At 36.9% G+C, this 144179-nt stretch overlaps 1 protein-coding gene and 3 long non-coding RNA genes across 4 annotated transcripts; all 4 read right to left on the reverse strand.

Moving 5' to 3' along the window:
- Positions 1-23648: 23648 nt before the first annotated feature.
- LOC139128336 (uncharacterized) lies at positions 23649-39782 on the reverse strand. The gene is made up of 5 exons (XR_011551259.1): positions 39689-39782; positions 37959-38103; positions 25685-25781; positions 25139-25201; positions 23649-24754 (listed from the first exon to the last, which is right to left on the reverse strand). It is a non-coding gene; the product is annotated as an uncharacterized lncRNA (long non-coding RNA).
- Positions 39783-51233: 11451 nt separating this feature from the next.
- On the reverse strand, positions 51234-75029 carry LOC139128358 (uncharacterized). The gene is made up of 4 exons (XM_070694146.1): positions 74880-75029; positions 64157-64397; positions 52431-52502; positions 51234-51368 (listed from the first exon to the last, which is right to left on the reverse strand). Exons 2-4 carry the CDS (start codon positions 64382-64384, stop codon positions 51258-51260), a joined length of 411 nt encoding a protein of 136 aa, XP_070550247.1. The 5' UTR covers positions 64385-64397; positions 74880-75029; the 3' UTR covers positions 51234-51257.
- A 30787-nt stretch (positions 75030-105816) lies between these two features.
- Positions 105817-107985, reverse strand: LOC139128353 (uncharacterized). Its single transcript, XR_011551266.1, has 3 exons — positions 107844-107985; positions 106684-106755; positions 105817-106078 (listed from the first exon to the last, which is right to left on the reverse strand). It is a non-coding gene; the product is annotated as an uncharacterized lncRNA (long non-coding RNA).
- An 8652-nt stretch (positions 107986-116637) lies between these two features.
- Positions 116638-120342, reverse strand: LOC139128354 (uncharacterized). The gene is made up of 3 exons (XR_011551267.1): positions 120210-120342; positions 117575-117651; positions 116638-117288 (listed from the first exon to the last, which is right to left on the reverse strand). It is a non-coding gene; the product is annotated as an uncharacterized lncRNA (long non-coding RNA).
- Between the last annotated feature and the right edge of the window lie 23837 nt (positions 120343-144179).

The raw sequence follows: 144179 nt of genomic DNA on the forward strand, positions 1-144179 counted from the left end.
AACCTTCTTCACATCAATGACCGGCCAGATTTGTAAACATTGACCGATCCCTCCTAGGTGATCGCTCTTAGGTGACCAGGTAAAAACTGTACCAATCGCATAAAGGGTACAAAGGCACATCTAATCACCCTCAAAACGGCAGGTGACCACTTAGTTTTTGCATCAGCTTTTAGTATCTCGCTTCATCAAACTCGATCTTTCCCAATGTGCGTTTGTTGTTGGTATTTTTCCCCTGAAAGATGTTAAACATACAAATACAGTTTGAAAAATGCATAATTCATTCTAAGGACGGTGCTTTTGGTGTCTTTTCCATAATTTTCTCATAAAACATCAAAATTAAAATAAGAATTCAAAGCAGTTGATTCGTTTGCCCTACAGAAGTATAGTAGAAATCTGCGACATTACATACAAAGGTGAGGGACTATATAGACAACAAAATTTGGAAATATAATACAGGTATTATTTGATGATTACGAGATGTATTTTTCCGAACAATGCATCCAGTCTCACCGTAGAAAGCATGAATTTGAACTTGAATATTTGTAACCTAAATGAGATATACAGTTGGCCGGGAATGTTCACTTACAACCTGTGATATCTAACGATTGTGCACTCCCCTTATTCCAATATGCGATACACAATATATATGAATAATATTTCTTCTTTTCTCTCTTCTAGCCCACGAATGGTTATAAGTGGATCGATGGTACTGGAATAGAGATGTTCGGTGCCTGGGATGCTTCAAAGGAACCCAATGGATATAGCCATGAGAGTCTGTGCATTGAACTTCTTCAGAAAAAAACTTTTGTGGAATGACCACTTTTGCTACGTGGAGAGATGTTACATCTGTGAAATGAACACTTTCATTCATAATAAATGAAATTGATTTTAAAATCATAGCAACTGTTGATAGGTCTTGTACCTGTAAATATTTGTTAGCGCATCACAGGTTTCTATGGATCAATATTTGTTGTCGTAGTTTTACGTGTCAAGTTGCAGTGCGTAGAGTAACAAAACAATAAGAGAAATGTAAGAAAGGGAACACTGTCAGATTTATTACAAGGTAGAGATGCTACAGTCTCTATTGTATATTAATTTATCTTAGTGTATTCATCGCCTAATATAGTGTCATTATAATGTTAAAACGAACTCCGAGAGTATGTTATTAGTTAACAAAATGCAGAATATATTATGCCATATATATATATATATATATATATATATATATATATATATATATATATATATATATATATATATATATACATGTACACACACTCTTCTCTGTTTTCCGTGTATCTGTCTCTATCTTTCGTTTTAACGTCAATCTTTCTTTTATCTTCGCCTGTGAATCAGTCATTCTGTCTGTCAGTCTGTCTGTCTGTCTGTCTGTCTGCCTGCCTTCTGTCTGCCTGCGTGTATGTCTCTGTCTGTCTCTCTCACTCACGTACACACGCACACACACACTCTTTCTCTCTCTATGTATGTATGTATGTATGTATGTATGTATGTATGTATGTATGTATGTATGTATGTATGTATGTATGTATGTATGTATGTATGTATGTATGTATGTATGTATGTATGTATGTATGTATGTATGTATGTATGTATGTCTTTCTGTCTGTAGGTATATATATGTGCCCTGTCTGTAGGTACGTATGTAGAATGACTTTGAAAACATTACTTATAGGAGAATTCATTTTTGTTGTCTTTTGCTTAAATGCCAGTTGCTTTAAAATGTACTAAGATCCCTCTTGAAGTGCAAATGAGGGCTATCTTAGCGCAAACGACTTTGCTCGACTACGACAGCAATTGTGTATTTATTTATCTTAGAATCTAGAGTAAACGCAACTCAGACCATAAATATAACAGCGACAAGAAATGCGAGTAAGGTTCGTCATATTGACTTTTCCACAGCCTTTAGATAGGTATTGATGGAATGATGGGACCAAAATAGATGGGTTTGCTGCATGGCATGCCGCCCTGAGAACCGCAATGGCATCGCCACTGACAACCATTGCATTGAAGTCACCGCACATGACCAGCGATTAAATGGCCATTCTCGTCTTGCGGAGAGGCGCTGCATATGTCAATTGGACTCATTCTCACCTGTTTGACCTTGAGCAAACATTTTCAGTTCCATTCAGTATCAATGATACCATTACACAGGGTATGTAGAATACTGAAAATCTCACAAAATATTGCAAATTTGCCCAAATTTGCAGGGAACAAACCTGTAATGTACACCGCACTCTGATATCCACTGAAAATCACTGATTAAAGTCACTGGACCGACACGCTTGTGTATGGGCAAGTCTTGCAAATCTAGAGTTTTTGCATCCGTTAAATAGTCTGTGAGATAACCTCTTTCATTAGGCTGACTAATAATACATCAATTGGTGAATTATTAATATCATGATGGCTTCATTTGATTACAGCTGGCAGAGCTTTGACGCCAATAAACTGCGTTCTTTCGGATGCCTTGCATACGCACTGTACACAGTTACAAACTAATTTAGTATCCTCGATGAAGCAGTCGATTAAAATGTAAGCTAAAGAATTCATTTAAAAACCAACGATTATATCGCGTGCTGATCGTACCACTTTTAATGGAGATATCAAGTTTTCATGAGGTAATATGTTGCACTGCGTTTAATCAGAAACATTTATTATTCATTCATTCATTCATTATTTCACTCACTCATTCATTCATTCATTCATTCATTCATTCATTCATTCATTCATTCATTCATTCATTCATTCATTCATTGAACGAAAAAAAACATTATATATCTCTCAACGTATCGACCAGGAAGGGAAGTCACTTTCAAGCAAATTTTACTCATTTGCAGGCCGGAGGGGAACTAAGGAAGACCAATATTTAGAATGAAGACGGGCAAACGATTGTATGTTTCATCAGGCCGAGTTTTGATCAAGTTGACGCCTTGGAATTTACAAACGTTCGCATTCAATGTACATTTAGAAGGATACAAGGAATCTTTGACGTATCCCTGGATGGGAACAGAATTATGAAATACGTTAACTCTAGATACCAAGATCGAAAATGTGTTTTGAACTGTTTCTTCGATTCACTATACTTGTTTGTCGTGCGCATGAAGTTCGCCCTTCGCCAATTCAGGATTAATAATGCGAATGGCATTAAATCAGATCAGTCTATCGGTGACGCCGATGCGTCTTTCTGATAGCCTAGGACAAAAGTAAACACAAGCCGTGGTAAAAATCTTTTGCCCCTTCAAGTACGGGCCAGCCAAAAGGTATAACTGCTTGATGCGGGGATATCTAGCTTTTAGAGTGCAGAAACAATCAATGATAGATGTTAAGCCAATTATTAAATATATGGCGATCATAACAAATGTAGTATAAACGTCAATGAGACTGCTTTTAGAACTGCACTATTAGTTAATTTGCCTTGCGCTTTTTCAAATCAACAGCGTTGCTTGTTGTCGTCTTCGTCGCTTTCACTGCAATATGACCAAATACGCGTGTCACATATTTATACGTATTTGCCGTCAACAATGCTCGCACCCGGGTGTTTAATTTCCGTTCGACGACGAAGGTTCTATATTTTATTGGGCATCTCCTTTTTTGGCGCTAAATCTACGGAGAAAACAAGTTTAAGAGCTAAAAACAAAAATGTTGATAATGCCAAAGCAATACTCCCCGTCGCACGAGTGTATACACTAGATTGGAATTTCCTATATACAATTGTGTGCACTTGTATCCGAATCGCGTGTTCACCTGTCTTGGGCGCTATTACTTAAATAGTACGAATTCCCTGAGTGAATATCTATATTGTGTTTTTATGATCACATTCAATTACCTACTTTCTCCCAAGCATGTATCCAGTCAAATCTACGCCTTAGCTATCTTTAAAGATTAATGATGGTCGAAAGGCGAGGGACTTTAAACACTCTACCATGGATTCTGTCGTTTTCTGATTATTAAACCTGGACCCTTCTCAAGGGTTTATGTTCAGAGAAGCTTATAAGTTACCAAAGCTGAATCTTCCAAGAATACATTATGAAGCCATTATTAAGATTCCGAGAAGCAGCTGTGTACAACATTTACTGAGTGATGCATAGTTAATGCTCTGAAGTTGTCTCTTTAACCTGATAACTTTAACAGTGGATTTCCACGTACGGGCATAGGAATAATGTATTTACATCTATCAAAGGACGTTACCATTGAACCGGACGATCAATGCAACTGCAAGTACAGTTACATGGAACATGTCAACCACAGTCACTGAATAAAAGCATCACATGGAAGCTTCTAATCGTCCGCGTTCAATAATTTCGTTCGACAAAATAGAGAGACGATCAGTGCCTAACAGTCGGCGAGAAACGATGCAATACATTTCGCTGGTTGCCGCAGCCACAGTGTCATTGGCCTATCAAGTTATTTCGGCGATGAATTGTCCTGTACATCCAATGGCTGAAGAACAGACGGTAGGTGCTCTCTGTTGTCCTTTTCCAATTCCAGCGGTTTCTTAACGTCAGAAGCTGCAGCAGGAGTTAATTATCATCCACAAGACCGAACAATATCAAAAAAGTTTATCTGTGGGCAATTGAAGTATCGTCGACAGTTCCTCAATACGAAAACAACATTCACCTGATCTACAGATATCATGTCGTATGTTGTATTTCTTACAAGTAAAATAAAAGGATATACTGCACACTTTGAAAAAATATGGCAATTTTAGTTTGGTGCAAGTGAAAGCAAATAGTCTATGCGTGACGTAGGTAAATCATCAGAGTATAACACAGCACAGCTGTACTTGTCTCTATGTTTCGAATATTCAAAATTGCATCTCGGTTGAATGAGGGCGTATACTCTTTATGTCTAACAAGAAATACACACCTATGCAGCTGCAGATTGCTCCAAAACTTCAACACAGGTCGTGATTCTCTTTACAAAAAGAAAAAACATAGTTACGGACAATTTCATACGAATTCTTCTATTGTACTTTATTTATGACTCTGCCTGATGAGAGAAAAAGGACTACAATAACAACTCGATGAAACAACTCGGCATATGACGACCTCCTCAACCACTCAGTGAATGTTCTTTTCATAGCATTCTCCGTATGGTTTTCATTTTTCAATAGACACGATTTTTCTATGTTTCTGAATGCCGACAGAGACTCCGTAGTCAATTAGCGACAAACTGTGTCAAACCCTCATGCAGTAGCGAATTGGAAAGCCATAAGCCAAAAATCCCCTTGGCTCTGCGCGTTTAAAGATTACAAGTGTAGAGAAGCGCACGCCCTCTATCCTCCGATAAGAAAAGTGCAGAATGAAATGCAACATGACCCACTTTTCAATTATTTCATAGTCGAAGTTGCCAAACGTACGCTTCAAAAGTCTACATATATTATGGTTTTCGGGTGATGAATTACGTCCGGAAAATGTCATATTAAACAAGCATGCAGATAATTTCTCAATAACAATAACTATATTGTTTTCGTGATCATTTTTCACATTAAAAAAAATATAATATCCCAATTTGTTTTCCGGTAATTAGAAACATCAAGGCACATAGAAAAGAAATCAGTCCCCAGGGGTGGGGAGGGAGGTTTTTTGCAATGGTTTATCTTATTTGATTTTATCAATTTTGGCTGTGATATATCAAATAAAGAGTTCAACTCCAAACCGTCTGCTTTATATATTACCGACATTACCGGCATTAAATTATTTTACTATGTGTGTGACGGCTGTGATGTTGACTTAATCAATTAATCCGCTGTTACGGACATCGGATTAGCAAGTAGGCAATAATGTTTTCGGAGCAATTTTAGTGGTGTATACACAAGTTGGAGAGGAGATAAGGACTTGTCGGTAATATATAAAGCAGTCATACGATGTGGAGTCGAAATCTTTATTTGAAATACCAAAGTCAAAATTAATAAAATTCATCGTAGTAATAAAAAAAGCAGTCAGACGGTTTGGAGTTGAACTCTTTATTTGAAATATCACAGTCAAAATTAATAAAATTAAATAAAGTAAACCATTGCACAAAAAACCCCTCCCTCCCCACCCCAGGGGACTGATTTCTTTGCCCTGTGATCTATGCTGAAATACTCTGAATATTTCTACAAGAAAAATTGTTCCCATTTCCAACTTCAATTTATCATGGATTGAAATCACTGCCGGATTCGTTAATGAAAACATGCATTGAAAGTTATCTTAAAACATGACATCTGACTTCACCTGCATTTTATAATATAAATAATTGGGGTATAATATACAAAGTTATGTGAGTATTTTTTATCAGCTCCGCCGTAATTTACAAAAACGTGAAAAAATGTCGATTATCATATACCTACATTCACATGGCTTTTTTTTTTTTGAAAAAGATAAATTTATTTCAACATAGTCACAAATAAAACAAATCTACATAACTTTGAATGCGTTAAAATTACAATGCGTCTTGTGTGAAAAAACAAATAATTAGCTGTTTGATTACAAAGATCATCATATGAATGCATTCAGGATGCATTCTTCTCCTTCCAGTCTTACAAGGCTTGAAAACTTTGTGATAAAATCCTCAGTTTTGTTCATCATCTTATAAATGAAATACAATGTATTCATCCATGAGGAGAGATGACATTTCAATTGCATGACATAGGATTGAAGGGAAACTTTAATCCCATCAAGAGTAACCGAATTTCGAATATTCCAAACTGTATATTTTACAAAGGAAGTAATACAGTAAATAATGTCAGATGTTGCATTATTATCATTTTCGATATTTTTATCAAAGTTGTGGTTTCTGACAAAGAAAGAAATACATTTCTGCAAGATTTCTTTAACATATTTACACTCAAATAAGATGTGTTCCAGTGTTTCTTCTTGGCCACAAATATGGCATTTCCCATCACTTAAATTGAAAGTTTTGGCCAAGCTTCCTGTGACTAGGCCTCGATGGAAAATCTTCCAATTTAAATCATTTACTGAATTGCTGACAATTTCTGTTGAATTAAGACGGCTGAATAGAGTAGCTTTGTAACTGTCAGTAAGACTTAGATTCTCAGCCCATTTTTGACCAATCTGACCTCTGACTGCATGCCATTTCTTATCAACTAATTTCCAATAAAGTGACTTGGTTTTGACCTCACTTTTTGTCAGACCATAATTCTCTAAGTCTAAAATATCATAGTTTTCTTCATTTTGGATGTTTGAAGAGATGATTTGTTTCCAGGAATCTGGAATAGCATTGAGGAGTGTTTCATACTCTGTTTTGATTTCCTCTTGCACATGTCTATTTGTACCTCCTATAAGTTTTGCAATTATTTCCCATTGTTGAAGCCAGTCATTTCTGTCGTCATTCCAGATGTCCCTAAGCCTTAAAATTCCACTCTTCGACCATTTGTCATAAAAGAGGACACTTCCTTCATTCTTAATATTGTCGTTATAACACAGAACTTCTCTAAGAAGATCCTGTTTTGATGTTGGCAGATTCACTCTTGTAAGTCTAAGTGACTTCCAGGTATTTAACATATCCCCATACACCATTGGGGTTCGTTTGTTGTTGACTTTGAAATTGAGATGGAGGTAGTGATAATCACTATTAAGTTTATTGTCATAACTCGCTATGAAATATTTTGATAAGCTGGCCCATTTAGGGGTCCCCTTATCTGGATTTTTCTCAAATAGTTTCATAAGCCACTTTAATTGGAGTGCATTAATTTTTTTCTTCAATGTCGACAACTTTTTTGCCACAGTCATCATATCTTTGAATGAAAATACCCCTTTTTATAACTTCTCGTTTACCTCTCCAAATAAATTTCCATAATTTACTATTTGCTTCATTAATAATTTCCTTAGGTACATGATCAAATGATGCCAGGTACCATAATTTTGATGCAGCCAGCATATTAGCTACTATTGCTCTGCCTTTAAACGACAGATTTCCAGTATTCCAGATCTTAAGGCAATTCGTAAATTTTTCCCATCATTGTTTTCCAGTTTTCTCTAGATGTGTTACTGTTTCCAAACCCAACTCCCAAGATCTGTAAAACCTTGTTTGAAAAATAGATCCCTTCCACTGAATCAGTGCGGTTTTTAAAACTCCCAGCCCATAAACCTTTGGATTTCTTTTTGTTCAGCTTTGCACCTGTTGCTTTTTCATATTTGTTGAACATATTCAATGACTGAGTAATGCTTTTCAAATTTCTCAAGTAAAGAGTCGTATCATCTGCAAAACTCTTAATTTTTTCCTCTTGTTTGTCTGGTAGTATGAATCCTGATATGCTGTCATCTTTACGAATATTTTCGGCTAGCACTTCTGCTGCCATGATATACAGTAACGGTGATAAGGGGCACCCTTGTCTCACACCCTTCTGAAGTTTAATACTGCCAGAAAGAAAGCCATTACACTTAATTTTGCATGCAGTATTATTATAAAGAATTTTTTATCCACTTGATAAAGTCAGTGCCAAAGTTGAATTTGTCAAGGACTTAAAAAAGGAAGTCTCTCTTTAACCTGTCAAAAGCTTTTGTTTGGTCAAGACTTATGACAATAAGAGGTTTATCAGTAAAATTAGCGTATTCAATAATATCTCTAGTAAAGACAATATTATCACCTATCTCCCGCCCGGGATGTATCCACATTGATCTGGGCTACATATATTGCCAATTACCTTCCGCACCCTATTAGCAATTACTTTTGCAAGAATCTTATAGTCTACATTGAGGAGACTTATCGGTCTCCAATTGTTTAAGTCTGCCTTATCTCCCTTTTTATAGAGCAAAGAAACTAAACAAAGTTTCTGTCTGTTCGTCAATTCCCCTGAATTAAAGCAAGCGTTAAATGTTTCAATCAGGTCAGACCCTAAAATATGCCAGAAGCATTTATAGAATTCCAATGAAAGGCCATCAGAACCTGGTGACTTATTGTTGGCCATTGACTTTAAAGCGTTAAGAGCTTCTTCCTGTGTAATTTGCCCTTCACAACTCTGTTTACCTTGATTACTTAAAGCAATGTTGGTTTTATCTATTAATTCCCTCTGTAGTAGGGTGTCAACATTTTCTTGTTTGTAAAGATCTTCATAAAATTCTTCTTGTATGTCTAATATAGAATCAAAATCAGTGACTATTTTGCCACTCTTGTCTCTAACCTCCTTGAATAGTTTTTCTTTACCTCTCTGTTTTTCTAGATTGAGGAAATATTTTGAAGACTTCTCTCCTTGTTCAACCCATTGGGCCTTGATCGAATTTGCTGTCCTTGTATTTGATTTCATTCATATGATTTTAACTGGTTTTAACCTCTTCAATATCACTTGCGGATTGATCTGATGTCATCATATTGTGCAGTCTTTTTTCCAACAGATTACGGTGTTTCTTATTACTTCTGTTTTTCTGTAAACTATACTTAATGGCCAATTCTCGAAGTTTATCCTTGCCTTTGTCCCACCAAACTGAAATGTCATCAAAAGAGGCTTTTGACTTTGCAAAATTTCCAGGGGTTTTCTACTTGGTTTCTGAAATGAGTTCATGACAGGTGACTGTTATTGAATTTCCATGTCCCTTTCCCACGTTTTTCACCTTCTAAAGATTCCATATCAACTACAACTGGTTGATGATCTGAAATAACACAAGATAAAATTTCACACTTTTTAACCTCAGTAAACAAGTCACTCGTGAAGAGCCACCGGTCCAGTCTGACTTTTGTCTGTTAGTTTTTTTGTCTTTGCAAAGTCTGTGTGTATTGGAGAAGATGTGGGTGTAATCTTCTCCAAACATCAGTCAGATTGAACTGATTCATCATAGCTTTAATCTCCTGTACACTACTATCATTACACAACCTAGCTGAGGATATCTTATCTTTGGATGTATCTACAACGCAGTTGAAATCAACGCCACATATTATGGAATCTGATTCATGATCTCGTGAGGCTTTTTCAATTTCCTCACTGAGTAAATTGAAATAGTTTTTTTCGTTCTTTAACAGAGTTTGGAGCATAGATGTTCAGAAGTAAAATATTAACATTGTCATATTTTAACATAGCAATAATAGTTCGTCCTTCGTGAGCCATTTTAATTACCTTAATGTCAAGTTCGCAATCTTTCTTCCAGAGTATGGCTGTTCCTCTGCTATTGTTTTTATAGTTGTTCCATATTCCCTCACCACCCCATTCTTTTGTCCATGCGTCAGCTTCAATCTGTGATGCACAGTGTGTTTCCTGTAGAAATATGATGTCTGCTCTCTGTCTTTTAATGAATTCAAAGCATTGCTTCCTTTTTGTTGGGTTTCTTAAGTGTTATCAGCCTGTTCTTCATTTATCTTAGTAGTAGTTGTTATGTTGTTTTGCTTTATTCCACCATTTTCGTTTTCCGTATCCACACTATTCACACTTTCCACACAATCCATGGTGTCCTCTTCTCCTTGCAAGTCACCATCTTCCTGTTCATCATCACCATCACCTTCATCTTTACCGTCATCATCGTCATCTTCATCTCCTGATGACAGCAGGTCATATTTGTTAGATGTATGTACCTTAAATTCTTCTCCATTTTGTTTTCTATTTCTATGCCTGACTCTTTTCTTTGACCTGGTGGTTTGAACGGTGTCATTTCTGTTTGTTCATGAGGTCTTTTTATCTTGGTTGTACTATCTTCCCGCATGGTTGCCTGCATGTTATCGGTTCTTTCCATCTTGAGTGTATCTGGAGCAGCATGAGTCAACAGTACCACTTGTGTTTGTTGACTTTGCCGCATTCTTTTCCTTCTTTTCGTTTCTGCTTCCAGATTCGTTGACTTTGTTTCCAGATCTGGCACGTACTTCTTCCATCTTTTTGTTTCCATTTGTCGGATTGGTTTTGCTTGCAGAATTTCCGTCTACTTTGGGCACTTCTTGTTTGTTGAGACTGTAATGCCCACCATTTTTCTGTTGCTGTTTTGTAGAATCGACCAATGTGGTTATTTGCTGTTGACGTAATCGTGACTGATTGAACCATTGTCTACAGTCTTTACGAAGATGCCCTTTTTTCCCGCATGCTAAGCATGTCTTCGCTTTTGGACAGGTTTGTCCAATATGACCGAACGTGTGACATATGTAGCAAATTACCGGTGAGCTTACTTTAGCTGGTTGATCTTGATAACTTATGTCGATGGCTGCACCTCCATGCTTTTCAAAACATACATACTTGGGGATATCTTTGTTAATCTTCATTCTTATCACCATTCTTCCATCTTTTGATATTTTATAAGGATTGGTTTTCTCATCTTCCACTTCGCCATACATGTTTAAGAATGCGATGATACGGCGTACATCCACTTCGGCGTTTAGGTTATCCAGAGTGACTTTTTTGATATCAGTGTTAAGATCATCTGGATAAATCCTATCACCGTTGTCAGCCATTATTCCATTCTCCAACACTGATTCCTTTAGTTGAACATTTCTCAGCGTCAGGAACCATATCCATGGTTTACCCAATACTCCTTTAATAAGGCCATCTATGTCGTCTTCCTTTATCTCTTTCGTGATCATTTCCCAAATCGCATCTCTTGTTGTCCAAGGTTTAAACTTGAAGTTGAACTTCACGGTTCTCGTTGGACAAAAGTTGACTATTTCCAAAGCTTGAAACTTAGCCATAAGATCCTCCCCATCAGCCTGATTTGCCATTGATTCATCTTTGCTGTTTCCCACACACGTAGCTACATCCATATCCATTGTATCGATTAGCTTATTGTTGTGGAGCGTCTCCTCATTGTCTCTGCCTGGACAAGGCACGTCAACACGACCTGCCATTGCACATGCCTGTGTAAAGCTATGGGAGAAAGCGCCCTCAGATCCGTGCATTTTTTTTTTACGTATCACGCCCCGGCCCGGTGCCCAAATATGGGCAATCGCGTGCATTTCTGAACTATCTCGATTCTGGTTACTACGCGCGTTGCTATTGGCAAACGTTCCATTCGTACACAAAGCCAGCGCGAGATTAGGAAAACGTCTGCTCGCTCAGATCGCAGTTGCGCGTGGCGACAGTGGAGCCGCGCAGGTGATATCGGCATTTATTTCTAAATTCTAGTGAAATCCTGTGTATCCTAAGTGCGTGCCTGTTCAGTATAAATTACCAGAAACTGACATCACGCTTTTGTCCTTCTTACACCTCGATTTCAGCCTTGATCTCTGTTGGTCAAGTACAGTACGGATGTTGCTTTGCGCGTTCTAGAATTCTGCAGGTAAACAAATGACGTCATTATGTATGTCAATCCGCGACGGGAAGCGGTCATCGTATTTATGAAAAACTGACACAAATGGCGTTGAATTTTTGATATCGCACGCATTTTTATCTCCTAAACATTGTTGAATATTATGTAAAATACATATTTATCATTCCATAAGGTATATGATAAAACCTTTACGGCCCTGATACGGCTTTTGCGGCCCTTGGTCGTACGGCGTACGGGCCCTCGCACGCTCGGGCCCTTCCGCCATACGACCTCGGGCCGCAAAAGCCGTATCAGGGCCGTAAAGAGTATTTGTAGCTCTTTATCCTGACTCAAAAATGACACGTGCGCATATGCATTGTATAAAATCTCCCCTGGATAGAGTACGTATATATGTATTCCGATTTTTCTCTGGCCTCTGTTCCTTAGCACGGTGGTAGCAAAAATGCATCTGAATGACCTTAAAACTTCATTTTTTAGAAAAATATATAAATAAACATATTTTTGCACTAAGTAATAGCTTGAACGCAACGTATTCGTATTGTTTCTCTTTTTTCTTGTAAAATACCTGTATTTCTTGTTGGAACTGTTGAAGGCTGTGCCATTCATTATTCCCGAATACAAAAATCACATTAATATAAAATATGTTTTACCGGTGTTAGAATGTTTTAGACCTAATGCATCATTTTTTATGAAAAATGATGAAACAGTGATTCTCAAAACGCTTAACCCAAAGATTAATACACCTGCAGCGTTGTCGCGTGGAAAAACAGTTGTAAATTGCTGTACCAAAGGATCTTAGAGTTTCTAGCACGGTGACCAGGTTCTTCTACGGACCTTCTGTCTTGCATCATGAAACCTTATAGCCAAATTATTGCATGGTTTTGCGTTTTACTTTGCACAAAATTACCATCCACAATGCCACAGTGTCTTTTAAAGTGTGAATATATCATCAATCCTTGGTGACTGATTTGGTCGATTAATTCAGGCGCTTATATGTATATTTCCGGCGGCCATATCAGAGTTGCAACTTGAAAATAATTGATTCGTTCAAATCTAAGTTGTACGTTTGTCGTCGATGTTTGAAAAGCGTTCTGTGGTTCGTCAAACTTTTTCAGCTTGTTTACAGATTTTTCATTAAATTTCAAACCATTTTATCCACAAAAAATGCAAAAACAAGACATCTAATGGGATTTAAAACTTCAAACCATAGGTGAAACGAAGGGCAAACGAAAAGAATTCAAGGTTTTAACCAAGTGACAGAAAAAAAATTTGAAAACATTGAACCAATTTCATCATATGAGATGGTTGGCCTTATTTATTGTAACGTATCATCGAGACTCCGATAGTATAGTGATGGCGTTAATAGGCGCACTTTATTTATCTATTGATCGATTTAAAGCGTTTGATTCTTACATGAAAAATAATGAAGTGTTTGAATATGGTCAGCCTTAGACACGTGACATCATTTTTCTCGATGATAATGCCTGACCGGTTCCTCTTGTCTTCGCTTCTGCATCACATTTATCATTATACTCCCAGGGAGCGTGCTTTCCGAATCCTTGCCTCAATGGTGGCATTTGTGAAGAAGACTGCAGCGTTGATGGTTACATTTGCAAGTGTTTACCCTATACAACAGGCTCAACCTGTGACCGAGGTAACATTACCATGTTGTAAAACATTTGTGACTTTCTCACAATCATCAAACTTCTCGCACTTCGTTTTCCAACGTGTGGCTTTTTATTAAACAATATTAGTTATGCAGACATCATATTTGCCACTTAAAACTTGTAGAACACGTACTATGACTGATACATAGGTACACATCGTTTGCTAGTATGTCTTAATGGTGTCTGCCTGTTTCTCTCTCTGTCTTTCTGTCCCTTCCAATCCCTCCCCTGTCCCTCTCTTTCTTCCTCCCCTTCCTCCTATTAGTGCAAGATGCGAGGTATAATGATATTCAAATATGCAGATTACACTAATGAGCATTGTTTCGGTATTAAAATTCTATGCTAATGACCCTTAATCAATGAGGAATATTCATGTACCTCGGATCTTGCATTGTATACCTTCCTCTAAAGGCGTGTCACTCTGTCCCGAAGGGTGGATCTACTTTTCGGATTCTTGTTACTTCCTTGGGACTGACGGGAGGTCATGGTATGACGCCAGGACTCAATGTAAAAGTATGAACGCCGATTTAACCATTGTTCACGACATGAGCGAACATCAGTTCCAAGTAAGCGCTATCACGACAATACCAAGCCAATGTCATGACTGGTCGAATTGTAGTTTTTGGATAGGACTCACGCACACAGTGAGTAGATTACTTGTATGTTTGATTTCACACGAATCATGACATTTTGGAGACTACAGGTGCAACTTCAGTACTTTACTTATTTGTTAAAATTGAACATTTTCCAAACACATGTGTGCAAGGAAATGAAACTTTAGACTCTGAACGACAAAGTCTATGTGATTTCTTTAAACCGAAGGTTAGAAATATGAACGTTACTTCACGAATTGTCGGCCCACACTGTAAGCATTGACATATCCCACTTACTGTAGGTGATTGACCATGTATAACAGATTTACTAGTTACGGATATTCTTATTTCAAAGTACAACCAATCACTATGAAGATGGCAGACGCCCACTTTATTTTTCACATCAGCCTTTAGTATCTTGCTGAAATCAATTTTTCGCAGTTCTGATACGTGTGTTGCCAGTATTTTAACCCTGAAAGGTGTTAAGCATACAATGACATTTGTATAGTTAGTGTATTCTTAAAGTCAATAATTTACTCTATGGTTAGTGTCCTGTCCTTTCCGTAATTTTCTCACAAAAACATCAAAATTAACAGGAATTTAAAGCGTTCGATTCGTTCAATTCCTTGAGACGTACATCTGCGACATTACATGCAAAGTTACGGACGATATACTCAATAAATTTGCAAATAATACACAGGTATTGTTCGATGCTTAAGACATGTATTTTTCTGAACAATCGCGACTAGTCTCACCCTAGAATGCATGAACTTGATCTTGAACATTTGTGAGATAATCAGCTGACCTGGAATGTTTGAAGATAATCCGTGATATCTAGCGTCTTAGTGCACTCCTTATTTCCAATACGCAATAGGAAATAAATGTGAATACTGTTTCTTCTTTTCTCTCTTGTAGCCCACGAATGGTTACAAGTGGGTCGATGGGACTGGAATAGAGATGTTCGATGCCTGGGATGCTCCAACGGAACCAAGTGGATATAACCATGAGAGTCTATGCATTGAAATTCTTCGGAAGAAATTCTTGTGGAATGACCACTTTTGCACCTCTGAGAGACGTTACATCTGTGAAATGAACTCTTTTATTCATTCATAAAAGATGAAACTAATTCCTAGATCATTGATTTCTTGCTAGCAACTGTTGATAGGGGCTCGTCCCTGCAAAGATATGTTGGCGCATCACAGGTTTCCAGGAATAACTATTTGTTGTGCTATTTTGACGTGCTAAGTTGTAGTGCGCAGAATAATAAAACACTAAGAGCAATGTAAGAGAATTAACGCTACCAGATTTATTACAAAGGCAGAGACTCTGTATTCTATATTGTATATCTATATTGTATTTATCGACTCATATCGAGTCATTATGATATTAAAACAGGCTCTGTAAAGTATGTTATTACGTCACGCATTGCAGAATATATTATACCATTGCCGCTCATGGCAATGTCCAATTATTAAAACGAAAATAGTGTTTATCCATCTGCACTGTGATGTGTTGTATAAAGTTTAGATTTAAACTCTGGCATCGAGGTGCTTGGAACATTGCCAGCATGCTATGAAATGTTATTGACAAAGAATGACTTCTATCTATTCTCTCTGTGTGTTTGCGCCAGAAATAGGTGCCTCTATTTGTAAGCAGTATATTGGACGCTTGACATACATTTCATACTCTTTTGTGTTTGTCCACTGGTGATTTTAACTATGTATGTTTAAATGAATGCATGTCAATAATGGAATAAGTAATGATTCTTGGTGTTCTATGCATACACATTTAAGGTTTAAACAAATGAGGACAGAACAGCAGCCCCTTGAAACATAGCTTGTGATAGTATGTAGGAAATTATAATAATGAGGCAAATGATTTATCCAATGTTGTATGAGTGCAAAAAAGATGTCTATATATTATTATATTATATTATGTCATGCTACCATGCACCATTCTGATTGGACGAGAGCTCATTCCACCGATGCTAAAATACTGTTTTAGCAGTGGTAAAACGGGCCCCTAAACCATAGGCGCACGAAGTATTTTCGAAAATTGTCCAGTCGGTGCATTTGAACGTACCGCTTTGTTTCAAAGACCGAAGTCCGAATTTCGACACACAGATAGAAGTATAGGTCTGTAACTGACCTCTTGTTGAAAATAAGTTGGAGGTAAATGATAAAAGACACCTCTGAAGCAGCACATTTGGGTTTGATGTACACAAATCGTTGCATATTAGGGCAACGGCGCACCATGCACTTTTGCTTGATTCAGCGGGAGTCGAGACGCGACACACAGCTCTTTAAAATGAAGCTAGTATTCGTTCATACACAAATAAATTGACACTCCCTCACGGTAACGGTATGTCAGATATTCTTTGCCAATATTTTGGGCTGTAACCATAGGGAATGCTACAAAAGTCCGTCCCCAGGGGTAGAGGTGTCTTGGCCTCAGGACAAGGTTCTTCTTGCTATGGTTTATTTTATTTTAATACGTTTGACTATAATATATATTGCCAATTAAGATTTATACCACCAACCTTTCTTTACAGCTTTGGTGTCTTTGTCTTATGTTTGCACTGGTTTTGTGACGCATTCTTTTATCGTATTTTTCCTTTGACAATCTTAAGCGAAGTTTTGTCACTGTTGCGTCTATTATCTGAAGAGTTTGATTGCCTAATTCGCCAAAGTAAGCAAAGGTAAATTACTAATCCGTGGACGCTTTCACCAGATTATCATCGGATTAAATTTGACAAAGTCAACAACAAACGCACCAGCCAAGGTATAACAAAAGGCTTTTGGTTTTGCAAGGTAGTCAAGGGCAGTGCAAGGCCGAAACACCAAAGGTTGGTAGAATAAACCTTTATTAGCAATACAACAAAACACCTACCCACCCCTGTGGACGGACACGTAGGCACCACCTATGCTGTAACAGACGAGGATGTTCTAACGATGCAGCCCAAGAAGTTCAAAATAACAATGCGATGACTCCTGATGACTGCGACGAAAGTTGACATCAAATGCGACAAGCCGTGTCAGCGTCCAGCTCTCGCTGAATCGGACAGTACACTCTGCAAAACTGTTGATCACAGTTTCTGTCATCCCAAGTCTGGTCTATTTCAAAACTCTCTGTTTACTGGTACAATAACGTCTAAATTATCCATTATTCAAAAATAGCGCCGGTAACGTCACTGTACCAAGACTGAATGTAACGATGACGCATCGGTACAAAATGAGATAAATCTACTTTTAGTATGCAAAAACATTCAGAACAGAAATATTGTAACTTTTTCTTGTGATTTGAACTCTTGACCCATTTTCTGTGTCTGCAGCAGGTCGCAAGGAGTGTTCACGTTGCATATGAATAAAATGCAATGTTGATGAACGTAATGCGTATGTTATCGTAGGATACTGTGTGCATCTGTTGTCAACGTAATCCAAGCTTATGAAAATGGTCGGTCCCGGGCGCTGAATTTCCGACGTTCGATCTCTCATACATCCGTTTTCTGCATTTGGGGCTTAAAGTCATGAAAATACCCAAGCAAGACAGCAAAGACACACAAGGTGATATACTATAATAGCAATAACCCCATCGCAGTCGGGTATACACTCGATTTTGGTACGATTCGCTCCACATAGCACGAGCCTATCGGCTCGTGCTATGTGTCGCGCACTGTACCACAATCTCGTGTATACCCTCGTGCGGAGAGCGTTGTTACTTAAATAATGATGCCATATTTTGTAAAGAATAGTACTCTAATATGATGATGTATGCTCTAGCTACCTGTCGGTGCGATTAAACAGTCACTATTGATAACGTTCTCTCATCAACTATCAGTTAAATATCGTTTCACGGGGGCTATTCTTGACCCCTTATACGCTCTCTTTACGCTCTCTTTACAACAGTCTTTTACTGTTTGTGTGGGATTGTTTACGAAGCAGGATCTTTTGAGTTCAAGTGATGGAGACAGAGGCGTCGGCCGTATTTCTTCAAACTTTATTACTACAGCTACGATGAACTACTGCTACAATAATATAATGTATCAGTGGGTGGATAAGTGACGACCAGATCCAGTGGTGAGCGATGTGCTCTGAGTATACGCATACACATACACTATACTGTACATAAACATATACTAAAGTAAAGTGGCTAATTCAGGCTGTGATATAGCCGGTTTTGGCGGGAAAGTAAGTGTCTTTGACTTTGATTGGTTAGAGATGAGTCACACGTCAGAAAGAATTAAAACTATGTGTAAACACAGGATATTGGAGGGAACTGAAAAGATGCATGACAATCTGTCTTCATTGTCAAGGAATTAAGAAGTAGCTATCTTTGTTTAACGTTTCTCAACAGTTTGTGTGAAAGTTACGAAAAACCCATGATCGTTTTCCACTGTAAATTTTCATTAACAAAATTATTTCAAAACCATATCGAAAAAGTAGTCTCTGCTACCTCCATGGTTGAAGTGAGTAGCAAAAGTAACTCTACAAGAACCTCATGAGGAGGCGATTTCAGTAATTCCTCGATCATATTTGAATTCACAACGTACGGCATACATTAACATTGCAAAGACATCAGCAGTCAAGGGCGCTCGGATAAATCTTCGCCTCTGAAAGGAGTGATTCAATAACCTAGATAAGTTGTTGCAATTTTTGGACAACGACGCCTCTAGAAGCCAAAGAGTTCACAATACTCTCGCAGAAAAACATTTTCTACAGTATATCGCACACAAGCTTATAATCAAGTCAATGAATACATCACTAAACCGGGATCAGATAGCCTCGGGAAAAATTCCGTCCTCTAACAGTACTACCCACCAAGGGTAGAAAATTCAGTAAAATATCGAACATTTTTAATGATATCGTTTTTCAACATTTCAAGTAATGTTAAGTGGAATGCGAGATATATTGATAACATTCTTTAACCCTTTCAGTAAAATGACATAAAAGTTAATAATAATTGGAGTCTGCATAGTTCGAATGGTGTAGTAACATGACTATTTACGCATTTTAAATATCTAAACGAATTTTTACTTGCTGAATGTCTTTGAGAAACAACAATTGTAGTAAACATTTGATGAATTTAAAATCGACTTTCCATAATTGTTCTTAAAGTTTAATTGAATAATGATTTAGCTCCTAGCCAACGAGATTTGACTTTGCAGGAGCTGAAGATAGCCTTGATAACAAAATAATTCTTAATAATTATAGTGATAAACAGTTAACTTTCATCTTCTGAAACCATTTCTCATATCATCTGACACAGCTCTGTTACGGAAAGACAGTAATTATTGTTTGGACGAATTGGCATCCTTTTCCTTAGGCTTATAAAATTGCTCAAGTTGATTTTATACGCTGTGAATATATTTGCAAGTAAACATAATCGGTAATATCACCAGGGTACATTTAAATACAAATATAGGAACGTTTTCATTAACGTAGTCTGATCTCATAGACTGCTATTGCACATATAATCTGATTACTCATTTATGATTACGGAAAATAAAAGACGGTTCACATACACTCTTGTCTTGTGCCAATAATGAATTTAAAGTAGTCATGATTTAGCTCTCAGGCCACAGGTAGAAGGCATGATATATATACTTTACATTTATGTACTCATATTTATCGAGACGTTAAGAAGAGTACTCTTTTTTATCAAATCGCAGACTTTGAATTACTTAGAACTTGTTAATATAGCGCTAGCAACGGTTTTTAGTAAAAACAAGCCTCAGTGAAATATGATGAAATGTCAATTCAGAATTCACAAAATACAGTAGGATTCTTGCACTGCTTCGGTGTGCCGGTTCTGGATGTCATTCCTTGTGAGCATGTTATGAAATCTTTTTAGAAAATAATGCAACTTCAAGCAGACTTACACCTCAGGCTGAAGCTAGATAAAGTAGGCTTGCAGACATATATTGTTTGCAACACGGATACAGAGATGGATAAGCAGGGCTGATTAGTTTATTTAATATAGCCATGAATTATTTGGGGTTTTTTATTGAACAGCTGTGTGAGTGTATCTTTCGCAAACATACCATTAGCATCCTCGATGGCGAGGCAACAGTTATACCTGGTATTCCAGCGGACCACGATAAAACAAAATCGCGTGCACGCCAATAGAAATGAATGTATCCATGCGGGCATGTACACACGGGTTTGTTTGCACCGCCATCATGTGATATACGGCTACATACTTTAAATTACCTTGTTGGTAATTGGTTTTGTTGTGGGCAATTGATCTACTGGGACCAAGTATTCTGAAAATAATGTTTTAATTGTTATAATATGTAACAGTTTTTGCTTCTCAGGTAATATTTCTACAGTTTAAAATGCAAGATAATTTAGAGTCTAGCGAATTTCGAGAAGAATAGATTGAGTGTACACTAAATATTCATTACAAGGAAGGTTATACTAGATGCAATAATGACATAATAAGAAATATAATGAAATATTGTATGTCTTTTTATCCATTTCATGAACGATAATATTGCCAAACACGTGAAATTAATATTACAATAAATACCGTACAATCGAGAACTCACACCCTCAAGCACCTGGGATCAGAGATTTTTCACACGAGTTGGGGATGCGGCTCGTGTTAGACAGAATATTGTCAACGAGTGTGAAAAATCTGATCCCAGGTCCTTGCTGTGCGAGATTCTTTTTCTCACATGACCACAATACGAGTTAAATTCACACTGGATATATTGCATGATTATTTAAGTGCGTGACCTACTTCATTGCCTTGTATTATTCCGCGTCATTGACACGAACTCCTTGGCAACTTTCACTGCCGATAATTCAACGTCTTCTCCGAACGAGATACCCATCAGAAAAAAAGTGGCGATATGATATGTTCCAAGCCAGCCAAGCGGCCCATGTTTACTTCTTATTTGGCGAATTCGAACGCCTTTTGTAAATTTGTCACCAACGACGTACAACATTATCCAAAATCGTGACAACAATACTGTCGTCCGCCACTATATGGCGATCTGGCATTACTTTATGGTCCCGGTACGTTTGCTACTCATCACGCCATTGGATAATATTTTGCACTCGGAACGAAAGGTCGTTTATTACCCGATCAGAGCTCGTGTAATAATATACCGCTTTCGTACATACGCATTTATACACACAGTGTTCAACGATTTCTTAGTGTGTTGGATCGATGTTTCCCACACCATTGATCCCATACTCCCAGTGGCCAGAATATGACAGACTCCTCGTCCACACGCGTTTTTGCTCAACTGATATCAATTTGACACAATAAGGTTTACAACCGAAGAAGATTCATGGAATATAAAACATTAGGCCTTTCCATTAATTTCAAGTGCCCAATATATACTGCTTTGGACAAGTGGGATGAAAGTTCGAGAGTTCGACTCCTACCCGTCTTTGGATTAAGAACATTTTGGGTTACTGCTACCTTTGAAAACAATGTCATTGGCGTGTCCAGATTTTGTGGTGACTTGTCCTATTTCTCCTGACGATAGCGAGGAAAACCGGTAAGGAATATATATTTCGTTTCTTGTCAAATTATGTCAAGTGAAAATGTGCAGAAATATGAGCCATTCATACGACATGTATGTTGGTACAATCCTTAATATTTTGTCGATACTATATCCAACTGTAAAATCGTGTTGTTACCCTATGTAGTAGATAGCTGTACCAACATGCAATGCCAATGCAATTCACTGTTAGCATTTTTCATTGGTGCATTCATACAACAAGCTTACTAGAATTACAATATGAAATCGATTAAATAATGTATAATTTCTAGGCAAGATGTCGGGAAACGTTCTAACATCAACATGTCGTGCTACCGTTGATGGCGCTTTTCCATGACTCGTCGAATATACAATAAACTTATCCACTACAAATATAACTTTTTTGCGAGGGTGTAAGAAACTGGTAGAAAGACCATTATTTCAACCAAGGATTTTATCCTGGAGATTGAAAACGATCCCCTGGTACAAAATGTTTGATAATGTTTTCGTCCCAGAAGAGAAGCTTGGAACTTTGTGAAAATGATAAAACGTTCCATTGCTATTCATTGGATGTTTGATTATACTTCGCATTCGGTTACTGAATTAAAGGAACACTTGGAAATTTGCTGATACATTTAATTGATATTTAAACAAGCACAGAATATGATACAATGTAATTTCAATTGAAAGATCAATGGACTGGGCCTTCACTTTATTAATGCCAGAAGAATAATTACAAGACAGTCTATAAAAAAATCAAAAATGCCACATAAATTAATTATTTCCACAAATAAAATAAATTTAAACACATGGCATCACATATAATTTTTACATTAGAACACTAGTATTGTAACTTAATAACTAATACATGTTAGATCGTAGTTTGTTAAAATGACAAAAATAACATGGCAGGGACATCTACATACGGTGTGTTTGTATTAGTGAAGTTTAGATGAATTTACCTATACTAAAGATATGACACATTGTAATTGAAAAAAATCCATATTCCCTCTAATATACGCAAGCCAATCAAGAAACGCATGTCATCCCCTTTTTCTAGAAACACAAACAATGATTATAAAGGTAAAACAACGATTGAACATTGATATAGTCACTAGAAAGTAATAATGACGGCCACTCTCTTGGGAAAATGAGATGCTTGAACATAGGTAAGCTTAGATTACAAATATCTAATTATAGAACTTCTTATATGCGTTTAGGAAGAACAATTACTCGCAGGGCGTTTATAAATTCATAAAATTCTTATATCCGGAATTTGTCGTTGGACTGCAGACAGCAGAAAGGAGTACACCTGCGCAGCAGGACCATCGCAACGGGCTATCCAGAGTATCAGCATTATCACATGAGTAACAAAAATCGCTTCTCGGCACATATGCTAAAGATCATTCAACCGACATTTTTCAACGCACGCACGGGTGAGTTCAAACATCGAGGTAAGATGCAACGAGCGAGCCCAGGTATTAATGCGAAAACAAATTATGACGCTCCGGCATAGATTTTCTTGCAGCCTTACTCGTAATTTGGTTGACTAGTGAGATGCATATCTTAGAGGAAACAGTAATAGGCTAAAATAGTTGATGCTGTAATTACATGATATTCTAAAACTAGTGTGATTAGGATTGCTTAGAATATCCCTATGTCACAACAATGTTTAATTAAATCATTGATAATAGTCTGCTTTCCATGTTATTTGCTTTTATTAGACTGATCCTCAGTTACTTATTTCGACAGATGGTGTTGAGAAGCTCAGACGTAACAGTTGGAAATTAGATATTGATATATCGATAATGAAATTGATCATTTCTCAGGGGTTGCATTATCTAATTATGTCACTTAGCCAATAGTAAGGCAGCCGCCGCAGTTGTTTTTTAAAATCATTTTACAATCAATGTGCCACATTGTAATGTTGAAGTACAGAAAAGTTCTCTTTTTTCACTCTGAATAAGAAAACAGACATGTTTCGAACAAATCACTTGTCCTTCATCAGTGTCCACACTTGATTTGATAGAAAGATACAAATTCAGGCATTTAAATTGCTGGAGGTGTGAACAAGTGATTTTTTCAAAACATGTCTGTTTTGCCAATTCACAATGAAAGAAGAGAACTTCTCGGTACTTCAATGTCATTGCTTCCATGATGAACATACACATGATAACAGACTAATGTGGTTCACCATCAAGAGTACTTAAGAAGGGCAGTCTCATTTTGGCAAAGAAACTAGGTACCCATCGTTATCGCACATCACTTCAGAATTTTACACATCAATATAAACATCGTCAACCTATACGATGATAAACTAGGTGATCTCAATACTTATTAGTAAAATTGTACTTAAAGTTGTGGATACTTAAATGTTTTGGTAAACGTAAACTGATCTTGAAATGCAACGGATAATTAAAAGTGAAAATACATATGGAGTAAAATACCTCAAAAATGTATGTTGTATAACTGTGGCTGAAGCATGTACATCAACACCGGGCATCAACTTTAAAATTTGATGGATTACTAGTAGCAAGTAGGTAAAAAGAGCGCAGTAAGTAAAAAGGAGTAATATACCATTTGTTATACGAACTCGAAGTGTCAGAAAAAAATTTTGACTACCATGGCTGATAATTGTACTGATCGGAAAGTATTCTATTGAGAATAGCCGCGACAATATAATAGAGACAGCAACTCAGTTCATCATGTCGTCGACGATGAGTCGTTTCCAAGGGAACTGTTCTCTCTACTTCTTTGCACACTTGACAGCTTGAATTCGTCAGAGTCGCCGTTCGACTGAATTGGCTGTGTAAGAAAAAACAAAACTGCTGAAAGCAATCCTTACTGTCTGAAAATAGAATTAAGCTTTAGTAATGTGCCATTATCTTCAAGGAATCGATTACTAACAACAAAAGAACAAATTTTTCAACAATAATAATGTCGTTAAATATGTGATCACTTTACCGTTTGCTAAAACGTGAATTTATCTACTAAATACCTCGTGTGACATGTATCTATATGGCCTTAGTAATAATAAGATTGACTGTGTTTTGTCAAGTAGTTATTATACAGTTATTAAAATTCTCATTTCATGTGACTCGAACGATCAAAGATGTCTAGAACTCTTGAAGACACACAGGATCATTATCAAAATGGTAAAGTGAACAACATAAGTGAATTACGTCTTACATGATATGGTCTGTTATGTTCCACTTCCCTTCTTCCCACAGCATCTGAGTCTTGTCCACGAGCCTGCAATTGTAGATGGACATTACTTACGGTAAAGGGGAAAATAGAGCAATTATGCACAGGAGGTGCAATCTTGAAAGCGTAAAAGTATATGATTGAGAACAAAAGGAGTGAAGTAACGGAAGAAAGATAAAAGAAACTTAAACCTATGAACGCTACCGTATATCAGGAAAGGGCGACCACTTATTAAATCATTGATGAAAACACTGAAACAGTTTTTTAGTAAGTTTGTCGATGGCGCAGCTGAGTGAGAACCCACTAGTTGCCATATACGTTTGTCACATTTGTGAAATACTTCATTTATACATGTGTGTATAATTAGCAACTGTAAACAATGCTGTCTTGAAATCAAAGTACTTTCACATTCTCAGTTGTAATTAACGCTCTGTGCTTTTATTTGAATTTAAAAATTTTTATAGACTGCAAACATAGACTTGAATGGATGTTACTATATGGCTCGTTCGACCTTGCAAGGGCCTTCCTTACCTGGACTGGTGTGCCCCTGCTAACACGTTGTGGCGAAGTTATTGGATGTACGACCCCTTTATGTACCGAGGCTGCACAACCCATAATGAAACCTTATCTGCAATCAAAGATAAGAATATAAATTAGTAAGGGTTTATCACCAAAGAACGCCTTACGTGCCTTACTATTGCATAAGACAAGGTCAAGTGTCTGTAACACAAGTAACACGAATGCTTACACGACACATGCAGCAGGAGATATTTGTGTATGGCCGCTTTCTTTGACACTCAGGCCAAACAGTTTACAAATAATAGGAAACATCTTACATTTTTGGGACTTCATTTTTATTCTGCTCCTGGCATAAGTATTGAAAGTGGCTTTATCTATAAGCTATGCCACGTTCCTTTACATAAAATTCCTTTACATCTCACTCAACATTATAAGGGATGGAAAATTTGATATCGTGCAGGGGAGCTTGCAAGATGACGGAATAAAATAAAATTGCACCCCAAAACGATTGCTAGCATATATGAAGACAAAAATAATACAATTACAGTTACTTTAAGTCTTTATTTAAACTTTCCATAGCGCTGCCATCTGAAAGGAGGGTTAGATCATACATAGTACTCCCCCTCTACTGCCTATGGTAAAAAATGGCGTAAAAATCGAAACCGACGACACGCACGTGGCCTTAGTGAGTGGTGACTCACTTCCTGCTTCATAACATTCATAACGTTATTTTGGAAGAAAACTTGAGCTGAAGTTATTTTAAGGAAGATAGAGTAATGCCATCGTATTTGTTGTTTTCAGATCGCCTATAATATCAAAAAATGCAAATACACGAAGATCTATGCATCATTCATGAGAGCATATGTGCTATGATAATGTAACAAAGTAGGGGTTATGTGTTCAAAGTTTAGGTTGATGTTGAGACAGGATAGAGTGATTATTTCATATGAATTATTAATTTGGAGTGTTGCATTATTTTGCTGAAGCTCTCATGTTGCCAGTCAGCGCAGTAATATCAGTGGACAACACTTCTGCCAACTAAATGCTCTCATGTAAAATATTATCCATAAGTATTGCTTTTCAGGACATAGCTTTTTAGATTTCCAATATGTAGAAGACACATTGCATTCTCAGTGTAGATTATTAAGTAACTTCTGTCTCTGTTTCGCTTACATGGTAGTTTATCACGTCTTTCTTTAGTTTAGTTACGCTTCAATGTGTTTCCATTAAAATACTTCAATAAAATAAGGCATCTTTTAGGTCGGCAACAGAATCAGCAAATGCACATATATCAAGATCTGTATATATTGACAACTTGACATCCAGACAAAAATTAAGTAGTTTGACAGGTTGAAGTTTCGCAGTGCCACTGGTAAAATGTATACATTAATTGAAAATAGCCGGTTTCTTTGTCAACACCCCGATTTGGTCTACAATAAATGTTGCAAGTCAAGTGATCTTACTTCAGGTACCCTCAAATTTACAGTGCCGTCATGTCGCAAATGAACCCCCAAGGCAGATTGTGATGAACATTTCAAAGTATATTTTGTCAATCTAATTTGTTCATTAACTTTCTTACCGAATTAAAATTAGAGTAATTTCACGCAAATTCAGCTTTTTGCCTCGCCTACAAGGTAGGTGACCTATAAAATTCCCCTTTTAAGCTAGAATTGCAGGAATGTTTGTGCTTTGGTTCGATCCATAATAAATTTGGTCAAGAAAAAACATCTTGTCGATAAACAGTATTTGCTTTGAAAGCTAAGCGTGTTATGATACGGATTCAGCAGCTCTCAAAGTGTGATTTAGAGAAAATTTGACCTATTAGGCACGTGATCAAATACAGTAAACTTAACTATGCGTGTTCAGCAAGCATATTTAATGATTAACGTATGATAAATACTTTTGCAAAGGTATTTTGATGTCACGCCTGGCAGTTATAATGTACAGCTTTTACAGTCTACTAATGAAATTGACGATGTTGTAACTTCACATGCCTGTCATAAGGCTGATACAGAGAATGATACTTGTGACAGAAAGATTTCATGAACAATGGGTCATTATAATACTCCCGTGAAGTATTTCCCCCGACAAAACGGCTACCAATGCGTTTGCAATAAACTTTTTTCTTTCTGCAAATGTCATGGATTAATCAGGCAGCTATAACCATAGATTTGAAGGTAACACGTCTAACTCGAATTGGAATTTATCAATATGTAACACCTTTACAGTTCCTTATGATTTGCAGGTGGTCGGTAAGTTTTCGCGCGCTTACTTGGTGTATTTGTTGAATTAAAACAAGCAAGTTGTTAAGTGTTCATATAGTTTTCATGTCAATAACCGATGACCCTTCTACCTAATGTTGCCCAATGTTGTATGACCCTGCGTAGGCTCAAGTACCTAGAACGCACATTTGCTATGCTCATTTGACTTGCACGCAATGCTGTCGATTGGGTTCATGTACTGACTCTCTTCTTCTCTTTTAATTGCTTTTCCCTAGCTTTATCAGTGTTTGTAATTCTTGTTCCGTTATTACTATTGGTCTTTTTGTCATTGTTATCACTAAGCGTTTTCACAAGTCTTGTAATTTGACTTTGAACTCCTGGACAATGGCGCTTGCACATAGCTCGATATATCACCGTCAACCTCGATTTTCAGAATAAACACCATAGTCACGTAAATAACTCTCTAATTCACTATGTTTTATTCCGGGTCACATTTGTATAAAAACGTTTCTCATCATTATTTGTACAAGCTCAAGGGAGCAATAAAGGGTCGCCCTGCACGGTCTACCTCAAAAAAGGTGGTATAGGTGTAGCCTAGCTTACACTATGATGTTGCGCGCCCGACACCTGCTGACAGAGCGACACTCCTCATGAAGATCCAATGCGCTCGAAATCGGGAGACGTTTGGATGGATAGAGATTATAATAATATATTGGACCATGAAAAGTTCTTCACGTGCGACCTTTTGAATCATGTTTCTTGTGCCGATCGGCATTAATGTCATTAGGGCTGCCGTACTTATCACATTGCTTCTTCACTTGCAATCATACTTTAGACCTCTGAATTCCTGCATATGCAAAGGGCTCACTTTATCATCGCTAACATATTCCCGCACAAAGAGCATGGTCGTCACTTTGATACTATGTGATAAGCATTATTTTTCTATCTTATCTCATTACTATTGCATGGTACTTTTTCCAAAATATCTTGAAGTTTGAAATAATGTTCAATCTTGCAACATTTTCATAGATATGATAAATTAGATCATCGGCCATCATATGGATCCTTGAGACTCACAACCTTGTCGTTAATTTAAAATCTATAACTATTATAATTTCTAAACAGAGATTTAGATTACATTGGTTTCATGTTCAATCCCAAATCAATATTGGCTGCCAACTGAAAAGGCTGGTAAGATGGTGTATGGATCAAAACCGACTTCATCCATGTGACCTTAGCTACTAATGAGTTACATCCAGCTTTGTAACACCCATTACAATATTTTGAGAGAAAAATAGTGCGGAAACTAATGGTAAAGAATTTGTTGTTTTTCCTGTCTGCCAGAAGATCTGTGTACCATGACAGCATGACATCTTTGATAATTAGTAAGGTCGCAGTATGCTGAGAGTTAATTTTGAACGGTAAAACGATTGCTTTATATTAATGATTAATTCGAAATAGCCACGGAGGTCCTGTGTTGACATTCAACACAGTTATATTAGTGGACAAAAGCGTTCTTAAAAATCAAGTGCCCTTGGTTCAAGTGCCTTCAAAAGTCCTTCATTCAAATTTATAATGCGTTGATGTCGCAAATATACTCTCAAGGAAGGTTTGATGGGTATGATTTTCAGTATTTCGTCTCTGTTTGATTTCTGCATTAACTCTCTTACTGAATTACAAGAAGAGTAGTTTTAAGAGTAATTTCATGGAAATTCAGCTCTATGCCTCATCTACTAGGTATGTTAGCAATTCCAAGCTAAAATTGCAGAACTTTCTGTGCTTAGTAACGATCAATAGTACGGTTAGAAAAAAATATCTTGTAGATACACAGGACTTGCTTGCGAAGCTAAGCGTTATATTACTAAATATGGTAGGATAAAGAGGCTCTCAAAAAGGTGATTTGGAGAGCATTTACCTTATTGGAGAAGTGATCCCATTCAATCAACCCAACTATGTTTGTTCAGGGAGCAGGTGTAAAAATCAAAGTATGCTAACACTCAGTGTCAAGCTACATGTACTTTGTTATCACGCCTAGCAGTGTGAAAATGTATAGCTTTTGTAGTTAAGTGAATTTGATGATGTTGTAAATTAACATGCTTGTCATAAAGGTGATACCGTGAACGATATTAATGACAAAACGATTTCATGAACTTTGAGTCATTATAGTACTCCCATGAAACTTATTTACCTCAACAAAACGGACACTAATGCAGATGCAATGCAGATTTTTAATTGCGTAAACAGGCAGATATCCGTTAGCATGGATTTGAACCTGGTCCTTCTGACTCTAAATGTGCGATACGTTTGCAATTTGGCCCACAATTTGACTTTGAAGCGCTAAACATTGACGCTTGTGCAAATGTTTGTATATTATTTTCAACCTTGGTTTCGAACGTAAACACCTTATATCAAATATATCTCTCTCATTCACAATGTTGATCATGGGTCTCATATGGATAAGTACAATTGGCAAACTTTAGCCTGGCTGTATATAATTAAGTCTTTCTACTTTTCGATGGATCATAGACTGTCACAAGGATTCTTGAGACTCTTAATCTTCTTTTTAGTTTCAAAACAATCATAGTCTATAGTTCAGAATTGAAATTTCGATGATGTTGTTTTTTACCTTAAATCCGTGTTCAATATGGCTCTTTACTGAAAGGCAGGCTTGTGCCCCTTGTGTTATCGGTGTTTATGAACTATTTTTATATTCGTACTTGTCATTCATATCACAATAGAAACTATTTCATTTGCAATCGGAGTTAGAATCCGTCAATAACTACACGTGCAAACTGCTCACTGTTTATCATTCCTGACCTTGTTTGATAGACATGTATCTGATAGACATGGCTTTCTCAATTATCTCACATCATTCATAGAAGATAAGCCAGAACACGTACGAATATGAAATCATCACGATAATGGTCCCTAACATATATCAAAGGTCTTAAATAGTGTTAAATATCAGTAAGGTTCCATGCATTTTGTCAGTCATCTATTCTCACGAGGAATCTGCAGGGTCTTATAATTATTATTAGCTCCCAAACTATCAAGATACTTACTACTAATTAGAAATATCGTTCGTCGCGTCTTTACCTGCAATGTTGATCCAATATGGCGCCTATATAACTAGAATGGTTTATATTTTAATGACGTATCGAAACTGACTACGCGCATGCGACAATAGCTACTAATGAGTCATTGCCTGTTTTGTAATAGTCATTACAATATTTTGACGACAAAGCAGCGCTGAAACTGTTTTTAGGCTGATAGAATCATTTTATCGAATTTTTTGTTTTTCCGGTCAGCCAGAAGATCGCAAAGAACAAATATATCAAGATATATGTACTATGACAGCCCTGGGGGTCACTTTCATTACATGCCAATATGTATACGTGCCGCCCAATGGGATGGGTATTTCAGCAACTTGGTATAAAATAGAGGTATCAATTCACAGTAAACCAGGGTCTAAAATGGGGTCGATTTTTGAGTGCCGCACAAGAACAAATTCCAACTGTCAGTTCCCGTCTTCCTATCAGGGTTTTGAGCTGCACTCAATATGCATCGATATCTTTTTGTGTGGCAGGGGAACCATTAAAGAGACCCCCTGGCTCTAGCCAAAGTAAATATTGATTTTATTTAAAACACTGTCAGTAAGTGGTCAGAACTCCATATATGGAAGAATTTTGCCCAATAGAAAATATCAAAACAAAGTGGCTCTACTACTACTATCATAACAGGTCGACCATGGGAAAACTAGCAGTGCCTTTTTTTATGGATGAACGCCGAGGCTTCTTGTAGTTTGGAATTTTAAAAATCACCAGTCAGACTGTAACAGCAGATAACTGATAATTTAAGAAGCTGGACAAAACTTTGGTGATAGTTTCTTTCACCCAAATGTTTTAGTATTTCGAAAAACGTTTTTCGGAAATCATGGCAACAACATAGCCGTAAATGCAGTAAAGTGGTAGGCTTTGCCAGTAACTCGGTCATGCAAATGCTTGCTTTTTACCGATTACGTTTTTGCAAATTTTGACACTATGACTTTTGACCTGGGTCAAAGGTCATAAGGTCCCAAAAGGGGTCCTAAAATAACGAGATTTTAGGTATAAAATGGGCCCGAGTTTTTTACGTGCGGCCGCACACCCCTACCACTTCTCAGATCAAGTACCCCCCTCCCGGGAAGACAGCATGACTTCAACTGTGATTAGTCAGGTCGGGGCTATACGCTTAGAGTTAATATTGATTAACTGCTAATATTAATGATTAACTTGAAATGGTCGATCATATTGCTGGAGTTCCTGTGTTGTCATTCAGCACAATTACGTCTGTGGACAACATCATTCTTTAAAATTTAAGTGCACGTAGTTCAAGTGTCATCAAAAGGCCTTCATTCAAATGAACAATGCTTTGATGGCGCAAATATACTCTCATGGCAGGTTGTGATGAGTATTTTCAAATATATCTTGTCTATGTTAAGTGTTCATTAACTCTCTTAATGAATTACACAAGAGTAATTTCATGCAAATTCAGCTCTCTGATTAACCTACCAAATAGATTACCAATTAAACTCTCCATTAACACTAGAATTGCAGTACGTTTTGTGTTTAGGACCGATCCATAGTACGGTCTAGGAAAAAACCGATCTTGTCGATAAACAATATTTGCTTTGGAAGCTAAGAGTGATATCACAAACCCTTGTGACAGTAAGAGATTCTCATCAATGTGATTCCAATCAACCCAAAAATGTTCGTCCAGGGAGCATACGTAATAATCAAAGTATGCTAACTCCCAATGTCAAGCTACGTTACACTTGTAATTTGATATCAAGCCCAGTGGTGTGAAAATGTACAGCTTTTGCAATTTAGTGAATTTGATGATGTTGTAAATTCACATGTTTGTCATAAAGGTGATACCATAAATGATACTTGTGACCAAAATATTTCATTAATTCTGAGTCATTATAGTTCTTCCATGAAGTATTTCCCTCAATAAAACTGACACCAGTTAAGTGTAGATGCAATGCAGTTTTTTCGTTGCGTTAACAGGCACATATAAGTGACCATGGATTTGAACGTGGACTTCCTGACTCTAAATGATATTTATCCAAATGTATGACACGTTTGCAGTTCCTTATGACAAGCAGATGGTCGGGAATTTTATGCCCTTATTTGGCGCATTTGTGCAATTAAAACGAACAAGGTAAATATATGTCGATATGGTTTTCATGTCGACAACCTATGACCCCCTGTACCTATTGTTGCCCATGTCTTATGATACTGCGTAGGCTTAAGTAGCTGGCAGAGTTGCAGAACAGACATTGGATTTGCACATAATGCTGTTGATCGAATTTACGTTCATACTTGAGTTTGCTCTTCTCTTTTGATTGTTCTTTTTTCCTTGCTTTATCAGCGTTTGTGAATTTTTGTTCCGCTTGACTAATGGTCTTATTTGTCATTGTAATCACTATGCGATTTCACACGCGATTTGACTTTGAAGCGCTAAACACTGGCTGTTGTGCAGAGTTTGGTACATCATCGCAAACCTTGGTTTTGGAAATAAAAAACATTGAGACGTAAATAACTCTCTCATTCACAATGTTGATCATGGCTCTCATATGGATAGAAACAATAAGCAAGCTTTAGCCTGACTGTCAGACGGCCATTTTCTAAGGCATCTTAGAGTGTTCAATATAATTAAGTCTTTCTACTTTTCGATGGATCATAGACTGTCACAAGGATTCTTGAGACTCTTAATCTTCTTTTTAGTTTCAAAACAATCATAGTCTATAGTTCAGAATTGAAATTTCGATGATGTTGTTTTTTACCTTAAATCCGTGTTCAATATGGCTCTTTACTGAAAGGCAGGCTTGTGCCCCTTGTGTTATCGGTGTTTATGAACTATTTTTATATTCGTACTTGTCATTCATATCACAAAAGAAACTATTTAATTTGCAATCGGAGTTAGAATCCGTCAATAAATACACGAGCAAACTGCTCACTGTTTATCATTCCTGACCTTGTTTGATAGACATGTATCTGATAGACATGGCTTTCTCAATTATCTCACATCATTCATAGAAGATAAGCCAGAACACGTACGAATATGAAATCATCACGATAATGGTCCCTAACATATATCAAAGGTCTTAAATAGTGTTAAATATCAGTAAGGTTCCATGCATTTTGTCAGTCATCTATTCTCACGAGGAATCTGCAGGGTCTTATAATTATTATTAGCTCCCAAACTATCAAGATACTTACTACTAATTAGAAATATCGTTCGTCGCGTCTTTACCTGCAATGTTGATCCAATATGGCGCCTATATAACTAGAATGGTTTATATTTTAATGACGTATCGAAACTGACTACGCGCATGCGACAATAGCTACTAATGAGTCATTGCCTGTTTTGTAATAGTCATTATAATATTTTGACGACAAAGCAGCGCAGCGGTGAAACTGTTTTTAGGATGATAGAATCATTTTATCGAATTTTTATTTTTCTGGTCAGCCAGAAGATCGCAAAGAACAAATATATCAACATATATGTACTATGACAACATGACTTCACTTGTGATTAGTCAGGTCGGGGCTCTACGCTTAGAGTTAATATTGAAAGGTAAATTAACTGCTTATATCAATGATTAACTTGAAATGGTCGATCATATTGCTGGAGTTCCTGTGTTGTCATTCAGCACAGTTACATCTGTGGACAACATCATTCTTTAAAATTTAAGTGCACGTAGTTCAAGTGTCATCAAAAGGCCTTCATTCAAATGAACAATGCTTTGATGGCGCAAATATACTCTCATGGCAGGTTGTGATGAGTATTTTCAAATATATCTTGTCTATGTTAAGTGTTCATTAACTCTCTTAATGAATTACACAAGAGTAATTTCATGCAAATTCAGCTCTCTGATTAACCTACCAAATAGATTACCAATTAAACTCTCCATTAACACTAGAATTGCAGTACGTTTTGTGTTTAGGACCGATCCATAGTACGGTCTAGGAAAAAACCGATCTTGTCGATAAACAATATTTGCTTTGGAAGCTAAGAGTGATATCACAAACCCTTGTGACAGTAAGAGATTCTCATCAATGTGATTCCAATCAACCCAAAAATGTTCGTCCAGGGAGCATACGTAATAATCAAAGTATGCTAACTCCCAATGTCAAGCTACGTTACACTTGTAATTTGATATCAAGCGCTAGCCACAGCGGTGTGAAAATGTACAGCTTTTGCAATTTAGTGAATTTGATGATGTTGTAAATTCACATGCTTGTCATGAAGGTGATACAGTAACTATAAACGATACTTGTGACCAAAATATTTCATTAATTCTGAGTCATTATAGTACTTCCATGAAGTATTTCCCTCAATAATACTGACACTAGTTAAGTGTAGATGCAATGCAGTTTTTACGTTGCGTTAACAGGCACATATACGTGACTATGGATTTGAACGTGGATCTCCTGACTCTAAATGATATTTATCAAAATGTGCGACTCGGATACGTTTGCAATTCCTTATGACATGCCGATGGTCGGTACGTTTGCATGTCGTTATTTGGTGCATTTCTGCAATTCAAACCATACTTATGCAATTAAAACGAACAAGCTATGGAGTCGATACGGTTTTTTATGTGGACAACCTATGACCCCCTGTACCTATTGTTGCCCAATGTCGTATGATTCTGCGTAGGCTTAAGTACCTAGCAGAGTTGCACAACACATTTGATTTACATTAAATTTGCACGTAGAGGTGTTGATCGAGTTTACGTACATAGTTGACTTTGTTCTTCTCTTTTAATTCTTGTTTTTTCCTTGTTCAGAGTCAAATTGCACCAGCAATTTGACTTTGAACCCCTGAACATTGGCGTTTATGCAGAGTTGGGTTTATCATCGTCAAACTATCTTTCCAACATAAACACATTGGCGACGTTGATAATTTTCTAATTCACTATGTTGATCATCTGTCTCATATGGATAAAAACAATTAGCAAACCTGTCTGTCAGACGGTCATTTTCCACGGCATCTTAAAGTGTCCAATATGATTAAGTCTTTCTACTTTTCGATGGATCATAGACTGTCACAAGAATTTGTCAGACTTTTAATCCTATTGTCAATTCCAAAACTATCAAGATTTATACTTATCAATGGAAATTTCGATGGTGTTGTTATTCACCTTGAGCCCGTGTCCAACATGGCTCTTTACTGAAAGGCAGGCTTGTGCCCCTTGTATTATCGGTGTTTGTGAACTATTCGTACTTGTCATGTTTATCACAAAAGAAACTATTTCATTTGCAATCGGAGTTAGAATCCGTCAATAAACACAAGTGCAAACTGATCACTGTTTACCATCCCCAACCTTGTCTGATAGACATGTATCTGATAGATATGGCTTTCTCAATTACCTCACATCATTTAGAGAAAAATTAGCAAGAACAAGTATGAATCTTACATCATCATGGCTATGTTCCCTAACATATATCAAAGGTCTTAAATAGTAAGGTTCTATGCATTTTGTCAGTCATCGACTCTCGCAAGGATTCTGCAGGGTCTTATAATTATCATGAACTTCAAAACTATCAAGATACTTACTACTAATTTTAAATCTTGATTGCCGCGTCTTAACCGGTAATGTTGCTCAAATATGGCTCCTAGCTTAAACGAATTGTATGATGCACATATCGAAACCGACAGCACTATGCCCATTCTGCCCTCACAATACACTTCCGGTTCGCGATATTGATACCATTTATAACACTGTTTTGGTAGAGGGCTTGCGCATAGTTTTTTAAACACATATAGACAATTTATGAATGTGTGTCTATTTAGGTTGACCACAACGTCGACAAGTGCAAATATACCGAGAACAGTGCACATGACAGCTCGATTTCTACGATAATTAGTCAGGCTGGAATTTTGCGCTTGATGTTTTGTTAACCTGACAAATTATTTTGCAACCGCCGTAATTTTGCCGAAACACCCTTTTTGTTCACTGTAATTGTTGTATCTTAGGACAACATAAATATTAAAAATAATCTTCTTAGTTCAAATGTTACCATTAATTACCTCTACGGTACATAACCTTCTCTCAGATGTCCGATTTGTCGGTGCCGTAAATACATTCTCAGGGTAGATTATCTTATTTATGTTTCTTGGTTTGATATAAGACTAGCATAATACTGTCAAATAGTACACGAAAATATATGTGACGTCTCAGTAACGTCAAAAATATTTTCAATTTCATGAGGCGTCCATAATTGTTATTGTTCTTATCAAGTTTCACGTCGATTCTCAAAGAATCAATGAACTGCTTTTAGCTGAAAAACTAATTTATTCTTACTCCTAAAAGAAAACTTCAATTTTTTTCTTTACCTCAAATATATAGTTCTTATCGTAATGCAAGACAGGGGTTAAAGTATATTTCCTTTCCATTTTTAGGAGTCTTCCAGATTTTCTACTCGTCAAGTCTTGTAATCTGCAACTTTTCAATGTTCTCCATGTGGTTTATACAATTCTTGCCCCGCCCTTACGTTTAGTGCGCCCCAATATATATATAATATATATATATATATATATATATATATATATATATATTATATATATATATATAATATATATATATATATATATATAATATATGTATATGTATATATATATATATATATATATATATATATATATATATATATATATCCCCCTATATAATTTTACTTTGTGCTGTACACATTTGATTTTTCATTTCAGTCTACGCCCATACCCCGGTACTTGGCATTTCGTCCTAAATCTTCCAAAATTTTTCTGTCTCTAGGTTCTGCATATTTCTGTAATTGTTCTACACTTCCAACACCAAACTTAACATTCACCTGTCTCCAGTGCATACAGCTTTCGTAAAAGCGTACGATTAAAGCAGATTTTACCATGAAATGGACATGTAATCTTGACGGACAGACACGGGTAACCGTTTGTGCAGCACTATTTTTTACGTTTGCAAACCTGACTACTTACAGGTTAACTAGCACTTCGGCAGAATTCAAAATAATTTTCCTCACCTGGTAATTCGAGATGTTCAAGTGACGAAATGAGCACATCTCTCTTTATTAGCCAAACCAAAGGTCACCAGTTGTTGTGTACGTCATTATAGAGGGCGCACTGATCCTATGTCCAGACCAAATAATCGCAAGGTATGGAAAAATGCTGAAATTGAAAATAGAGAATGACAACATATTTCAAGATTGGTATTATTTAATTGACCCTCATTGAAAGCAGCGAAACATTTTCCGAAATTACACAAGATAAATTTCGTTTATGTATTCAATAACAATGTGTACTGGTCAGCTAAGAATACAAACACAAACATGCATTGGGTACTTTCTCACACCCGTGGGCATCAACCGAGATCTTATGGTACTTCTCCGGCCTCTTTGTTCTATGTGTCAACAGAAACATTATCTAAAATGTAATGTAAGTCCGGAGTATAATTCATTTGTCATCATATTAACAATGATTACGGTCTTTACACATTTACATATAGTATTTTGCCAAACTCGATATTTGTTATTGTAGTATGCTGTGCAGAGTAGAACAAGAAGCTGCAGTTGATACAAATAAAAAAACGTAATGAAAAAACATCGAAAATGGCAGAGCTAATGTCTCTTTTATACAATTATGTTAATTGTGTTTATTTTTTTGCATGTATGTGAGGGAAATCACCCTGTTTCCAGATCTTTTTAAGTGATCGCTGTTTTTCCGTTTCAAAAGAGGTTTTTCTGCAGAGAATATGTATAAACAGCGCCCACTTTTCATACAAAAAAAAAACACAGACACAGACACGCGCACAAAGAGACATACATACACGGAAAAATCGTTCCATACCAAAATCTAGGTCAGTCATATTTTTAGGGGGTTCAAAATTATAGCTTGTCCAAAAGGGGGGAATTTGAACGCGTTTTAAGTTTATAAACGGAGGCATTTGAAAAAATCTGATATTTTTTTTTATTTTACCACCCCCTCCAGAGGTGTTTGTGAATGCAGCTCAGAGGTTGCTGAATTGTTGGATATTCTTGGCTTAAAAGTGTGTAAACATCATCGCATGAATGACGCCCATTCTTAGCAACCAAAACATTCAATTAATGGCCTTTGAAAAATGTGGTCATAAAGCCATAAGGTCATAAGGTCATAAAGTTCAGAGGGCAATCTTTGTTATTTATGGTTTCCAACGACAACAAGCAACATGGCGGACATTTACAGACTCATCCACCTGGTTCTGCGTAATTGAGTAACCGACATTGATTATCACACTAGTATCTCACTATATCCACTTGTATAGTGCTGATCACTAAAGACAGTTGTTTGGTTCTCTATGCCGAGATTTTTATCTATATTTAATTCGCCTGCAATCGATAATTTAACAGTTCCAAATGTAGCTTCGGTAAATAAAGACTTAAATATTCAGTCGTGTATGGTTCTCCACCAAATCAAACCCATACGACTTAATCTTTCAATCTACCGCAGACACTGTGTTCAGTGGACTTTGGAGCAATTTAAGTATAGACTATATTCATTCTTTTCAACAAGCTGAGTTAAAAGAGGGCGAACTAAGAGAGTACTGCTTGTCAGTTATGTGACAGTACCCGAAATATCTTTAAGGTGGAATTCTACAAAATCCATGGTTACTCACAAAAGCTCTTCTGAAGCACGGTGAGTTGATGCCCGAAAGGCATGAATGCAAATGCCGCCTATAGCACGTTGTCAATTACAAGGGGATTCTGAACAAACTTACCTGCCATTATGTTCAACCGAAGATTGTAAGGTTTTGGTGATGCTGTTGTTGTAACGCATGTTTCAAATCCAAAAAGTAGCAGGCTCCTCTACGATTCCGACTCAAGGAATTGTTTTGATGTTGCCACGGTAACGCCGCGCTACATGCTTGCAATCAGTCCGCCAGCCCATGTGTGGCTATCGTGAAGCGGTTCTCTGCCTCTTGACAGAACCTGTATCTTGGACCGAACTATTTTCTGAATATATGTAAACACTCGAGGGTTAATTTTTGACAAAGAAAACCAGGTGCAGCCAACGGAGCTATTCATCGAAAAGCTATTCCGGAAGCATTTTTTAGGGCAGGGGAAATTTTAATTTTACCAGGGCAGGGGACATATTTTTAGGTGGCAGGGGAGCAAATTTTAGTTTTTTTGTCGGGCAGGGCAGATATTGGTTGATTGTCCTGGGGACAGGGCTTTGTGAAAAACGAGGAGAGGGGAAGCTACACTTTTAAAACGGGACAGGGGAATTTCAGCCATGGTGTTCCGGGGATGGGGACACAGGGCAAGTACTTATACCTTTTAAAGGTTACCCAGACTACTTGGCCTATCGATTGACCAAACATCTCACTCTATATGTACTGCGAGATGGAAACCAAATAGAAGGCCACTACAGTATGTTTCTGCAAGGAAATGTTAATTTTCAGGGGAATTTATTCTCAGGGCAGGGGAAATCGACAGGTTTTTTTTCATCACAGGGTAGGGTAGCTTCATGTCTGCAGGGGAAATGGAATGACAAAATTTCGAGGGTTTTTTTTTCCAGGGCAGGGAACCGGTAAGTTTTTTTCGCCACAGGGCAGGGGAGCTTCAAACATTCACAGTGGGAAGGAAATAGGCAAAAATATGTTGGGAGCGGGTAAAAATGAAGTTTGAGTGCAGCAGGGTAAGTCGAAAAATTTTCAGTGGGAGGCAAATTATGAACAGCTAATTAATTACCCTATTGACTTAATATTAGTCAGTTCACATTACTTGTCATGTACAATATATCTTATCATAGTAAGGATCCCTTTAAAAGTGCATTGTTTATTGGCTGCACCTGGAAAACTGAGGAATAGTCATAGATGCTGTCGTTAAGTCGAGCCTCAATATTCCGTGTTTCGACTATAAGTCGCGCGTTATATTATGGCTCCGATTAGCTTCTTTTTTAATAACTTTTCATTCAGCGGTTAGTTCGTTGATCGCTTCATGAGTACAGCTTGTCAAGAGGGCTAATAGACGTAGGTTTCAATGTGTAATGGTGTGTCAAAGGGTCACATAAACCGCCAAATGTCAAACATACGAACTGTAACGATGAAGGCGATAAGATGGTGTCGCAGGTCTTTTTTTGACGAACGCAAATACAGTTTTGAGCTTCGGCTAATTACCCCATCTGACATGATGCCAATTTTCCCTTGGCTTGGCGGTGCATCCTTGATAAATAAACGCTATAAGGGAGCCTTCAGTAATTACAGGCGGTTGGCCGGATGAATTCCGCGCACACCTGTACCGTAAAATGTGACCCTCCTGCTATCCTCCTGTCTAAATGTGACCCCCCCCCCTTGCCCGATATTCTAAAACTTGATCCTCCCCAACCACTGCAGTATTCTCCCCAGGAATAACTGAAACAGTATCAGCTAATTTACCTAACATTTGGTTTAATTGTTATATACCTTAGGGACAAATTACGGAGGGCAGGGCAGGTGTTTTTGGAGGGACGGCCGAAATTTATCACGCAAATATTTTTGAAGAGATGTGGTATTACATACATTGAGAGAGGGTCACCATATTTTGTGCAACTATAAGAAGGCAAGATGTGGCTGATATAGTGCTTCATCCAAAAATATCAAATCACAATACATGGAGTCTATACCATGCAAATTATTGACAATTTTCCCCGCAAAACATGCTTTATCTGTATATTATATATGTTTTGATAATATATTTTAATGTACTTTGCTTGGAATGGGAATTAACATGTGCATTTGTGTACAAGAATTTGATTTTGGAATTTCATTTAAAATGTTGGTTCATTATATTTGGTAGACTATAACGAAACTATGGCTATTTTTTTTCAAAACAAATCTAGGTAAATTTGTACATATATGTACACTTGATATTGGTATTAATGTTCTTGATTAGACTAAAGTTGTTACAAGTCCATGGTTGTGCCAGAAATTTGATCTTGTAATTTCAACGAAATGTTGATTCACTATACATGGCAGTCAATGATGAAACTATGAATAATTTTTTTCCAACACAAAAATAAGTAAATCTGTGCATTTATGTGCACTTGGTTACTGATAATGATGTTCTTGATCAGACTGGAGTGGTTAATAGTCTATGTGTGTGCAAGAAATGTGATTTTGGAAATTCACGGAAATGTTTATTTACTATACATGGTAGTCTACGATAAAACTATGAATAATTGTTTACCAATATAAAATTAGGTAAATCTTTGCATTTATGTATGCTTGATTATTGATATTAATGTTCCTGATTAGAATAGAGTGGATATAAGCCCATGCTTGAGCAAGAAATTTTATTTTTGAAATTTCACTGAAATGTTCAACATTATTTACTGTACATGGTAGTCTGTGAGAGAACTATGCACAATTTTTTCCTATATAAAACTAACAAAAATCTTTGCATTTATGTACATTTGATAAGTAATATATACACTTTTCCACCTGTTGCATATGTTTTTGTCGCTTGTCTTTCATCAGTTATAACTCTTCAAGGTGTTTAATGTAGGATACCACTGCATCTCCATTGCTTGTGAAACTTGTTGCGTATTTCATTGATTTCCTATTCAGGAAATATCACACAGATAATCAAAGGTTTGGCCTCAAATCAGCTTCTGTCAAAAGTGACCCTTCCCCCATTCCCTGGCCCACCCCTGTGTAATTACTGAAGGCTCTCTAAAATGTCCATGCAATACAAGTGGTCAGATTTCTTGGGTCACGTTTTAAACTGACCAGTTATGTCCAAGCGTAGGTTGTTCAACATTTCCGCCCGTGATAAACTTACAGCAGGTCAACCGAATAAAGAGAGGAGAAGCATGGTTGAAGCAAAGCCGAAGGTAGCACGTGATTTAGTTGTAGGGGAGTCCACTATCCGAGGGTTGGTAATGGGTGCACATGGTTGGTGCTGATTTCGAAAAAAATCTCTTATTGACCCTGCGTCGAGAAAAAAATTGCTGTGTTGACAAATATTTGGCCAGCAAATGGTAAACTTTGGTCACAATTCTGTTTGGCTCTAAATATGTGTAATTTTTTAGAATGTATAAAATCAGATTATAACATATTTTATTGACGACTGATGAATGACGAAATTGCCCAACGTAGGGCAATAGTTAATGAATTTGGCTACAATAATGTTCCTTTGCAAAATAATGACCACTGAAAATGTCAATATCACTGTAACAGTGATTTTGCTTCCCTCATTTTACACTGATATATTATCTTAATATATGTTTCAGGTCTCTTTATAAATATATGTGGCTCGTCGTAACCTCAAATGCAAAGTAATGAAATTTGGCGATCATTCTTTGGCGGAGAAAAGGACTATTTTGGCTAAATTTGTCAAAAACCACCATTTGTCATTATCTATCATACATTCCCTGCATGTCATACTATTCAGTTTGTTTTAGACATTTTTGAGGTCTGCGCACCAAATGTGAACAATCTAGAATTTTGCAAAAATGGAAAGTTTGTCTTGAATAAGGTATCGAAGACTGCTCTTTTGGAATCAGAACCATGTTTAATATATATTATAATTCTAGGAGCCAGACATGCAAAGACATAAACTTATTCAGATATTTACCATTTTTTTCACAAAAATAGTCAGACGGGAGTTTTGTTCTTGATTTTTTGGCCTTTTTTGATCAGTACCAGTCCATCATTTACATAGAATAGGTTTCTCAGCGCTTAAATATGAATGAATCAAAATATTCAATAATTGTACAACAGCAAATTAACATTTTTGGTCGATTTGTCTTGAAATGAGGCAATGAAACAGCTTGTTATGGAATCATCACTTTTAATAGACTGGATATCTCCGACCATTCCTCAGGTAAAATTCTGTTTGAAAGCCAGCCATCGTTCAGAGCAGTGAAGGTGATAAGATAACGGTTATCTTATTATAAGGTTCCAAGACAAGAAATTGACCTTTTTAATCTAACAATTCTCTGGTGATTAATAAGCTCAGAACCCCCGTAAATGATACATTTTCTGAAAGCCTAGATATATGGGAACATTTTGGTAACCACAGTGTCACCATTGTTTACATAACTATCACGTGACAGGTAATTTGCATAACCTTTCAAAAATCGGTTTTCCCTATGTTTTGTCTCAATACTTAAAAATATCTGACTCTAACTTGCTGGAGTGCAAGCTGTCACAACGCTCTTCCAAAGTGTGTCTCAGATTTTTTATATCTTGCTCAGTTTTTTTGGAGCAAAATTTTAAAGAAATCAACTAGGATTAAATTCACCGCTCTTGAAGTTTTTCTGGCATAAAATTTGTTTAAGAAGGTTTAAACAAATTCTGAGATACCCTTTGGAAGATCCTGGGGACAGCTTGCACTCACACAAATTTCAGCCACATATCTCAAAGCATTGAAACGAAACATAGGGAAAAGCGATTTTTGAAAGGTTATGCAAATTACCTGTCACATGATAGTTATGTAAACAATGGTGACATTATGGTAACCAAAATGTTCCCCTATATCTAGAATATATATCGAGAATCTATAATTTACAGGGGTTCTGAGCTTAAAAAACCACTAGAGAATTGTTAGCTTAAAAAGGTCAATTTCTTGTCTTGGGACCTTAAACACCGCAAGAAAGAGTTTTAGAAAACAACATCAGTATTTTGTAGGCTTGAAGACTGTTTATATTTACAAGGTAAACTTCCTGCATTTACTGAAGATTCCCCCGAAATCTATAAATTCAAGGTAGATCTGTTTAAGAACAACTGGTATTTAAAGGAAAATGTAATGCACTGGTCATCTTAAGGTAAGGTAGAACGTGCATCAAGAATAAAAATTTACAATTATTTTCTGCTATAACACTTGTGGGGTTCATTTAAGGTAGCGGTAAAGGCTAGAGTGTCAGTTATAAACTTCAATAAAACTATTAAAATATATAAGTAGTCAACATTCTCTGTGGAATATAAAAACAAGACATTTGGGGTGAAAGCATTGCAGAGTTATAGCCTGTTGAAACTTCTGAAAACTGACCAAATAAGAGGAAGTTGGGGAGTCCTTAGTGTATTAACTATGGTAGAGGTCCCCTAGCTTTTAAAGAAATGTTTGAAAAGCGAACGTCATTTTTTGCTGTTTTTCAGGAAAGTTTGACAAGGCAGTGCTTGCATTCAGAATACGTGACAACTATTGTAAATGCATTTTTAGATTTTTGAGTGTCGAAGAGGTGTCAAAAGTGAGATTAACCAAAAAGACTGCTCTGTGACTTCAAAAGAGGGGTGCAAATATAGCTTGTTTTCAACATTTTTGACAGAATAACAGTTTTCCTAGTACATAATTTTATGCAAATTTAATCCAACCTTTGAAATGGGATATGGACATGGAATTTTTACAGCCTATTAACAAGGTTACAGACAAGATGACTATGGGACAATTTTCCTGTATTTGAAGTAATTTTCAAAAAATCACATTTTAAATTTTAAATTTTTCAATAATTTTTTGATATATAAACCTATGTAAAATCAAAAAACAAATTTTATTTACAAATCCTGCCGTACACATCTTACAATTAATAGTGTCAACATATTAATAACTAATTTAGTAGTATTAAGTACTATCCAATTATTATTAAATTCAAATATGAAAAACAATATGAAAAATTAAATTTTAATATTTACTGGTATCATATTCAAAACCATGGCTTCAAATGTACACTTTTTATATTCTTTGGAGAACGTATTAAGTAAGGGAGTTATCCTGAAAAATTTGAACTAAATATCTTGATTCTAACACTTGATCTTGACATTAACTCTGAGAAAAGAATTGATGCAAAAATAGCCTTTACCGCCACCTTAAAGCTCTTGATATCATAAAAATTTTCACCGGCTTAATTTTTCGAAATTCCAAAATTTTATTTTTCTCCATAGAGTTAACAAAGGGATGGCGGCCATTTTGAATTTTAAATATCAGTAAATTTTAAGTTATTTGTTTCCCTGGTACCAAAATTTTCACGGTGACCCCCGATTTTTTATTCTTGATTTTGAAAGAGAATGGTTGAAAGATTTCTCAAGGAAAGTTTGAGCAACAGTTTCAGTCTTTTATTTTGGAGGTGCGAACTACCTTAAGATGAAGCTCTTCACTTTCATTGGCAACACTCATGTTGAATAACCTATATGAACGATCACGTAACATTGGCAATACTGTTTTAACCATCGCTTGACATCAACCCATTTAGGCTGAGTCTTTCAAAATTGAGAAGACACATAATTATATGGAATACACGTGAAAAGGTAGACAAAATCATAGAAGGTGTTAGATGTTTTACTGAAGGATACGATTATAGAGAATGATATAGTCGTTGACATAATAAACCATGTAAGTGTGTAAAAAAAAAGCAAAATGGAAAAGAAATATGAGTTGTGTCGTGCTTGAAGAGAGAACAAAGTGTACATGAATGAAGTGAGGTTAGTGATGAGATAGAAGAAAATGAGGCATTGAACATATTTACCCGGCGACAAAACACGTTTTGTGTGGGGATGTGAACAATATTTTGTAGATAAGAAATAGTTAATTTAAAGAAATCTAAGAAAAGAATTCATACGTAATTAAGGAACTACGACTAGCTTGTTATCTTGTACCACATAAGCAAAATGTAATTACATTTGCAAGCAATATTATAGGCAAGTCACGGGCAATGGGTTACATGCCAGCTAGAAGAGTGCTGCATTTACAAGTGTTTTGTAAATAATGTGACAGGATTTTAAAATCATAGATCGTAAAATTGAAAGAAACTTCAGTACTATGTGACCCTGTAATTATCAACGAACTCCGGAATACGAGACGTCATAAAGTCGCCCATTTCACTAGTATTGAAGACAGAGACGTGTGAACTTATGTTATGTCAATAATTTTAACACCTGATAATTCGACTTAATACACAGAGAAATGTTTCATTACACTGTGTTTACTTTTTGCGAAACACCATGTTGACCTCATACATTTTAGCCGAACCTTTCAAGCAAGGAATCGGAAAATATTGCGGGTAATAAACGCGGAGATACAGCTGTCGCTATAATAACAATGTCTTGAAGAAGACTAAAATACAATTTGAACCTTGTCAAACCATACTTGATCAGGTAATCTGCTAGTGACAACCTCGTGTGAAAACGTGCAGTAATGGCGGCTGTTCAATTTAAGTCACATGACTATGTTCAGCGAATCGTGTCAAGTGATATTGTGCGCGTATCAACTGTCTGTATGTATGTCACCCCTCCACGTACTTAGGAAGCCGTCATTATTTACGGCCTGGGGTCGGAGGAATCTAAGGGGGATCACTCAAAACTTAAAGCTACAAGGAGGGGGCTGTGCAAAGGAGAGGAAGAAGGGTTGGGGCTACTCAATTTTTGGGAATGTAACGAAGTATTTAGTGCAGTTATGAAATGATACACAAATATCAGGGAAGAATGAAAAACACAATAGATTATAAAATATGGTACAATTTGATACATATGTAAACCAACCAAGTATATTGACTTTCATTGCTAATGAGTAATTTTTGAATATTTCATTATAATAAATGGTATGCGTGATGACCGATCAAGCATGAGAAACATCTGCTCTTCATTCTATAGGGTACTGATTATTTGGGGGAATGTGTAAAGACAGCTAATTCTACAAAAATGCAAAAGAATCATTGGAATAAGACATTATATATTTGAAGAAGAACATCTTTTCGAAATGTTGTATAAACCTGAATATCAAAAACAGAATTACAGTAAGTATATCTCAAACCTTGTGCAGGTGCACTTTGACAAATCATAATGCAATGAACTTCATCTCCAGCATCACTCTTGCATAAAGCACAAAGTCTAAGTTTTCTAAGAATATTCTTAAATATGTTATAGGTAGTTGATCTAAGTTGGCAATCACTGGGGATTAGGTAGCACACAGATCAACTGTATTGATTTAGAATGAGCTTTCGAAGACAACAGTCTCCTTCGTCAGTTGCAGAGGTGGAATGAATAAAAAGCAAAAAAGCCAAGAATACTGATGTGAAAATATGCCGAACAGAAGGTTTGAAAACGAAGCAAGGTGCAATTAAGAAGTGTCAAAATAAACAAAGGGCGATAAAGAGCCAATGTATGGCTGATGGGCCAACTGTAGCCAGGAGAAAACAGTCACTTGTAGTGTGATAGAAACCCAAGACTATTCTTAGATCGACCGACTTCAACTGGGAAAATATGATTTGAAATTCTTGTTTTTGTTAGTGCTATTCTGTTATCAAAAGAATTTTGAACAAGAGACAGATACGGCTTTCTTCCAGAGATCAACAAACTTTGCTTTCTGAGAATCTTTTACTGTCTCATAATTGTAGACAATTTAAAATGATTCACTCTCATGAAGTGTAAACAATTAAAGAATGCAAACACAGACTTAACAAAGTCTAAAATTGTAGAAAGCTCTTTCTCATGCAATTATTTGTTTTCAAGTTCAAACGCTACAGCAAGGAGACTATTATTTATAAGGATTTCTGAACGACGCAAATATTTAATTGCATTAAGGTTCCAAGACAAGAAATTGACCTCTTTAATCTAACAATTCTCTGGTGAATAACAAGCTTAGATCCCCCGTAAATTATATATTTTCGGAAAGCCTAGATAAAGGGGAAGATTTTGGTAACCACAGTGTTACCATTGTCTACATAACTATCACGTGACATGTAATTTGCATAACCTTTCAAAAATCGGTTTTCCTGATGTTTTGTCTCAATACTTCACAATATCTAACTCAAACTTTCTGGAATGCAAGCTGTTACAACGCTCTTCCTAAGAGTGTCTCAGATTTTTTATATCTTGCTTAGTTTTTATTTGAGCACAATTTTGAAGAAATCAACTAGGATTAAAATCACCGCTCTGGACGTTTTTCTGGCGTAAAATTTGTTTGAGAAGGTTTGAAAAATTCTAAGACACAGTTTGCACTCACACAAATTTCGGCCACATATCTCAAAGCATTGAAACAAAACATAGGGAAAACTGATTTTTGGAAGGTTATGCAAATTACCTGTCACATGATAGTTATGAAAATAATGGTGACACTGATTGCGATGTCCATGGCGTCAATATTGCCACCTGTTGTATGAATATTCTGGGTATTGCGAGTTACCATCACGAAGGATAGTTATGAGCGCGAAATATGATTCCGATTTTAATTGGACGAACCAGTCTGTAGGCTGCTGAAGTGTCTGGCTAGACTGAATATCTAATTCCAAACTTTCCACTAATAGCTCCGTTGCCCCGCCTGCACACCATTCATCAATGCAAAGTATCAAATTCACGTAACGCGAAGACATCAATTTCTCTCTATACAATCGAACCAAGAAAAAATATATTTTACAATCACATTTATGCATTTTTACTGTTTCACACCAACAAATTCACATTGGCGGGGACTATGCTATTGATGAATCTTTTCTTACTGTTCTGCAGCAATGCATGCGTATCAGTAAGACACTTGCGGCCGCGAAGTCTGTCCACTTTGTTTCATGAACGTATACAATTATATGATAATATGTTCTCAAGTCCAATGCCTCAATAGTGACTTCGCTCGGCCTGTGCCTTTTTGCGCACTTCAACGATTTCAGATGCAACAGCATCTATTTCAGACTGAAAGATCTGTAGCTCGACGGCGCCCTCTACGCTTCCCCTCCCAGAGAGCGCCCTCGAGCGACGGATCTTTCAGTCTACATCTGTTTTGGCTGCGTATACACTCATATTCATTCCAGTGTTGCTTAGTGTGTTTAACATTTTCTCCATTCGCAGATTTGCGCCCTGTTATATCTATAATAATACCAGCAAGATAAGTTTGTCGAGTCCGCCAATACAGTGCTAACATGTGAAGATAGACACTTTCTTCTGGGGTATCCGGTTTGAAGTACTTACTTCTGTGTTTTAAATATTCATTCTTTTCGAGAAAAGTCCGAATATAGATTACATTGCAAATTACAGTTCAGTCATACCCATCTAAATGAAAATGTCATAGTTATCCTTTTATAATAACACTGAAAGTTTTAGGGCAATATGCAGCAATGTGTGAGAGTATGTACTCGATGGTCAATGGAAAAGATATTCTTAGACTTCTCACATGAGTGTGTTTGATACACCTATTCATCTATCTGTATGAATCCGTCTATCTGTCAGACTGGCCGTTTGTCTCTCTATCCGTCAATCAATTTGCCCATAAATCCATCAATAAATTTCCTTAATTTCAGTACCAGTTAAAAGCGTCGCAGACAGAAAAATGATAAAATGAAATTGAAGTGAAAATTAATTCTCATACAGCAGTCAACTGCAACTCGTAGCCGAGCTAGGAAAGGTTTCTCAACTGTATTAAGAACTGAATGATTAGCTTAAAATTATAAATTATTAATTATGATTAGCTTAAAAGCAGACAGGGGTTGCTGTCGTAGCAGCGATAAGGCTAAACCATTAACTGGAACAGCTGATCAAGTCAGAAACTCCTCATTTTTGGCAACGGTAGATTCATACTAAATTTGAATCTAGTATGGCACCACAACAGTGATCTACCATCTTGTAATAGTCATTCGAAGAGACAGGAATGTTCTGATGCTGTAAACCGAAAGTAAATAGAAGCACAAGTAATTTGTAGAGTTTCAATACATATGGTAGTCCTGAGTTTCGAAAAAAGTAAGAAGGGCTCCCCGAACCAAATAACACACTTTTTGAGTAATATGAATATGATTAAAAGACAATAAAAACCTACTACTCAAGACTCCTAGACCATATGTAATATTAGGCAAAATAAAAGTTTAAATAACAATCTCACAATATTCTTGTCACATAACTTCTAAATCTAAAACGCATTACAACTTTTTTTCTTTATCGGTACTTCAGTAATGTGTTCTTTCCGGTAAGGTGTTTATCGATTATCACTCTAACAAAAGATACCTTCAAATAATTTAAGAACAGACTGTTTATGTTTCTGTCTTGATCAGTCGTTCAATTTAATGGTTTACCAGTGTCGCTGCCACAGCAACAACAACCGCTCTACGTTTAAGGTAATCATAAATTCAGTACTTAATACAGTTGAGAAACTTTTCCAATCGTGACAACGAGTTATAGTTGACTGCTGAAGGAGAATTAATTTTCAATTAGATTTAATTTTATCATTTTGGTGTTTGAGTCAATGGTATTGAAATGAACGAATTTGTCAATAAAACAATGGATTCTATTGTTATTTAGAATCTTTTATTGTATTTAATGAAAAGAATATCATGTATCAGCACATAATAGTTAAATTAAAAAAGCACTGAATAATTAATACTCTCACAGCGATTTACATATTCTCCGTATCATCATGTTGATTTAAAGTGATGTCAGTGTTTTCTCTGCCCCTTTCAATTCTTGATCTTCGAAAATCATCATTTATGTCCTCTGAGACCACCGGCTGTAACATACATGAAAACAAAACAAACATGTATATTCTGAAATGAAATGTTTGCATTCCAGACCAATGACCTGTTGGTGGGCCATATTATTTTTAAATTAACAACTAATGTCAAGTTTAAATTTGCTAATGTTACTGCTAATCGGGTAAGAGACAACAGTTTGAATTTTGAAGCAGAGTGAGTGACTCTTGCAAAAATAAAATACAGCCTCAGGAAGGTCACTAGGATTTCAAAAGTGTATCTTTGCAAAACGTAATCAAATGGAATTGCGACAGCTATTCGGCTTGGAGACAAATCAATTTTAAATCAAGTATTATAGATTAATATAATCTTCATTCAATACAAACCGTGCTTGCGATCAACATTTAGAACTCCATAAAGCAAGATAGGAGAATCTTTGGAATGAAAACGAAAGTTAGAATCAACATACATCTCACAGTACAATAAATTACCCACAATTCTCTTTGATTTGTATCCTTGAAGGTTACTTTTCTAATAACTTTTTCAGTTCTGTATGCAAGTAATAATGTGCAGCATCAGAATAATTGATAAATAATATCAAGTAAAAGTACGTTTAGAAATTTCAGCAAAAGTTTCCAAATAACCATTAAACAACCATGGAAGTCACGTTTTGTAGGTACTACAAATCCCTTACTTTTTAGGCAGCAAGTTATGAAGAACTGAAGGGGTCACCCTCTGAGAAAACTTAGAATGCAAATTTCTTTTGTCATTTCCATTGGAAAAAATCAATATCCTTTTGTTTCAAAAAACAGGTGCAACTGGTCTCCCTACTTTCCATCACATTATTCTGTATGGCTGAAGACACAACCAGTGGAAAATTTTACAAAAATGCTATCTCCTCTCTCAATCTTGCATAATTTTCCAAATCATTTAAAATGAGAATTGAGAAGAATGGTGTCCTTAAAAGTACGTTTTCAGATTTTTTACAACTAGTCTATGAATTTGTCTACACATGGGAGACCTGGTAGACTTCTCTGGGGAATCTCTGAGGATACAAATCGCAATGAATTATGGGAAATTTACAGTACTATACATCTTACCTGACATGGGTGTGCTCTGATTATAGGCCTACCTTGCTCAGGTAGTCTTAAATCCGAGTCAAGTACATGTACCTGTAATGATAGATGGATATCATCGTTTAGGAAAAGGTAGGTATTTATAAGTTATTACAGAATGATAGTGGAGAGGTTGTGGGAGACGAAGAAGGGAAACTGACATCGCAATGACAGATAACGGATATTGAAACATACTTAGAGCAATTGTAGCAATTGTTATATCCAAACGTCTCTTTAGTCAAAAATTAAGTTAAGCGATGCGCCACTGCTTAATCCCAATCATTACCGAATGGTAGGCTGAGAAATAGACATGTAGGGACATGAAGTCCGCCCTCACGCTAAGAGAGTATAATTATTTTGTTTACTACTATTGGCTTTGCCGCCATTTCTTTTTACTGTTGTAACACTGCACTGTACACTCCATGGACGATGTTTCAGGAAAATCAGCCAATTTCATGTCCGTTTATGGAATAACTGTCCAGAAGTTTCAGTAGAGTCTTGCCACCAAGAGTACCAAGTACAAGTCTGGTACCACCACTTATATAGTGGTTCAAGATTGTACTACCGATTTTGTCAGTGATCTTATGTTTCTTTGTGTGTTTGTTTTTACTGTTTATTGGACCTGGTAATTTATTTGCCTTGAATGATAATGATTGCTGGAATCGATTTGATGTCATATTGCAAAGAAGTAAGAACTGACAATTGCCTTTGAATGCTAAGGGAAACACTGCTATACCAGTGAATTTAGACTTTGGATTTGAAAGATGTTTACCGGACTCTACATGCGGATAAGTTTAATGATGTTTATGAGCACGTTTTTGTATGGGCACTCTATGTTGTGCTGAGTCGTCTGTTTAATTGGAAACGTACTGGTTGTATACTTTTAATGTTACTGTTTATATATCGAATTAAAACCAATTATAAAGTTTTCAAGACTCTGCTATCTGTTTTCGTGTTCATATTCCTTGAGGGTTACATCCATTCTATTTCTGTAAGCTGATAAACATGATCCTAGGGAGCATGGATACACCAGTCATGATGTCAGACACTGATACTATGAATAATGCAAAGGAAGCAAAGAAGAAGAGAAGAAATGCTTATCAATGCTCCCAAGGATCATGTTTATCAGCTTACACAAATCGAATGAATGTGACTCCTCAGGGAATATGAACACGAAAACAGGCAGCAGAGTCTTGAAAACTTTATAATTGGTTTTAATTCGATATATAAACAGTAACATTTAAAGTACACACTGCAGCCCAAAAGCCCTCATTTTGACACTGCAGCCCAAAAGCCCCTCATTATGACTATGAATAATGCAAAGGAAGCAAAGAAGAAGAGAAGAAATGCTTAAGCACCACTGAATCTTCATTGTGGAAGGGCCTTAACGTTCTGATAGATACGATAGTAACCGTCCCAGATATATATATTCAATACACTGAAAATGATGACGAATTTATAATGAAGAAGCCTGGATTAACGACTACCAAAAAACTTCATCGGTCTGAAAAGTAGAGCAATAGATTACATGAAAGCAAGGGAAGCCCCAGTGAAAACTGATAGTTCAGACAGTAATACAGCAGAGCGAGTACGCAACAGTGAGAATGGCAGTACAGATGAAACACGTGAAATTAATACTGCTGTTGTGTCAAGCCCAGTAACCAATGGTTCTGTGCGAGATGTTGTAAACCTAGTTACACAACATACTTAGCCTGTGCAAAAGAGTACTGATTTTGGCCTGTTTTGCAGCTTTAAGAAGGAAAAGCGAAAATTTTCGAAGTTTTCAGGTGATGTCAGAGGGTATTTCACATTCAAGGCAGATTTCAAACATATGGTCAACACGAGGTACAGTAAACGTGATGCTGTAGAACTCCCACGCACCTGCCTTCAAGGTAAACCACTTGATTTGATCAAAGGTTTAGGTACAGATTATGATGCTGCATCATGGGCATATCTGGACTCAATCTATTATGATCCTAGAATTGTAGCAGATATTATTATGCAAGATATTGTGAAGTTCAAACCATAAAAGGATGAGGAAGATGGCCGGTTCTGTGACCTGGTACACCTGGTAAGACGTAGTTGTAACGTTCTGAAAGAAGTTGGTCGACCACACGATATGGAAAATCATCGTGTTTTGGCCATGATAGAAATGAAAATGAGTGTGACGACCGAAAAGTTTGATTTCGTTTGATAGAAACAGAAATCCAATCTGCAACAATAGAGCATTAATGGACTGGATGACACAGGAAATCCCGTATGAGAGCAACTGCACCATTACGTAATTCAGTTCACAGCAAGTACACAAGCAGTTAACTACGTATGAGATGGCTCCAGTAGCAAAAGTTCACTGCTTTGTAATTGTCGGATATGTCAGTCTTCTAATCATTGGGTAGACTAGTGCCATAAGTTGATAGCAATGTCTCTGAATGCACGTTTGGAGAAATGATCGATGAATGAATGATGCATGCTTCAGTTGTCTAGAGATAGCAGGTTAAACCCACATTTACTAAAAAACATCACTGTCAGGAGTTGACTAATGGTGTGTGTGGTATCGGATGAGTCAAAGCAAACACGAAAGCATGTACTAAGAGAACAGCTTTAATGCGGTGCAACACTCGCCGAAATACAGAACAACATGATTGTGCTCAAAGCCTTCTGGGAGTTAAGGCCATGTAAAATATGTAACAATATGTATAACTGAGAGTTCCTGCACAACATATTCCCTCTGCAGATAACGCAAATAAACACAATAAACATCAACAACAATTTATGAACTTAATGTCCGAAGTTCAGTGTCCGAACAAGTTCAAATCGATCTGTGTCTCAGGTAATAATATAGTCTTTCAAATACGCTGGTAGACGAATAGTATTTAGGTTGTCCAGTCGATTGTTGATCCTGAGTAGTTCTTCTATCCGACGGATAAGCTGTTGGTATCATCAGATGGGAGGGCGTGATGATAGATGTGGCAGCAGATGGAGCATGTTGATAGGAACGTGATAACCGTCTAACATTCCGTGTAGTTCCACCATCTAGTCTGAACTTTGACTGCCCTAGTAATTTGGTGATACGGTGAGGTTGTGAAAGTGTAGCTGATAGTTTATGACTTCGGTAAGGTCGCCTGACTCTCATAGAGTCAGCATCTTTAAGTGCTGATTATTTAGCATGACGTCTCACATCAGTATATGCTTCAATCTTATGCTGACGTCGGTGGATCTTTGACTTCAGATCATCTATTTCTTGCTTCTTTATCGTTGATGTTGGCTTCAGGTGATCAAGTTGTAAGCACAGCTGACGATTGATCATTAGCTCTGCAGGAGATCTTTTTGTGATTCAATGTGGCGTTGCTTGATAGTTCTGAAGTATGGTGTGAATACACTTTGCGAATGGTTTCCCTTCTGCGAGATTTGCCTTAAGACCATTCTTCAAGGTTTCATTCAGGCATTCCACTCCTCCAATGCATTGTGGATTGTAGAGTTCTTTTAGGTTGTGCTTAACCCCAGGTGATGAGAGGTAGTTCTCGAATTCATATGAGATAAATTGAGGACCGTTATCAGTAGTAATGGATTCAGGTAGGCCCCATCTGGCAAACAGCTCATCAAGGATCTTGATAATCACAGTAGAGGTGACTGTTTCTGTAGTTGCTATCTCCGGCCATTTAGAGTGGAGATAGTGGACTACTACTAAGAAACGTTGGCTGCAAGGAGCTGCAACTACTTCTCCAAAAAATGTCTATCTGTATAGCTTGCCATGGTCTAGTTGGCCAAAGAGTAGGCTGTAGACGTGGATGTGATGGCTTTGACAATTTGCCACTGATTGCGCATGCCTCACAGTTACAGACGAAGTCTTCGATTTGCGAATCCATACCTGGCCACCAAGCTTTCTGTCTACGTCGTTGCTTCATTCTGACCATTCCTGGATGAGCTTCATGGGCCATGTGAAGTGCACGCTCTTGGAGAGAGCTGGGAATAACTGCTCGAGATCCCTTGCTATGCTGCAGTTGTCCCATATGGTAAGTTTATCCAAGAGTTTTGCAAACACCTTTAAATCTGGCGAGACACTTCGAGGCCAACCATTCACGATGTACTTCCTGACTGAGTGCAGGACTGGATCCATTTGTGAACTTGTGCGCAGTTCGTCTAGTGTGACTAGGTTATCCAAAATTATTTCAGGGATGTCTTAATCCGACTCTTTTTCCGCAGAGTCATCTTTGGCTAAGAGGCGACTAAGCATGTCTGCAACAAAGTTTTTGTTGCCTGGTAGGTGCTCTACCTTGACGTTCTACTGCAGCAACCCGTCTGTCCATCTGTAGATGCGTAGAGGTTTATGACCAGATCCTTTCTTTGCTAATAGTGTTTTCAGCTTTTCGTGGTCGGTACGCAGTGTATACCGACGCCCATACAACAATATATGCCAATGTTCTGATGCGTATACACAAGCTAATGCTACTGGCTTCTCTTCCCCATTAGCGCATTATAATAACACGGCACTGACTGCATAACTAGAGGAATCGGTAGTCATGAAAGTTTCAGCATCTAGATGGAAATGTGCAAGCACAAGAGGTGATGCAATCTGTCGTTTCAGGTTGTTGAATGCCTCATGCTGTGTTTCGGTCCAGAACCATGGCTCCTCCTTCCGGAGTAACTTGCGACAGTAGTTCAGCTGTATCAGCATAGTTGGGTACGAACCTCAAGTAGAAGTTTGTTGTGCCCAGGAATGACTGAAGTTCCTTGACATTTGTCTGTTCTGGTAGGTCCATGATAGCTTGTGGTTTGTCTGAAGTGACAACACCCCAGCAGCCGATACTCTATAGGTTACGAATTCTATTTCGCTCTTTGAGATTTCGCACTTCTCCTCGTCAAGGGTAAGATTATACCTTGCAAACTCATTCAGTACAGCATTTAGGTTCTCTTCAAGGTTGTCTTGATTAGCACCATGCATTGCGACATCGTCGATGCGGTGTAGATTGCCTCAACATGTACTTAGCACTGATGCGAGTATCTTTTGGAAAGCCCCTGGCGCTGAAGACAGGCCATACGGCATCCTTTTGTACTGGAAGACGCCTTCATGTGTAATGAACGCGGTGAAGTATCTGCTTTCTTCAGCCAGCGGAACTTGTAAGTAGCTGCAACGCAAGTCAAGTTTGATCCATGAAACTCTGTTGTCACATCACCGAGGTCAGGAAATAGGTACTTGTCTAGATTAATGGCTTTGTTGACCTCAGGTAAATCAATACATAGGCGAATCTCTCCCAGGTTTGAAATCCGGGGAGATGAGTCTACTTTCTCAATTATGTCAAGTTTCTCTAGCCTGTGTAGTTCTTCCGAAACTTCAGGCCAGATGCTTAATGGCAGAGGACATAGTTTCTGCGATACAGGTGTGACGCTTGTATCCAAACGTGGTCTGTGTACAAAGCTGGAGATTTTACCTATCCCCATAAACAAATGAGGAATCTTGTCTTTCACTTCAGAGCCTACTGAGTTCACTGGTATACCATGTCTGCTGATCTGGAATCCCATTGCATTGAACAAGTTAATACCCATGAGGTTACTGCCTTGTCTTGTTATGTGGAACGGGAAGTTGTCTACACACTGTTCTTCACACTGCTCAGTGAGCTTTGCGATACCGATAACCGGAATAGTATCACCTGTGTAGCTGGTCAGACTTGGTTTGTAGCTGTGAGCGGGACATGTCTAAAATGCTGCTGGTACACTTTCTCGTTCATTATAGAAACTTTAGCTCCAAGATCAATCATCAAACTGAAACTGACTCCATTTATTGTAGTAGCCCAGGACTTAAATTTACTGTAAGCAGGTGTACTGCCTGAAACTGTGTAAACATACGTCTCTTGAGTCGGTTCATCTGATGTATCGACTTGCCTGACTCTGCGAGTTGCAGAGCTTCTACACAATCGCCCAAAGTGACCAACCTTGTGACATTTACTGCATATTTTCCTACGAATGGGAGAGGTAGGATAATGTGTGATATGATTATCGGCACCACACTCAGCGCAAACAAAATTAAAGGTTCATGGTGTCGTTTGCAGTCTCTTCACTCTGGAGTACAGACAGCACTAAAACGCAGATTACAGTTGTGTCTCGCCGTGCCTAATCGGTTCTATACAAAAGACAGTGAAACAAAAAATACACACTACTATACATTGAACACAAACCAGCAATATATGAACGATGTGTGGAGTTGCTGTCCCGTTACTAAGCAGACACTGAAATAAAATACATACATGGACTATATCTGTGATTCAGTCCACAGTGTAAACCAAGGCCAGAAACTGACAAAGCAGATAGACACAGTCTTGGCTGAAGCTTGATTCAAAGTTGAAGGTTGGGTTTCAAACAAGTCATTAAATGAAGAGACATTAAATGAAGAGGCACAAGACTCAGACAGAATGGAACCAAAACTTCTTCCAAATGTAGCAGAAGAGACATTACTAGGATCAGCATGGGAGCCTGAAGAAGATGTTCTCAGTTTCAAAGTCAGTATGAACTTTAACAGATATATAGCAAACCTAGAAGAGTCTAATCATCCGAAACTGACCAAGGGAAGAGTTCTCAGTCAAGTTGCACACATTTTTGACCTCGTATGCTTTGTAACAGCATTCCTGATCCATGCAAAATAAGTATACAGCATTTATGGCTACAGGGCATAGACAGGGACCAAGAATTATCTCAGCCAATGCAACATCAGTTGATGAAGCTATTCCAAGAAATGAGTGAGCTGAACAATGTAAGCTTTAGCAGATGTCTCACACCAGCTGATGCCACCGGAGATCCGATTCTGTGTATATTTTCTGATGCATCTGAAGAAGCCTTTGTAACCTATACATATTTCAGATGGCAACCTATTGATGGTACACATCATGTCGGTGACAGGACATTTACCCCTGGGACATTTAGTCCCCGGACATTTGACACCTACCATTTACCATTTACGGACACTTACCACACGGACACTTATCACACAAGACATTTACCACCGGGACAATTACCCCCTCTCTTAAAATTTATTTTAAAGGACGTTTGATTCATTATCTTTATTCAAACAGTTTCAACTTTGTTTTCACAAAGCATAGACACTGTCTATGATTCAAACAGTCGAATGGAGTGTATTTTATATGTTGGTGATGAAACAATTTGTAAACATTTTATGAAACATCTAACACACATTCTACGTGAAAAACATGAAATTGAAGATGTGTGTAACTTTCGATGCAACCCGGTTTTGACTAAAAAAGACAAACATAGAAAAAAGAGACTAATATTATTAGTTGCCTAGTGTTAGAGTCAAGGTTAGGTTTGGGGTGAGCCAATAAACTGATGAATCTTAAAGAGACATTATTTTAGTCCGTTTACACTATATAGTTGTCATTTTAATGTCATTTATAGTATTAATTTATTATATAATACATGGTTAGACAAACTGTGTCAATTTCAAGATTAATAATCAACTTATATCCGCAGACAACTCCGGGTGGCGTAGTGGTTAGAGGGAGGGTCTTTGGTTCAGGCATCCTGGGTTCGATTCGGTTGAAGGCATAGCATAAAGATTAGAATGTATAGAAACACTTGCGAGGAATAGTAAAAGGTAAATCATGTGGCACACAGCAGGAGACAGTACTAGAAAAGATGCACAAGGAGTCTTTGCGATGAACCTTTTTTTCATCTTTCCTATTTGACATCATTTTTGACACAGCAATATTGTCGTTATAAATAGTATAAGGGCCTAAATATCCGGGTGGCTAATGGTTTTAATGGTAAATGTATCGTTGGTTAATGGTTGGTGGTAAATAACCGGGTGGGGGATGGTAGGAATGCCTGGTGGTGATTGTCCAGAAGGCGGTAACTTTCCTAGAACCCTGATGTCAGATTCATTGTAGTAAAATCACGTGTAGCACCGTTGACGAAACTGACTACTCCGAGATTTGAACTACAAGCAGAAATCATAACAAGTCGCTTTATAAGCCGATGTTTCTCACAGATAGCAGCATAGTATTGGAATCGTTTCAGGGACCTGCAAGAAGAATCAAGTCATTTGTATCTAAAAGGGCAGGAGAAATCCAGAGCACTACCAATCTGTCCCACTAGCGACACCTACCAGAAGAATTCAACGTTGCTGAAGATGTGCCACTTGTTATACCGGTGAAGCAGTTCACTGAACGATGGCAACATGGCCCAGAGTTCCTATTTTTACCAAGTCTATCATAAGATGTTTCCTGTCCTGACCAAACTGAGCTAGACAAAGAAGAACGTAAAACCAAACAGATTCTCGTTTCTGAAGAGAGGCCAGAAATTCTCGATTGTTCTAGATTTTAATCATGGATGAGACTGATCAGAGTGACAGCAAATGTCCTGAGATTCATCGACAGTCTACGCGACAAGCAACAGAACAGAGCACTGATGAAACAAGGTCCACTGTCACTGGATGAGCTTAGGGATGCCGAAACATACTGGATAACCAGAGCACAGAGAAGTATCCATGAATGCCTACAATTTGAGAAGTCAAGACACTGAGTCCATTCACAAATGAAGGAATAATCAGAGTTGTAGGTCGACTAAATGCTTCATTCATGTTATATGAGACAAGTAATCCAGCTTTATTACCAAACAGACACCACATATCACTACTGATTATGCAACACACGACCATGGGACACACCGGAATTGGAGCTACAGTAGCGAAAGCTACAAGGAAATACTGGATATTGAAAGCCCGCAGACTAGCCCAGACTGTAAAGTTCAGATGTGTATTCTGCAGAGAAGGAGACAAGAAAACTTAAACATAGTTTGTGGAAGTCTTTACCACAGAAAAGATTGGCACCATATATTCCACCATTCTATTACGCGGTTTGTGATAACTTTGGACCGTATAAAGTAAACATCAGCCACAATAAGACCACTAAGCATTATGGAGTGATCTTCACCTGTATGAACACAAGACCCGTTCGTTTAGAACTAGCTGTAGATTACTCAACTATGGTGTTTATGCAAGTACTTCAGCAGCTTTTCGCCATCCAAGGATATCTAGCAATGATGACTATCGATAATGGACATCAGTTATTAGTAGGAGCAGAACAAAAACCAAAATGTATGGTGCAAGGATAGGATAAAGTCAAGTTAAAAGAGTTTTGTGCAGTTAAAAGCAAGAAATTGAAATTTACTATGCCCGCAGTCCAACACCAGAATGGATGTGTAGAATCACTTGTAAAGACATGCTAAGCAGCATGAAAACAGTCATTTGGAGAGCAAGGTTTCACATCATTCGAGTTGTACACCTTACTATTTGAAGAAGCAAATCTCGTCGACCAGATACCAAAAGGAAGAATTCCAGATGATCATGGTGAAGAAGCTCATATTTATGCCCAAATGATATCCTGTTAGGTCGATCATCGACAGCAATACAGCAAGCACCACTTCAAGAGACGAAGAACCAAAGACTCCGTGTAGAATTTGTGCAGGAGATCATTAGATTCATTAAGGAAGCGATGAGGTAGAGATGTATTACCACATTTGGTATGGCGCAGAAAATGGAAAGTAGAAAGACGCAATGTCAGCGACATGGTAATAGTATCTGAAGCTGATGCAATCAGAGGTAAATGGCATATTGGTCGTATTCTTGAAGTTTATCCTGGATATGATGGTGAAATATGTAATGTGCAGGTCGAACACCTTAAGGAATTTACAAGAGACCAGTCATAAAAATTGCAGTGAGATCAGTCGATTTCCTGTGTGTTTATTGAATAACTGTCCAGAGGTTTTCAGTAGAGTATTGCAAAGAAGTAAGAACTCCTTTATTTATACTGTTATTGAAATGTTCATACATTTACAGTAAGTAATTTTGACTCATTGTCAAAACTATGTAACGGACAGTTCAGTGAGTTACCGCCAATATACATGTGTTACGCAAATCAGCATACAAAACGGAAAAACGGACAATCGCTTGTGAATGCTGAGCGGAACACTGCTATATCAGTAAATTAAGACTGATTTTGAAAGATATTTACCCGCCCCTACATGCGGATAAGTTTACTGATGTTCATGAGAAACGTTTTGTACGGCCATTCAAGTTTAAGCCTATGTTGTGCTGAATTGTGTTTTTGAATGGAAACTTACTGGTTGTCTACTTTCAATGCTACTGTTTACAGATCAAATAAAAACCAATTATACAGTTTTCAAGACTCTGCTGCCTGTTTTAGTGTTCACATTCCCTTAGGGTTACACCGAAGATTGTAATTTTTATTTACTATAATTTAGACTGGGTAGTGTGCCTGTGCCAAGTGGTTATAGTGAGGATACTAAGTATGTCTTTACTCGTAATTATTGGGATCATTTTATATTGGTCAAAAGTCGAAATAAGATTGCTCTTTTAGAATCTGTAACATTGAAAATGCAGAAGAGGTCTTACAAATATCTACCCCTTTAAGAATAAGCATATGAAGCCAAAATATATATTCATCATACTTAAGAATGACAATTCTCATTAATAGTAGCATGCCCTGCCCGTCGCATTTTGATTGGTCGAGCTGAACCATGTGACTGACCACAAATACACAGTAATAGTTTGTTTACATGCCCGTTAATGAATAATAAGATTAACAACTCAAAGTATCGTAACTTTACAGCTCAAACATAAATCATAATCGATCACAATATAATGGAGCACTTGCAGGTCAAGCTGAGATACTTTTTTTCTGAAAACATCTCCGCATTTGCCAATTTTTGCAGCGCGTGTGACAGTGCGTCGCGTACTGCTCAGTTTCTGGGGCCCAGTTGTCGTTCGCTCCTGAAATTTTTCGGAAATTTTGACGGTTTTCTTGGGTTCGCTGATAATATGATGGAAATAACTGGCGACGCACTGACCATTAACGTTTATTTGTGGGCGCGGGCTCGAGGAAAGCCAAATTAACGGGCTCGGCAAGCCTCGCCCTTTAATTTTTGGCTTTCCTCTCGCCCTTGCCCAAAAATAAACGTTAATGGTCAGTGCGTCGCCAGTTATTGCAATATTAATACGTAGCAAGCGCAGAATTTACCATCTTGTAACACTTAGTAGATATAGTATACGCTATACTAACACCGAACGCTAGTACATGTTACAGTTTTGTCAGGTTCGTGATTATGTGATATATTATGTTGACATATTTTTAGGTGAGCCATTATGTTAAGAATAATGTCTCCCGTTCCTTCTTGATGACGTGAAAATTCTTGGCAACGTCACAAGACAACTAAAAACTACGGCTACCATGCCTTTTCAGTCGCAGCAATGATTTTATGGAATGGTCTCCCTTTTAATGCTGGCATAAACTGTACTATTGATTCTTTTAAGCGTAGTGTTAAGACATACCTTTTTAAGGAATATTACAAAGTGTAACTTTGTTTTTTGTTGCCAGATAGACATTTATTTTTTATGCTTACCTTTTCAGAAATACATTTTTAGTCTTGTAAAGAGCACTGAGAAGCAATTTAGTGCGCTTTTAAGAAATAAAATCATAATGATAATAATAAAAATTTGAAAGAGTTGCTTTCTTTCTTGGAATGTAGTAAAACTTATGTACTCTTACGAATCTATAGTTTAATTCATGTTACAGGTAAGCTTTTCCCAACATACCACCTCGACCATGCGAGCGAAATAGGGTGTGTTTATCAATAAATAAAAGATATAGAAAAGAAAGAGAGGTTGACATCTTAAAGCAGCTCACCATAGTTTTAGTCCTGCCGGTGTCTGGTGTAAAGATTTTGTGGGGACACTGAAGCGGTGTTACTAGAGCATGGCCATTATTGATGGCTTGCACCGTTGTTTGATCTTCATTTCCCCCTGGGCTGTTGTTAGATGTTGCATATGCAGACCCGGTGTTGACCGGTGTAGGTACTGTCAGGTCATTGTTACTCCCGCCGCTGTCATTCGGCTTTGTACAAATACACCCCATTGTATCAAGCAACCTGGAACAAAAATCAAATAAAGATGCTTTTGAAACAGATTTAATCACCCTTGCGGTGAGAGAGAAAGACAGACAGACAGACAGACAGACAGACAGACAGAGACAGAAACACAGAGAGAAGGTTTATAGTCACGCCAGCGGCTTATTGACAATGCATGCATAGTTTCATATATACAATGTGAGTAACCGGCAGTTTAACCGGTTAAATTCATGAGTGCCGCCATGTTTCTTAAGTGATCGTAAATAAACAAATACGAAACGTGCAAAGTATTATTTTATAACATGCCATTACTAAAGCATATCTCTTTCATTAGCCAGTAAGTATTTTTATCCACTTTGTCACTGATACAAAATGTCACGCCTAAAAATAGAAAAAAGACAAAACTGTCATGCATATGAAGGAGGACATACGCAAATGTTGCTGGGATTGAATTTTAGAAAAGCGCCCTTAATAACTTGATGCAAAAATTGCAAGTTTTTAGACGGAACGCTTGTTTTCAGCTTGCAATTGAAATTCGGGCAGTGCAGTTACTATTGCAACGATAATGATGGCACAATACGCCCTTTGTTCAACGCAATAGACTGTTATCATGGTAAAAATTGACAAATAATGTCCAACATATTTACACATTAAACAGAAAATCTTTATCACCAGGGTCTGACATCGCGTACGTTTGTGAACTGTTTTCATCAGAGGGTAAAGTGGGCATATTGGTCATACAAACGTACATAGCAAGTAACACTTAATTTTATTTTATCCTTTACTATTACTAATCATGAATCAATACAATTAAATTTCCAATTTCAACGCTTGCTGCGACATCACGGGCTGACCCTACATGATATTAATTATAAAGTTGACTTGCAAATGCTATTTACACTGAACCATATATGACTTAGTAATACACAAGTTTCACTTTTGTTTGGCGAATATATAAAAACAAAACAGCATTAATGTGCCAGATTAATTTGATCAACACCTTAAGTCTTACAGGAACGTTGCATTAAAAAACGAAAACAGCCCTTGACAACTGAACGCAGTATGTAAGCCAGTACATCAACGCAATAAGAAGGAGAATTTGGCAATAAATTTTAACAGAATCATATTTCTAAACAGTATGCCACGATCTCTGATCTATGTGCCGCCGTTTAATCCTTTTATTTTTTGAATGACACTTTCCATTTAAATTATACCAAACTTTCTGGGATAAACAATTATATAGGAACACTAGCCAATCGCATTTTCAAACATTTCAGCCGAACACTTGGATACATATTTTTTTTGACTAAATATAAAACCCGTTATGATTTATTAACGGTTTTTGTTATTAATAATTGAAAGGTTTCTTAGAAAGATATAATCATTTAGAGATACTTCCACAAGGATTTGTGATAACAAAACAATCAAATGCACAAGAACCGGGTGCTCTCTTTTTTGTCTACACGATATTCAAGATTGCATAAGCAATAAGGACCTATAATCTTTTGAGGTGCAGCTGCTTCACTACCTACTTTATTAGCTACTGTTTGTACACATTTTGAACACCATATATATTTAAACTTACTGACACTTTTTTGAGGTCATCGAAATTTTCAAACATGGTCTAATTTTTTAATCTTGAACAATTCATTGCCTTCAATTCACCAAAGCCTTGTTGAAACCGTTTCTTAATTGAGACTGTTTCCAGAGAAATGATTTCTTACAAGAAGACAACATATGTAAAATTCTGTACTTTTTCAGTGTTGCCACTTACTTTTTATTTAATTGTATCTAATTCAAAAACGCAATGAAAAATATGTTTGATTCATATTACAATTCAAACATCAACTTCTCGCGCTCGTTTAAATAAATTCTGTACAAGCTGCAATTTCTTAATTCTTGAATGCAGGAAATAGGATAATGTTCTAAAGCCGTGAATGGCTTGTTGAGCTTTACATAGATTTTATTGTTTTCTGACATTTTAATTGTTGCCGTAATGCTTAATTTATGTACTGGGATGTCTTCCTATGTTCTATATAAGATCAACACAAAAGCAAAACAACAAGCTAGGTATTTTAAGCGATATATTCTTTGTACATCTTGCGTGCATAATGTGGCAATAATAGTACGATAAAAGCTACAATGTGAAAATCGTATACTTTTGCCACTTGAACCATAGATTGGAACCGAAATTGAAGGTTCTAAGCTACGTTAGATGTTTTAAGTTGAAACTATTGTATTCTTGACTTCTTTAATGGGCACACCTTATACCAGTTCATGTAAAAATAGCGGACGCTAGACGCGTCTTTACGCGTTCAAAATGTACATGTCGGTGTTCAAATTTGAACGGTTAGTGTTCATATTGTTAACACTAGTGTTCATATTATTAACAATGATGTTCTAAACCTGAACACCTGAACACGTAGTGTTAACAACTATCTCCTTCAAGTGTTCAAAAACTCAGCATCACAGAAATTTTACAATACTGTGAAACAATTAACAATCTTTTGTGTTTTTTACTTTACAATGGCTATATTAACTTTACTACTGCCTCGCTGTCCGGAATACGTAAACAGATTTCGGTGTAACGAATTTCACAATAAGTGGAAAATATTTCCGGTTTACAATTGCTGAAAGCATGTTTTTTCTAAAAAAGGAAGTATAAAAAATAATTTTACACGTTTATTACGGGTTGAAATTTTGAAATTTTGAAAACAAAATCAAAAAACCACCATTAACGTTTTAATTTTAACATCGGCGTGCAAGAGGCGTTCTACTTCTTAACACTTGGTGTTCAAGTTTGGTGCCTTTTCTTATCCCATGATGCATCAAAACGGAAGTTGCGACATTTTTCTTGTAAGCGCACGCTGAAGTCGTGATAGTGCGAAAGCAAGACCAGAAAGGGTAAGTTTTCTCTCCAAAATATTAAAAGGTATTGGATTTTGAAGCATCTGTATTATTATCCTTCGAAATTAATTGTATTGTACTTTGAAAAAGCTTAACTACGTGAAAAAACCTTTATTTCTTTCAGTGGCTGGTGGACCATACACTAGCTGTGAATACGCAGCAGTGTTTTGGGCCATGGGGTATCGATCGCACTCGGGTCAAGGGTCATCACTGGAGCGATGACCCTTGACCCGAGCGCGATCGATCGATATGCCACATTACCGCTGCGTAATCACAGCTAACACATGTCTTTTAGTAACCACAATCGCATGTAAATTTAAAACTTTAGTTAAACATCGAAGAATATTGTTTTAGCATATGAGAGTGGCTTTGCTGTTACTTTTCATCAGTTGATGACACGAAGAAGCCAATATTTTGTAACATTGACGAAAAGAGGCACTGTATACAAAAGTCACCCCTATTCCTTAACCTGATAAGGCCAAATTGTCTTTCATTTTAAGTCTCATGTCGCCATATTATCTATTGTTGCATTATTTTCAGGATGTAAAATGTTGGATGAACGTGAAATCGAAGAGTTATTACAGAAGCTATTGGTATAGAAATTGAAGAATATGAGTGTACAGATGTAGCTGTCTGGAAACAAGCTTAAGAACCTCAGTTCATCTCTGATGTAGATTTGAACTTTCGAGGGTTAGTAACTGAATTGATAATTTTCTGTATTTTTGTTCTGAATTTATCTGAGCTATGTCCAGAACGCTATGATTAACTAAATGTTACTGGAGAATAAGCTTTCAAATACTTGTAGTCGCTCTTATCAGATGCAATGGTGGAATGAAGAATAAAAGCAGAAAGCCACAGAAAATTCACAGTGAAAAATGTACACTCTAAATTTCGGAATTTTCTGAAATTTCCTCTCTGAATTTTCTGTCGCTTTCTGCTTCAAATCTTCATTGCACCCTTGCATCTGATGAAGGAGACGTCACGTCTTTGAAGGCTTATGCCAGTAACATTTAGTTGATCATAGCCTGCTACCAAATCTTTGATTATTTTATATTTTAGATCAAGACGTCTTTTGTTCTCGGTTTGTTACTGATTTTAGCTTTGCTGTTAAGGACGTAGACCTTATATCATAGGTGAATGTGTGGCATCATCCTCAAATGTTTACATCCCAAGCGTTTTCTTCAAAACGGCCAGTACGATTCATTTAATATTTGGAGTACAGGTTTCCGGGGATTTTCCTAATCATATATCTACAAGTTATGATGAAATACACAAAATTGTATTTTTGAGACATTAAAGACATTTCAGACATTTTTAAGACATAAGGAATTATCAAAATGTGATATATTCAAGTAAGCCAAATTTTTAGCTTTTTCAAACAGATGTTTTCGTACGTTTTTGCAAGTATGAACATATAACGTAATCCACAATAAGTAAAACCTGTTTTGTCACTACTTTGTTCATATTGTTTGAAAACGATCTACAGTGTTTATGGGGATTTTCTTTTGTTTATGTTTTGATAGGAAGGTGTTTATTAGCGTTGGTGTTTTCCTCTGACAAACTTTACAAAGTGGCCATATGACCACTTTGTAAAGTTTTTCAGAGGAAAACACCAACGGTGTTTATGTGCCCAATTGACACTAAATAATTGTATTTTACTAAAGGAATTTTTGTGTATTTTTAAATAAAATAATTTTACTGAATATAAGTGGTCTGTTTTGTTATTTCCAGGCTTGAACACCCCATGAACGCGCAAAATTAAAGGTGTTCAACAAGTGCATATCATGTGTTCTAACCTTTAACACACTTATCGTTGAACGGCGTCCATGCGTTCAAAAAGTGTTACAGCCCTTTGAACGCGTAAATGCGTTCAATTTTTTGAACGCATTTCATGTGCAACGTATGTTCAGATATGGAACACATGGTGTTCAATATAATGTCTGATGAACACGAAGTGTTCAAAATCTGCACACGTGTGTTAAAAAAATTGAACATTGGTTGAACACGTAGTGTTAAATTTCTGAACGTCTGGACGCGTTCAAAAAGTGTTACAAAAAGGCGTTTAATTGGTGTTCTATCCTTTAACACTTAACTTTACAGTGCAGTTCATGTAAGCAGAGCAAAGCTTATCAACACCCTAATATGAGATTACTTCACAAAACTGCGGTTAAGGATATCAAATCACGTGGACTGCTTGAAGACACATAGTATGAAAATATATATCATTATGTTGTAAATGCCTGCTTTGTTGGTCGATTGTAATGTTTATTGTATGGATACTTTGAACCCCTTATACAATCCTTTTAGCAGATCTTTTGTAGGGCTCTTTCTCTATACAGCAATATTACTCCGGACACATACTGCTTCTTGATCAGGTATGACCTTGAAACCCGACAATGTGATGTGCTTGTGAAATTTAGCATAATATCAATGATCATGTTCTGATATTTTACAGACGACCAGAAAGATCATCATAGGTTCTCGCCCAAGCTGCCCCTACTTTTGGGTGGATATATTATGTTTTCGATTTATACGATGATTCTAAAAATTGATCACATTTTAGGTCCCTCAAAGTTTGGATGTGATGTGTAGAAGTTTTTTCCATTTAAGCGGATTTCGCTTCTTGAATGCATAAGGAAGTCTTGCAAAGCAAACGTCAACTATTCTTGTATGAAAATACTGTATTTTAATATCATAAACGCCTCTGTTTTCTTTGTCATGGCGTCAAGAGTTGTTGCGTTGAGGACTTAATATGCTTTTTTACATCCTAATGAAATCAAATACGGATAATACAGAATGTGAACAGTGCACAACCAAAGATCTTTTTCTACCTTCAGATCTCAACAAAACGAAAGGGTCTCCCAATGAAGTTTTGCTATTTAAACTCTCATAAATGTATAATATCACTGACATATTTCAGACTCTTTCTCACAATGTCATCAACGCATGTCAATAAACCAATCATCATTATCTCCCGATATGGCAAGTGTTACATATCAGTACTATAGATTCAGTAATACTAGAATAAAGGGTAATTTTCAAAGAAAATTATGCACATTCTTATGGCCATTTGAAAGGATGCCAAACAAATGTTTGAGTACATACTTCCAGTATAAACTGAACTTACAGGTAAGTAAATACATTTGTGAATAAGTAACAGACACATAAAAGAGTAACTAACAACACTCATTTAATAACCTAGCTACAAATGAATTATTTGACTAAATATATAGAAATTGATGAATAGAAATATACAAATAAACATATTGTAAATAATTACGAAATATAAATACAATATACATATCATATGTAAAATGTAATTGGTATATCCATTATGAAATCTTTGAGGGTGTGCCTAAAGGAGTTTCAAGCGGGGTTGCGCTTATTTTGCTTTGGTTATGTATTCCAGTGGAGAGAACGTTATCAATATATTGCTAATTTATCAGTGATTGTGATGACACTACTTGCTGCAAGAAGGTTTGCTATATTCCATGGCCTGTACTATGATGATGAGAGGGAGGTTGATAGTACTTTGCGAGATATTGTGCTATAGAAAATTGTAATGAGATCACACATTAAGGAGTCAACTGAGAAGCCTTTGTATGTCATTAATATTCAAATGGTTGAATAAATTAGCCGAGTGTACGGTGAAATAATATTGAATGTTATACCCCTACCTACCTTTTTCGTAACAATATGTTAAATGAGGTCTTTTGCACAATAAATTGTGGATGTGTGTCTTATAGAATGGCCACAGCTTACACTGGTTGATAAATTTCTCTCTAATAGTGGACTTATCATTTGAATGTCTGCTCACCAAATGACTGAGTGACCATAAGTATATTTGGCAAACTTCTTATCTAAAAATAAAACTCTCTCTCTCTCTCTCTCTCTCTCTCTCTCTCTCTCTCTCTCTCTCTCTCTCTCTCTCTCTCTCTCTCTCTCTCTCTCTCTCATTTATTAACTGGACAACACATCACAAACCAAAAGAGTTAAAAGCAGAACCAAAACAGTTATTCTAGCAATATTGTGCTTTAGCGTTCGTTAAAGTTAAAAAAATCAGATATATCAAATCAGCTTGGTTTATGAGACTAATTTTGCCAGTAAAGGTCTATCAAGTAGAACAAGGTTCAGAATTTCGTACAGGTCATTTATAACCCTCTCTACAATTCTCTACTGTTCTCGGGATGGGCTCCTTGACATAAATTTGTCATTTGTAAAATGAGGACCATGTAACTGTCTTCTTTTTTTGCATTGCTTTTCGTGAAACCAAAAATAAGATTTCATCTCTTCTTCCAACACAATGAGAATGTCTTTTTGTATTTTTTCTGTATTCTGATATACTTGTTTTATGTTTATATATCAAATTAACCTTCGATATCACCTTATAATGACAATTTTTTATTTCTTACTCAAATCGACATATGTAATTTTAAATTCCTTTACAAGTGCCTCTGGTATCATTCTTTTGTAACAGTAATCTTTTTGTACGCTACCTTCTATAGCTGCTTGTTTTGGAACTATGACTTCATTATTATTTGAAAATTAAGCTGTCACTCTGTAGCAGCAGTTATATTTACCCATTTTCTTGTTTCTCGTTCCTAAACATAATTACCCCTCCAGCCATACTGTTGCTTTTATTCTTGCGTCTTCCTCATATACCTCTGTCCCTTTCTATTTTGTCCACCACCTCCAAGTGTACAAGTCATCGCTTGTGTACAAGATTTTACCTTCATTTCTCTGTTTCTCTGATGTGCTGTTTCTTTATGTAAATCATTAAGGTCTCTACGTTCACCTCTGTGATCCCCTACCTCTTTGTATCCACACTTGTATCTCTGTGAATTAAGTCACTACTTTGCTCTGACGTTATCCTATTAGATTTTTGCCTCGGTCTAAATATTAACAAATTGTTATTTTCGTCCTTTCTTCTTGTCAACCTCTCCACCATTCTCTGTTCCTGTGTGTAGCTCTGTCTATATGCCGGAATCAATGGAAATGCAAACTCTTGTGTAAAACACAGAATTAGCGACTTACAACAGGCTAAAAAATTAGCAACTAGGCTCGTTACTCTGATTATCGTAATTTTCTCGACGTCAGAATAAATGTACATGGAATTCAAGATTCGTCATCGTCATAAATTTGCTGCAAAATTATCAGAACTTGTTGTTCGAGATGAAAATTTTCTATAGCATTACCTTAGATTTACTGTCAGTTCTCCAAAGATGGCGTTTGTATTATGTATGAAACAGTCCCCGTACGGAAGGACTTCCGCCCATCCAGTGACCTTTACGTACTTTCTACTTCTTAACCTTGTATTCGATTACGTTCATGTTTAAATTCAAAATATTTAAGTGCATATTTAAATAGATTTCTTACGTGTGGCCTTTTTGGTATTTTTGTGCTACGCTTCTCTGATTATTTTTGGATCAATATGGCGCAAGGTATTGTGGGAGTACCATCAGTACCGAGGTTAAGCGATATATCGATACGGCTTTGCAGTGTACTGGTACATGGCACAAAGGCAAATTACGGATGCAATACGTTTACGAGACAGGTTATATAATTTCAAGAATTATATCATGAATTTAGAGTCAGTGCATTCAGTTTGCTAGGTAAAACGGGCTATAAATTATAGACTTTGCTCATTTTAAAGAGCTACCCATGTACAATATGTAACAAACAGCATAGATTGGAAACAAAACAGACTTCTTATTACTTTCGTGACTCTCTCCAAGAATTTCAGAAGTTTAGTGGAAATGATTACTATTCTATCAGTATTCAGAGTAAGAGGTCGTTGTAATTATGTCCTAAGTTTCGAGAAATGTGTTTAGTCTTGAAATTAAAGTATGAGTAAATTTAATACAAGTACAAACCTTTCTTGTACACCAAGAGCAATGATTAAGGACAGAGTCGAACATGAACGGACTGCTAACTAATTGTCTTTTATCTGAACAAACCCATATCACTTGAGAATAATTTAGACTAAAGACACATTGTCAGATTTATGAACCGGCTCAAAACCGGCATTTTGCCGGTAATATTGATTGCAACCTTCCCTTATATGTTACCTCACTGATTAAGTAGTCGACTCTGAATACCTTACAAACATATTTATGAATGCCTATGCAGTAAATTGTTTGCTTAGTCATTGCTTACCCGATTGTTCAAGTTTTCTGCAATTTGTATCGCTTTCCTTCAGTTCATTCTACCTTTATCCTTGCCAGGCCATCTGCACTTCTTTAGCCATAAAATGAGCTATCTCTGAGAAGGCAATACTACACTTTATCTGTCTCTCCCATTGTTTCAATCTTGCTATCCTATAGGTCTCCCTGCAAATTGTCCATAGTTTGTCACCCAATTTGTTTACCTTCACCTAATGCCCCTTTTACTACTCTGCTCTGCGTTCAGGCTGTAGGTAAACAAAGTTTACATGTAATATTTTAGTTGATCAAAATAACTAGTGATAGTTGTCGGAAAAAATAAAATGGAAAAGGTCAGAATATGTCACAATTGAAAAATGTTTGCATAGATATATCGGAGAGAAATCTTTGTCTCAATTCCGCTTTGAAGGTTTAGCCTTAGGTTGAAGATGTTTTTTCTGATAAATTCATAGAAAACGACATGCACCCTGATGGGAGAAGCTATGGATCGGACGATCTTGGTGAATTAGCATTTTAAGCAACTATATTATAAAGGGATGACCGTTTTGCCAACTCAACAACTGTTCTCTATATTTTCTATCTCACCTTCGACCCATCTGTCTCTTTACTTCACGGACTGTTTCTATCTGTGCCTATTATCCTATTTATTGACTATCACACCGATCTATCCCGTGTATTAGGTCAGTCCGCCATTAATTATTAATCAAGTATCAATACTAATAATAGCATATGCCGATACTTTTAAATGTCTTCACAATCTTCAATAATTGTCCCATCATCTGATATCTCACGAAATAACTCTTCTTTTCGGTATATTTCTAAAAACCGACTATTAATGTCCCTATAATTATTGACCCTTACTTCCTGCCTATATAAGCTTAACAGTACTTTAATAAACACATGTTCATCCATACTTATAGAATCTTCATGCATTTGGCAGTTATTTGTTCAATTTTTCGGATCTAGATTGACGACTATTTTAATATTTCTTTGTCGATAATAATAAGCTGTAACAAATAAATTGTCTCTTTTACATCTGTAAACTCAAAGATGCCTGCAGTCATTCATTGCTAGCATATAACCATATTATTTTGTATTAGGCATTCCTTTTGGCATTTTAATGTGATATACCCGTTTAAAAACATAATTCAGTCTTTCTTCTAAACATTACCGAGGCTAGATTATTGGTCACCCTCTCCGGGTCACCCTGCCTTTTACCTTCATACACAAATCACCCATAGCAATAGCATAAGCCCATGATGAAAATAGAAACAACCAACTGTAGCTCTGTGTATTGCACGGTTCCAGTCACGTAATCGATTGTAAATCAGAATTAGTTATTGAAAATAAGCTGACAGGGCTCGAGAAAACTTGCATAATACAACCCTCTTAATATCTAGGTAAACAAAGTTTAAATTATTACATTTTTTCTTACCAGGTATGTTGCCTTGCTTGAAGGATGACACAATGCTCTTCGTCATAGGTAGGTCAGAGTTCATCGTGTACTTAAATGAGGGCGCAGTAGTCTCATCTACCGAAAATATATTGTCCTCACACATTCTTCTTGGGTATTCTATCGCTTACATACATACTGAAAGAAAACAAAGGTATTTATTACTCACTATTTTGAATGAAAAGCGTTGCATTCATCGAACTCCACCTTGGATATTGTTTTCAGAGACTCGACGACCAAGGAAATACTGAGATAAAACAATAACATTTTTACTTATCGCCAATAGGGGCGCTATTCTCCTGTGCAGAACGACGACAGAAAATGTTTTACTTGTTTTTCCTGTCTTTGAACACACAGCATAACTCAAAAATACTATTTACAGTGAAATTGTTGATATTCTGACGCATATAGGCACCATAACCTGTAATATCCTTTAACACTGATGAACAGAATAAGGAAGAGGAGGAAAAGATCGCTAATTGACTGCTAAATCCTTCATATTAGCGAGAAACTTAAACAGGTATGTTAATAATTATGACTATAAGCTTGCTCTTTAGCTTCTTGTATTACTGTAATTATAAAATGGTCCTTATTTGGCGACTAGACATAAATTGACATCAGCACAATAATTGTTCCCATTATTTCTTCTTGGGTCAAGTATAAGTTTCAAATATACCAAACTTTTTGTAATGAATGTAAGCTTATGATACCAACAGGTATTGTTCAATACACACGGTAAATCTTGAACTTATTTAGGAATCTGTCTTATCATGAAAGGCGATGTTGTTAGCATATAATTGATAGCCGTTGAGTGTTCTTAAAGATCGAGCTGTGTGAAATCCTTTCAAACTTCAATTGTAAACTAAGCCTCTGCAAATGCTGCAGTTCCTGACCCTCGAGTTTGAACAGAATGTTCCTTACGGATTGTGCTTTGTGTAAACAGCTATGTCCTAGTTGACAACAATCTATTGTCTAAAGCCTATAGGCAGGTTCCTAAAGCGAGTGCAGGTACCATTTTTATGTCACTAGAGTGTTGTACTTAAAAACTTTACCGTGATCCGAACAATGAGCATGGGGACTGGACAGAAAACGTTTGGGGAGGGCCGGTGTTTGTTTCAAAATGACACTGCGTGAATAAAAGTGACCCTTCAAAATTGTTTGCGAAAAACAAGTGACGCTCCGATTTTTTCATGCGCAAAAAACAGTGACCCTCCTCCCCTTTTATAAATGTAAAAATATTGCCAGTTTTATATTTGAAAAAACTGTTTATAGTTTTCTCATGGACATGTATAGGGAATCAACATTTTTATGCAATCTAAAAATCAAATTTTCTGCACACATGCAATTTTACTTCCAACTTTTGATTGGGAAAATTGTTAATAGTTTGCCCAGTGAAGATGTATTATGGCTTGATATTCAGGACGGAATCACTATACCGTCCACATCTTATCTTCTAATAGTTGCGCAGAAAATGGTGGTGCTCACCAAAGGCATGCATAGAATTTCGTGATTCTTCAAAAATGCTTCCGCGAAAAACTGCGTCCCACCCGCAAAAACCACGGGCTTCCCTCTTTAATTTATGTCAAGTACCTTTTGATGGTTATCACAAAATGACACCCAAAGCTTGTAATGATGATTGAAGAGACAGTAAAAACAGGTGTCTGCATTTGGTTCGTTCACTCTTTGTATGTGGGTTATTATGTTAGTCAGGTTGTGCGTCCATAGCAACCTCAGTGAATGTAAATAATAGAACAACTGGTATTTGTTCCATTGATAAAAATAATGCGTAAGTTAAGCTTTATAACCTTACTTTTCGGTCAGCAAACTTAAGATAACTTTGCAGTTTTACAAATATATGTACATGTAACTCAAATTTAGTGAAAATGCGAATCTTCGTGATTTTATTTCACTTGCGTTCTTTTCTTCAAGACTCCAAGTTTCCATTCTGCAAACTTTATGTTCATTAAGTTTTCTTTTTAGTAAATACCCTAATATTGAGATCAAATGTACGCTTGAGTTACAGAAAACAAGACATTGGGGTGTCTAACACATTGCCTCTTAGACATAGCCTGTGGCAATATTGCATGAGATTGATCAAAACTGGCGTCGTCTGTCGTCTTCATTGTAACACTGCATTTTGATAAAAGACTGACACATACTTGTTTGCTGACAAAAGAAATGGGCTGCTTTTCGGGCGGTCATACCAAACAACATAACACAGATTTTTAATGCGTGAGATGCAATTTATACTTCCTATAGTTTGAAAGAGGAATAGAGAGAAAGGTTTAGAGATATAAGATATGGTAATGTAGCCTTTAAGACTTTATTTGTCTATTATGAGTGGTTAGAAACCGGTTGATTTATAATAGGACCAGTAGTTATACGAACCCGGGTAAACAGAAATGAAGGAAGATTCGAAGAGTCACACGGCTATACACGGTTTCAAAGTTGTTTCTGCCTATTAAAAGGGCCATTGTAAGGCAAACAATACATTCTCCAATCGAGGGGTTTACGGTTCAAATGGGGTTCAGTCACCCGATGACATGGCTTTTGTTTTGGGTGTATGTTGCACGTTTCCATGGGTAACACATGTTTAATGAGCATTCTATTTCGTAAGATCAACAGAATGAAATCAAAACTGGTGTATTGATATGTTAGAACAGAACTTAATACGAAAATGCCAAACTCTCTTTGTAGCGAGATCAATATGAGTAAAGCTGGTCAAAGCGTGTGTTGTGAACAAATACAAAGTCGTGAGTAAAATAAAAGTATAAGTAACGCACTTTATCGAAACTCTTCATTTACTTGTCCAACCGAACTGAGTCAAGTTCAATTTAATTTTTGTTTTAAAGTCAATGCAGTGTCGTAAATCTTTACTTTGGAGCTGTCCGTGAATGTATACAACACTTGTGAATTAAATATTTTTAGTTCAAATATTGACAAGATGTCAGAGGAAATATTGAAGCGGTTCACGATTGATACTGGAGAACTCTTATTATGGAAAATGGAACAGGGAGAATGGGAGAATCTTTGATAAGTTCAAAACAAGTCGGCCATTGTTCACACTTCGACATCTGAACCAGCACGTCTACACATACATAGACGCATAATATTGCTGGTAGTCGCTACTAAGATACACTACAAGGGTTTTACAGAACAAATATAGTGGCTTTACATTGCCAGACAAGTTATTTGCTATAATAGACCGGTTGCTAGGGAGAAGAAAATATTAACTCTAGATTGTTTGATTTAAAGCGAACCACGCGTGTACAAGCTAAAGTTATGTCGGTTACTCAACATCTGGTCAAACCCAGAAGGTGTTATGAACATGCCCATGCACGCATGGATTCAATATAAACTATCAAAAATATGCAAATCGTGTTGTTGGTAATTGTTTTAAAACTTTGACATATTTCTACCATATTCGAAAACTTCGTTCCAAGGATTCAATACTTTTATTATTCAAGGCGATTTCAAATACTCTGCACACTTTACACCGACAGAAGTAGAAGTGACTGGTTTTAAAGTTTTAAAGCTGGTGAGTGACCCCGACACATGAGTTAAAGAGGAAATTACTGACGGTGTATAAAATCCCCTCATGTATGATTATACATTTGAAAACTTGCAAGTTCGAAGTAGCAACGGTAGAAGCGGTAAATCATTGAGCATTGGCTTGAAACGAACGGTTTCAGGATACTTACCATATACGAGCATTCAAGTAATCATTTTTAAGCTGATCAAAGTTGTTAGAAACTGACTGGTAATGCCAATTTCAACCGACCACTTTCCGAAAATGTGACAACACGCTGTACTCGCCCGCCAGCAGTAATTCCAGACATGAGCTACTTAGTCTCTTCCACGGCTTTGAATCAGGAGATGTTTTAATGACATGAAGTTTTTATTTATTCCCTGTGAATAATTACCATCCTTAAAAAGGTTAGGTAAAACCAAAGGGAATGTGATTGAACGTTAAGTCAATCATGTGATCCTACGATGAGTACAGTGTTGGTTGCTATTTCAAGAGCGGTCTTTGTATATTGCACAGTCGTAAGATACTTTGTCACGTTCACCATGCGGCAATGCAACAGAAGATTTGATTGGTAAGAATTTTTAAAATCTTTTCCCATGAGTGTATCAATTTTCAAAGTTCATAGTGGGATTGCCAGAACCCATTGGTGTAGGACTCTCCAGTCAGCCTATAGTAGGGCGTGTTCGTAAGTTATATTAGCCCCCACGCATGCTCCACAAATGGACAGTTACTGTTGCTATGCAAATGCAAGTCACCGAAAGAAAAGTGCGTTGACGCTACAAAGAGCTCTGTCGTATGTCTATGATTGTTCCATTTCTACTGTTTTCTTGTTATTTCAGTCTGAGACTGGGTTAAAATGGTTTAGTATATACTCCACAGTGTGCTGCAGATCTGGCAAACACGCAGCAATAGTGCAATGAAGCGGCGTAACCATAAATTATGACAAATAACCAAGTCATAGTAAGGCACCTTGTCCATATATATCATGTCTTTTAAAATTATTAAACAACAAACAGACAGTTTGACAAAGCCTGCCGAAGAGGACAGGCGAAACGTTACTAGTTCAGGTAATGAAAATGTTTGGTCGTGCTAAAAGAACATTCAATAATACTATGTATTACCGACCTGAAGAACATGATAAGGGATATAAGTAGCTTCCTTGCACACAATGTGTTTATGCTAGACACTGTATCTGGTATGAATGGATGGATGGCTGGACTTTTGTTTGTATGTATCTAGCTATGTGCCTATATGTAGGTAGGTAGGTAGGTAGGTAGGTAGGTAGGTAGGTAGGTTGGTTGGTAGGTAGGGATAGGTAGGAAAGTGCTGTTTACATCGTGTAAGAATGAAGAAGATTTCCAAGGACACACGTCAATAGATATTACACAGCATAATAGATACAAAGACTCGACAGTAATAAGGTCGCAATGATTGTGTTACACTTACGTGTTTTTGGGTGACACATGAGCAATGTCAAGAGAATACCTCATTTTGAAAATATCCGTTTCACCATAGAGTTGCATATTCAGTTTGAAGCTATTGTTACTGCGGTCCAAGACCTTTCTATAGAGCTTATCGGCACACGAAGCCCACACTTTCTAGCAATATGAAAACAATGATTACCGAACTCTTATTACTAAGTCGCAGGGCGTTGAATTTGTTTAATATCACTTTCATTTCCTTTGAAAAGATATCTTTTTATATCCAAACCGAACCGTGAAAGTACTGCTCATAATTTTGTGTTGAACGTGTTCAGTGCAGTGCAGTGCTGTGTGGAGTGCGTGTAAATGCATACAGATATAGGTTCAGGGCCGATCATGCTGGACGATACACACTGGCTTCAAACTCAGTTTAAATTTCCTTTTATTCGTTTTCTACATCTACAAATTCACTGGCATTGCCAAAACTGTAAAATAATACCAATAATATACCCCTCCCGGCACATAATGGACTCAAGCAAACTTTGCACTCATACATCATATCCTGCAAAGTTTGCTTTCGTCCATTTTGGGCCGGGAGGGGGTATATTATATAGTAACATACTATTTAACGATCTGTTTTTTCATTCCATTAACATCTAAAAGCTTTAATTGTAACTGCGTCATGCGTACATAACTCATGATTCAATTACACTTTTCCCCCATAGTATTTTATCGATTTATCAGGAATCGGCGACGTGCTCTCATAAATTATCATTCACAGGTACGGTTACCTGGTAACTTTGTGTGTGCTTTCCTGTCACTTTAATAAAGCAATTTTATTCCTTTTACCTACTTAATGGTCCGAGTCTGACTTAAACATTTATTGTTAAGTCGTGGGTTCTCCGTGTTTATTATTTAGAGTCATGCCGGAAAATGCCAAGAGAGTTTGACCGGTTAAGAAGGGCTTGACTACGCAGTTTCTGCGTAGTGAAGCGTCATTACGTATTCATGGTGACCCCTGGCCAGCTGTCAATAACTTTGGGGGCTTTAGTCTTTGGCCTGCTTTGCATATGCGTCGTTGGACACGACCTGCCAATCACCCAGGTAGTCAATTAAACTATTAATTGACTGTTTACCGACCCAATTAACACTATCCAGCAGTATCAGTCATATTTTAATCGCGTGGCCCGGGTGGGCACAACGTAGGAACGCGTGTATTTCTATGTGTACGTTTCACTTGTGGTGTTGTTTGTATCATTGTGCGTTTGAAGTCCTTGTTTCACCTACAGTATTACCTTCAAGGTGACGGGCTTACTATTAATGTTCAGTATCATTGCACCGAGTTCTGCCCACGGTGAAAACCACCTGTTTTGCCTACTAATTACTGCCCGTCGCTGCCCGTCCTGAATGTAGCCTATCATAGCTACAGTAATCAGTCAATATATAATACCCCGCGCCTTATACTTTCTATATACACTTGTAAAATCATAGTCCGATTACAGGGGGCTGTCTACATGTCCGTCCCCAGGGGTGGGGTAGGTGTTTCGTTGTATCGCTAATAAAGATATATTCTACCAACCTTTGTGTTTCGGTCTTAACTTAGCACTGCCCTTGACAATCTTGCGTATACGTTTTATCAACATGCTGCGTCTATTATCTGATGAGTTTGAGTGCCTAATTAGCCAAAGTAATCGAGGGTAAATTACTAATCTGTGGACGATCTCACCAGATTATCACCGGATTAAATTGACAAAGTCAATAAAGAACGCACCAGCAAGGTATAACCACGGTCCCTCCATAACTGAAGAAAGGGCTGAAACTCTCAAAAGCCGTGTCCAGAGGTGGTCCGTAAAACTAGTGCACACTTTATATTCATGTATTCAGAAACAAACAGAAGGCACAACAAACTTGAATATTCATTTGTAAACGAACAGGTCGGAAAGGAGGACCTCCCAGGAATGCGTGGTATGTGTTCAACACAACTTTGTAACGTATCGGAGATGTGTTTATACTCTTCCTGCTGGCCCGGCAAAAATGACGCGTAATGGTCGACGTGCCTAACACCGCATCAAACTGAATCAGACTTCACGGGTATATTGAACAATTCCGTGTTAGTCGAGAACAAGAACGGAAAAGACTTTATTAACTCGACGTTCGAGCTCGCCTTCAACTTGTCCAGTTTATCAACCGCATTCTTGCAATACGCGTACGTACACTTTTATATTAGTCTTTTTTTTCAAATAACAAAAGACATGTTTTACATACGACCGATTGTGTGCTCTGCAGTACAAGCAGTGTGTGGGTTGGTGACTTAATATACATGCCTGCAGAATTTATACACCGCGATATTTTGCTTTGAATTTTTCAATGACCCCATGTGCTAAGTTAAAACACAAACAAGAAGGTCGAGTTTTCTCTCTGCAAATCAAGAAGCATTTCGAACACGAACGATTCGGATATCTTGACTTCAACATTACTAGCTACGCAGCTCGAAAAGTATGCTCGGAAACAGGACGGGAACATTAGTCAAAGCCGGATTTTGCATGGAAAGCATGCAATGTACTGCATACTGCTTATGCTCCTTTGGTCCGAGACTCTCGCCCTCTCGACCATAAACGTCATTGAGCTGCCAAGAATATGACAGTGCAGTCGCGTGAATCTGTGTATATTTTTGATACATTATTTTATCAATCCTTATACTCAACTACCTAACGCATCAAACAAGGGTCATGTCAGGTTCTTAGGACGTTCTCCAAAAGACATATAATCGATTAGTGTCGCGGAGTGATTTTCACTAGGTTTGAGAACTAATAAATAACTGGTCGTCAGTGTGTCTTCGCATATTAAATCGACAAGTGTATTAGTAACTTCGAGGGATCACATCCTTCACTGTAAAGTTGTTTTTATACAAAACACATTTTCGAGAAAGCTGACGTGCAAGGGAAAGACAGAACAACTAAGTCCGACGGGGGCGCAAAAGCAGTGCATTCGCATTTGTGTCCGATGTACAAATCTGTACGTTATTCCATTCTATCAGCCGACGAAGCATACGTCAAATGGTAGTGAACTCCAAGCAAAGTCCCACATAACATGCAAAGGCGAGCCAGTGGCCATATGATGATGGATTGCATAAACTTCGAAGTCTAACATCCTTAACTGTAAAGCTGCGGTTTTTATACAAAAAACCCACATTTTTGGTAAAGCGAATGTGCAAGGAAAGACGGGGAAAAACACCGTGATCGTGCGACTGAGTCCGACAGCGGCGCAAGAAGTGTTTGCCCGACAGTCAGACATATACAGTATGCTATATCATGCATTTCTACAGCGTGTCCAAACGTTGATATAAAAAGATATGTCCAAAAGGTTTTGATTATATATAGTTATTACATTGTTACGCAGGGTTTCACGCGGGTTCAAAAACTGACATAAAAAGATATGGTGTCCAAAAAAATTCGTTTTATTTAGCTGACTGATTTATCGTCTTTGCTATGGCCTAAACATCCCCGTTTTCGTTCGACAAGACCGTGACATCAATATCTCCTTAACGTATAGATCAACCTGGTTGAGTATTACTATGCTTCCAATATGTCTTCGCAGCTTTCATCTCGTCTTGAAACGATACTTTTGCCGACTAGTCAGTTTTTATGTCACAAGCGGCGAGTTTCCTCCCGCAAACGATGACCGGCTGTGGTCAAAAACACATATAGATTGTCATGTCCTGTTTAGAAACACCGATGAGCTTACCCTAGATTCCAAAGCATGTTGGCTAATTTGTTTACGTCTATCGATCATGGGGCTTAAAGTAAACATTTCTAAGGTTAAAGGTTTGTAGTTCCCGGCTTCCGGTCTGACGGACCACATCGGGACACTGACTCCACCGCTTCGATTAGCGTTCTACAGCTCAAAGAAGCAACCGACGAAGGCATAAATTGGCTTGTCCCCGTTTAAACATGTCAGAAAACTGTTGACGTTCGAAAAATTAGGAAATGTTTATTGTAAAGTAGATTTCTGTGGACACGGCTTTTGAGAGTTTCAGCCCTTTCTTCAGTTATACCTTGCTGGTGCGTTCGTTATTGACTTTGTCAAATTTAATCCGGTGATAATCTGGTGAGAGCGTCCACAGATTAGTAATTTACCCTTGATTACTTTGGCTAATTAGGCACTCAAACTCATCAGATAATAGACGCAGCATGTTGATAAAACGTAATACGCAAGCTTGTCAAGGGCAGTCCTAAGTTAAGACCGAAACACCAGAGGTTGGTAGAATATATCTCTATTAGCGATACAACGAAACACCTACCCACCCCTGGGGACGGACATGTAGACAGCCCCTGTGGTCCGAGCCGTAAAATTGTTGACTTTCGATCCGATATACAGGTTGATCGTTGAATCGCACCGGCGCATCCATATGTACTTGCCCATAAGCTTACTACTCTGCTAAGGGTGGGTAGATGGAATTCCAGGGCCAAAATGAACACCGGACCGGGGCGAAACTTTCTGTGAATCCATGTGAAAACATAAATCATTTATCTGTTTTGATATATACTCCTTAATTGTAAGTTTGATCAAAACCGAGACCACATTCAAGGGCTATGCAGACTATCCATGTACGCACACACAGGCAACCAACGGTGAATATCAGCGTCAGCGGCATAACTATCGGGTCGTAAATCGATCGGCGGTTTGGGGGCCCTGGACTATGATTTTATAAGTTTATATCACAAACAAATGTTGTGGAATATTAAGATATCGACCTATTACTGTATTGAAAAGGCCAATTTCGTGACGGGCATTGCTAGAAGAATGACGGGCAGGGACGGCAGTAATTAGTAGGACCGTTTCTTTGAATACTGTTCGATATTAAGTGACGGTCAAACTTTTGGGTGGTGCGCGTGACCGGCGGCACTGACACAAACTGGTTTGACAAGCATATAATTCAGGTTTTGTTCAGTGTTGTTACCATTTGTCCGTGGTGGAAAACATTGACGGAAAACCAGAGAAAACGGTCCCGCTCCGAGAACAGCCCCGAGACGGGGACGGCCACACTTGTGGTGTTGTTTGTACCATTGTGCGTTTGAAGCCCTCGTGTTATCTACAGTATTACCTTCAAGGTGACAGGCTTACTATAAAAGTTCAGTGATCATGGCACTGAGTGTGTTACATTTCATGATGTAAATCACGCAATGTTTTGTTTTTTACATATATCGCAAGGATTAGTTTTCGCTTTCTTTTGCCCTCGCGAAGTTTGCGAAAATTTCTCGCTCTGAAAAAATTTCCGGCCACAGTATCATTGAACCCACTCATTTTTTTCTGGGTGACCTGTGACCAAATGTACGTAATAGTGAAGTCGATCATGCGGGGAAATAAAGGAGTATTAAAAGCAAAGTTCTATTCGTCTATGTCCGTTCATTGTCAAAAGTCAACTTGAAGGCAAAATGGTGATCCTGAATGATTTCATGACCATTGGGCGATAGAACTTTAATTTACTCTGCAGTGCCATTGAGCCATTGAACTCTTCTCTTCTCTTCTACCATAGACAGTTCTCGCTATACTGTCTATGTTTATAAAAATAAAGTCATCTGGCATTTTGAAATTTCTGTAGGCTCATATCGAAGTCGGGCGATTCCATGGCTCTTTGGGGCAATTAAGTGTACGTCGAGCTTAAGGAATGTGGTTACATTCGCGATGTTTTATTCGAAATCATTTATTCTAGGGCAAATGCACACAATTTATGCCGTTGGAAATACTGGCCGCTCATAAACAAGACAATAAACTCAATATGTGTGCATCTTTACTTTTATTGTCAAAGTGCCAACGACACCTACAAAATACAGAATAGTTCAGTCCAGGTATTTGCAACTCTGCCATCAGACTGGTCAACCGAAAATCAACCATTTAGTCTGTGGGCCAAACCCTTCAAAAGGCTCTGGAAGTTGATTTTTTATGTCAGGGTATTAGGGCATATTGATATGATGGGAAATGACAGTTGACAACATGTTTGTATGGAATCACATGCTTCAATTGCAAGATCTGGAGCAATAATTTTTTGACCAAAAAAGCTCATTTTTTGATATTTTCAGTAAAAACGGAGAAATGTATGTTGTTGCTCTGTTAATGATATTTATTGCAGAGTTTACAGATGAAATCCATGAAAATGATGAAAACCACTTTTTTTTTCATTAAAAAACCACAAAAAAGCTGTTTTTTACCAAAAGTACGTAAATTTGCATTTTTTTCAAGTAAATAGTGAGGCGATGTTTAATGGTTTACTTTCAGTGAAAAAATATTGAAACATCTCCCTTTTCATGACATGACATCCAAATTTATTTATTGAAAATTTCTAAAATGTATATTTTAACCAAAACTACAGTTTTTAAGCTTTTTTCACTAAAATTGAAGACATACTTAAAGGGCATTTCAAATGATTTAAATGAAATGGTTACTGATTCGATATGAAAAGGCGTTATGTGTTTTGTTATTCCTTCTTGAAAAAAACTGATTAGTTTTAATTTTTGTGCAAAAGTATTCGTATTTACCAAATATGGAGAAATCTTAAGATCTACAATTCTAGTAATTTTTACCATTATTTGCTAAACTCTTTCAGATATGATCAAAATACAATGGAAGTATGGAAATTGGTGAAGGAGAAATAACCACATTTGTTAGACTTTTAACATGTTTTTATTCTCCCTGTTGTTTTTGAATGCAGCAATCAGCAGAAATACATTTGAAAAAGTTGCAATTTTCTACGTTTTAAAGACACAGATATTCCTCATATTTCTTTGTAATTGGCAAGTATTGTCCGATTTGTCATCACTATGACTGAGCATTCTATTTTGTCTCCCATACAGTTAATTAGTTCATTCAATGTCACTTTCAATGTCTGAGAAGCTATCATTCTCTTCATCTCCCAGTTCGCTTTCATCAATGTTTGTTGTGTTTGTACAAGAAACACACTGACACAGCTCTGTGCAAAGCAAATCCACTTCTCTACACGAACATCTTGACGAGCATCCAGACTTCTTGCATTTACATATAGGTGTCTTTTGGCACGCGTATACGCCATACACCTAGGCGACGGTGATCCGCACCACTTATCACTATCTTGAAGGTACTCCTCTCCCTATACCACTGGCGATCCCGCCCTAAAGGCAATACGTCATTCGACCAAGCATTGTTATTGTAATTTCCTGCATAAAATTAACAGCGAGGTCAACGGTCAAACTCTCTTGGCATTTTCTCTCATGGAGTCATGGTTTCCAGGTGACCTTTCAAACTTGTTATGGTTTTCCTTTCATTTCATTTTCATGAAACAATTTACTCCTTTCATATTGATACCCATTCAATCAATTCGAAGAAATTTATATAGTTTTGAATGCTTTACTAGGTTTACTCATGTGTAGTCGATAATTGCTGATCCATGACAAAAGCAGTTTTAGAACATTGTGTCATCACCCTTATAGCCATGGTAGCAGTACAACTTCGCAGTGCACTTGACCAAATAGAACTACCCTGCAGTTCGTCATTCGATGCTCTCACGATTTTTGTACACTATGCGGAATGAAGAGTGAAGTAACTGTTTAAAATAATTAAATTTTGTTGATTTTTCTTTTAACGTAATTTTTAGTATTTACATCCTCGTAACTTCTCTACCTCTGCTATATTTTACTTGTAAAATATATTCTGTCGAATTGGATTGGCAGGTAGATAATACATTTCTTGCAAAGCAAGCGTTATTATCATCTATGGTGAATTGACAATGTATGTACAAAATTTTACAAAATACAAAATGCAATACACCGGTGACAATGTCGCTTTGACCAGTAAAAATTACATGGCTAACGCATTGCATCCCTTAGCAATCACATAATGTTTACCTAATCAAAACTGTCATCTGTACCGCATTAAGTCTGTGGTAATTGTGTGCAGTCGATCCTTCCTACTGCTGATGTGCGTACTGATTTTCTCCGTGATGTTACGCCGCGTTAAGATTGTTATTTAGGGGTCTTCAATAAAACAGGGTCTTTTTTACTGCCCTGCGATATCTGATCTTCAATTCAGCAAACTGGCTCTATTATAAAAAGAACGTCATACTGTCTTCTTTGCATACCTGAGTAAATTTTATTCCGTATAGTAAAGTGGAGGGTTATTATGAGAAATTGTGTGTTTCATTTCATTGGAATCTAAAGGTTTTACTTAAACTGCGTCATACGTCTGTATCACATGATGCATTTACATATTGCCCCTTTGAAAATAGTATTATCGATTTATCAGGCATCAGCGCCATGCTCTCAGAATGAACCATTTACAGATAGTTACCTGGTAACAGTGTCGGCTTTCGTATATGTTTTGCTGTCAGAGCATATGTACTCCTTTTACCTACTTGATTGTCTGAGTTTGACTTCAACACTAATTGTTAAGTACTGGGTTCTCAATGTTTATTATTTATAGTCACGGCTCAATTGGTAACCATACGCGGCCTTTCAAACTTGTTATTGTTTTCCTTTCGTTTAACTTTCATAGAACCATTTTCTTCCTTCAAATTAGTACCTATCCAATCAAATTATAGAAATGAATATAATTTTGAATGCCTTACGGGTTGACTCACGTACGGTCGATAATTGCTAATTCAGGACAAAAGCAGTTTTAGAAAGTTGTGCAATCACCCTTGTAGCCATGGTAGCAGTACAACTTCGCAGTGCACTTGACCAAATAGAACTACCCTACAGTTCGTTATTCGATATTTTCACGATTTTTGTACAGTATTCGGAATGAAGAGTGAAGTAACTGTTTAAAATAATTAAATTTTGTTGATTTTTGTTTTAACGTAATTTTTAGTATTTACATCCTCGTAACTTCTCTACCTCTGCTATATTTTTACTTGTAAAATATATTCTGTCGAATAGGATTGGCAGGTAGATAATACATTTCTTGCAAAGGAAGTGTTATTATCATCTATGGTGAATTGTCGGACAATGTATATTACTCCACAATTTTAGATATGATATCAAACTTGATGTTAGTGTTTCTGTTTATCAATTTTACAAAATACAAAATGTAATATATCTGTGACAAGGTCGCTTTGACCAGTAAATTTACATGGCCAACTTATTGTATCCCTTAGCAATCACATAATGAGTAAACTGTACGATATATCATCTGTCCCACATTAAGTCTTTGGTGATTATGTGCAGTCGATCCCAAGCGTTGATGTGCGTACTGATTTTCTCCGTGATGTTACGCAGCGGTAAAATTGTTATCAGGGGATCTTTAATAAACCAGGGTCTTTTTTACTGCCCTGCGTTATCTGCTCTTCAAGAAACTTGCTCTAGTTTAAAAAGGACGTCACCTGTCTTCTTTACTTTAATCGTAAAAGTGGCGGGTTATTATTAGAAATTGTGTGTTTCATTTCATTGGAATCTAAAGGCTTTACTTAAACTGCGTCATGCGTCCATATCACATGATGTATTTACAGATTGCCCCTTTGAAAATAGTATTATCGCTTTATTAGGCATCAGCGCAGTGCTCTCAGAATGAACCATTTACAGATAGTTACCTGGTAACAGTGTGGGCTTTCGTATATGTTTTCCTGTCACTTTAAAAGAGCATTTTACCTACTTAATGGTCTGAGATGAATCTGAACACTAATTTTTAAGTACTGGGTTCTCAATGTTTATTATTTATAGTCACGGCTCAAAAGGTAAGCACACGTGACCTTTCAAACGTGTTAGTTTTCCTTTCATTTCATTTTCATGGAACCATTTTCTTCTTTCATATTAGTACCGATTCAATCAATTCAAAGAATTTTACTTTAGCTAATATAGTTATGAATGCCTTGCTAGCTTAACTGAGACGTGAACATAAAAAATAAAGTTATGATGAAACCATAACTCGTGTATTAAACGGTCTTGCGGACAAGTGCTAACTTTCCCCTCCATGATGCTATCTAATTAAAATAGTCACTGTGGAGATAACGTTTTCCGAATTTGAGAAAAAGAAATACTAAAAACTAAAACAACTCACGGAAGGAATTTCTAGGCTCAATTTTACAGGTCTACCTTATTATTTCGCAAACCGTCGCTACTACAGAAAGGTGTGATTTAGTGTTACATAACAAATGCTCCTATTCATTTTTATACATGTTAAAAAGTGTGTAGATAGACGACTTACGATTACAATTTCTTCTCGGATTCTTTGTTGCTGCAGGACTATTTCAGTTCTGTTCATCAGGAATCGTTTCCTTCATCATGTGTCATTGTTGCATACTATTGGCATTTCCACCACATTAAGAAGTGTACATCCGCTATTTTGACATCGTTGGCAGAATCGAAGTATTGCGCGTGTATTTCCATGCTGTTTCACTATTTAATAGTCGCACACGACTGGGAATATTGTTCTATTAAACCGCACATACAGTTGGAAGTTAGCCTATAGAAAACGTCCAATAAGCATAAGTGCCCACATCTGTTAATTAGTGGTCACGTGGTCCACATTTGTTGACAAAGAGGTCATGGGGTTCACATTGGTTTGCAAGGCGATTTATTAGAGGAACAGATCAAGAGCTAAATTTAAGACATCAATATCGATTCACCAAGCCGATCAGCGTAGGGAAATAATGGTATCGCCAATAGTGCAACTGAAAAATTGTATTTCTGTCACTATACCATAGTTGCACATACTAAACACCCGTCTGTTGCTATTGAGCAATCGACCAACGTCAATTTACTCTTGATAGACGTGTGTAAATATGAATTGAACGGAACATCTTACGCATTTCTCAGGTAGCGTTATTTCACTTTTGTATTACATGTTGTGTTTCTTAGTACATATAAATATATATATATATATATATATATATATATATATATATATATATATATATATATATATATATATATTATATATATATATATATATACAATCTGATGACTTATACAACTGGGTAGTTCAAAGTCCGTCTTGCTTCCAATCCCGAGTAGCAATAAAATAGCGACGTTTCGGTGCGACTAGCGTACCTTCATCAAGCTTTACAACAACACGAATACAAACGAAACTGGAGGTACCCCAACACACATATATATATATATATATATATATATATATATATATATATAAATATATATATATATATATATATATATATATATATATATATATATATATATATATATATATAATTTCATAAAGGAGGCATTTCAACCAGTACTCTTTGTCTTCTAATGATCTTTATTTAAAAATATATAACGACGTTTCGGCAACACACAATTTGCCTTCTCCAGGGTAAAAGCTGACAAATAAAAGTGAGCTCATACAAGAGTAAAAATCAGGCTGGTAAAAGGTAAACTGAGGGTACAATCGAAATCAAATGAAAATTACAATACTTATGAAAACCGGAACTACAGTGAGCGAAAAAAACAAAACTGTAGAAACGAAATTAAAAGCAGTAGTGATTTAAAAACATTGAAAAGCGCTATGACTAAAAATTAAAGATCAGTAAGCCGCTTGGAACAAGAAAGGTGGTTGAAACAAAGGTACAATGGAATGAAACTGACCTGGGTGCGGAGAGTAGAACTATACCAGTAAAAGTGGGGTGTTGGAATGAGCAAGTTCATGAGGGACTCCTTAGATGGAAAGAAATAGTCTAAACTAAGGGGTCCCCTAAGTGGTTGGAAAAAGGGAAGAGTTGAAAACGCGGGAAAGTAGCTTTACCCTTCTCTTTGGTTAATGCCCTTGGGTGTGAGTGTGTCAATATCTATAATGTATTTTTGTTCACATAGTCTTCTTTTACGGGTATTCGTGGTGTGTACTTTGTGTAAACCAGTAGCTTGGAAGTGAGATGGACTGTGGTCGAGTTGATTGAAATGTTCTGAGACTGGGGTGGGTTTACGACTGCGGATTGTGTATTTGTGTTCGTAAAAACGTCTTTTAAGTTCCCTTTTCCTTTCCCCAATATGTATGGATATTTTATAGTTTTTGCAATGCCAGTGAATTTGTAGATGTAGAAAACGAATATAAAAGAAAATGTAAACCGAGTTCGAAGCCAGGGAACATTGTCCGGCATGATCGGCCCTGAATCCGTAAACTATATACAAATACACACGCTCCACACTGCACTGTACATGCACGTTTATGGCAGACAACAATAGCTGTACATTCACAGTTCGATTTGGAAGTAAAATACCATGTATTTTTGAAGGAAATATAATCCATCCCTACCGTCTTTATCGAACTTGAAACATCAACTTGCAATATCATGTCATTCAAAAAGCTGAAACACGTGAAATGCTTGGCATCAAAAAAAACGAAATGTCCATGCATCGACATCAATGCCTGTTGCAGTGAGCTCCATGGTATCAGCTGATCGATCGATACCATCAGGTTATGTCGCTTGTAGCACAACATTCAACTATAAACAATATCAACAGAGTTCACCTGTGTCATTCAAATGTTTACATTTCATTAATAATTGCGTCTATAAATTTAACGGCTTCTTGAGAAGAGCTTTTGTATTTAGGGAACGGGAAAACTCGACGCAAACGGGTGCTTGAAAGGTAAAGTTGACAAATATACTGGAGATACTTTGTCAAGAACTAGTCAAAAACGATGATAAAAAGTTGTCGCCGAATTACGACCAATGCCTCAGAAATAGGTAGCCGAGATGTTAGATCAACGTAGAGCCGACGGTCGTAATGATTATTGGTCGTAGCTGACCTTGGACCGAGTCTTTCAATGGCTCCGGAGTCATTTCCGTAGTCAAGCATTCTGAGTTCTGTTTCAACATAGAGGTACCTCCATGGTTTCACTTGCATTAACGAAGAGAGCCATGTTGTTATCAACGTAGTACAGAACACTGCAGCGTATCGGACGGGGACTGCCAACCAGACAGAGCAGACGCAAGTGCATCCGGGAGGACTCAAAATTTTGATAAATCGTACAGTAACGCATTACTATCGATATTTTGCACCATTATCTAGATTTACCCCCATAATTTTCCTCCTTTTAAATGCCAACTCCTTTATCCAATTACAAACAAAAACCTTGCAAAGCGTATAAGGGTGAGAGGAGCTGGTATTTTGTCACGTTTAGCTTTCATTGTTAATTTAACTGTATTCGAAAGGAACGCATGTAAAATTTACCCGATCTGATGCCACTTACAATGTACCCTATTGGATATTTACTATTTCATTTTGTAATCTTTGTGGTGAAGGCAATGTCATACATATATAAGATCGTAATAGTTAAAAGTAATGGACGAGCAGATTTTGAATTTTGGAGAGAATTTGCAGATGCACCATTCCATCATAGATGTTACGGAGTGCGTGTACAAGACTAGAGTAAATGTGCACATCTGCCTTGAAACATTGTTGTAGCTTTTCATGGACGATATTACCCCTTTGAGTCTGAACGAAGGGCAAAAATGAATCATCGTACATGTAAAAATGTGGTTAAAAATCGGAATCAACATGTAATAATCGATATGTCAACGATTTTACATCTACTTACCGGGTTTAGGTTCCTAAAATAGTGATTCCGATAACTGATGATATCGGACCGGGTTATGACTTTTGGATAGTGTACATGTCCATAAATATCGCACAAAAGCTCGACTTTACATCTTATTACCATGGGCAACTGAAGGCTATGTTTGTGTTGGTTTGAGCGTATGCGATAGAATTGAACAGGACATTTGTAAGTTGTTACGCGCTTTTTAACTTCATGCCTTAAAAGTTAAGAAATAGTAACTCTTTGGGTAATTGTTCCAAATTTGGTTCTCAGAAGAGAACACAGAATATGCGGGGAAAAATCAACAAGATAAAGTTATGATGAAAACATCCCTTTCGTTGTGACGCTTTTTAAGTTATATTTACGAACGTACGAGAATTTACGTATTTTATGGAAAGTGATCATTCTTACAATTCTTTCCCCTCCATGATGCTACATAACTAATCACTCTACCGTGCTCTTACTGTGACGAGGCTTGTGGTTTGCTACAATGAGAGTTCTTTGAATAAAAAATAGACACCCTTCGTCTTAGAATTGACAGTTCCTGAAAATAGACACCCTTCGTCTTAGCATTGACAGTTCCTGACAGGGAAATAAAAAATACAGTGAGAAATTCACTGATCACTTTTTAAGATCTACCTTAGATATTCAGGAAACCGTTGTTACTACAGAAAGGTGTGAACTTTGTGGTGTTCATCTTCTGTAGAGTTTTTATTTCCGATGTAAAATAATTTGGTCATTTGATCATCTTCTTTGATGATGAAAATTAAAGATTTTCATCAATAAAAGTTATAACGCATCTTCTCGAGTGCGTCTTCGTACAAATCCGAAAAGCGGGCACTGTTTATAATTGGAAAATTTCTTTTCCTTATCATAAAAGAAACAAGAAAACAGCTCCTCTTCATACTAGTTAAAAGTGTGCAGATAGACGACTTACGATTACGAGTTCTTCTTGGATTCATTGTTGCTGCGGCAGTATTTCAGTTCTGTTCCTCAGGTATCGTTTCCTCCGTCATGTGTTATTGTTGCATATTATTCGCATTTCCACCACATAAAGAAGTGTGCATTGGCAAAATCGAAGTGTTCCAATTCTGTTACACTATCTAACAGCGCGGCGCCAGAGAATACTTTTCTGTGAAACTTTAGGAAATAGTTTAGCATTTTGTCATTTTAGCATTCAATTCTGCAAACTGCTTCATTATATGTGAAGGTAACGCCAACAGTACAACTGACCATCTGTAAATATTTCTGCTACGGCACTGCTGTAGTTATACATGCAAATCAGTTAATCACTCTTCTGTCGCTATTGAAGAATCGATCAACTGTAATACATGTGAATTTTATTCTCTCTGGTATACGTGTGTAAATATGAATTTAATGGAAAATTTTATATGACTTTTTCAGGTAGCGTCTTTTCACATGCTTTGCATAACATGTATGTTTTGAAAGCCTTTAAAGAATCCCATTGTACGATCTAAAGGCAATATATGTATGGATTGCGAGCAGGCGCGTTGAATCATCCTTTTAGATTACAAATAAAGTGTTGGACGAAGGGGATTTTATTCCATTCTTCCGAATGCTTGCTTGCTGATGATGACGAACATTCGTTGCCATGCCTACATGTCCTGAAATGAAATTCTTATTAAATTATCGATGTTGGGCATCCATGAGTGTGTAAAGTAATCAAAATAATATAACAGGAATGAATAGCAGTGAAGTATTAAATCGGCATGAATAAATAGTTCCTTTGTACATTCTAGAATTCTGTTCAGAGTTCAGGCTGTTCTGCAATTCCATTGCCAACGCATTTCACAACAATAATTTTCGCCGAGGGACTGATGGTTCACACTATTAACGCTTTTCTCGCAATATATAATATCTGCGTAGTTTGCGGAGTTCCAATATGGGCGACTTGCAATGTATGTTTACACTCTGACCTGGCTATTTATCTGATGTAAACAAAGCAAGGTGCATTGTAGACGTTGCAGTGACTTTTCCAAAAGCTATTTATGTAAGAGATAAATAAAAACAATCTACGACAAACATTCGTCAAAATAAATTTGTTATTTCAAATTTAAACCGAATAAATGAGAAAAATGTTCTATATCTGATGATGTCCGCGCAGAGAAAGTATACAGTAAGATAGCGCGGTGCCAGTTGCACGACTTTATCCCAGTGACATTCGCTTGTTCGATTCACGTCGTGTTGCGAGTCTTCAAAGCCCTTAAATAATCATAAAATGCCACAGGGGTATACACAGAATTCGGCCCTGTGTGTACTCATTGAGTAGCGTATTTGATAAGTCAGATTTGTCCGATACATCACTCACTAAGCTGTATTACAGGGCTATATTTTGTGAATAATCCCATAGTAGTGCACTACACAAGTTATGACATTTAACAGGTAAGAGACTCTGTCCACAGTTTAGGCTTATTTCGGTATCTGGACTACATAGAAGCAGACAATAAATTTGATCCCCTTCAATGATTTAAATTCTGACTTTTTATTTTCCTCATTAAATGTTGAGTCACTGTCAAAGGAATAGCTGTTTGACAGGGAAAATGCTATTATCATTATTTTTTGGATTTACCCTCTAATAACCTTCTTTCTCCGCTTAACAACGCAGTTTTAAATTCCTGAATGACCTTCACTGCTGTGCCCTCAAGGGTTCACAAAGGCAGCCCTAAGACTTCCCCAAAACCGATGGGTAACGAAACCTCATCGGCCACTCCAGCTCATTGACCCTTGTTACACTAAGCTTGAAGTCAGGGTATAAGAGGCTCACAGCGTTCACTGCAAACGAATGTTTTGTGAGAGAGTCTATTGTGGTTCATAATAACCATGCCGGCGTCATCTGTTCGCCCCGAATGACCTCAATATCTCAGTGAATACATTGCTTTTCAGAGAGGAGTCAAATCTTTACAACAAACAATCCCGGCAAATATCAATCGCCATGACAACGGTTCAACAAATAATTTCCTCAATTTCAATGAAAAGAGAAACCTATATTTTTGTCCATTTGGCCTGTCTAAGTGAACAACAATTTATCAAAATTTCTGTTTCACTTTGCTTCTCCGTTTTGTTTTATTTGACAAAATTGATCAGGAGATTCCATTTGTCGCTAGGGGTATCAAAAAGTAAGGCAAGAAAAAATAAATAACCTCTCCCTAAAGCTCGCTGAACTCAACTAGATAATGTTTTTATTGACCTGCGCGGCGTTATTGCTAAATATTACGTTGGTGAATATAGCGTGTGTGGTTTCTATGCAAGACGTAAAATATTAAATTATTATTTTGATCATTGATATTCAATTAGGTAAACCATTTTAAACATGTAACATCGCAATATTGAAACACTACCACGTAGCATCAGCGTCTGGAAGTTTTGCGACTGGAGTCGGTTTTCAGAGGTCGTGCCTTCGTTTCTCATCAAAAGATTTACATTATAAAATTTATGTATAAATTTGATAGCCAGCATTAGATCGACGTGACTCCTCTAACTTATTTTAAGAGCCGTCAACAAAACAGTAGTACTGATATCCTTTGTCCTTGCGATACTTCGGGGATTTGTCTAACACTCTTATGGGGTTGTGCTAGCTGCATACATCAAATTTAAGAGGAGATGCATGGAAACCCTCAACTTTTGTGGTAAAAAAATACGCTGTAGCGTCCATGTCAAAGTTCGTTTGCAAATTGGCTATTTCGAGCGAATTCCACACAAAGTTTATATGTCGACACTGAAACATTTGAGGCAACAGTGTACAAAGAATATTACAAACTAACTCTTTTATGAAAGTTCGCACTGCTGTGAGATCTAGTTTCTCAGAAAGAAAGGCGTGTATGCACCGTTGAAAGGTGAGCACATAACAGGTATTACATTTAAATACGCCTTTCAGAAAATTGCATTACCTGTGTACACAAAATGTATTTATTTCTGAGGGGATATTTTATTTAAAATAAAGTTTACTAGGTTAAATAAATATACACATTCTTTCTTGTTTTCAGGAAAGAATTATTTTCCTATTTTAAACATCAATTCGCCGGCATGATTCCTCTTGACCGCTGTTAGGTTAATGTCAGCTTGACCACTGATGGGTTTTTTTTATGGAGTGGACGATGCTATAGAAATTTTAAGGTCAGCGATGGAAATAGCGCCCCCAGTGGCGTTTTTGTAGAAATTCGCGTTGATTGCTGAGTGTCCAATATAGAGCTCCTTACAAAGACCGACACTTATTTTCTGTCGCAAACACACAGCTACATGTACAAACAGCAAACAGAGAGAGAGAGACAGACAGAGACAGAGACAGACAGACAGACAGACAGACAGACAGACAGACAGACAGACAGACAGACAGACAGACAGACAGACAGAGGAAAAATGTTCTTGAAATAGAGTAATTAAAACAGAATACTATTACCATTGGGAGACGAGTGTCCTTTGTTTAATCATTATTTTAGTTATGAATTATGCCAGTATCTGTAAAATCTAGAGTATCACCGAGAAATCTTCGAGACTATAAACTGCACTATTATCATCTGGTGTTTTTAAAAATCAGCTCTGTTAGCAACTCATGTTAAGACGTATAAGCTTACGCTTTCATAATCGATAGTTGAGATAGTGGCTCGATCACCCTTTATAAGTACATTCGACCAAAATTGGGAATTTCTTCCGATCGAGAGATAAACCACTCCTTGGCTAGGAAAGCTTCTCTCTATATCTAGAGGCTATTTTTGATAGAAGAGTTCTGTGCATTTTGAAAAAGTATACCCAGCATGTTCATTACCAAATTTGAGGTTGTTTGCGAGCGGTCTAAAAAAGTTCACTAATGACTTCTTTGCATCATTATTTTGTACTATATTCATATCTTCTGTAAAAATAATATACAGTACATTATTGCTTACATAATACGTGTACTTCAGCCACATGGATCATCTCCATTTGTACTTATATATGTCAAAGTCATGTCCAGGACTTCAATCATACCGTTACATAACCAGAACGAATTCTCCCGGAAAATTCTTCGTATAATACAAAACTCGTGTTGGGACAGCAATATCAAAATACATAAAGCATTTCTGGGTCGTCTCCCTATTGATGGGGATTCCCAATTTTAATATGGCATGCTTTGCTGGGTGTGGGTGAATGTTCAGTTCTGCATGCAGACGTTTAACTCTTTATTTTTACGACGAGAGTGCATCAAAGAACATTATTTACCTGGTTAAACGGTGTATTCTAATACACTTGGTAAAAGGTACCCCTTTCCTTGTCTTCACTGACCGTGATGATGAAACATGCCCCCATTTCCTATGATTGTGGGAAGAAGCACTCTTGGTACCCATTTTTCCTGAAAGTGCAACCACCAGTGTTATTCCGTCGGAGTCCACTACAGTAAAATCGAACAGGCGCGAACGATATACACGATTAAAATTTTGCTTGGCCAATCACTATCATGATCGTGCGTTCGAATACGCCCAATAAAATCCTTAATGACAATCACAACAAGTCCTGCCCCGGAGCGTGATTGACATGATCACAAGATGTGGAAAACGGAGGGGTTGGCTCTGTAAGTTGAAAAGGCGATAATTTTAAAACTTTAGAAAGTAGAATTGACTCGTACATCAATATTTTTGCGACATAAAACGCGAGTAGTCGGTCCAGCTGTTTTAAACATAGTATACCTCGATTTACAACGGAACTGGAGGCGGCCTATCCAATTGCAAAGAATCGCTACGTTTGCAACGTACTCTGCAGATATGTAAAATGTCAATAGACTGAGGACAGGCATTTGAAGTGAACTACATAGTGCGAACGAGTTTTGTTTAAAACCTCTATTTCGATTAATATGATATCACATATTGATATTGCATCTGACGTAACTGCATAAAAACGTGTGTGAACACTGCTCCTGCAAAAAACTCCTTTGTACAAGGTTTCTATACGTAATTTGATGTTTACTTCTGCTTACTGTAAGCATGAAGTGTCAAGACTGTAACAAGTCACATGCAAGACTGTGTCAAGGTGATCTTCATCTCTGCAAACGATGCAAAGACATTCGGTTTCCACCGCCAAGTGCTACCCCGGCCAAGATGGCTGCCGACATTGACTTTGACCATGACGAACAAAGGGCGAGTCAAACAATGGGAGATTCAAAGCTAGAAGATATACAAGCCACCCTACGCACACTAACAGTCAAAATGGACAAAGTCTTGGGCATGGAAGACAAATTGCAAGATCTACAGAAAAGCGTCACATACGTGAGTAACTCGTTTGATGAATTCAACAAACAGTTGCAAATTCTGACGAGTGAAAACAGAGATCTAAAAGAACAACTCACCAAACAACAATAGAACTCAACGATCTCCAGCAATACACACGTAGAAACAATCTAGAAATATCCGGAATACCACAACAAGATAACGAAAACACAGATGACATTGTGGTGAAAGTTGCGGCGGCTGCAGGCGTCAGAATATCTTCAGATGACATTGACATCTCACATCGTCTACCTCGGCGAACTCGTCGTAACAGCAGAGATGAACATCAGCCAGCACCCATCATTGTCAAGTTCGTCCGACGCACCATCCGCAACAAAATATACTCTTCAAAGAAATTATTGAAGGACAAGACTGCTCGTCACATCGGAGCTGCCACCAATAATCGGATTTTTATCAACGAAAACTTAACACCGACAAATAAACAGCTATTCTATCAGACCAACCAGCTTCGCACAGCCAAACAGTGGAAATTCATATGGACAAACAATGGGAAGATCTACACAAGAAAGACAACTGATGACCCGGCAATCCACATAGCCACCTCCAAAGATCTCTGCAGAATCGTCTAAAGAAGCCCGTTCATCAATGAACTCAATAACATTTGATGAACCTCAACTTAAACTCTTTGCCAGTCAACACAAATTGTCACTCCACTCCGTCGACCAGTTTATTGAAGGTACAACAAAGTTTCATAATTCACTGTCTTTCTTACATTTTAATATTAGGTCGTTAGCAAAACACTATGATGATCTTGTGTCTTTCATGAATAGTCTTGATTTCAATTTTCATTTTTTGGGTTTATCAGAGACTTGGTTGAATTACAACTCCGATTCATCTCTTTATAGTTTACCATCATACCAGCTCATTACTTCTGACCGGGAAAATTCGAAGGGTGGGGGTGTAGCTCTTTATGTTCACAATTCTTTATCCTTTACCCGAATTAACACCTTTAATATATGCACTGTGAATCGGTCCTTGTGGAGACCGTCATTAATAACAAAGTGGTAATTATAGCTGTCATTTACAGGAAACCGGTACATCCCATGCTGAATTCCTCTCTAGCCTAGATTCATGTCTTGACCAGCTGTCTGCTTCTAATAAACCTTGCATAATTCTTGGTGATGTGAACATTGACACCTCCACTGACAATCCATCTGCTACCCATTATAATGCCCTTCTAAATTCGTACAATTTCTACCAGATCATTAACACTGCCACTCGTGTTACTGACAATTCAAGTACAATCATAGATCACTGCATTACAAACATCAGGGGTTACTTTATTGACTGTGGTATGATTCAATCAGACATCACAGATCACTATCCAATTTTTTGTATTATAAACAATCTCAAGCATACAATGAAACCCACCAACTCAGCCCATTTTTTTGATTTTAAGAACTACAATCCAGATGCTTTCCTAGCTGACTTGAATGCTGTATCTTGGCAACCTGTATACGATTGTATTGACCCTAATTGTGCGTATACAGCCTTTTACAACATTTTTTACAATATAGCATCAAAGCATGTCAAAACCAAAACCACCAAGAATACCAAACGTACTTGCAAGCCCTGGCTTTCTAAAGGCCTTGCCAATTCTGTTCGAACAAAGCATAGGTTATTTACAAAAATGAAAAACAATCCCCACAACATAGATTATAAACACATTACAAAAAGTACAGGAATGTTTTGACAAAGCTTCTCAAGTCAGCGAAGAAATCATATTATATGAATAAATTTATGTTTGCCCATGGTAACACAAATAAAACATGGCAGGTGATCAATGAGATTTTGAACAAAACTACAAATAGATTGTGCCCCCGAAAAATAATTTCCAAAGCCCCTAACAATAGTATTCTGACAGAAAGTAGTGATATTGCGAATGAGTTTAATGAGTTTTTCACAAATATTGGTCCAAGTCTCGCTTCTAATATCACACCTGTCACTAACTTTGCACAGTATTTAAGTGGTAACTATCCAAATTCTTTCTTTTTCCACCCAATTTCTGAACAGGATGTTCTCAACGAAATTAGACTTCTTGACCCCCGAAAAGCTGTTGGCCATGACAATATTCACCCCAAACTAATTTTACATGCTGCAAATATTATCTCTCGCCCTTTTAGCCACATTATCAACTGTTCATTGAGCCAAGGAATTTTCCCCAATTCATTGAAAATAGCTAAAATAATCCCACTTTATAAAAAAGGAGCTGCTGATGACGTAAGCAATTATAGACCAATTTCAATTTTACCAACATTTAGCAAAATTATTGAATCCATCGTAAACAAGCAATTCATTAGATATCTCGAAACAAAACATATTCTTTTGGATACACAATTTGGTTTTCGCAAACATTATAATACAAAATTGGCCCTTTCAGACCTGGTCTCCGACATACATGACAATTTAGATAACGGGTTCCTAACTTTTGGTATTTTTATTGACTTTAAGAAAGCGTTTGATACCATAAATCACGATATCCTGATCCGTAAACTAGAACATTATGGTATCAGAGGCATTGCATTACAATGGTTTAAAAATTACTTAATAAATCGGCAGCAATCCGTCAGCATCAACAATGTTTCATCATCATACAACCAGATACAGTGTGGTGTCCCACAAGGATCGATTCTTGGCCCGATTTTATTTTTAGTGTATATTAATGACATCGCAAATTCCTCAAATTCTTTCCAGTTTCGACTTTTTGCAGATGACACTAATTTATTCAAGTACATCAAAGCCAATGACATTAATCTCGTGCAAATAAACTCAGATTTTCAAAAAGTTTGTGACTGGTGTCAAGCAAATAAACTTACAATCAATGTCGAGAAAACAAACTACATGATTATCAAAACCCAGCGTAAAACGGTGAATTTAGCAGGTAATTTATACATTGAAAACCATCAAATTGAGAATGTGTCATTGGCAACTTATCTGGGGGTTACACTTGATCAAAACATTAATTGGAAATTACATATCCAAAAAGTCGTTAAAGCTATTGCCCCCAAAATAGGAATCATTTCACATCTCCGACATTACGTGCCTAAATCTATTCTCTTACTGTTATACAACTCGCTCATTCTTCCACACATAACTTATTGTATCGAAATCTGGGGTAACACTTTCTCGACTTTCCTGGAGCCAATACTTTTGTTACAGAAGAAAATTACACGTCTCATCACTTTTTCCGATTTTAACGCTCATACTGGTCCTTTATTTAAGAAACTTGGTATTTTAGACGTCCACAAACTCTGTAAACTCCACACTTGTCTTTTCTTTTTTACCTTTGATTTACTATATAACCGATTTGCTCAAGATAAAAGTCGTTATTTACAGACCATACAGCATGACTACCCAACCCGATTCGCTACTCATGACAACTTTCCTTGCCCAAAGTCAACCTTTCACAAAGTAAACACGATGTAAAATATGCAGCCACTAGCCACTGGAATTCTCTACCTAACTACATAAAAAATACAACAAACAGATATACGTTCAAAACTATCTTAAAAACTCACCTTCTCACCAATTGAACAGTTTTTGCATGATTTTCTTGTATAATTATTACTTTTCAGTTATATTTAATGTAAATATCATTTTTCAATTATATGTACAGTTACAGATTAGTGCAAGTCTTGTACATTTATTTATATGTCTTTCGCAGTTACATACTTGTGTATATGTATACTAAGTTGTCTGGGTCACGGACTAGACTAGTTCTGATCGAACTATTTCCGTGACCTCACCAGATTTTTGATAAGTTTACTTACTTGACATGTATATATTTTCATCTGGTGAAATAAATTCAATTCAATTCAATTCAATTCAACATTGATTCATGATACTGCAAATCGAAAGCGCCACAGCTGAAGAGCGCCCTGAACGACAATCTTCAGAAAGTATGCACTTTGAACTGCTGGCCTAATCTCACCAATACTGAAAAAACCAAGCCCGTTGACCTACCAAAATACCGTCCTTTTCAAAAGTACAAGACAAGACATGAGATTCATAATAGCCTGCCAAAATTGACAACGCTAAGGAACTCAATCCCTTCAAAAATAAATTATCAAGTATTACAACAATACGTTCAATTCAGATCGTACATCATTTCGAAAATCGCAGATTTTATTCTAGGCACTATTGCGCTACTAGGTGTTGACAAGAATATTACATATTATAAGTTTCTTTTACTTCACCAACTAAAAATGTAACTAGTGCTTAACTATTATGATTACAATCTCGCTGACTGTGACATTAGTTTTATATTGAGCAAGTCTGCCCACTTCAGATATTGAATTTCTGACCATACGTACACGATAGTACTATTTACCATGGGAATTTTCAAGGGTAGTCATGTGCGTAGCATATATCCAACCGAGAGCGAGTGTAAGAACAGTTGGAGAAATGTTAGCAGGCCACATTCGACATTCGTCGGCGATTTCAATGAATGCCGGTCAAACAGGGTCCTTTCTGATAACCATCAGTATTTAAATTTCCCGATTCGGAACAATATGATTTCTGCTTTTCTAACATTTCTAATGCCTACTATGCTCGAAGACTCTCTTTACTTGGAAAATATGACCACCGTATGTAATAAGCATGATGCCATTATGTCGACAAAAACTAAAACGAGAAAAGCCAACAAAAGTTTCAGTGTTACACTGGACCTACATCTGACTTCACTGAAAGGCTACGCGATTGTTTGGATTGCACCAATTAGGACGAGCTTTGTAATTGAGATTGCAACGTTTAACAGAGTTGATAACTGATTATACAAATGTTTGCATTGATTTATGCATACCGGTAAAGACTTTAAGTAAAGTTGCCTGAAAACCAACCACGGTTTACTAGTAGTCTGAAACATTTCATAAAATGTTAAATTTCGTAAAGCCCATGTCTCGATAACATCACAAAGAAACTTTTTGAAGATTGTTGTATCCAGTAAGTGCCAATTTTTACTAAACTCTTCGAATTATCACTCAACACTCACACCATGACTGTGCCTTGCTACTGAAAACAAGTTCTATCATACCCGTTCTAAAAGCATCGAAAAATAGAAACAAAATGACTACCGACTCATTCATGTTAATGCCAATTCCAAGGAAATATCCGGAGAGAATCTTTCTGAAATATTTTGTTTCTCAAACATTATAGAAATATAGGGCGGCGCACTGACCATTAACGTTTATTTATAGGCAAGGGCGAGAGGAAACAAAAAGTTAAGCCTTGCCCGTTAATTTTTGGCTTAGTTCTTGCCCACGCCTATAAATATACGTTAATTGTCAGGGCGGAGTCTGTTATTTCCATTATATTATCAACGAACCCAAGAAAATCGTCAAAATTTTCTTAAATTTCCTTATAGAACAACTACGGGCCCCAGAACTAAGCAATACGAAACTCACTGTCACGCGCCCTGTAAACATTTTGCAAATCCGGCGATTCTTTAGAAAAAAGTATCTAAACTTGGTCCACAAGTGCTCCATTTTATTTTGTAATTATGGAGTTCAAAAATTACGTTTAAGCTGTAAAGTTACCATACTTTGAATTGTTAATCACGGGCATGCAAACAAACTATTATTGTGTATTTCTGGTCAGTCACGTTGAAAACAAAAGAACTTATAATTGACATCAGAAAAACCAAAAACAGTACATGCATCTCTATTAAAAATCAAGGGTCAGGAGGTTGAAAGATATTACCAGGTAAAAAATTGGTCAAGAATGACGCGATTTATCTGAGTTTGATCAGGAGATTTTATATTACCGCCCTAACAGGAAATGCACAAAAAAATGATAGCCTCCATCATTGATCTGTAAAAAAATTATGTAAAATGTACTCCAATACATAAAATCTGTGCAACATACGCGGAAAATACATGGTTTGTTGACATTTTCGGTTTACAATTCACGTATTCGGTAATATAAAATTTCCTGATTAATCTCAGATAAATCGCGTCATTAAAGCTGCTAGGAATTTCATAGGCTTATCAGTGTCTAATTTTGACTTGTAAATGAAATCCATGAAAAGTAAAAGTATAACTATATTGTCTGACAAGACTCATCCTTTGAATCGTAATTTCACTAAAATGAAATCTGGTATCAAATATCATTCAAGAATTCTTGACCATTTTTTACCTGGTAATATCTCATCATGAAGACGGCTCCTGTCATCATTTTAAATTGTACTGTTGCGGTATTTTGAACTGCGCTTTTAATCTTTGTCATCATCTTGTATTTTATCTATCGTGAAATTTTGTCTCAAAGAGTTTTTTACACCACCAAGCATCATCAAAAACTAAGCATTTCCATTCTTATTTCATTTTTTTTTAATTGAAAGTTATAAATCTACATTCAGCAGTCTTCAGCGGCGCTGTTAGAATTGGATTTCTGTTCTCGACTTCTCTCTAGTTCAGATCTTCGTAAATCACAGTACATATCAGCGGCGCCAATGGGTTGCTGTAAGAATAACATCCAAAAAAAAACTTCTGTAAGAAATGTGGTTATATTCGTGAGTTCTTCTACACCACATTAATTTAGTGTTTAATATATGTTTAATAATAGTGTATAGGAATTTCAAGGTCACAAAATAGTTTATAGCGATTGCTCCTCATGTGATAATATTGCATGAATGGTTATGTAAAATCTCTCTCTCTCTCTCTCTCTCTCTCTCTCTCTCTCTCTCTCTCTCTCTCTCTCTCTCTCTCTCTCTCTTAATGCCACAGCTTTACGACCACCTCACAAATTTTCGATATTACTAACAATCTAGAACAGTTGGCTTAAGCGTTTTACATTTGCTATAAAGAAGTATGTAGGATTAATTACGGGAAGAAGATGTGAAAGTTCTGTTCCACGCAAATTATTAGCAATATTACATCTGCCAAGAGTAAAAAGATATGCCATCGCATAATAATTGACTTTAAAACTACTATTTTAATCAAAACACTATGAGTTGTGCACTCTTTTTCTACGATCTAATTTTATTGGATTAACATATTCAGAAACTGATGAAAAGAAAGTAGCATATTTCATTATGAAAAGTACAAAGTAAACTACTGTACTACCTGCGGTGGACAGGCTTGCATTATTGGCAGATACATCACACGCGTGCGCATCCTATCGTCTAGAGTGTGCACCTGTGATTAAATATATGAGGACATGCTCATGTAAACATAAAGGTAAAACAAAATTAAAAAAATAATTAATCACATGAGCGATTCACCCATAACATTTAAGAAATATGGAACAATAGCTAAAATACAAGGTGATCAATGTATTGGCATGTATAAATACATTAATGACTCATGCATGAATACCTTCATATATTCATGTGTGATAACACATGTACACACACACACACACACACACACACACATATATATATATATATATATATATATATATATATATATATATATATATATATATATATAATATTCATCCACAGCGGACACGATACGTGTACCGACATAGGACAGGATGACTGAAACAGGTGCGAACCACCTATACAAAGCCAGTCACCCTAATGAAATGAAATAAGTACAAATGAAAAAAGCAAACAACAATAACATACAGGAGATAAAAAATGAAGAAAGTCTAAAACAAATCAAATAAAATCTACATAGGTCTACACCTGCTACACAGACAACGAGAAATCCACGTACAAGTGTTGTCTGGATCAAAACAGTTATAAAATTTATCCCAATACCATTTCGTCAATGTTACTCTAAATGTACAAAGTGAAGCAGTGGTTCTAATTGTCGCCGGTAAATTGTTCCAGAGAATGACAATTCTATTAAAGAGAAGGTGTTGGAAAGTGACAGTTTTACAATGATTTCTATCCAGTGCATTTGTATCAGCACTAGAACGTGTGTTAAGTTTAGATGAGTGAGTTTTTGACATACTTATGAACATTTAAAGAGTATTTCCCAGTAGTGCATTTATAAAAGAAAATCAGATCAAGAATCTCCCTGCGAAATGACAACGGTAAAAGGTTTACAGCAACTAATCTTTGTTTATAATCAATGTCAGTGGGATAATTAAGAATATACCTTGTTGCTGCTCTTTGGATTTTTTCAATTTTTACTAAGTTGCGCTTATATGTATATATATATATATATATATATATATATATATATATATATATATATATATATATATATATATATATACTATTTTACTATTTCATGCATTGCGTTTCTGAAATGAACTGAATGATACCTACTCTCATTTCAATCCTCTGAAAGTCTGGTAAGTAAACCCAATGTGCGCATCCTATAGGTATCAAAGGCACTCGAAGGTTAATAACGAGAATGAATTGTTGATTTCTACGTATTCTGCTAGGAAAACTTCCCATCTTATCTGTAAACCTGAGAAATGACAATACCGGAGTTTGGAAAGATTTTTTTTGCAGGCTTTTACCAAAAGAAGTATAACTGACATAAAATTGTCTCAAGAACATTCGTAGGAAAGTAACACAATACCAATGAAATAATTTATATCTTTTCGACGACAAAAACCCTCCTGATAATAATGGTATGTTTCTGTGGTTGATAAGAATGATGATTTGATGATGTCTCATAACACTAGGAAAAGACAAAACAAAATTTAGCGCAAATGACATCATGCTTCATGTACCTCTGAAGAGACACTGAAATTTGAATATAGCCTGCGAGCACTTGTGATAGTGTAGAGGTCATTTGTCAACATTAATTAGGCTTTGATGAAGCACAGAATAATAGACACAAAGATTAGGTCAGCAACTGTCTCTGTTTCAAGACACATTCGAGCAAATCATAAATACAGGTACTAACAACAACCTTTCAGTTTATCTGACTGCATTATGACCGTAGTGTGTAAGAAGAAGGGGATTAAAATTATAAATTCGTCCTGAAACATAGCATGACATCAACTTACTTTCACTACTTTGACTACTGACTAAATCATATAGGGAATGTACCATTACTTAGTTTATTATGTTCAGATATAACCCTTTTTAATGTCTAGATGTTTTCCTTAGGTTTACCCCATGTTTTACGTGTGTACTTGTGTGTACTTTGTGTGTGTATTGTGTCTGTGTGTCGTCTGCTCCACGCATACCGTGTTGTTCGGTCGCGCACAGAATTGAAACATCTAAGTCGGTTACTGTGACCAACTCTTTTGGGTTGGAAGCAGTGGCCGACTGGTTTTGTGTAAGGCCTAGCAGCTAGGCGATGTTTGCCGTGAGTATGTGGGGGTTCGAATTCCGTTTGGGTTATAGTAAAATTTATATTACTCCCACTTTAAGGCCCCAATACATAGCAAGACAAATAGTCTGGTTTTCTTTCAATTTGAAAGCATACACAAAACGTCTGAATCATGGCATTTCTGATTATTGTACTCTGATGTTCATTCATTTATGTCCATGGACATGTTTTACTCTATCTAAAAGCTTTGGTCTGGCAAAGGCTCCCAATAAGACAAATAGTGTTTTAATATCACTGCCCAGCTTGAGCATACATTGGAATCTACTTTCAAGGTTTTAATCTTTGTAGGCTTCCATCATGTATAGAATGATAACATGAAAATCACCTTCATATGATCTAAACATTACTTTTTTTGAAAGATGGGTGGTCATCGTAGTACTGGTATTGGTTGATTTACTAGACTATACATTTACGGCTAACTTTAAATCAAAGCCTTGGTCAGAATGCATTTGATGCGAAATATCAAACCTGGAAATAAACTCCTTGTGAAATTGATCCGGAATAGATGCTGTTTCCCTAGTTTGTTGGTGGCTGGCATTAAACCATTTCATATTGACTAATATCCAAGAATGGCCTTGAAATGTCATGATTAAAGGGGCATAACTTGTCAAATGAAATTTCTCTTGATGCCATTTCTCCTACTCCACCCATGCTATATTGCTTGACAAGCGGCCATCTCTTGCAACCTGACTTGCTGGCTGTCCATGCGTCAAACTCTTGCAGCTGGCATGGACTTGACATCGGCTAAGAGGCATGCCTTTAGAATCTTTCAAGGATGTTCAGGCATGCAGTGAATATATCAAACGAACTGAACATTTTAAAGACTTCTCGCGCCCCAGTTACACTGGACGAATAAAGAGTTGAAAGCTATCATTTCCATAGTATATTTTAATGCATGGTAAAGCACACGTTTATATAGTTATGGTTGACACCACATGCTCAAAAACATTTGGCAGTCTGTAAACAAGAACACTTTTTCACAGTCGGGGCTTTACTATACTACTACTTTGCAGGTAGGATGGGAGCTGTTATCCCGTGAGTTCCTTGGTTCAATTATGGATTAACCTCCACAGAACTAGTGATATTGTCTGGCTTGTCCAGTTTTCGGTCAAGTAATTGACTAACAAGGTTGTGGTTTGATCTAATACTGTTGTGTTGGCAGGAACTGCCGGACCAGTGTGTATGGTGGTGAAACAGTGTCTAATGGTGTAGTCTCAATATTTGCGTGTCTCCTTCTAGGGCAATACACATGCAGTGCTTTCATCCATCTTGAAACTGTTCTTCCAATGCCTTGATATTCTAAGCAGTAGTTCGTCAATTGTCTGCTAGCATAACAAATCACATGCTCTATGCCGTCCTTGACTTGCATTAAAAATTGACTCACGATAAAGCCAATGTCTGTATCCAAGGTGATTGGAAATCCTTGCTCTAGGTAGACAAGGACAGAGAAACCTGTCAGTTTCTGTGTTTCAAAAGCTACGCCATACTCTCTGTCTTTATCTGTCTCTCGGGTTAAGGGTTTTTTTACACTCTCGACATAGTGGTGTAAAATGATACTATCATAATAGGGCTAAGCCAATACGCTCACAAAGTAAAATTGGAAATGTAATTTCGATTGAAAGTCACGTTTCAGTTTCATAGTAGATGGGATTTTTCGATTAATATATTTTGTCAGTATTTTCTTTTTCAGCAAAAAAAAGGGTCTTTTAAGCCAATGGAGTCAAAATAATTCCATAGAGGTTATAGCCTTAGAATATGACACTTTGCTGACATTGTGTTTATTTAGACTGCTACGCTATTATCTATTGGTCAAGTGACGAGTAGAGAAATACTTTGTTTCAGAAATCGTATCTATGATAAGGATCATCATTACAGGTCGTTAACTATTACGTTTCCAGGCTTCGATACTTTCGATACTGGAATGGGAATGATACAACTTGTTTTCCAAACAGTGTGACGTGTCAAGTGACAATTGCATGAGATCAGTAAAAATTGACGCCAACTGGATACAAAATCTTCAGAGGTTTCCTTCTGATGTTTTCGGGACCGGAGGCTTTACGCAATTTAATACTTTTAACTGTCTACACACTTTCTTTAAAGTTATCATGATATTTGCATTGTTGTACTCGCCTTGATCATCCAAGCATATGAGTTCATTTCTGTTCATTATCAACCCTTATTCATTAAAATTAATCAACTTAGTCCGCAAAATCTCTCTCCTTAGAAACTCTCAAGTTATTCGTTGACGGTTTATCTCCTGTAATTTTTTGTAAGCCACGTCAGACGTAGACTGAAAGATACACAGTGTGCAGCTGCTGCTCCGGCGCACTGCGACCTACGACCCCGACCTATGACCTTTTAAAGGGTCATAGTTTGCCATGCGCCGAAGCGCCTGGACATGACTGAATCTTTCAGTCTACGTCAGATGTGGTGCGTATTATTTGTGTGAGAGTAATTTTCTCTTCTGCACTTATATTCATATTGTTTTTTTCTTATTTCTCTTTCAACAATTTTGAACTTAATTTCGTTGAATTATTTTCCTTGCAGGGCCGTCTTTATTTTCCTGACTACTAATAAACCATAGTTTGTTGTTTTGGTAAGGTTCAACTTTTCAAGTTTTCCCTTATCTGTAGGCATAAATCAATACACAAATTTATGTAATCAATTATCAACTCTGTTGAATTGTTGCAATCTCAATCATAAAGCTCATCCCTAATTGGTGCAATCAAACAAGCACGTAGCCTTTCAGTTATTATATAAGGTCAGGTGTCCATTCCAACACTGAAACTTTTCTTTGTTTTTCTAGTTTCAGTTTTTTTTTTCGATGTGATGGCACCATGTGTAACATACAGTGGCCAGATTTTCCAAGCCCAGGAATTCTTCGAGCATAGTTGGCATTAGAAATGTTATAACAGCAGAAATCTACAGTCTTTTTCCGCTTAACGTAATTCACATACTAGTGGTAATCAGAAGGACCCTGTTTAACCGGCATTCATTGAAATCGCCAAGATGATAAGTGCTGCCCTGGAAATCAGTTTCGATTTGTCGAATGTGGTCTGCTAAAATTTATTCAAAAATGTACTTACATTCGATCTCGGTTGACAATATGCTACGCACATGACAACCTTTGAAAATTCCCGAGGTAAATGATACGGTCGGATACTTATGGTCCAAAATTCAATATCTGGAGAGGCCAGATTTGCTCGCACAGTACAGTTACTTCACAATTTTCGTTTAGAAGAAAGGCAATCTATGGTTCCATTTTCTTTACGAGATCGATCGTTTTATCTTCTCGAAAGCAGGTAAATCCAGATAAACTAATGTCAAAGTCAGGGTATTGTCACAATACTAGTTAAGCACCGGTTGACTTTGCAGTTGGAGAAGGATAAAAAAGTTTACGTATATTATTGTATCTTGTCCTTGTCAACATGTAGTAGCATAATAGTGCCCGAGAATAAAAGTCTTCTTTTAGAAATGATGTAGGTTCAGTAACATTGAAATTATAGTTACGATTTTCGATAATTAGTTTTTGTAGGATTTCTGGTTACTTGGCGTTGTCAATTTTGGTAGGCTATTGTTAATCTAAGGTCTTGTCTTTTACTTTTAAAAATATTTTTTTGTAAGTCAACGGGCTCAATTTTTCAGTATTGGAAAGATGTGGCCAGCAATTCACAAATCGCATACTTTCTCAATATTGTCGTTTGGGACGCTCTTCAGCCAGCGGTCCTTTCGATTTGCATGACCACGATAATGATCTTCGTAACAAGTCGACCTTTTAAACAAAACTCGCTCGCACGACTAAGTTCATTTGACATCCTGCCCTCAGTCTTTTGACATTTTTACATTGCAGTAGAGTACGTTGCAAACATAGCGATGAATTGGATACCCCTACTTTATCAAGTTCCGTTGTAAATCGAGGTTTACTATGTTTAATACAGCTGGACCGATATCTTGCGGCTTACGTGGCATAAAAATATCGATGTACGACTCAAATCTACTTTCTAGAGTTGTAGAATTACCGCTTTTCAGCTTACAGGGCTGAACGCTGAGTTTTCCCACATCTTGTTATCATGCTAAAGATGAAGCGTCAACTGCGCATTCACCCAGACGCAGTAAGGCACCCCTGTACTAAAATGGGGATCCCTTCGGACCCAGAAATGGTAAATGTATACTTTGATAATCTGCTGTCCCGACACGACGCTTCTATTGTTTGAAGAATTCTCCGGGAGAATTTGTCTTACTTACGTATAACAGTATAAAAGTGTTAATGTTTGAAGTCGGGACCCAGAAATGGTAAATGTATACTTTGATACTCTGCTGTCCCGACACGACGCTTCTATTGTTTGAAGAATTCTCCGGGAGAATTTGTCTTAGTTACGTATAACAGTATAAAGTGTTAATGATTGAAGTCCGGGACATGACTTTGTCATTAAAGCACTTGTAGAGATGATCCATGAGGCTGAAATACACAGATTATGTAAGCAACAATTTATTGCATCTCTTTTCTACAGAAGATATGAATGCATCAGAAAATATGCAAAGGAAGCATCGGTGAACTTTTTCAGAACACTCACAAACACGCCCTCAACTTTGGTCATGAACATGCTGGTACACTTTGATTGCGCAGAACTCTTATGTTAACAGTGGGGATCAATTTTCCTCCCGATCGGAAAAAATTCCTAATGTTGGTCTTACTTCTTGCCTCTAAACATGTGTTGCTACCAGAGTTGATTGCAAAAACTGATGATAATAGTGTGGTTTACAGTCTAGATATTCTATACTCAAGTATAATTCATAACCCCGTGCATATTAAAGATAGCGTTCCACCTTTACCGGGAATTTTATGTCGAAATTACGAAAATTTGCATTTTCTTGAAAGAATTCCTGTAATATTGATCTTCAAGTGTGAAGAATATTATCTTAATCTGGAATTTTCTGTTTCTGGCTGAAATTTTGCGATAAAAATCTACAAAAAAAAAAAAACAGCGATGCACGTTTTTGCGTTTTGAGACTACCGTTACCGGTAAATCATTCATTATCGGGATCGCTTGATTAGAACCTTCCGAGGCTATGAACCCTTTCCGAGATTGAATGCTGACATAAAATTGCATTATATTTACGCTTTTGAAGACGGCATCAAGATGCCGTAGCAGTGCAGACACATACATCGAACAGTTAAAAGTATATCAAAATCTTACAGCTAATCCGTCAACATATTATCCATAATCCCTTACCCGGCACTCCCATTTAGTCATCGTCCACTGTGTACATTGTGCTCTGAAAGGGAATATCGCTCCCGAAAATCATCCTTTTTAGCCTTATTTCAACCGTCGACACTGATTTCAATGAGTGAATATACTGTTTGGGTTGAATAGATGAGTTCACTATCTTGTTTTGGTGTTTTATCTGACGAGTATTTGTTTATGCCTATTCAAATGGAAAAAAACCGAACAAATTTACTAAATCGTCTTTTTCTCAGTTCGGCGTGTTGTCACGTTGCAGCACGCTTGAAAGAGCTTAACTCGAGAACGCGTGAAACGGGAGTTCACAGATTTAATTATCGCAGCGTGGTTGATAAACTTTTATTCAACACTAAGAGAAAACTAATGCCTTTTACAAAAATCTGAGACACAGTATTATGGCCAATGTGAAGTGCAATTACTCTTTAACACCTAGACAGTAGCCCCTTCCGCTCTGACTTAGACTTTTTACGCCTGTTTGCCAAATTTCTTTACACTTTCACGAAAATCTTAAAAGATTATCACCTATTAATTTTTTGACCAAACAGAATGAATTCTAAGTAATAGCTTTCAGGTGATATATAATACTTGAGTAAAAATACACAACTTGACATCAAAATTCACTTTTGAAAAAAGTCGTCGAAAAGGTGGAAAGCTATTACAGCATTGAGTAAAGAACACTCGTTTTCCCTAAGTGAAATCTCTCTCTCTCTCTCTCTCTCTCTCCTCTCTCTCTCTCTTCTCTCTCTCTCTCTCTCCCCGAGTCAAAGTAAAAACTCAAGGTTTTTCCAGGGCCAACACACTCTATGTCAACAAACTCCAACGGACATTAAATAATTAGTGGCTTCTCAAACACTACTCAAATACAGCACACTCTCTAATAAAACTGAACGAAGTCAAAAACAACTAAATTATATTTAGAGACATAACTGGTAACCCTAAGAAACATTTTACTGTCCAAATTAAAAAAAAATGGAATATGTCTGTTGGAGACCAACCCCGCTAAAATCACCTCATGCTTTGCCTTCTAACGATATGTTTACTGCAGTTCGATACGAAATACAGTTTTACCCCATACAATGCTTATCAAATAACAACATTATGCGCTCTAAATTCGTGTATGTATAAATCGTCAAAAACAAGATTTATCACAATATTTATTAATTTTGTTCATATCAACACAATCTAAATAAGTTATGGTACTACCACTCAATGGAACCTTCATGCAAATTTCAAACCAGCATCGGATGTGGTTCTTGTAAAGATATTTTTTACCAAAAACAAACAAAGAAAAATCTAAAAAAAATATTAATTATGTTCATCTCATTCTGATGTGGCAATACATGTATAAAACATTTGTAGAGATTTACAAACCAAATTTCAAATCAACAAAGTGGACTATTTCTGAATTTTTTCTCAAAAGATGAGAAAAGAAGAACTTCACAAAAATATAAAATTGAAATATTTCTATGAAAATCTAAATAAGTGACTTATGACCTAGCGGCCGATAGAGCTTCTTTTTTCTATTTTTTTTTTCTTGACTTTTAGAAAAAGAAAAACAAGAACATTTCAAAAGGAAAAAGCCAACATAAAACAAAGTAGCAGAACAGCGCTTTGGTTTTACATCTCAAAACATTCCGTTTGAAAAATAGACTTACTTTTCACCATTTGTCCGGAGGAATATGTCTATTAGGTATCAAAGCTGTAAGGCAAGCGGTTTCTTAGAAACAAAATTTTTGACCAAAAATGGCAAAAATTGACCCAAAATAAAAAATTTCTTCAGAATATGAATACATCACATTTTGATCATCTCAATGAATCTGTACACCAAATATTAAATCTACCAGCTTAGCAGTATTACAGGAAAAGTTTTGACCTAAAATGGGGTAAATTGCCACAAAATTACAAATATGAAAATTTCACCACAATTTGATTAAATCTGACTGCGTCATCCCGAGGAATATGGATATCAACTTTCAAATGAATCATACAAGCTGTTTTAGAGAAAATGATTTTTTGACGAAAAACTAAATTAAAAAAAATCCACCAAAATAACAACATGCAAATTTCACAACAATTTGATAATAAATAATGTAGAATACCTAATAGATCCCGCATACCAATTTTCAACCAAATTTGACCCAATCTGACCTATTCATGTACCTATGTATGTATGTAGGTAGGTAAGTATGTACTTTTGCATCCATGACTGCCTGCCTACATACATGCATACATGAATGCATGCATACAGGCAGGCGGGCATGTGTACATACATACGTACGTACGTAGGTACGTAGTTACGAGGTACGTACATACATACATACATGCCTACATGCATGCATGCATGCCATGCATGCATGCATACATACATACATACATACATACATACATACATACATACATACATACATACATACATACATACATACATACATACATACATACATACGTACATACGTACATGCATACATGCATGCATGCATGCATGCGTATACAAAATGTGAGCTAAATTCATTTTCAGTACCATCAGATGTTGTGAAAATTCTCACTAATATACCAGAAGCTAAAACGATGATTATTATTCGAAATACTAAGCTGTTGACATCAACTTCAATGTATAAAAACCATCAACCTTCCTTTAACATCGAAGCGTTACCTACATATTTATGGAAAATCAAACATCTGAATCTTGGTAATTTGTGATAATGGTATTTGTTGCCTACACGGCTTTCAATAGAAATTTTCAGTGACAGTGCTTTTTAAGACTCGTCGATAATGTAAACGGCTATAATATTTTTAAGCCACTTTTTGTCACAATACTTTGTGCTTTATTAAAGTACAATGCATTGTGACAAAAATGGCGCGATATCTACTAAGTTGAGGACAGCTTATAAAGTTACCTATGTTGCTCACAGCGATATCATAATGTCGTTTAATTTTCGAGTAATCGCATGATCGAAAAGCGACTAGTACACAGCTGTCAGATTGCGGAAAATTGTATTGAATAGCGTCACTGGAAAAACAGACTGGAGTTTTGTGTTTTAGTATTGGTAGCAGTGAAGCACTGATGAACGGCGTCTTCATTTTTGAGCTAGAACTCGTCTCCACGAGAGCTCAGCGTTTCCCTGCTTCTTTCTATACTTGACTTTATAAAATCATCATCGTTCTCTTGTGATCCGGCCGGCTGTAGCGAAGTAGAAAAAAATAAACGGCTAAAAACTGCCTTATAGATGGCATATATTTGAAACTAAAGGTAAACACCGAGATCAAGGAAGATTTACTTCATGTATACTATATAAATGGGCTATACCAACCAAAATGCTTATGCCCCCTGCTCAATTTTCCACACGTTTATGATACAGCCAAGATTGATAACGCCTTGTCAAATAGAAGGAATTTCCATTTCCTGTAACCCGCATTATAAATCATTATTACAAACAACCTCAATGTTAAAATAATGAACATCTTACCTGAATGCCCGAGGGACGTGCTCTCATTCTCGGTGTTTTTGGCTAGGAGAGGTATTGTTTGATTCCAGTTCACCAATCTGTAATCATAGGTAAATATCATTCCTTATGTAAATGGGGGTACAATATCTGCAATTATATTACCATGCCTTGTCCATCCCATTTTAATTGGTCGAGCTAAACCACGTGACTGCCCACAAATAAACAGTAATGGTTTGTTTCCATGCCCGTGAATATGAATGATATCGTAAACATAGTAACTTTACAGCTAAACTAAAATTGTGATTTGTACAAAGATCATAATCAATCAAAAGATAAAATGGAGCACTTGTGGACCAAGTTTAGACGCTTTTTCAAGAGAATCTCCAGATTTTCAAAATGTTTGAAGTACTACTCACTGACAAGTTCTGGGCCCCGTTGTCGAGGCAAATATTTGTAAGGCGACATTCAACCTTTCCATACAGGAAATTATAAAAATTCAAAATAGTCTCAATAAGACAATATGCAGCAATATTCCTTAAAAGGAATGGACAGTGAATGTCAGGTTAAGCCACGTTGTACGCAGATGACATCAATACTATATTACGCTGCCCTGTTCGTCGCATTTTAATTGGTCGAGTTGAACCACGTGACTGACCGCAAATACACAGTAATGACTTGTGTACATGCATATGAATATTGAATATGAAAACATATATTAGCATCGTAACTGCACAGCTAAAACGTGAATTGTGATTTGTACAAAGAACATAATCAATCACAAAATAAAAATTAAGCACTTGTGGACCAAACGAAGACACCTTTTCCCGAAAAATCTCCTGATTTGCAATTTTTACAGCGCGCTTTACAGTGCGACGCGTATTGCACAAGTTCAGGGGCTCCATTGTCTTTCGCGTGGGACATTTTCGTAAATTTTGACGGTTTTCTCGGATCCGTTAACGTTGATAATAGATTGGGAATAATAGACTCCGCCCAGACCGATACCATTAACGTTATTTATTGGCAAGGGCGAGAGAAAAGCCGACATTAACGGGCTTGGCAAGCCTCGCCAGTTATTTTCGGCCTTTCACTCGCTTTGCCCATAAATAACCATTAATGGTCCGGGATTCGCCCTTCATTCTATAATAGTATGTCTTTGAACCTAGTAATTCTCTATGAAACGTCCGTAAGGGACATTCTGTAAAGCAAAAAATATAATTTATCTTGTGCGCACAGAATAACATGTCATGCGCACGAGATGTTATTCAGTTTGCACGATATGTTTTACCGTGCGTACGACATGTAGTTTCTCGTGCGCAAGAGATGTTATTCCGTGCGCACGGAATTTTTTAGACTAATATTTCAGCGCAAACATAAGGAGTCAGAATTACTGAACCAACATTCCTTGGTGGCCACATATTTACCTATTATGTATCCTATCTATTAATCGAGATATTTTTTTATCTAGTGACAACTTTTCTTAATCACCTCTATTTGGAAATGGTGTTTGCATGGCATCAACATCGATGAAGATTTAAAATATTCCAGCTGTCTGAAATTGCCGGACAAGTTATTATTGTATAGCAGCTTAGAATTTACAGTCATAGTGAAACCTCCATTGTCCCAAAATGCTGAAATGAAGACAAAAATCTTAGTTGAATATTTTGATCCGATAAGTTGTCATTCTTGTTATTGTCTAAAATGTATAACATTTCACGACTGGTTTTCGGACCAAGAGATCTGATGTGACAAGAAGGCAGATATGGATATTAAGTTACATTGGTCATATTACATCTACTTACAACATAGCTCGGCCACGCAATAATGAAAAATGCTCAAATACTACCTTTTCATATTTAAAAATGTGTGAATTAATATCCCTCTTTATTCACAACTTTATTTTTCAGACAAGGTCGTAAGAGTGATTACATGAGATTAAATCGTCGTAACAATGATTACATGAGAGTAAATCATCAATATTGAACGGAAATAATTTATTGTATATGATGTCTATGTTTGAAAAAGTTACTTATGTTTTCAGTCTGATATTAATCTATCAAATGAAGAAAATTACAGGTACGGCTTGTAGTCCATAGTGTTTGCTAAGGGTACTGTTTTTTCCTGTGTAGGAAAGTTAGGCTGTCTGTTAGTTTATAGATCTCTCTCAGTCGGTTACTGAATAACTAAGTTGACATTATTTACCTAAACGTATGCTAAATATGGAAGTGTCGATGCTTTGTCGATGTCGATGTTCAAAGCCGAATAGATGCAGAGAATACCACAAGAAAAACATTTTTCCCGAATTCCATGCCATAGATTGTAAGCAACTATAAACAATGCTATCTGGAAGTTGAAATATTACAGGTATTGCTTACTTGGTTGTAAAGGGGACTTCTGTTACCGTTCCTTTGTATTTCAAAATTAGTTGCATTGAAGAGAAGTTTTCATTTCAAGCGTGTATTATGATGGCTTTTTACACATGAACTTGACAATTGAGTTACCTACATTTTGCAAGGTCATGATACATCCAACTGCACAACCAAGATTGCATTGAAACTATCGGCAGCGCTCAGATGTTTATGTCTAGGCATCAAGGGCAAACGCATCAATATTTACCTTATAAGAGATGTTTTAAAATTGATAAGTGAAGATTGCTCACCCATGTGTTAGTCCTACGGCGTGTCGTTGGAGTATAAATCCTGTAGGCGTCTTCGACAGGAGTTGTTTGACCGTTATTCTCCCTATGACTCACCTTAGGAGTTGACTTGCAACACCCATAGAATCAAACGATCTGGAATGCAATAACAGATGTGAATATTTTGTATAGGTTTTCATACAATTGCTCTTTGAACACCACTATGAAGAAATATCTGTATCACAATATTCTAAATTGATGAGTTTCATATATATAATATATATATATTATTATATATATATATATATATATATATATATATATATATATATATATATATATATATATATATATATATATATATATATATATATATATATATATGGTTGCAGGTACGTGTCACATCATCAACTTTGCAAAAACAACATTTTACACCATAATAAGTCATAGTGTTCCTCAATTTCAGCGTCATCATGAATGTAAGTAACCCAAATCTATGTGCACCATTCTGAATCTTTAGCTTTTGGGCAAGCATCGGAGAACGGGCCCACGAAAATATGATCAACGGATACGTTTACATGTAAAAGTACACAGCCAAAGCCGAACTATTGTTCTGCCTGATTACATTTGGATGCTAATTAAAAACCTGTACGCTAATTGGAACACAACAAAATGCCAAGTGTAACTACCGCCCGAAGAAAAGAGGTGTGACATTCACACAGGGAGACTCGTTTCTGTCTGAGCAGTGCAAAGACAAACGTTTCCTGAAGACTCCTAAAGAAACTAAAAATACAGCAAGCTAGCAAAAAACTCAGGTTTCAGGAATGTAGATTAACAGTCAACTGAAATATATCAACAAGAAACTTGAATACCTGCCAGCTCTCAAATCCACTGTCCAAGAAATAAATGCAGAGCAACTCACGATGTCTAAGTCACTCGAATTCTTCAACAAACGTGTTGAAGAATTACAAGGGTAGGTAGACTTTATATTGAGACTGATGAGAGACAAAACTACGAGCAAGGAATGATGACATGGAGAAAAGATTTACATAGCGGATAATAGCTGGAGTAAAACGTTGACGAACAACAACAAATATACAGTAGAAGGGGAAACCTTGAGGTTCACGGAGCTCCCGATCCTATACTCTTTTACTGTACACATGTAAATGTACGTTCAATTTACAAGAATTTTGAAGAGCTTAAGTTATTGTATGAAGCTATATTGACTGAAAAGTTTAAAGTGATAGGGGTGTCCAACTTAATAATCGATAGAAAGCAGACCTTCAATATAGGTATTATTTACAGAGAACCAAATACCAGCATATCAGATTTTGAAACCAGGCTCTTAGTTGCACTTTCCCAGTACCAAACTTGACAAAAAGCATTGTATCTTGATGAGCAATTTAAATACGGATTTCTCGAAACAAGAGAATAGCATAGATAACTTCATACAAGATGACATGCTTATAGACTTCAAGCAACTTGTACTTTCGCCTAAATGAATCACTGATAGGTCTGAAACTATCATTGAATTTACATATTCCAATATAAATGATTTTTAAATTTACTCTCAGACTGTACTATTGCTGCTGGTATTTATTTCAAAGGGTCCAAAGTTCACTAGCATTTGCACATTTCCAAGATATTAGAAATAATTTTTCAGTATCTATTACTCTGAAGGCAGCATGTACCATTGATTTCGCAAATGAGTTTTGGTTGTTTTCGCTTTTGACTTCTCATCGTTATGTTCAAGACATCACTCGTACGTCGATCACATTAGGTAGATCATGACACGCAAACACGGGTAATTTCGCAACTGCTTGTTATTAATGATTAATCATGTAATCATGTAAAATATTTAGGTCACTGCTGTGGAAGCAACTGCTTAAAACAAGTACAAATTTTTTATGAAAATCATAAAAATTCAGTCAGTAATAATTTTTAAAGCTTGCCTATCCAAAGCTTGCATGTCTACTTCATTACATCCATTAGTGTATTATAGCTATTCATATCCTCGCATGAAAATGTTAGGTAGTAGAGGCACGAGTCTATCTAATACATGCCTATGCCATGTCTGTTGGCGAGGTAACTGAAGCTATTATAATGCTGCTTCAAATATTATTCCAAAAGGAACATTTGTAAATTAAGAACATATCAACTGAAAAAACTCGTTTCTGTGACGTGGTAAGGATTGAATGATCAGTTGGGGACATTATGTGCTTTGAAAATAAACGAATGTTTCACAGGTACAGAGCACTCTATTTCTGGATTGAGTGAGTGGAAAGAAAATACAAATGCTATTTTCAATGGATTTTCCTTCGATTGACTCTGTTACAATGTTTTCAAAGTCCTTCTGTTGAGTGGCTGTAGTGTAATCAAATTATTTCCATCCAAAATCTCATGTGGTGGCTCTTTATAAAACAATATCCAGATTGTTACACATGGAAAATAATGCAGCTCGATGAAAATCGATTTCAACGAATTGTAATCACAGCAGCGAAAACTTGTAGAAGGAATATGGAACCTGGATAATCGTTCGTGATTTACAGTAAGGTGCTAAAATTAATAAGGTCAGTGGTTTTGGAATTTTACAGAGGAACAAAATATTGGAATAGGCTGTAACTGCATAGCTTTCTTCAACATATCTATCTTTTACAAATTTTGTTAAATGCAATTGAAACATGCATGCTATTAGAATAAATTATTGAGTTCAATTTTTTGCTTTTATTCTTGAGTTGGCACTTATGACACGTGTAAAGTCTTTTTTATGTGTGCATTTCAACTTCATGTCTTTCAAAACCTTTCAAGGGATGCATGCAAGGATGAATGTAATTACTCAGGCATAATGACGTTTCTGGATAGTATGATGTAATTTCTATTCTATTTTCAATATACAGACAAACATATTGAAGAAAACTATCGCAGAATTTCTAAGATACACAAAGAATGAGCATTAGTTCTCACTATAGCTTAGCTTAGCGTGAACATGTACAAAGTGGCACAGCTTCTACTGTTGAAAAACATGTCAAGAACGTCAGAACAAGGTTGTATGAAAGAAAATAGACAAAGCTACCGGCGCTTCTAAGTTTACGTTCAAGTAGAATTATTTCAAAAAGAAATAAATATTTCGTTCAATTCAAATAATGGCTATAAAGAATATGCCGCAAATAGGGCTTGATTTGCACTCATAGCAAATGATTTTCAATGGGCATTCATTTTTAAGCTACATTGCCCTGGCTGGTCAGGTTTCTTCGAACAGAGGTGTTTACTGTTGAAGATGCATTTTGATGTTGATGATGATAATGATAAATGGTAGTGGTGGAGGTGGTGGTGGTCTAGACTAACCCCTTCTCTTCTCACCACTTTGGTGAAACCATTTCTTTTTCGGTGATACGACCATTGGGCTACTACAGCAAAAAGAAGCAACGGAAGACATGTTTGCCCAAACAGAAGTGAAGAATGTCAGCTTTTTCATCCCTTACCCTCGTTTCCACATCATTTTGCGCCAGTTCATTCTTTGGAAAAATCTGATAAAATGATGCCAACGGAATGTACTAGACGATTTAAGAAATCACACGCAAATTTGATACATTGCTGACAGGTTGTGCATGTATCACGAGTCCAGGTTTTACAACAACAATCGACATTGAGGTAGAAGGAACCTTTAGCTCTCCGACATCTTCGATACTCTGCTAGTGCTATTTTATCAGGGATTAGCTTGTTCTAAAACAAACTCATCGAATTTTCACCGATCAATAAAGGGTGCTCGCAGTGCACATTGGCACGGAAATCCCTGATCATGTTCAATTCTCCGTACGCACAAACAGCCAAAAAACGGGAAAAAATTCAAAAACCACCTAAAATGAATCTAAAAAGTCGTTGTCAACGGAAACTTTTAGTGCTGATGATGCTTAAATTTACCTATCTTAGAGCCTGTTCAGTAAAAAATAATATTTTGATGGATTCATGTATTAGGAGAGTAAAAACGACGACTCTTTTTTTCCACAACGGTTACCTGTCCTCATTATTATACAAAATTTGCGGACGGATCGGAAGACTGCGTTATGGGATAAAGTTTTTCATTTCATATGTGCGTACCAATGGCCCACTTCGATTTGACTTATGTGCATGTACACATATGTGTATATCCTTGCTTGTCACACCCCCCGCATGCGTTTGCGCTTGATTTGAGCCACGAACGGCAAAGCCTCAAGCTGCGAGCAACCACATGTTCCGAGGCTCAAGTGTACTTTCAAGCAATGCAAATCGTAACAGATGTTGTACGTCTGTAAATGTTGTTTTGATGTGGCCCCGTGTGGTTTGTAGGTCTAATCTAATAGTTACCAAGTGTATTTCTTCTCATTTGATATACTAGTGTTTACTCAGTATCGCCATTCGCGCTCCAGTTGACTGTAGACAACCCAAAGGTTACTAACATTGGTTGACAAGAAAGCATTGACACATCCATCGTTATGTGAACAGTTAAAATGCGGTTTTATGCAGAGCGACATGAGACACATACGGTTGGAACTTAAAGCAAAGGTATTTAGATCAGGGGAATTCTTAAGTGGGCCTGGTCAGGTATCAAAGAAACTATAATATTTATGGCAAAAGGTCATATCTTTGAACTCCTGAGTACAAATAGGGTTTCCGAAGCACCTGCAGACAGCTATGCTTAGACGTGTTAATGAAGTTTGTAGGTCCCAAACTGCCACATACAGGCTGCAGTGCGGGAGAAATAATTTCCATTTACTGCAGACAAATTATGTTTGTTACAAAAGTGAAAAAAATTGTAAACCTAGGTGTTGAAACGGGCAACTCAGGGCTATCTCTGTCATGTGAATCTGTATTAGATGCCATAGTAAACAAGATCGACATGACCACTAATCAGCTTGCTCAGCTAGACGTAGAGGTTAAAGCCATAACAAGGACATTTCAAACCTGTTTGAACAGTCTCAAAGTAGAGTACCCTCTAGAGGTCGGGTGCGTTAACGTCGGTTTTGTATAAGCCAAAGCATTGAAGGAGGGACTGCCCAATGAGACCCTAGGAAGTGCGTTCTTTTTGTCACAGTGTCAAATTCCAGGGCACCATGTTTGAATGGTGTTGCAACAGACCAAGTTGTTGTTGCAACAGGCCCAAGGAAAGTCGAGGTGATTGGCCAATTCCAGAAACCGTGACGGAAATGAAAAATTCCCAAGGGTTAGCATTCATCGTGAAAGGGTTTGCGAATATATATCTAGACCACCTCATCACCTGACAACTTGAACAAGAATGCAGTCATTTGTAGAATAGAGGTTTACCATAATACATTTGGTCAATTAAAGACTCGACTAACAGTCGCAACTGTTTTCGGCATTTCAAATGGAAATGGGTGACTTCATAATGGATACATGGGGGTTGCTTTAAACTTGACTGAGACAAGTGCAGAAGGGTCAGCAGAGTCCATTTTGTTATGTAGGCCGTGTGTTGACAAGCACGCAAAGGAAGTACTTTTCAGATGCCTTGAACTATGGCGCACATGAACTACTTTGCAACACTACTTGTGTTGTCAGTGTTTTATATTGCGGCTGATATTGATGCACTGGTATGGTAAGTTACTTAAGGATCTTGAAGAACAGGTTGCAAGGCGCTGGAAACACTTACTTTGCTGTTACTATAAGGTTATTCGTTGTTATACGTGTGCGTTCCAGGGAGTGTTGGTGCCTAGTCACGGAAACTAACTCTTGTAACTAAACTAACTCTTGTAAAGAGTATGGCTGGTTCATTAGATGCCTGTGACCAACTGCTTGAGTGAACTGAACCCTTTGGCACCCGTAATCCTTTAAAATTAAGGCTGATGGTGTTAAGGAATTGGAACGTCATGATTACTTGGCAATGGCAAGACAGTTAAAGGTGAATTTCCTGGTGACGGTCACTGGATAACTTAACAGGGGCCCTAGAGTACTGCCACTGACATGCAATCATATGGAGGCATGATTCAGGATGAAAGTTGTAGCTAAAAAGGATGTGGTGAAGTAAGTGATGGTGTTAAGTAGGGTTTTTCATCCCTTATGACAAGTTATTACCAGAGATAATACCTGGTCGAGAGAAAGACTGGGAGAACACCACTTGACTGATGCTGATATCTCGGTATCTTGAATGTCCGGGAAGAAAGTGAATATCAACCAGGGTGGAACAAAATTTCCCTTTCGGCATAGGCATAGTCGTCCATGTATGAAAAGCTAAGAATCAATAAGGGCTTCTTGTACAGGAGATGGGACACAGCTAATGAAACACTAGTGAGGTGGCGGTTCTTGTTAAAATAAATATGTCATGATGCTGTGATTAGGGGTTCGCACGTTGATAGAGCTGGTAGCAACGTGGTTATTACAAACACTAGATACAGCAGCAGAGGTATTATGGCATGGTATGTCGGTTAATATTACATCATTGGTGCGCACATGTGAAATCGCCCCGTACATGTACCAAGGAAATGATACAAAGCTTCTCTACAGTTGTTGATAGTTTGGTTCCCGATATAGGCCTAAAGAGTGGTCATAGATGCCTTTTGGCCACTTGTAGAAACTAATCAAAGCAACAGGAAAGTTGTAGTCATCGGCGATTTCTTCAGTAATTACGTAGAAAATGGATGAATCTTTCCCAAGTTTAGATGGAAAAATGTCATGGAAATTCCTAAGACACATATAACTTGACTTATTGGCTGCCGTTTATTCCCCGTTTATCACCCACCCCCCCCCCAAAAAAAACAAACAAACAAACAAACAAAAAAAACAACTTCGATTGAGGTGGCAGTTGATACCACCAAAACTGATTTACCACTATGGAAAAAGAACAGCTCTCCGTGGATTTGGTATAATATTACTACTTTCGACGGAAAGAGACTTTATTAAACTTGTGTTTGTTATTAACTCAACACAACACAGATTTAGAAGCATTGTGTTTATCGTGAAGGAGACTATTACAAGTGATATAGATTACTGACACCAGTCAGGGCTTCCACAGACCCGGTGTATGAAGTAACACTGATTTGTGGATAGTGTTACCGGTATTTTCGTCCGTGTTCCAAATTTATACATGCTGATGAAACGATGAATAAATCTATCACTAATATCTTTTAAGATAGTGTTGCCTGGATTCAATTCCAATTGGTCGATCGTATTGTTTGTGAAAACCCTCATTTCACAGAAGCCAAAGTTATGGATCTTTTTATATGTAGTTGTCGTTACAATACTTCAGAGCACATAAGCCTACGTTGACAATCATAAGTGATTTCTGTGATTAAGCTACTGGATTCGCTGGGTCCGCACATTCATTATCAATTGAGGTTAAAGTGGCAACAAAATACCTTTCCCATTTACGGGGAATGATCATGATTTTCAACTGTACATTAACAGTTCAATATCAATATGGATATCTTGCATCCATTTTCTAAATCATTTATTAACCACTGTTTTTACCAAACTAGAAGACATGAGGGTTAACTATCTTTGTAAACCTCACATAGGACTTAGGCCGTAACTTCCTCATGCATACTAAATTCAATATTCATATTCATTCCTTTTTGTATGTATATTTGCATACTAAGCGACACGTAACTTGTCGAAATCTCGCTTACCACTCAGAGTGATATCTATGATGAATCCTGTGTTATATGTGACCTGTAGATCACCTAAAATACAGCAAATTATCCATATTGGTCCATTTAGTTTTTCTCTCGAATTTGGATTCTAAGTAAAACCGTCGGTACTTATTTACTAAGCACAGAGGTCAGCAATCACAACAGACGGCTGTCCCCAACTACGTGCTTCTAAAAATAAGATTATACAATTAACTATTGATAAGCTAACTACAGCTTGAATCGATCTATTATTCTGATAGATTTAGTGTCTTTCTGTCAACCTCTGTTTCTCACATCCAAAGCTCGAAAATGTGCACATAGTTGAGTCTTGTAAGTTTTGCCTTTCACAGTCATTCTAATTGTCAATAAGCTTATTTTTATGATTCGATGCATAACTTTGTTCTGGAAGGTTCGCTTTGATTGAGATCGTTTTCGAAGTATTCGAGATTTGTACCTTGTACTCAAATCTTTTGTATATTTAATTTTCGTACGAAAAAGTTAAGATTTTATAAACTATTCTGTTTTTTTGCGACAAAACATTTAGATCCTTTCTTAACAGTCTATTTTTAATGCGTATGAAACCAAATTAAAATCTAATGTTCGTCAAGTACTACTTGGCAAGTCATCGTTGAGTCTCCTTACAGTATCTCTTGAAATCCCTATGGTTGCCCTCCTTACTTTTTAATCTCAACACTCTTCTCACTTCAACATCCTTCAGTATGTCTGCAATATCCTTTTCTGTCTTCAACAATCACAATAGTCATTCTCTTACAAAGGAGAGCGCATAAATCACAACTCTAGAAAGGGTGTGGCACCGTCAGTTTGTAATGTCGGCCTCAGAGAAAAAAAATACCGTTATTAATTTCACCGTTGCTCATGCGATGTTGCTATTTTCCGCTGTTATATGGGTTCTTCCTCGTTCAAATATCTATTTTAGCTGCAAAAGTATCATTACTCATTCTTCTAGATTAAAGTTTCGATGCCTTACCTCCTAGATTGTGGACGAAAAAATATGGCGCTTGGTGTACAAAACAAGCTCTTGCAAAATATTACTAGGGTGGATATTAACTTCCGGGTGAAACAGTCACTGTGACGTCGTACTGTTTTCTTTTAATGTATGTATGAACCATTTTGGTCAAAGCTCAGTGATTAAGTAATCCCTTCATATCTGTTTGTGTACACACTTCTTCAAAATTGTTCTTCGCTTTTAGTTGGTTACCGCGTAGACCCTTCGCTTCAGAGTCTAGCACATAGTTACCGAGAAGGGCAGTACAGATGTGTAACAAAATTGACCTTTGATTATCGGATCAAACAATTGAAACCGCTAATATTCATCAACAATAATGAGTTTATATATTTCTTGCCTCTTTTGTGGTCTATTCCTAAAACTCTCAAAACAAAGTTTGTTTCTCTATTTCGTGTCCTTATTATATTGTGTTCAAATACGCATCTTTATCGTTAATTTCAGTAGATCAAAGTGCTACAATTGTCGTTGATTTGTCTTTCATTTGGCAGTTCAGTTGCCCCGCTCTTTTCCTACCCTTTCCTGTGTGTAAGCTAGTTTTTTCCTAAACATTCCCCCACAAATTCTAGAAACATACTCTTAATGGTGTTATTTAGTGTCTTTACAAATTAATTGTCTTAACTCGGCTGCTCGAAAGTACATGACAATCATATCTCTAAAACCATTGCCTGTTTTCCCCTTTTCTTTCTCGTTTCCAATTCCTCTGTCTTAATTAAAAGTGTCACGGTCTATGATTAGCACGTAATGTCCCACTATCAGCCTACTCCCTATATTTCTTTACCTTTGCAATGTCGTATATTTGCCAGCGGTGATTGTCCGCCGTTATTCTTTTAAATTAATCCGCTCAGTATTCTTCGATCGATACATGTGAGCAATATCGATCACGCTGTCTTGATCGCTTAAATGTCGATGGCTTGTGGATGACTTGTCGTTTTGCACTTTTCAAGACTTGAAGTGTCCGTAATTTCACAAGTATATATAATATTACATCATTGGTGCGTACATGTAACATTGCGCCCGTAAAATGTACCAAGGAAATGATACAAAGCTTCTCTACAGTTGTTTACACACTGTTTACAGTTTGGTTCCCGATATAAGAGTGGTCATAGATACCCTTTGGCCACTTGTAGAAACTAATCAAAGCAAGACGAAAGTTCTAGTCATCGGCGATTTCTTTAGTAATTGCGTAGAAAATGGATGAATCTTTCCTAAATCTAGATTGGAAAATGTCATTGAAATTCCTAGGAATTAATATATAGATTGACTTATTGGCTGCCATTTATTCCCCATTTGTCCCCCCCCCCCCAAAAAAAAAAAACAAAAACAAAAAAACAACAACAAAACTTCAGTTCACTGGCAGTTGATACGATCACAAGTGTTATGGATTATTGACATCAGTCAGGGCCTCCACAGACCCGGTGAATGAAGTAACACTGATTTTGGGATAGTGTAACCGGTATTTCCGTCCGTGTTCCAAAATTATACATGCTGATATCACGATGAATAAATCTATCACTAATATCTTCTAAAATAGTGTAGCCGGGATTCAATGCAAATTGGTCGAAAGTATTGTTTGTGAAAACCCTCATGTCGCAGAGGCTAAAGTTATGGATCCTTTTATTTGTAGTTGTTGTTACAACACTTCAGAGCACATAAGCGTACGTTGACAACCATAGGTGGTTTCTGTGATTGAGCTACTTTTATCAATTTTTACCATAACTCGTGCGATATTTCCATTTTTCGCTGTTATGCTGGTTCTTCAGTTTTCGAATATCTAGTTTAGCTGCAACAGTATCCTAACTCATACTTCTAGATTAATTCGAAACCTTACCTCTTTGACTGTGGACAAAAAATATGGCGCTTGTTGTACAAAAGAATCTCTCGCAAGATATTGCGAGGATTAATTCCCGTACGTAACTTTTTTATTCATTGCTCAGTGATAAAGTAAATCTTAATATGTATTCGTGTTCACGCTTCTTCAGAATTGTATTTGGCTTTTAGTCTCTATGGATACGGGCATTTAATGAACATTTATTATTTGCATGATCAAAAGCAGGAAAAATAGATACTTGACATTTGGGAACGAAGATTTACAATGAAAAGAAGGTCAGTCTCTAAGAATCGCAAATAAAAATTTAGTATAGCTATGTGAAAAAGGCTCTCTGTCAGTGACGTTTATTTCGTTGTTGTACCGAAGTAGAATTAGGACTGTGACAAGTGTTCAAAACCATGACTGTTATTTTTCACAACTCATACGATAAACAATCTGGGATACATGATAATTTAAATTGATATAGTCATATATACTGAAACAATACTCATTGATACTTTACTTATACGATTATTAATCTGTCTGTCTCGGAGTGTTTTATGTTCCTAGACACCACTGGTTAAGCAAACAACAATGTCTAAATTCATAGTTTGACTCATAATGCGGTGAGATAAAACGTTTGTCGAAATAACCAGAAAAATGTTTCAACTCCAGACGATATTCCGGTACTGGTTGTTGCTTAAACGCAGGTTTGATAATGAACCACCAAATCAATGTTTCTAGCAAGACTCTGACCTCTAAACCAACTCGCCTACTCAACGATATTAACGTCCTGGTTGTGCCGTTACTTTGACAATTTTAAGAGCTTCACAGATAAGAAAACATGAGCCCAAAAGTTTATTCGACATGCGCATGCGCTTGGGGTTAGAATTAACATTACGACTGCTCTGGGCACAAATCCTTGAGTGTTCTTGGTCTATGGTTAGAAAGGATTTCTTAAGTGTAAGACAATGATTGGAGATTTGCATAATTGCATAGCAGTGGATCTCTCTATTACTGATTAATATCATAAGACTTGAAAAAGTCAGCGTAGCGATCGAGCTTTGATGACTTCTAGAAACAAGCAGGCTGCAACAACTTATTGATACATCATTAATGAGGAGAATATTAATATACTTGAAAATGGAAAATTTAGCTGTTTGTTTCTTCATTTTTCAAATATCTAGTTTAGCTGCAACAGTATCCTAACTCATACTTCTAGATTAATTCGATGCCTTACCTCCTTGACTATGGACGAAAAAAATATGGCGCTTGTTGTACAAAAGAACCTCTCGCGAGATATTGCGAGGATTGATATTTACATCGGAGTGAAGTAGTGACGTCATTTATATTTTAATTCCCGTACGTAACTTTTTTATTCATTGCTCAGTGATTAAGTAAATTCTTATATGTATTCGTGTTCACGCTTCTTCAGAATTGTATTTCGCTTTCAGTTGGTTACCGATGTGTTTAGATCCTTCGCTTCAGGGTCGATGCATTAGCTTATATGGTTACTGAGAAGAGCTTTACAGATGTGAAACAAAATGACTTTCGATTATCGGATCGAAGAATCGCAACCGCCTGTTAGTATTAGTCAACAATAATGAGTTTTCTACATTCTTTGCCTCTTTTGTGGTCTATTCCTAAAACTCTCAAAACAAATTTGTTTCTCTATTTTGTGTCCTTTACCCGTGTAATTACATGCATTTACCAGCAGTTATTGTCCGCGGTTATTCTATTACATTAATTTTATATTTTTTCTCCGCTCGATATTCTTCATCGATACACGTCAGCAATACACTGTCTTGATCGCTTAAATGTAGTTTAAATTGCTTCTAGATGACTTGTCGTTTTGCACTTTTCAGTAATATACCGATATAGCGATATTTTGTGCGGCTATTATATGTTTTATAATTCGGAGTTTTTATGCTTCGCTGTCATTTTGTAAATACATGAGATGTTCCTTTGAACTCTCGCAGATTCCATAGAACACAATTGTGAGCCCCCAGTCTCTATAATTATTAGCCATGTCTGTCTTCCGTCTGTCATATCTCTAAAATTCTACTTTCCTCAATGTCTGAGCTCCTATTTCATAACATGTTGCGGCCTTCGTGTTTATACGATAGTCGTTCTTTTCTAGCATGTGTGCCAAATTTTGTTATATTTCTTTTTTTAGTCTTACAATGCGTGTATTATCAGTATATTACACACATACAAATATTATATATATATATATATATATATATATATATATATATATATATATATATATATATATATATATATATATATATATATATATATATCTCGAAGTATACATATGTCCAAATGGGAAATTACAGTGCTCGATGCTAAAGCAGAGCGTTATAGATAATACATAAAAATTACTTCGAGTACAAAGTAATGAGGTACTTGAAGTAATTTTGTGTTAATATATATATATATATATATATATATATATATATATATATATATATATATATATATATATATATATATATAAACGGCGCCTCCGATTATCTTGTGCTATTTAAACTAAAGTTACAAACTCATTCACGAATAATTACTTTATTCGCTTTTGCGCAAACCTCAATACCTGAAAATGCTTCGGTAGCTGCAGTCTTACTTATCATAAGTCGCACGACTTGCCACCGCCTTCCTTCCCCTGGGGCGAAAGCCTATTGTTAAAGTCGCTGCCTCACGTGACTTTCAATGGGCTTTGTAGCCTGCAGGACAGCTTGATTCAAATACAAAATCGACGTCTATCGGTGCTGTAATGTAATCTTGATTGCAAATTCCTTCGATAGTTTTGCGAAATGCTCAAGCCCTCCGATGAACAGACAAGAATGAAAATCGTGTTACTTCATGTTGTTCAAAGGCGTTTCGGAGCATCGCCATGAAAGCAATGTCGTTTGACACTTTGTTTCACCATGTGATCATGCTTGGCGCCGTCGACGTCAGAGAACATTTTATGATGTTTTTTTATGGCGGAAGTGATGGTTAGGCAGATGAACTTTTATTCAGTAGAGTGTCTCAAAGTCGATATTTTTCAGATTAAGGAAATTGTTGGGCGACTGAAACCTCCGTTGATTGGAGTGGTCGTTTATACTGCTTGTAAGTTACCGCCTTTAAATAGATAAAGAAACTGGTTTCAGCAGTTTGGTGGTCGCCGTTGAATGTATCGAAGAGCTAGATATATCAATTCGACCAAATTTGCTGCTTACTCTTCAGTGGGACGCACAAAAGAAATTTCTCACTCACACGTTTGAACAATTACGTTTGGGGAACAGCCCTTTTGGCCATTGTAAAAGCAGTGCCTTATGTTGACTATAATCTATTCTCAAAAGCTCAGATGCATGACCCTACTTCAAGCCGTATCTCCATTTACATGCCCCATTCAGACCCCGGATCGATGTCGTTATTTCAGTTACCCATTTTAAAGCTCTGCGTTGATCATTGTAAGAAAGCGACAGTGCCCGATATTTGTTCATTTATTGCGTTTTCGTGTATGCGTCCTTATTCAGCTACCGTGACGGCGGTTGCCCGCGGCAACTCGTGATAAGCAGATGAATGGGGCGAGTGGTCATTACACAACTTACAATTGCCATACCTAGGAGTGATAACAATTATTTCATTCAAAACAGGAATTTGTAGCTAAGCTTACATATATTTATGATTCCATTCTTAAGTAGCAGTAAAAATCGGTGGCTTAATCTTTAGTTGTGTCCTTCAAGACTCAAAGTCTTCAGTTGGCTTTCTTTCTATAATCCATAATTTCACCAGGTCCGTCGACAAAATGCCCGAGTTAGGTTCAGAGGGCACCAAATAACGCGATTGAAATAAATGAATAGAGAGGGAGAAACAAAGAATGAACATGCAACTTAACACGATTCCAGATTTAGAAGGACCATTATAACGAAGAAATAAGTCAAATGTCAAACCGCCTACCTTTCATACGGTTGATCCTACAAAGGATAAATGGCTACTTATATTGCGTATCCATAGAAACACGTAAACAAGAATCCAAAACAAAATCCCACGTTATCATGTGATTGACCACCATGTGAATTGTGGTAGATCGATTAGAGACTTTTATCTCTGTACTTTGGTCCCTTTAAATCTGAGATCGATTTTATCACGATTAACCTGCAGGTTGGATCACTCACATAATAATGAAGGTTTGGTTTTTTTAGTATTTGTTTTCGTGTCTCTAAAGATTGAGCATTAATCATTTGTATGATCAACAGACTCAGTGTAACGCACGAAAGCAAAAGAAATTGAGCAAATTACGTTTGATGAACAGCGCTCTTTGCCACTGTAACAGAAGTGCCCCTGAAGGTGGAATACAATCTAAGTTGAAAGCCCAGCTACATAACCTTACAGCGTATCGCAGCTACATTTGCATGGCTCAATCTGACCCTGGAATGACAGGGTTAATTCAAATGCCATTTTGAAGCTCTGCGTTGGTCATGGAAAGAAAGCAACAGAACGCATTTTTGTTTATTTATTTGCGTTTTTGCATGCGGGTACTTAATCGACTACGGCGGTTGCCAATGGCAACTCACGATAAACAGATGGATCAGTCGAGTGGTCATTACAAAAGTGACAGTAGCCATACCTAGGAGTGACATCAGACGTTTCGGTCAACACACTGGCAGCAAATGGTAGCTAAACTTACATACATGTGCAAATGATTCGATGCATACTTAGCAGAAAATTTCGATGACATTTTATTTGTCTTTTCTTTCCTTCAAGACTAAAATCTTCATTTGGCCTTCTCTTTATAATGTATAATTTCACCTGGTTTGTCGATAAAATTCCCCGACATAGGTTCAGAGGGCATCAAATTGCGCGATCGGAATAAATGAATAGAGAGGGACAAACAAGGAATGAACATGCAACACGATTGCAGTTTTAGAAGGACCATTATTACGAGAAAATAAGTCAAATGTCAAGCCGCCTACCTTTCATACAGTTGGTCCTAGAGAGGATAATGGCTAATTAATATTGCGTATCCATAGAAACACGCAAACAAAAATCCAAAACAAAATCCCACGTTATCATGTGATGACCACCATGTGAATTGTGGTAAAATCGATTAGAGACTTTAATCTCTGTACTTTCGTCCCTTTAAATCTGAGATCGATTTATCACGATTCACCTGGGTCAATGACATAATAACGTAGACTTTGTTTGTTTTCTAGTGTTTGCTTTCGTGTCTCTATGGATACGGACATTTATCGTTTGCATGATCAAAAGCAGGAAAAATAGATACTTGACATTTGGGAACGAAGATTTAAAATGAAAAGAAGGTCAGTCTCTAAGAATCGCAAATAAAAATTTAGTATAGTTATGTGAAAAAGGCTCTCTGTCAGTGACGTTTATTTCGTTGTTGTACCGAAGTAGAATTAGGACGTGACAAGTGTTCAAAACCATGACTGTTATTTTTCACAACTCATACAATAAACAATCTGAGATACATGATAATTTAAATTGATATAAGTCATATATACTGAAACAATACTCATTGATACTTTACTTATACGATTATTAATCTGTCTGTCTCGGAGTGTTTTATGTTCCTAGACACCACTGGTTAAGCAAACAACAATGTCTAAATTCAATTGACTCATAATGTGGCGAGATAAAACGTTGTTCGAAATAAGCAGAAAATTGTTTCAACTCAAGACTAAATTCCGGTACTGGTTGTTGCTTAAACGCAGGTTTGATATTAAACCACCAAATCATTGCTTCTAGTAAGACTCTGACCTCTGAACCAACGCGCCTACTCAACGATGTTAATGTCCTGGTTGTGCCGTTACTTTGACACAGATAAGAAACACTAGCCCTAAAGTTTGTTCGACATGCGCATGCGCTTGGGGTTAGAATTAACATTACGACTGCTCTGGGCACAAATCCTTGAGTGTTCTTGGTCTATGGTTAGGAAGGATTTCTTAAGTGTAAGACAATGATTGGAGATTTGCATAAATTGCATAGCAGTGGATCTCTCTATTACTGATTAATATCATAAGATTTGAAAAAGTCAGTGTAGCGATCAAGCTTTGACGACCTCTAGAAACACGAAGGCTGCAACAACTTATTAATACATCAATTAATGAGGAGAATATATAATATACTTAAAAATGGAAAATTTAGCTGTTTATTTGAAGGCAGCATGGGCAGTTGCATCTGCCTAGCTGTGGTTTTCTCAGAAGTCAAAACTTGGTTCTATTTCGAGACGATATGAAAAGCTTTGTACAGTTGTCTGCCAAATGAAGAATATCCAAACAATAATGTTTAACAATCATTTTCAAGGAGATGTGTACTAATTGTTGTACAAAAAACAAACATAAATGACAGATAAAAATTTTTGGACTGTAGGATTTTTTATAACTATATAGATATTGAAAGCTGTTCAAAAGATTTCTATGCTTGAGCTTTAACATTTTAGACTTGACAAGCAAAATAACCATTGATCCACTTGCATCGCATTGAAACTAAACGGATAAGCTCAACAAGATATTTCAGATACTTACCATTGATCATACGTAGAAGTCACTTCTTTAAGCTGCTACAAGTTGTCAGAAATTCTGCCTTACATATCAACAAACCAACAGTCCAGATTTCCAGGTCGTTTAAAGATTTGAAACTTCTGAAATCAATTTTCATCGTTGTTCTGAAGGTTTTAGCTCTTGCGACAAGCTGTTTCCAACGGTAAACGTAAAGGCGCACTGTGCTACTCCGCAAGCGGACATTGAATACATCAGCGACCCGTAACGTTGGATTCCAGTGAGGGTTTTACTTATTTTGTGTGAAGTGACATTCGGAATGGGCGGGAGTTTAAGATTAATTTAACAGCACAGTGAATTCTTTATTTAAGATGAGCCCGCCCAGTCTACCCAAACTACCCTGTTGCTTTATCACGTAGCCAAGAACACACAAACACATAAATGCATTGCGCATGCCCGCATTGGATGATCTTTAACAGCTCAATATGTTCACATTATATTGTCCGAATGGCCATTGTTATATCAACACGCGTCATGAATTCTTGTAATCAAGTTGTTTCACCAGTACTAAAGGTTAAGCAAAGCAAAGAAGTAGAAGCAAAGTACCATATTGTCATACATAGCAAATCTTATGAATATGCTTGGTTTTATTAGCCTATATAGTAATCAACTTGACCGGTGGTAACGATTGCCTGCAGACGTATCTACGTTACTCACTGAACCTGTTTACCGTCTTAATCTTCAAGCAACCGTCTGTCTTGCATTGGGTGGTGTATTATTTTCAACTGATGCTAAAGTCATTAGAAATTACCGATGGTGTAAATATACAAGTAATTTTGTGTTATGATATATATATTATATATATATATATATATATATATATATATATATATATATATATATATATATATATATATATAATATAATACAAAATTACTTCAAGTACAAAGTAATCGTATCTGTTACTTAAGTTTCATGCATCCTGCAATCATCAGACAGATAACTTCATCTGTCTGATGATTGCAGGATGCATGAAACTTAAGTAACAGATACCATTACTTTGTCCTTGAAGTAATTTTGTGTTATTATTTTTAACGGCCTGCTTTAGCATCGAGCAATGTAATTTCCCATGAGGACATCCAGTATACTTCGAGATATATATATGTATACATATATATATATATATATATATATATATATATATATATATATATATATATATATATATATATATATTATAACACAATTACACAAATTACTTCAAGTACAAAGTGTTAATATTTGTCACTTAAGTTTGAAGCATCCTGCAATCTTCAGACATAAGTGAAAAGATTCTAAGATTCTTATCCCTATTTATATTTTTTGGACGTACCATTCTATTTGTAGGTGGTGTTAAAATTTGATAAATAATGTTCGTTTTGGTGGCGATATTTGAAAGTAGCTAAGAGCGTTTGTTAACAGCGTAGATTTGTCAGCATTAATAATGTGCAGCTTTTCTGATAAACAAAGATTACATCACCTGCTTGTGTTAGATAAACTCGATGCTTTGAAAATAATTGACCATGAAATGTCAAAAACTTGGTCGTTGCTTTTCTTGAGTTCCATACAACTTTGACAGTTCTGTACTATTTTTCTATTTCTCGTTAAAGGACGATTGTATGTGGTTAGTGAAACGCGTCTTGCAGGTGTTATTAGTGAGGCCGATGTAACCTTCTCCGTGTTGTCCAACGTTGATACTTTGGCTTGTTTACCACGCCTTTGAAATGACGGTTACACTTCAATGGGCGTGTAGACTTGAAACTGAACTGATAATCATTGAACTCACTCTGTTATTCAAAACCGTATTTAGCTGATCTTGTCAACCTTTTTCAATGGCACGATTAACGGCCTTGACAACCTTCCTACATATCCGTCAGCAGCTACACTTTAAGGAAATCTTCCAGCCGACCATTCCAGCCTGCAGCAACGTCAAGCACAACATAATTGTCTGACATTTATAATAGTGACTGACACACTGTCTTACAGTAATAAAGCTTGCCGTCCTTGGACCCACTTTACTCTTAAAGTGGAGGCATCATGGGCCAGTGGCTAGAGCAGTGGACTCACGATCAAAGGATGGTGAGTTCGAGCCCCGGCATGGCTGTGGTGTTGTGTCCTTGGGCAAGGCACTTTATTCCTCATTGCTTCTCCCCACCCAGGAGTGATGGGTACCTGGTAGGACAGAGGTTGTTATGTGTGCGTTTAGCTCTGCTGCGCTTATTGGCTGCACATGTGAGCTGTTGTCTGCTCCCCAGGGAGTTGAGTGGTATCATATTAGGTCCAGTGACCAGGGGTAATAATAATTGTAAAGCGCCTTGATCACATCTACTTGTGGATATGTGCGCTATATAAGAACCAAATATTATTATATTATTGTACTTGGGCCTCAGCCCAAGTACATTTGTTTTCATTCCGTGGGAAAAAACTGTAAGGTATAACCATTTCTGGCTGAGACCAGGGAGGGCAAAATGTATTGGCTTCATCTTTCTTGGCATAATAAATGGCGTAATGATGTTAACTGAATGGAAGTGCTGCTCTCAGCCAGTCTTGAATAAGTGAGATGTGAATATAAATGCTTCTCTATCTGAGTTTTTGCCACAAAATCTTCTGAATATAATCAAAATGTGCATCGATATGCAACAATTAATGCACCCTCCGTTTCCTAGGCGATGGCACGACCCTTGCTACACCCACGGACGAGCCAAAGTGGGAGGGGTAATTTCGGTTTGGTCGAACAGGAGGGCTCGAGACCAGAATTTAACATTTAAACTTGAAACATGTTTAATCACTGACAAGATGTGGATTAGTGTTAATCAAAGAGAAAGTTTGAAAAGGAAAGGTTTTATATCCCGGACACAATGAAAAACATTACGACTGGAAACTGTACCCCCGGTTGAGAATAGTAATGCCCACAGCGATGGAGAACACTTATCCTTGAGCTGAGAAAACCAGACCATCATTTCGAAATAGAGCTGCAGATTCGAGAAGCTCGTTAAAAATAGCTAGGTATACCCCAAAGGGGTGTTTTCGCGTCTTGAGGGCAAATTTCGCCTCCTTCATTTAGAAATCGTACGTTTGTTTTTCCAGGGGAACACATCATTTGACACAAAATTTGCATGAAAAGGGGTCGCCAGTAAGCACGTGGTCAAATCTGGCATAAGAAACAATATGAAATGTTGGGTAAAGCCAGTCCAAAATAAACTGATTTGAACTTTTGTGTTTTGTAATTTATACCACTGCAGTAACATGACTTTTTTTTGACAACATCACACAATGTAATACGTTTTGAAACTGAATACTCCGACGTATTCTGTGTCCCCTTTGCTAAAAAATACAGTATGCCGATTACCATGTAAGGAGATGATGACGTCAAGACAGATTTGTAGTGCGTTTGGTCTTGGATGGTGCACGAAGTTTTGTCGAGGTAGCTTGTGTATTTTATTTCCTAAATGGGAGATATTAGGGTCGATCTAAGAGAAGGCCGAAAAATGTTATGATACTCTAAGCGAGCTGAACTCCAATGCGAATGGTTGGATAATTTGGAGGATGTCTAGACTGATCTCGTCTCATTAAGATTATTTGGCGGTCAGTATTCAACTGCGTCACAAGTTTGCGTCGAACGGTCAACGAACGATATTTTAGAAATCTGGAGACATGGCACATCGCAGTTTTATTTTAGTATTTTATATTTTACAAAAGATGTAAGAAGCAATGATTTTGTTGAAAATTCTGAAAAAAATATAGGAAGATTTGATCGCGAACACATTTTCACTTGGGGGTCAACTAGCTCTGCGTACGATGCTGTGTGTTCCGCTACAGATATAAACCGCCCCGCTCACCACAGCCCTGCAAAGACCCGTACGTTGGGTCGGTGACTTCAAATCCATTTTGGGACTTGACGTAAAAAGCCAAATTACTGCCGAAATTCAGCGTTCTTGGGCCCAAGTCGTATCCCAGCCTACCTCAGCTACTCGATCGCTTCCAAAAATGACAGTCTTTTATTCACTTCTCGTAAATAACCGTCGATGTCGGCAACTCTCTCGCTGGCCCTGCGTACGATGCTGTGTGTTAGGGGAGAACCATTTGATTTCTGGGGGGTATGGAGGATTTTGAGAAAAAAAATTTGTCACCAGGTGAGATAGAAGAAAAAAAAATTGATCCTGTCATGGCCTGAGAAAAAAAAATTGTCATAACAGACAGAAGTGAAAAAAAAAATTGTCACAATGCACCAGAAATTAGCAAAATTTGGAACCCTATTCTCATGTATTCTTTGCCGGCGCGCCGCCATAGGCGGCGCAAATGTTTTTACCACAAGCAATTCTTATGTTTTTTCCAGCACTTATGATATAAGCATGCACTACATAGGTCTACTTTACACCTCAGTACACTCAATGTTTTCCTTCCCTTTTCTGACCCAAGAAATCATATTTCAGGATTTCTGTTGCAATATCTCAATGGCATAGGCACTATCTAAAGGGGACTTTTTGACTTCTGTAAATTGTGAAAATTTTAAAACACAAGACAGGAGTCAATAAACTAGTGTTAAAATCAATATATTATTCTCTCAATAAAATATATTAGGAAGATGTACAAGTTGACAATGAAAAATTGAGGAACAACAAATTAATGGAATACAAGGGAGAGGGTCACTAAAAAAATTGAAAACTTCAGGGGGGCGTTACTCAAAATGTGGAGAGGAAGAAGGGGACGGGGTTACTCAATTTTTTTTTTGGCGAAATAAATTGAAACACATCTCAGATTACACCATTGCACACATCCATTTCTCAAAATTTTCAATGTGAGAGGAGGGCCACCCCGTCTTGTGCTCTCCTCCCCCTTGGGTCTTCTGACAGTTTTACTGGTAAAAGACAAATTTAAAATACCTGTCGGATTGCACTACACACTGCACCGTGGCGCACATCAATTTCTCAAAATTTTCACAGGATCCTGGACAAAACTGAACTGTTGTGAATTCATCCTTTATTATCACAGAAACATGTTCTCATTTACCTCAGTTCAATGACCATTTTGACAGTTAAACATACCATATTCATGTTTTTCATTAGAAGCTGGCAGCTGAAAAAATGACACAAGAAGGTCACAGATTTTCCGTTCCTGTATATTTATTTATCTTCAGTCTCTGGCAAACAGAACTATTTTTCACAATTGTATTGTCATTGTTTGGTTGTTGAATATTGTGACACAAACACTGATCATGCAAAAAACGTAAAAAAATATTGCAGTGTTTCAATGTCATTTTCAAACAGTTTTACAGAGTGCAAAATAACCTGAAATTCCTCTCAGATTGCACCATTAAACACATCAATTTCCCAAAATTTCCAATACGAGAGGGGGAAACCCCTCTCGTGCTCTCCCCCTTGGGGTGTTCTAACAGTTTCACTTAGTAAAAAAATAAAAAACACCTCTCAGATTGCATCAGACTGCATCATTGCACACATCAATATCTTAAAAATTTCCATGCAAGATAGGGAAAAGCCCCTGTGACACTTTCCCCCTCAGCCTCTCGCGTGTTCTCCCCCTGTACTTTCAAATTCTGCCCGGTCAGATATCCTAGTGAAGACTCTGTCATTCAAAATTTCTGAGTTTCAGGCCGTAAATAATGACGGCTCCCTTATATACAACCATCACAAACTTGATGACAAAGAAAAAAAATTTGCATTGCTACTCCATTTGAAAAAAAAAAATTGATGCAGCTCTGACAGTAGAAAAAAAAAATTGCTGTCACTGTGACAGGAAAAAAAAATTTGCTCCCATACCCATTTCCTCCATACCCCCCCCCAAAATCAAATGGTTCTCCCCCTTAGCTGTAGCACATAGCATCGTACGCAGGGCTAGGGGTCAACACGGGGTCGCAGCCATGTTGCCTCAAAACTTATTTCTGTCTGCACTCAAAACTCAAAAATGTCGCATATGAACCTGAAAAATCGATGTAATTGTCAAACTTCGGCGAAATTTCAGCCTATAGACAAAATTTCATCTAGGTAAGGTAAATTTATTGAAATTTGATCGACAAATAATCCTGAGCTTGAACGTGACAGCTCGCCTTCTCCGGGAAGTCATGCATCCGGCCAGCTGCCCATATGGCCGGGTGCATGAGATTGTTTTCAAGCGACGGCGGCAGACCGTACGGGGCTCTGGATATGAACCTACCGCCGGTGTAGCTGTAATAACTGTTGCGTTGTTTTTAATCACCACGGACGAAGTCCGAGGGGACTTATAGGTTTGGTCATGTCCGTGCGTCCGTGCGTCCGTTCACGCCTAGTACCCAACCCCATACAGATGCACGTCGATTTGTTTCACAATGCTATCAAATTTGGCCGTGTTAGAGGACTTTTTAGTTTACACCTCCATAGACTCCCATGTATAAGGCAGTTCTCCATAGACTCGCATGTATGATGCCAAGAAAAATAAAAATTTAGTTTCTCATTGTATTCATATTGCCTAAAGGATGCAGTGACACAGTTTTTTTGTCCCCACGGATAAAGTCCAGGGGGCTTATAGATTGGCTCATATCCGTCCGTGAGTCCATCAGTGAGTCCATCGGTTCACGCAGATATCTCAGACATTTTGACAAATATCATGTGACCTTGGTGACCTTTGACCTGAAATATACATTATTGTCCATAACTCAGTAACCACAAGTGCTAAACCTTTCATATTTGGTATGATGGGACACCTTATGACGCCACATATTGTACCCCATTAATTATGTGCATATCTAATTATGAGCGAGCCAATAGAGCAAGAGGTCTGATTTCTGATACTAGTATATAGGGATAAGTTAACAATATAATTTGTTTGACAAAAGTTCACGTGACCTCAATGACCTTTGACCTCAAATATACATATTGTCCACAACTCAGTAACCACAAGTGCTACACCCTTCATATTTGGTATGAAAGGACACCTTATGACACCATATATTGTACCTCATTAATTATGTGCATATCTTATTTTGAGCGAGCCAATAGA

The sequence above is a fragment of the Ptychodera flava genome, unplaced genomic scaffold (genome assembly GCF_041260155.1).
Source record: "Ptychodera flava strain L36383 unplaced genomic scaffold, AS_Pfla_20210202 Scaffold_50__1_contigs__length_938362_pilon, whole genome shotgun sequence".
NCBI lineage: Eukaryota > Metazoa > Hemichordata > Enteropneusta > Ptychoderidae > Ptychodera > Ptychodera flava.

Coding starts and splice junctions, on each gene's coding strand:
- LOC139128358 (XM_070694146.1), bottom strand. CDS start 64,384: ATGGGGTGTATTTGTACAAAGCCGAATGACAGCGGCGGGAGTAACAAT. Junction 52,503..64,156: donor CCGGCAGGACTAAAACTATG/GTGAGCTGCTTT, acceptor CTATCATTACAG/GTACATGTACTTGACTCGGA. Junction 51,369..52,430: donor TCAGAGCACACCCATGTCAG/GTAAGATGTATA, acceptor TGTATGTTACAG/CCGGTGGTCTCAGAGGACAT.